This window comes from Centroberyx gerrardi, chromosome 8 (assembly GCF_048128805.1).
Source record: "Centroberyx gerrardi isolate f3 chromosome 8, fCenGer3.hap1.cur.20231027, whole genome shotgun sequence".
In the NCBI taxonomy this organism is placed as follows: domain Eukaryota; kingdom Metazoa; phylum Chordata; class Actinopteri; order Beryciformes; family Berycidae; genus Centroberyx; species Centroberyx gerrardi.
Genome location: NC_136004.1, coordinates 2,330,141 through 2,474,319, shown reverse-complemented (window position 1 = coordinate 2,474,319; position 144,179 = coordinate 2,330,141). Strand labels below are relative to the sequence as shown.

At 39.9% G+C, this 144,179-nt stretch overlaps 2 protein-coding genes across 3 annotated transcripts; one reads left to right on the top strand and one right to left on the bottom strand.

Annotated features, from left to right (window-relative positions):
• The first annotated feature begins 48,544 nt into the window (after positions 1 to 48,544).
• LOC139924207 (uncharacterized) lies at positions 48,545 to 54,848 on the top strand. The gene is made up of 4 exons (XM_071915187.2): positions 48,545 to 48,627; positions 50,730 to 51,707; positions 53,562 to 53,779; positions 53,963 to 54,848. The coding sequence occupies exons 1-4, from the start codon at positions 48,583 to 48,585 to the stop codon at positions 54,030 to 54,032; spliced, it is 1,311 nt and encodes a 436-aa protein (XP_071771288.1). The 5' UTR covers positions 48,545 to 48,582; the 3' UTR covers positions 54,033 to 54,848.
• On the bottom strand, positions 54,820 to 134,123 carry parp8 (poly (ADP-ribose) polymerase family, member 8). 2 transcript variants are annotated; one of them, XM_071915176.2, is made up of 26 exons: positions 133,848 to 134,123; positions 133,274 to 133,328; positions 117,661 to 117,698; positions 110,786 to 110,875; positions 106,257 to 106,327; positions 106,002 to 106,070; positions 99,115 to 99,209; positions 96,990 to 97,050; positions 95,888 to 95,978; positions 95,622 to 95,688; positions 93,736 to 93,864; positions 92,644 to 93,295; positions 90,647 to 90,700; positions 82,788 to 82,883; positions 79,034 to 79,126; positions 77,394 to 77,519; positions 75,735 to 75,800; positions 75,158 to 75,225; positions 65,174 to 65,222; positions 64,520 to 64,632; positions 63,414 to 63,486; positions 61,836 to 61,905; positions 61,490 to 61,566; positions 61,303 to 61,372; positions 58,974 to 59,058; positions 54,820 to 57,913 (listed from the first exon to the last, which is right to left on the bottom strand). In XM_071915176.2, exons 1-26 carry the CDS (start codon positions 133,936 to 133,938, stop codon positions 57,811 to 57,813), a joined length of 2,652 nt encoding a protein of 883 aa, XP_071771277.1. In that variant the 5' UTR covers positions 133,939 to 134,123; the 3' UTR covers positions 54,820 to 57,810. The 2 variants fall into 2 exon arrangements, with proteins under 2 accessions (XP_071771277.1, XP_071771278.1); XM_071915177.2 differs by having other exon boundaries at positions 61,502 to 61,566.
• Between the last annotated feature and the right edge of the window lie 10,056 nt (positions 134,124 to 144,179).

Genomic DNA, 144,179 nt, shown 5'->3' with positions numbered 1-144,179 from the left:
ACAATAAAATATTGAGATTGCAATAATATTTTGAAATCTTAAAGCATGACTACTGCATCGACTGCAGCTATACTGGTTACTAACTAGCTAGGCATGAGGAAATAAGTTAGACTAAGACTACCACTGCTTATCACATGAAGCAGTGTATAGCTAGCCTAGCGAACTAGAGTTCCTATAACTGTAGCAGGAAGTTGACAGTCTAAAAACCTGAGACGGAGCTGAACAATCGGAATTCGCTCAACGTTTCAGTGTTGAGATTGGTTGCCAGATATGTCACTCAAACGAGGATAGGCAGCATCATTAATTTGCTAAGCACCCAGAATTTACCTTATGTGAAACAACATGGCGAACGTAAATATTGATGTCCATGGTTCGGACCGAGCAGCGGACGCAACCGTAACCTGGTGTGGCCTTGTTTTGAAAGCAGCAGGTCATCTGTTACTTTAAAAAAAAAAATTTTTTTTACATGTTGTAAAGTGCTATTTATTTTCAAGTTCTGCCCACACAAAGAGTCAAAGAGTCTGATTAGGACCAGGCAGGTATATAGCAGTAATCACATAAATACTGCACTTATGGTCATGTCATCCTGCATTATGCTGAATCACCTTCATATGTCTGGGTCAGGAGCTTTTTGTTCAGGGGAATAATTATTTTAACCAACACTTCAGCTTCCCCAGCATCTAACGGAGCCTCTCTAGTTTCCAAACCTTGTGTTTGTCCTTGAGGGCATAATCTGATATTTGATTTAATTTGAGAAATAAAATCTGCTATTTTGACTCTATTCAGTCGTCCCCATCTTGTCCCAAAGCACTTAGAGTTGTAGTAAACAGGCATCTGTCTTAGACAAGGATGTCGTTTCTACCAGACAACATTGGCAACATTGTACATCTTTAGAGACAATTTGTATGTTGATCAATGAAAAATTATCAAAATCCCTGGGCTTGAGTCATATCTAATGTCATTTAGGATTATGTCCATTTAATAAGCCCTGGAAGGTATACTGCACTGCTCTGATTTCTTTTCCTGAAGCTTCCAATGTTTCTTCATTTAGAACCGCTGTCCATTTTTTTTCCCCCAAACTTGGATGTCAGAGTTGTGAAGTCATCGTGTTAATCCATATGTGTGTCAGATCCGAGCAGTGACACCAAACTTTGACACCGAACTTCCAAATAGGACCATACTCATCCTCTCAGCCACACATTTTACACCGCAGCACTCCCTGGGAGGTGTGCGCTCTGTTATTGTCAGTGATGCATTAGGGGAAATTCTGGATTAATGAACATGTAAACATTTGGATCAGTTTTGGAGTGAGGTGGCGGTTGGAATAAACATTATCCTTGTGTTAAAACCTTTTAGAGGGAGGCTCGTGATTAGATCTCACTGCTGGGTATGGGAACGCAAACTTTAATGGGAAGCAGTGCTCTCCATTTCACTCTTTAGCGATCACTTATGTATTCAACTACATGACTATGATGGAAAACACAGGTTTAGTCAAAGCATGGCAACTAGGGTTCGACCAATTTGTACGGAAGTCACAGACAGACAATATTTTGTGCTGATAGTCAAAATCTTTAAATTTGATCAAATCATGCCAAAAAGTATTTATTGTCTCTGACCAGAATTGTGTTCTTATCAGGGTGGGAAAGCCTGTGAAACAACATTTAGACTATCATTGGACACTAAAACTCTGATTCATTACTGCTTTTAAATGAAAAATTAATTTACAAAAACATTATTGAACAATTAAATGAACAAATACAATGTGTAATGTTTCCTGTCAGTTTTTCCAGCCTGTTTTGCTGTAGCTGTGATCAGGAAGGAACCTCCATCATATCAGAAGTGGACGTCATTGATTGGCCGATATCCAATATTTAATAAAAGGTCCCATATATTGGTCTAGCCCTAGTAGCAACAGGCAAATTCAATTACATCACTCAGATATTAAAAGAGTATATAGATCCATTTTCAGTAAAATGAAGCCTTAAAACGCCAATGTACAACTACATAAATATCCTGTTTTTGAAATGGACATTGTACTGAGCAAATATGCTCTCCCCTGGTGTAGATTTAGGATCACCAGGTAGAAGGGTGGCAAAGTGATTCGGAAGACCTGGGCTCAAGCATCCACCCTGCTGAAGTGTCCTTGAGCAAGACACTTAATCCCAAGCAGTTCCAGTGGTGCTGGGAGGAATTCAGTGCCCTGTGATTTTTAACCTTCTTCTGGAGAAGGCAAGCGAGAAAATAGATTTCTCCAGTGGCTGTTAACTCTGTAAATATCAACACTATGTCTACACCCATCACATAATTTAACACTTTTGATAATTAGAGGCGTACCAGATCTATGAGTGGACAAACAACTCACCAATCCTGTCAACTCCCAATAAATGCCCCTGGAAAATCAACAAGTAAAAGGAGCGAGAAGAATTATTCATCAAATTGGCTTCAACAGAACTCTAATAAAATGCTAAGTTATCATTTTGATCATTTAGATCAAGATTTTATGTCTCTCCTGATGTTAAAGGATAAGGCTGGTGTTTTTTAATACATTTCTTACCGTCAACAAATCCTATGAAAATAACAAAATCAGCAATGATTTTGTTTTGCCAACAAGTCCCTCATGTAGCCGATGCCCAATAAAGCCATGTCCCAGTAGCCATAGAACTCCATTGTATTAAAAAAACAATTAAAAACACGTCAGAGAGCCATGCCGTTGCTCTGGCAGCATATTTTATCATTGCCATGCACTGGGCCGGCCGACTTTTAAGCTGACCGTAAACACGTTTTCCACCTCAGGAAAGTAGTTCTGTAGCACCAAAAATAGTCCCCGGCGTAATGAAGAATTTGTTCCCATTTGAATTTGATTTGGTAAAAACTACAATAGTCTGACTTTTCATGGTAACAGTTAGCGATTTTTAAAATGTAAACTATATCTTTGTGAGCTGTATTTATTTTTAGCTTACAATTGGAGCCAATGACTTCTGGGTTGAAGGCTAAAAAGGGAACGTGGGAAGTCGGAAAGTATGGGAGTAGAGCAAACACATTGTTGATTTTGTTATTTTCATAGGATTTGTTGACAGTAAGAAATGCATTAAAAAACACCAGCGTTAGCCTTTCTTGTTGGATCATTAAATAATGGGCCTTTTATCTGTAGTGATTTAATTCTTCTAATGATTCTTAATCTCACTATGTTGCCAAAGACATTAATTTTTCACCCTAAATGAAGCCAGTCCATCTCACCCCAGAATCACTGGTTGTGGTGGTATTGCTAGGGAGGCTTTGCAGTTGTGTCAACCAGGTGTGGCTTCATCATGGAGGTCGATTGGAGAATTAGCTGCGAGCAAATAATGTCTAAATACATAACAACCAGGCTAGAAACAAAGAGATAACTGAAAAACATTAATGTGGTGTGGCTGTAGATCCATTCAGTAACAATATGTGTAAAAGTGAATAATCTGATGAAGTAAATTTGTTTCCAAATGTAGGTAACTGTGGCACAGTAAACTGTCTTGTCTTTAGCCCTAGTCTCTGCTCCAAAACATTCAAGAAGATTCAGCTCAGTTAACCTGAACAAACTGTTACCTAGCTAACTAGCCAGCAGGCGATAATGGGCTATCAGGCTAGCTGGTCTGCTTCTTGATTTCCTGCAGGTAATTCTGTGACAGGGAGTAGCATGTGTTGACCAAGTTAGAAGTTAAATTATGAGATATAAACTTTTTGCGTTTGTTGCACCCCCTACTGGTAGAACTCAAAATGCTTTGGTGGGTGTGCTCAAGCAACACTCCTCAACATGTGTTTCCGGTTTTGGTTTCATTAGATGAATGGTCAGTGAGTTATGGCAAATTTTGTGTTCGGCTGTGTTTTGTTAAAAGTTCATTGGTTGATAAAAGCCAAACCATTTGGCTTACCAGTTATCTTTAATCTTAAGTTTTGTGTGAATCAGATGAACAGCCTAGGAGTAGTTGAGAAAAAAGTGATTTGTAAAAATGTCAAAATTGCAGTACAAATTTATACGTCACTGATATACAAAATCTTACATCCAACTAGAATATCATTAAGACCATCAACCATTTCACAATTTATTTGTGATTAAAAAAAAATATGTTGTAACTTGTTGTGTTTGTTGAAACTATATGCAAATGAGTGTGTGATTTTACCATTTTGACAAAATAGAAAAACTTAAATCTACTTTACATTTTTTCACTGCCTCCTTTGTTCAAGTAGATTCCATAGTAATGATGTCAACAGATTTTCCTGGACATTAAGAGTATCAGGGTCCATCAAAATGTCCCAGGTTTTTAAAACCCTGAACTCATAACGTCATACTGTGAAAAAAACACAAGGTTGTGACAAAGGTTGTGAGATTGAGGGCTGCTTGGTGCAACCGTAATGTGACACTAATACAGCTATGCTGGCTGGTTTATGCGAAATTCCTCTAGAAGTTAAAGCATTATTTCAGCCTAATAGATTTAATTTTCTCTTTTTTTTTCATGACTAAACGGCAAAACTGTTCCCAGCCACTATATTGTTGCTAGCAGCTATAATTGTTATTATAATTATGTTGTTGTTATGACTTGGCTCCAGAACCACTTTAATGAAAGCTTTAAAAACATGAAAAGTTGAAAAGAAAAATGTGAATTATTAAAATCACATAGTTTCTTGTGGTTTTGTATAGTAGGGCTACATCCCTTGATAAGCAGTTCTACTCTGTTGGTAATAGCTATAAGGCTGGCAATGTCCTTTTCTGAGCTGCATGCCAAGCAGAAGTGATGCAGGACAGTGACATGCCTGGCCTCTTAGCCACCTATCTCTTCTGCCTTGTTTAGGCTTCTTTCCCCAAACTCTCAATTAACCACCTCACCAGCTATCAGCAGCATCAGCCTGCCCTGGAGCTCTAGTATATTTAACCCCAGGGATTTTCTCCCCATCCCAACACATGTTAGCATTGATGCACATTACCATGTACCAGTTGCCTGGGGAGAGAACAAACATACATTTGTGTCTGGGACAGCTATTATGACATGATTTAAATGTGTCCCAATCGCTGGCCGTTGATATGCCTTGAGGCAGCAGTTGAATTATATGTGTTTAATCTGATGGCACATTGTTGGTGTTACTGGATGAAAAACTTGTAAAAGAACTAATATAGTAATACTGGCGCAAAAACAGAGCTTTTTTCTTAGTGGAAGTTTGTCCTCCTTTATTCCCATCGATTGATTTTGTCATTACATGTCAGCTTTTGTTTAGCTAGCTAACCATAGTATCTGGCCAGCTAACCATCGCTGTCCTGTTGTTAACACATCTGATTTACACACTATCTGACATATTAGTAGTTGCATGTTAACATTAACATCAGTTTCTTTGCTAAATTAGCTTGTTGGCTAGTTAGCTAGCTCATCTCATCTTTCTCAGGTTTTCTAGCCTGGTTGTTGTTGTAGGTTACATTTAGACATTATTAACTAACAGCCAGTTCTCCAATGGAACTCCATCATGGAGCCAGACCCGGTTGATAGTAGATTTGTGATGCAATTGCAAAGCCTCTATTGCAAATCAAGGAACATTGACAGATATACTGTAGATGCTATTTGTTCAAAGCAACATAAAATGTAATGAATTGAGCACAAAGTCTGAAACACAGATTCCATGCTGTGGACACAAATTATGTGAAGTTTACATTCCTCCACCACAAATTGGATTCTGTGACAAAACATGAATTGGGCATGGAATTTTCACCTAAAGTTTGGCTAATGGTAAAGTTTAGGCAAGTAAAACTACTTTCATTAAGGTTAGGGTTAAGATTATGGTTAGGCAACTAAAACAACTTGGTTAAGCTTAGGGAAAGGCTTTGGTCACGGTTAAATAAGAGAAACCTTCGCTAAAAATGAAAACCTGACTCATTGTAGAAATCTTTATCTGTCCCCTTATTTTCCACCGTGCTATTTCAATGTCAAGACTCTTGTTTATAGTTGTACCTCCTTCACAAGATTTTGTGCCTATTTCACAAAATTTCAGGAAATCAGCCTGGTTCAAAGGTGGAGTGTACTGGAGAAGGAAGACAACATAAGAAAATTGTTCATTTGAAAAGAGGAAAATTATTCAATTGAAAAGGAGACAGGGGGATCTTAATGGAGAGAGAAGAAGCTTAGATAAAATACTCAAAAATTCTAGTCAGGTCAAAGAACAATAAATACTTGAACAAATTTAGCTGCAAGTTTATTTTCTGCCTTCATCATCTTGTGTATGAAGGATTATATTTTTCCAGCAGATTCATGTTTTTCTAGAGGAATTCAAGCTGCTGGTCCGGTCGGTCTCTGGAGGTCTGAGCAAGTCTACTGAGAGCTCTCTAATGGCTGTGACCGGTGAAGACCCACATGTAGTTCAGGTGTTTTCCAGGCTTCTGTGCCCACTTTACTGACCTTTGGGGACCCGCAGTGAGAAAGTCTCTACTTGTTCGTCAACCCCAAGACCTGCAGCGGCCTTTCAGGCTGAGGTGGCAGCAACTGTGCCTAATTGTTTGGAAGGGAGTAGTGGTGTTGTAATGCAGGTTGGCCTACCGTGGCAGGGTCACGGCAGGGTCCCAGGGCCAGACACCCTGATGAAATGCACTGGTGTGATGTGAAACAAGCCCAGTGGTCCACAGCAAATCAAACTCCTACAGTCCTCTACCACTTTCCACGATGTTCCTGGTTGTAGCTCCTCGTTGTTTGTTGTGATTTTCGCACCTGAAGTCACACTTATCCTCTCCAGCTCTGTTCCAGACATGTTTTTTTTCTCCATGTTTTATGTTTTAGAGGGATGTTACCCTCACGGCTCCAGTTTCACCAAGTAAGTCAGCGCCTGGTTGGTAGCTGGCAGTTTCTTTGGTTTTCATCCTCCACAAGTCTTTCATCTTCGAATGTAAGTACAGACAAAATTGTGTCTTTTGTTGAATGAAGTTGAATGAAGTTGTTTCTGAAATGAATGGGAAGACAGCTAAATTTAACCACCCTAATTGATTCCCCATTAGAGATTGAGGCCTTTTCATTGTTCACATAGGCACCAGGCAATTTAGATTGTAGATCTTTTTTATTTTTTTGATGACATACACATTTATAGACTGATTTCCATTCCTCAGTGAGAAGATATAGTACTGTTCAGTATATGAATAATAAAACAATCCTAAACATACTGTATAAAAGACATCCATCAGTTATGTGAAATACATTCAGCTGTTTCAGTTATAATCAAAAACAGTGCGAGCGACCATAAAAACAATGGGTGCAATTGTAATTTCAAGTGTTTCAAGTCGGCTTCTTTGTCAAAATCCCAGTATCCCATTAGGAGTCCGAGCAGCTCGGACACATGTTTGTCACTTGCTATCAGCCAGACACTGGCCACAGTCACTGGCCACCAGTCAGTGGCCTCAGCTACATTTCTCTATATGGCTGTTTGCTAATCAGATGAGATTGCAACGCCTTAGGCTGCCCTTTCTGTCCAGATGGGAAGAGGAGGGGCAGTGACGCTCTTTTTCTCTCTCTCTCTCGCTCTCTCTCTCTCTCTCACACACACACACACACACACACACACACATCCCCGGCTCATATAGTGGTAGGGGTGGGTATAGGGGTATTGGGGTTTATTGTGATCACTGTTTCACATGGTGACATCTCAAGGGGTCAGGTGATTGTACAGGGGGCCAATATAGCATTTTTATTTGCTTTAAAAAAAAGTGTTTACTAAAGCCTTTTGGTATGTTATTTACTGTGTATCAAGTCTCTGTCACTCTTATACACTGTAAGTGTCTAAGACAGTAATATTACAGTAAATTGTTTCTGCAGAGTCAAACATAATGATGATGGTTTATTCTCCTTCATTATGTCAGCCAGCTTAGCATGATGTATTTATCTCATATAGGGATTGATTAAACATTTTTGATGCTTGTATCAAAAGGGTTAGGACTGATCCCCTGGCACTGCTTTCTCTTTTTCTGTTCCATTCTCTCAGACATTTCACTAGGCTTCTCCCGGAACTTCATTAGATTGAAGTGCAAAGCAGGAATTCCTGTATCAGTGACCAACACTAACCACTCCCTGGTGCTACTACATACCCAGTGTGCTGTTGGAGAGATGTTTTTACAGTTTATTATTTCTTCTTATTATTTTACCGGTTATTGTCTGCACTGGCTTGGCTTTGCAAATCAACAAGCAACAGTTGTACACTCATATGCTTTTGTTTTGAGTTTTAATTATTTATTTATTTATTTTTAAATCACTCCTAGCCTAACCCATTAGATTGTACTTCCTAAACTGGACTTATTAGTAGTTCTTAGTAATAAATTATTATTATATTATTGATACAAGTTGCAAAACAATATTTACTGCTCCTCACATGCAAACAATTAAGAAATTAAAATTAGCTAAGGGATCAAATATCAAATCAAATCAAATATCCAAATATGGCTATTAGATACAACTAATTTTTCCATTTAGTTTAGCATGTGTGCACATAGCCATTGCCTAATGTGTGTCTATGAAACAGTGATAACGCACAGTTGTAGAAAAGAAACAAGAATACAAATGATGAAAAATATTGTATTTTTTATTTGATACATTTTCCACCGAACAATTTAGTCCTTGAATAGTAGCTAAATAATGTGGTTGCTAAGTGACACTTAAGTAAAATACAGTTAGCTTCCAGTGTGACTCAACCATTCAGCACAGTTACACAGTTATTTTTAGAACTGGTTAGTCAAGGGGAAACTTTTTGGATAACAGCATCATGTTTATTTTTCTTTCTCAGTTGTTTCTGCATCATGACCAATAGTCTCTGCAAAGCAGTGAGAATTACCATTATTTACAGTATAATATAACCAGTGATGTGGTTGTAAATAAAAAGTTATGATCTATAAAAACGATATAACCTCCAGTAAGGCAAACAGCCAGAAACAAAAATGAATTATATTTAATAAAGACCGTTTAAAAACTGCAATTTTCATACAGCTTACATCAGTTTGATACTATTTACTACAATGTGTATTATTGTGAAAATTTATGCCAGCCTAAAAAGATGGTAAACCTTATTCCACAAATAAGGTGATAAACTGAGTTTAGGTGGATGTACCCTCCACCACAGACATTAACAGTTAGTAAAGCATAAACTCTAAATGATATGGCTTTATTGTTTTTAAATTTCCTCTTTGATTTTGCTGTATGGGCTGTAAAAAATGATCAACTAGGTAAACTCTTTTGAAAAGCCAAACATTTGAGGTATTTTTTGTTTTGTCTTGTTTTTCAACACAGAACATAGGCCTACTTATGGCAGACCATGTCTATGTAAAGGCAAATCTTTGTGTTACCACATGGGTGCATGCATGTAAAAACACAGATCAGTGGTCTAAGTAGCCCAAGATTTAGTTGCAGGTTATGGCCTGGATCTAATTGACTGTTGTAAAACAGAGTCTGCTTACTGAGCGACAAGTGCTGCAGGCAGCAGCAGCATCCTATAACTTACTGACTGCTGGTACTTAATATATAATGCAATATTCTGCACTGTGCCATTTGTCATTTGAAGCGAGACACAGATTATGGCTCAGGGCAGTGCATCTGTCCTAGAGGCTGCTGGGAAATGGACTAAAAGCTCCTCCAGCTGAGCCAAGCCAATCACATGCTGAACCCCGGGTCACCCCCACTCCTCCTCCTAACCACTCTAGCCTGACACACACACACGCACACACACACACACACACACACACACACACACACACACACATACACACACACTTTCTCTATCTGTCTTTTACTCTTTCTCTCTCCCACTTAATCTTTTTTGACTGTCTTCCCCTCCACTGTCTCTGTCTCTGTATGTCTCTCTCTCTGTCTTTCTCACACACACACACACACACACACACACACACACACACACACACACTTTCTCTATCTGTCTTTCACTCTTTCTCTCTCTCAGTTTATCTTTTTTCACTGTCTTCCCCTCCACTGTCTCTGTCTTTGTCTCTGTATCTCTCTCTTTCTCTCTCTTTCACACACACACACACACACACACACACACACACACACACACACACAGAGCTAGCTGTCCCCGCTGCTTCATCCACATATACAGCAGTTAGCCATTTCCTTTCCTTTAGCAGACTAACCTGGACACAGAGCAGCAGCAGTGTTAGCCTGCAGGCTTCTAACCATAGTTCCCTTCTGGTCTCAGTAGCATCTCCTCTCTACAGGCAGTCTGAGCCTGGTGGGAGTCTAAATGAACCATATTGATGTCCCACTGGGGGCAGTGTAGTTGCTCTGACAAATCATCCCTGGCATTTATCAATCAAGTCATCCTCAGCAGAGGGAAGGACCTCTATCTAAATCCAGCCGGACCCACCTAGGGAGAGGCGAAGCATTTAGAAAGGCTAAAAAAAACACTATTCAATTTGTGTCGGGCATCGCTGCCACTCCCCCCTCCCCTAACAATTTATGCGCACGCACCACAAATGAAAAGCATGGGGGGGGGGGACAAGGGAATCGTCAGCCTTCAAATGGCTGGCATAAGTTACAAGCAAAATTTTAATTAGCCAGGAGGAGTGGGGTGATAATTCAGAGGGGCCCCGTCCTGTCAGGGGGCTTGTCCACATTGTGTTCCTCCATTCAGCAGGCATCTGGAGGCTCCACCCGGGCGCTGAACAAGGCCTACTGAGGATAAAACTACTCCTGACACAGTACATAATGAAAGGTAGGGACCTCCTCCACATTAACACCCTCAGTTAAAGTGATATTCATACTAAGGATGCTCCTCTGGGACTCCTGACCCCACAGCATCTTAACTACAGAGGACAAAAGAAAAGCTCATCTGCGTTTCTCCATCCAGACGAACTTTGATGATGCGGTCTACAAGTCGTTTTCTCGAAGCCGGATCAAATTATGAGGCATATTCAGATTTATTCAAAATTTTTTAGAGGTTATCAGCGCATTAAAGGAACCAATAGCAGTCAAATGGTAATATCTGTTCCGACCATGACTTTTTGGTAAGTTGACAGCCAATTAGTGCAGCAAACCACGGCAAGGGCAACTACATATTTTTCATTCTGTTTGGTCTTAGAAATTATTTGTTTGTTTGGTGATATTTTTGCTGACATTTCTCTATGGTGCGTCCTCCGATCTGCACGACTCTGTCATCCGAGTCTCTTTCACCACACTGTGGCTCCTCCACAACAAAGCCAATCTTCCCTGTCATGAAATATTTCAGGAACCTTGCATAAAGTAATCAAGATCATTAATATTTCAGAATCCGCCACGCCTTCCCGACTGTTATCCAATCTCAGCTCCTGCTCCTACACAGCACTTGCTGTTGCCATTATTTATTTACTGATAAAGTAGGTTACAGGGTTTGAACTAAACTCCTGCTGGGGCAGTGGTACTGGGGGAGGATGGAGGAGTATCAGAGATTTGCCCTCTGCCCTCCCATACAGCCGGCTGCTGGCTTCTCTCCACCCACCAGTCTGGGGCTTCCTCTGGGCTGCAGCCTCAGGCAGGATGGCAGTTCATGACCAGCTTCTTGATCAGCATTACAAACAACGTTTTTTTTTTGTTTGTTTGTTTGTTTGTTTTTTTATGGGGGGGGGGGGGGGGGGACTACTTTGAAAGTCTAGTTTTACAAGCTACCAGTTACTTCATAATGGAAGAAGTGGAACTACTGCTCTCAAGAGAAATGCAGGTATCAAGAAAATAAGTTGTAACTAGTTTGTAAAAATGTAGCTTCTTACAGAATGGGGGGGGGGGGGGGGGGGGGGTCAGAAAAGCTTATTTCTCTCGTGTCTTCTTAAATGAACTACAACTAAGTAAAATCTTTGAAATTGCTGCATGTTGCGTTTATATTTTTTTCTTCAGTATAAAATAAAATGATGAAAAATGAATGAATGAATTACTGACAACACCATAAACTGAATAAAAGTCATTCAGTTTCTTGCTTACTTCTCAGGAACGGTGAATTAAACTTGACGCCTGATTCCTATTTTATTTCAATAGGAGTCAGGGTGTTTTATCTTTACCGGCGTATCTGTGTCTTCCCAGTCAGAGGTCAGCAGTGATCTGGCTGGTTAGCGACCTCTAGCACCCACCGTGTCCATCTGGCTGGCTAAGCTAACCCCGCTGCTCTGATTTATACCCCCCACCCCCACCCCCACCCACCCCCCCAAGCCCAAGGCTAACTGTGGGCTTGTCCTGTTCACCCCTGTAGAACACGATGGATGAATCCAGGTCCTCAAGACCGACCGCACAAGGATTTATGGTTCATTATCTGTACAGTAATTGTGTCCAGTCACACTTACCAGACTGTAGCTTTTAGCCTTCTGTTATCACTCTGTTTCAGGTATTTATTATAGCCAGCAAATGTAGTACTGGCATGTCAATAGAAATACACATTTTTCCATTTTCTCATGTGTAATAGCTGATGGGGCAGCAGATAATTTTAGGGCGACCCTTGTTATCTTAGGGCAGGTAGTTACTGCCAAAAGGTGTTCCACTTTGTATGAACACAAAATTACCCAACCAAATGCATAACTGCTGCTTCTTATCTTAATTCCAAATAAATCACATACTTTTGTTCCGATTTTCAAAATGATATTGCTCCATAAATGAAAGTTCAACAAAGTAAAATCGGGCGCATTTCCATAAATTTGCCTAATGCAGCAATCCCTCTCAGACAAAAGGACAAAATTTGCAGGATATTGTTGCGTTTCTGCCTTTCATCCCAAGCTCCTGATTTTCATATAAAAGTCTTTTTTGAAGGCACTCAGCGAGTTGGCAGACAATACAATGCTGGTCAAGAGCAACGCTGATCGTGGATATTCATTGATGGCTTGGTTTTAGAACAGCGCTTGGAAAACAATGAAATATTCATCATCAGAATACAAATAGCCCGGCTTGAGAAGAAGCTGCTGAATGAGGATGTATGGGGGATGCACAGGCTGCTGTAGGAGCCCATGTTGCCTTCTTATTTTAAAGTCTGTAAAATGTTCTCTCTCTCTTTCCCTCTCTCTCTCTCTCTCTCTCTCTCCCTCTCTCTCTCTCTCACACACACACACACACACACACACATACACACATACCTGCACACATGCTCAAACAACTCTGACCTTCAATTAAAGTGATTTACAATATTCAAATAAATGCAAGGTTCAGATTTCCTTATAGCTGCATAAATCTTCTGCTTGACATAGATGAAACCTTAAAGCAATTGTATCATTGAATATTTTATATTATAATCTGGATGCTTTATTTTTTTAATACTTAGTTGCTTATTTTATTCAACAGCCCTTAACACATATTCTTACCCTAACACTCATTGCAAACAAGATTCCCAATACCTGATAACTACAATATCATGTTCTCCGGTTTACCTAATGCTAGCATAAAAAATTGTCAGCTTGTACAAAATGCTGCTGCCAGAATCTTGACCAAAACAAGAAGATTTGACCACATAACGCCTATCTTGTCCAGGATTCTGTCAGAAATCTTGGTGTTATCTATGATCCAGACCTCCCCTTTGAGGAAATAGCCAAAACAGAATATTTTCATTATTTCCTGTCCAATACCAAACTAGAAAAAACGGCTCCATGCTTTTGTTTTCTCCAGAATTGACTACTGCAATGCATTACTGACTGAATATCCAACTTAACCAGAACTCAACCCAAGTAAAACCAGAAACCCGAAACCAGAAAAGATGACCATATTACCCTGGTCTTAGTGTCTCTCTGGCTTCCTGTAAATGCACGCATTGGAGATAAAAACTGTGTTCAGAATGGTTGACTCGTTCACTCACTCACTAAACATTCTACTGAGACTGCAAACTGCTATCTAATTGAAAAGATAAAAGGTCTTTTGGATAAAGGTCATGCTGTGGGAGCAGTTTTCTTAGACTTAAAAAAGGCTTTCGATACTGTTAACCACAGTGTGTTGATATCCAAATTTCCTAAATTCCAATTTTCTGATCATGCCTCACAATGGTTTGACTCGTACCTCAGGGGAAGAGTACAATGTGTGAGAGTCAATGGGGAAAAGTCCACCCTCCGTGCCAATAGCATGGGGATACCCCAGGGGTCAGTTCTAGGTCCATTGCTATTTAGCATGTATATCAACGACCTACCTGAGAGTTGTCCTGGGGTTGGCTGCCAAATGTATGCCGATGATACGGTCATTTATGCATCTGCCAGAACATCTAGCAAGGCCGCTGACCAGCTCACTGAATCCTTACATTCTGTATCGCAATGGCTTGAGTCCTCTCACTTAACACTGAATGTAAAAAAAACTGTTTCAATCTGTTTCTCTATACGCAAACGACATGAAAATGAAAGATTTGTGGTAAAAATAAAGAATGAGGTCATCAGTGAGGTTGACAATGTCAAGTACTTAGGAATCATCTTAGACTCACATCTAAGATTTGATAAACAAGTGAATAATATTTGCAAAAAAGTTAAATCAAATCTCAACTGCTTCAGATTCATCAGAAAGTATCTGCCATTCAGCACAGCCCAGCTCTACATGCATGCCATGATATTCTCACACTTATCATACTGCATCACTACCTGGTCACAAGCCTCACAAACAACTATAAAACCCATCATATCACTATATAACCAGACAATTAAAATCATGGACAAAAAACCAATGAGGTGGCACCATTGTCACATCTTGGAGAAACACAATATGTTCAGCTTCGAAAGCTTCATAAGCTATTCCAACTTAAAGCTTATTTTTAAATGCCTACATGGTCATGCTCCTTCCTTGCTTAATGAATTTGTTACAAGACACCAGCACACCAGTAGAGTCAGCACACGGGCCTCAATAAATGGTAACTGTCGCATTGCAATACGCAAAACCTCATTTGGACAATCAGTCTTCTCTGTTAAAGGAGCAAAACTATGGAACTGTCTGCCCACTGAGCTGAAAATGCAACACAATCTTAATGCTTTTAACAGAGGTATTAAATCATGGCTAAAAGAGAAACAACATTGTTCTCACACTTCATACTTCTGTAGACACACCTGTATTTTGTATTTTGTGTATTTGTGTATGTATTCTTGTGTATGTATTGTGTATGTATTTCTGTGTATGTATTTGTGGGTGTATTTTATGTCCTTTTTTTTCTCTCTTTTCTTTCTTTTCTTTTTTCTATTTTAACTTTTTTTTTTTAAAAAGCCTCCTGTTGTAAATTAGCGTTTCGCTACAAACACTAAACATAGTGCATCTGGTCCTTGTGCATAAATGTATGTTACAATTCTAATGCTACTGTGATGTCCATGCCAAATAAAATAAAATAAAATAAAATAAACTAACTAAACTATTCCCTATGCAGTGTTTGTCATATAATAAACTGCATGGGCAACGACCAAACAAAGTTCCGGACACTGTATTAAACATCTTTGCTTCAAAAAAATAATGCCGGATATTCATATGACGCACCCAGAATCTCATAAACGAACCAAGCACTCATTAGGCTACAGTGGGTTGAAATGTACTCAGGTAGTATCGATTTTAGGAAGTTTTGAAAATTAAATTACAAATAAATTGTTGAAATTCTAATCATGTGCAAGTGTGGTTTTGATAGCTAAGGTGCTGACTCCTAATGGTAGCAAGCTGTTTTGGTTTGGCAAACAAAAAGCTTGTGCGCTAACGTTAGCTAGCGCACAAGCTAGCGACAAGCTAGCGACTAGCTAGCTACTCTAATTCTTCTTCTGTAAGACACAATCGCATTGCATTGTGGTATACAGGAGAAATCGTAGGGTACATTGTCTATTCGCTACAATTTGTACGTTGTGGGTATTTTATAGTGAACTATATAGTGAATCAAATTAACTGTTGAGAATGCGGACTCTAGTACAAAATGGCGGACACACTATATATAGTGCACTATTTCTGTAATAGGGAACGGTTTCGAACAGAGCTAAAATCTTATGTCTAATTTAGAAGGGTTAGGCCTTTTGTGTCAGTATTTCAAGGATTTAAGCCTACCTATAATCTGCTCACAGGATGCAGGACTTCATGTCATTCCAGGCATTTCCTCTGGAACAACCTTTCTGCCATTATCAGGGAATCAGACAATGTCTCCAGACACAGCGCCCATTTCAACCTACTGTAACTGTAATTATTTCTCAGGTAGGTCCTGATCTGTGTAATTTGATCGGCTCTCTTCATGTTGGACTGCAATGGTATTCCCCAGAGTTCAGTCCTGGATCCACATTTATCCTGTATTTATGTCAATAGCTTGGGTCAAAATGCACCAACAGCAAGTTTTCATTTTTATGCAGATGATAGTCGTTTGTTGCCATGGATAAACACTCTCACACTACTGACGAAAATTTACAATCTGTTTTATGTCGAGTGACTTGCTAATGCTTGGAAGAAACTGACAATTTTTTTGTTATAAATATTTGAATATACGCCAGTTCAACTGATCACTATATCTTTTTAGCCTTACACCGAAGACCTTGTAAAAAAAAAAAGAAAAATAAACTCAGTTTGACGTTAAAGCTTCAGTTTTACTTTCAAAAATAAACTGTGATTTCCTTGAAATAAGAACTACGTGAGATTTGTCACAAACTGTAAGTCCTCATCATTTCACATTGTATTCAAGGGCTGGTTGGCCATATCTGTCCATGCACAGCATCAGTCACTGGTGTACCTTTATTTATAAGACTGTACTGGGAAGGCATCTCTATTATTGATGTATTTATACTGCACAGAAATGTGAATATATTCTTAGGTCCCTGAAGCTCAATAGCAATAGGATTAGAAAGCCATCATGATCTCTTCTCCTTCCTCATAGAGCAGCATGGAGAAAGAGAAACTGGTTAATGTTAGTGGGTTTAAAGCAGTTGTTAAGGTTAATCTATTGGAAATGTGCCTTTATTAAAGTGGTGGTAGGAATGTGCCACTGTTTCCCCCCTCTCTATCTCACTGTCTTTTGAGATTATTTATGATTTATTATGAAACTTTTTTTTTTTTTTTTTTTTTCTGCATGCAACTAAATGTGCTGCTGCTGCCTTGGCCAGGTCTCCCTTCAAAGAGATCCTGGATCTCTAACATAGATAAATTAAGGTTCATATTAAATGTTGCTTATTGTTATAGATATATACAGACAAGAACAAAATACAGGATATACCATTGTAGTGGGGGATATTCCCATCGTAACATATTTTTATATCATTTGTATAATTGTTAGTGTGTTGTTGATGTTAGTGTTGACTTTTACGTATTTGTCTCTCTCATCTGTCCACAGACTAAAACTGTCAAAAATTATCATTTTGCATTTGTAGTATTAAGAGAGAGTTTTCCTCCTTGTTGAGTTTTGTTGTTTTCTCTTTTTGTGTATAATCTTTCATACAGTATGTGCAAATAAAGTCATAATTCCTGTTATGCCTTTTAGCTTCCACTACATCTTTTAGGTATGTTTAAATTCTGATGAGTGGCAGAACTCATAAATAGTTAATATTTGAATAAATCATAATAGTTAAGATTTGAAATTTTTGCCCCTCTTTATTTCCTCTGATTTTGAAAAAAAAAAATAAAAATAAAAATAAAAATATATATATATATATATATATTGCCTGAAACTAGGCTTCTTTCTCCTTGTTATTTAAATCTTATACAATCTCAGTTGCAGTAGTTTTGAGCTTTCTTCTGAGTTTACAAAAAAAACATCACAATTGTATTCATGCTAGTTTTGTCCGAATTTCAACTAGTGATCTACTTAGTTACTTCTTTAAATATTGGCAAGCCAACTCAACAAGGGGCCATCATAAGAGCATTGCACAGTATCTCAGTGATAAGACTCCATCCCATCAGTACCAGTCTACAGTGTCTGCTGAGACATTAGCCTGCAATGAACAGAAGAGAACATGGCTATAAAAAGAGGGAGGATCTGATTATGTATTCTCTGGAGATGGTGGCTGGGATGGGGGGGGTGGGGGTGTGTGTGTGGGGGGGGTCCTGGTTAACTAGATTGGGTAGCGCTGGTGGTGCCGGAGGTGGAAGGGGGGAGTACAGCTGGAAAAGAAAGAGTGTATGTGCCCCCCAAATAACAGGTGCCCCCCCTACCCCCCACCCTCAGCTGGTGCCACCGTGAACCCTGAACCTTGACTTGACCTTGTCTAAAAAGGCCTCTCTCTCTCTCCCTCCCTCTCTCTCTGTCTGTCTATGTCTCTCACCCCTCCCCCTGTCTTTTCCTCTCACTCTCTCGCTCAGCTTCCCTCTCAGCGCTCCTTCCTAAAACCAACCAAGCAGCTCTTCAGAGCAGCAGAGAGAGAAAAGAGCGCAGGGGGGGTAAAAATGTTACTGTACTTGCTGTGGCGGAAACGATTTGAGAATGAATAATGCCTTTTGAGTCCCTTGAGGCACTCGTGTCTTTCTCACTTTCCCTTTCTCTCGCTCTCTTTTTTTTGCGAGGGAGGTGTGGGGAGAGGCTGAATTAGCATAAAGGAACAAGCACAACAACGGCAGAGTCTGAAAGAGCTAACTGGTGGGTGGATTAAGTATGTCATTGAATGGGATTCTGTGGTAAATGATGGGGTGGGGTGGGACCTCGTCCCCATCTGGTCTTTTTAAAGAATACCTTGTGGTAATTACCCCCCAGATGGCATTGTGCGAGCGCCCGGGCCGTCCAGCCAGGTGCCTGTAAGCCCCGCTGCGTCCGGCCATTCACCGTCACTGCACGCCGTCCCACATTAAATGGACCCAAGGTCACCACCTGATTTTTTTTATACCCCCACTTTACAGGGCTTTAAACAAATACAAGCCTAGTGCTACGCCCTGGAACCCCCCCACCACCACCCAACACCGCCCCCCATCACTCAACACCACCCCTCACCACCACCACCACAACCACCAAAAGTTTTTTGATGTAGAAAATGAAAATTGGGAGGTGGGGAGTTTTTGAATCATTGGACATTTTTGGGTTAACTAATGTCATGTTGAAATGATGATAAGCAAAGAACAACGGGCCATCCAAAACAAACACTTCCCAAAAAATTTGCTGCCTTGTTATATATTGCAACAGTGAATACTGAGGTGTGACAATAAAATCTGTTCCCCTCAGGCATAAATCACATTCTTGTGGGAACATCTTTGGCTAAGCCCATCCAGAGTTTGCCTCTAAACTCCCCAGAGAGTTTCTCTCTGTAAGCCGAGTTTGTTTTGGCCGTCGTCATTCAGAATGGAAAGTGTCTGCCCACCACTCTTGACCCTCTTAAGGGGTGAAGACGAGTCAGGAAAAGGGGCCTGATAAAACTCCTGGGAGGGGGGTGGGGGGTGGGGGGGGTCTGCTGTGTTCTTTATTTTTTCTTTATTTCAGGAGCTGCTGCTCATGGACACAACAGGGAATTGATTTTTATCTGACTTTAATCTAAAGGCCCATTTAGTCATTGGTCTGACTGGGGAGAGGGCTCTTTTCTTCAGCATAGCTCTAAATATTGACTTTTAAAATGGAAAGCAAAGAGCATCATGATCATCCTTAAATGTCTTTTTCTTCATTGGGGTAAAGCATTAACTCATTGGCCATGACTGATAAATGTTTACACACATTTAGTTTAGCCACGAGCAAATGGGCTGTTATATTCAAAAATGTGTCCTTTGCTAAGCACGAGCCCGTTAAACCTCACGTATAATAGGAAAGTTGATTTTCGATTTTCACAATTTAATCAAACGTAATGTTGAATGGAACAGAATTACATATTAACGCACACTATTACACCATATTAGAAAAGTCATCCGTACAAGAATTTTGAAATTGTTATTTATAGAATGTCTTAATCAATCACCTTGGATTCATCTGCATCAGTTTTGGTCTGTAGTTTCCCAGTGGCAGGCAGAATGCTGTTCAGTCAAGCCCAGTTTGTGAATAACAGCGTTTTCAGTAAACAATAGGTGCTTGACCTTTGCCACTGACACATATAGAAACTCCCTGGGCACTCATCAGCAGGCCTGAGCTTTTCAGCTTTATTCATGGCACCAAAGACGAACAAAGATAGAGCAGCCGAGGGCCTCTAACTATGGTACACAAGGGAATAGGATTCAACTAAATAGCATGGTGGGGCATTGTTGCTCTTATCCAAGGATTTATTCAGAGATATCTATTTGAGAATGTACAAATATGTTCACGGATATCACAGCCTGTGCAACATGGTGGTCAGAATTCCCTCATGAATGATTTCTAAATAGGAAGGAATTAGGAAGAATGTAATAGTATTTAAGCCCACACATACAATGAATTTTCTGTCACAGGAATCAGTATTTAAAGGAATTTGCTATTGCAGCAATTTTCTTTATTTTTTTAAATTTCAATTTATCTTGAAATTCAATTACAATTTCAAAATCTATCTAAGTATTTTGGTACAATAATTAGTGAAATGTCCCAAAATTAAATCCTGGAGGAACATTTTGTGATATATCTGAAATTAGATGGTTAAAAATGTATCATATTAACAGATAATATTAGGGCAGTAAACTATAGACGTTGTCATTTCTTGTCCAACATGCATCTTAATTGTTCAAGTAACTTAAATTAACACAAGTATATACATGGTGTATTTGAAGAGGTAAACTGCAGTATCATTGACTATGCTGACACTGAGAATCCAGAGATCTAATCCAAAGCAGCCGGAAAGTGAGAAATTCTGACTTCTTCCTAGAACAATGCAATTTGAGCAGCCCTTCATGTCAGATTTCCAAGTAGGAAACTCAGTCAAGATTTCAAGCCTGGTCTCCCAAAATGTATCGAAATGAGCACAATGCAAAGATGTGCTCCGTGCACGAAAAGTGAGAAAATAATGTTTCCCCACCATCCCCACCCAAGGATTATGTGGGAGAGACATGGTTAGAAACAGGCAGTAGTTTGACTGTGGCCCAATCCAAATGCAGACTGCAGACTCGCAGACTGAGCCCTCGCAGACTTTGGTTTTACGTATGCTGACATTGACTGAAGTGATCAACGTAACTACGTGAGTTCGCAAGGGCTCAGGGGTGCGGGACTGCATACAAGGGGCGAATGGGACGGGACGGGATACCACCGACACAAAATCAATGTTAAACAATCGATCACTGAAGGGTGCAGAGCAGAGAAGTCCATTAGCCGTTACAGGCTGATTACAGTCAATGATGGCTGAATATATGCTTTATCATATATGTAGATGTTAATAACTTAATCAGGAATACCCTCTTTGCCCGTTTTCCCGTCATGTTTGACATTTGCCTTGGAAATATTGCCAAATATAAGGGTAGGGAACTAAAAGAACAATCGCCAACCTGTCGATCACTGGACAGGCGACCTGTCAATCACCAGGAAAACAACCCATTTTATAACCGTTATATCCTGTTAATGATGCAATTCTTTTGAAAATCGCCACATGGACACATATTACAAGAAGTGAAATTAAATTCTCATAGAACAAATGTATTGACTTTATATTTTGAGTGAGAAGTTGGATTTTGGTCCCATTGACCTATTGGGCCCATTGGAGTTGGGCGGGATTTGGAGTCTTTTTGGAAACGGCCTCTAGAGGACGTTAGAGGAATTGCAGCTTTCAGCTACTTCCTTATTGGCTTCAAAAATCACCCGTGGTTTTGTCCGCTTGCTCTAAACATGTCATAGCATTGCATGTTTATAATCCTCAAAATACACTTTAGTTTGATTTTCAGAATTTGCATGACCACAAATCTATCAAAACAGCTTTGTGATAAATAATTAAACATATAAATTTAAATGCAAAGTTGTGTTTACAGTTGCTAACATTCCATGCAATCAAGCTAGCTAACTTTGCCAAATAACACTGCCAGAACATTTGCTGTTGCAACAGTGTTTTATGTTGGGCAAAGGAAATCTCACAGGGGTTCCCTAGTTTTTCCAAGCTGGACCACGGAGGTTTTAATCAATTAATTAATTTTGTAAAGACCTACCAGCTGGGGATTTCTGACTGAGGTTAATAGTCAGCTGCTATGTTTCTCCATCTAAGCCATGGGTTCACCCAGTCAGCAGCATGTAACCTCTTACTGACTTCCCTGTAGTTATTAACCAATTGGTTCCAGTAGCCTGCAGTCTACAGCTTAACAACAAAGATGATCCTTGTCTGTGGCAGGCACTAATACTAACACTAATGCTAACACTATGGCTGTCTACAGGTAGAGAATGATAGAGTCCCCTCTGTGAAGCAGCAGTGCTATTGATTCTTTATTAAGGCAGAGGAGTTCACAGAGGCAGGCAGGTCAGAGGGAAAGGTGCCATTTATCTGTTGTGACAAAGTGCAGCCATTGAACAGTGTAGATGCCCTGCTGCTCTCCTCCACGAACATATCTGACCCCATGACATTCACTATACCCTCATGACTTGGCTAAATGCTACAATGCACACAAGCCTATGTGCACAAGTCAGCTTTTCACCCCCCGCCCTTTTTAAAAAATGTCACACTGTAAAATAGTTAGAAACCTCCCCAAACTATCAATGAGATAGAAAATACTATTATGTTATTGTTATGTTTTGTTTCCATGACAGCGTGCCAATTCAAAAATAGCCATATTTCATTTTTCAGCTTCTTGCATCAACAAGCTTATTAACTGTTACCCTCATGTTTTGTTTTGTTTTTAAATCAAATTTGAGCTATTTTGAAAGAAAAATTGGGATCCGAGGTGGGCCTATGTTTTGCATTATGTCTCATTCCTCCATAGAGTCGATCCATTACTAAAATAATACTGAAAACATGCTGTTGGTTTTATTTTTCATGTAGAGATGGGAGTGAAAAACATGTGTTTGGGGATCTTAGGATGATCACAGAAAAAACGTGCAGTTCAATCTGGTTAAAATCCTTCAGGAGAAGCTGAGACCATGCTTCATCTGAGCAACTAGTCTCTTCTAGCCTGGTAAGACCATCCTGATCACGTGACCTCACATTCTGTTTCGCTACACGGATCAGTCTGGACTTCTAGCCGCCCACATTGATTTCAGTGGGCGGGAGTACTTGCCTTGACAGACAAACTCCTTCAGCCAATCAGCGAATCCAAATTCAAATCCAGTCGGAAGAACGGCGAAAACGTCTTTTCCACCGAGAAACTCCACTAGTGCATACTCTTGTTCTTGTTTAATTGTTGTTATTGAGTCTATTTCTGCAATAACTGCACTTATGGCTGTGTTTACTCTACTAACGTTAACGTTAGCGCTCGTTGCTTCGGGAGACGCCATTACTGTTTTTCCAGCAGCGGCCTGTATTTCACGTCATCAACTACGACGCAGTCCCTGATTGGCCCGGTTACATTGTAATTTCAGGAAATCGATGTGGGCGGCTAGAAGTCCAGACTGATCCGTGGAGCGAAACAGAATGCGAGGTCACGTGATCAGGATGGTCTTACCAGGCTAAGTCTCTTCTGGTGCAACAGTAAATCTTATTAAGCATTATAAACACATGTACAATGTTCAAACAAGCATGTATCTTTATGCATCTCATCCCTTAAGAATTACCATGAGTGCTTTTCTCGGGATAAGCATATTAGAATATTCAAAATTCTTAGAAACTGCAATCCAGGATTTACATCATTCACCAATGTATTGTCAAGAAGAACAGATCCACTCTACTATATTGCTACGCTCCAGTAGGTTAGCTGTCTTTCCGTATCAGAACATAGTAACGTTAGCCAAAATATTTCGTTAGCATTGCCCTAACATAAATTCCAGTTATGCAAAACTGCTTTGCTAGCTCAATGTAGCTGTAACTGAAATATTTTTAAAATAATAATAATCATAATAATTTTCTGTCACCCATAGATTATGATGATGTTACCACCTGTTTTACTCTATAGAAGGTGACATCACCTGGCACCAAAGACCAGCCAATAGCAAATGACCAGTTCAGTACCCTACTTTTCACCATTAGGTGTCAGGCTTTAGTTACTTTTTAAATTGGGATTAAATTGTCTTTTAAGCCTCATACAGCAGTGTGCTGTTTCAAGAAGCACAATCAGACAGTTAATAGATAATAGCGAAAATAATTAAATATAGCTGTTGATGTTTTGAATAATTTGCCAAATTAAACTATGCTGTTGGTTTCATACCAAACAATGAGCTCTCATTAGGAGCAACACTTGAGAAGTCATTTCATGCTCATTTTTCCAGTCATCTGGCTGAGTCATCCGGCTTGTTTGAAGGGCAGCGTGGAGGGATTAATGCCTTGCTCAGGGAGGACAGGCTAACACAATGAGCTAGTGACCTGCTGTGGGGCGCCCTAACGTTTGCCTGAACAGACAGCCCTCTGTGGGGTCCTCCTGGTGATTATTGAATATTGGCAATTTGGAGACATTCTTCCAGGGCCAACAGGGTTGAACAGAGGGAGGGGAGGAGCTGGGTGTCATAAATGTGTCAGGGACCTCAAAGTACATGTAATTGGCCCCCGTGAAACCATCAGTTTTCTATGTCAGCAAGAAACTTGTTCCTTGTTTGTCAGTTTCACCATGGGCCCTTCATCCCACTAGTTTAAATGGGGAAAATACAATATTGGAAGAAAGGAGAGAAGGTAGAAGGATCCTCATTGGTTTTGAGTCCAAATTAAATTATGGTTGTGTTAGGAATTTGACTCATGAACAACAAATAGTACATCCGTTTAGTTTTTGTTAATCACTATATTTTAGAGTTTATGTCTTGTTGTTGTTGTTTTTTCTTTTTGTATTACTGATGAACATTTTGATTCAAGAGTACAAGTACCTGTTGACAGTCTGGCTACAAAGGTTTTTTTTTTAATACTACAATTAAAATCTTTGTGCTGTGATACATCAGCAGAAAATTGTTTGGTCTTCGCATTATTGTATCGCATCAACATCTAATTCAATATGCAATAGGCCTTTTGTCTCCACATGATAACTAATGCATATTGGCTAGTTAAAACAAACTTCCCTGTTGTCTTTGTGATGGCAGTATAGGCCACTTTAAAAAGAGGGTTAATTAGCAGGGAAAAATTCCCTGCACCAACAGCTGTGGTTTCACTGATAGAGTGCTATTTGCCTCGCCAAGTAAAATTATGCATGCACTACACTTAAAAAATATACAATTATAGCTTGGTGGTAATGCTGAAAAGGTTGTGTCGGTTACATATGCTTGATGTAATTAATGTTACTTAAAAATGGCAGGGATACATCTCTGCCAAGGAAAATGGTACCAATAAGCAGAATTTAAAAAAATAATAATAATAATTTAGATCAGGCACAGTTTTAATTTAGTAGGGGTTAGATTTGTCCATAAAAAGTTGGGCGAAAATGGATTTGCCCACACATAGGAGAGGAGAGTGAGCCAGGAATTAATGTGCAGGCAGCAGTATGATGCTTTATTAGATGGTTGTCTGCTTTATGGGCTTTCATACATTACGCACTAATACACTAGACCAGGAATTGTGATCTTTTACAAAGGTAACTGTGCAATATGTTTTGAAACTGGATACAGGTAACTAGAGGAAATTCTACACTAATATTCATTCACTTTTATCAAAATCGTTTTTTATTTTGTTTTTGCCATGTCAGCAAATGCGGTAATCTGCTCAAGAGCTGCATGGTAGGGGGAGAGCTGAAGTGCAATCTCCTCTGGAAAACCTCCACATGTATGTAGAAGACATTTATACACTCACTGTAGAAAACCAGCTAACTGGAGAACAGATATTTCCATGTAATCTTATCATTTTCCCTTTTGGGGGCATTCAGCAGTCTCACAGTCATACATCATGTAACAAGTCTTTTACTACAACTAGGGGTGAAATCCTGATTACACGCTCACCCGTCAGCCATTATAACCTTTCATCTGAACTCGACAGTGGAGGCAGTTTGTAGGACACACAAAACGGAGTGCGAACACGCGGATAGAAGTCATGCGCAGGGGTGAGGAGGGGAGGTAAATGGGAGAAAAAAAAGAAACATGCTGTCCATTGGTCTTTATTGATTCTGGTGGGGTGTTGAAAAGGTCTTTGGTCATGCCCTTACCAAAGGATACTAATTTGCTCGATCAAGTCTGTCGGAATATCGACTGGGAGGAGGCTGAGCGCCTGCCATTGTGTTGGCTTCAGCAGGGAGCTGGTCTGTGAAACAGGATTACTAGAGGTCAGGCAGCCAGTGAAAGGATGTCCATCACTTTCTGTGGGCTAATACAAAGGGGCGGGCCCAGAGACGTGATTGAGATGTTGAAGACTGGAGGGGAGGGGGAACCTCCAACCCCCCACCCCCCTCACCCCCCGCCCCCCGCACGCACATGCAGATTTCCAGCCTGTTAATCTATGCGTTTCATGGTTACAGACACTCTAGAGGCTTTGTTTTCATCCACAAAGGCTATTTAAAGGGGCCCGTTTTGTTTCACTTTCCTCTTCTTCACGCAGGAAATGGCATATACCAAGTATTTTAAACGGAGGCACGTTGTGAAGCACAGGTCTTCAGCAGAACAGGACCGGTCTGTAACATTACAGTCCAAGAATCGGTTCCGCGAGGAAAGCGCGTAATCGCAACACATTTACATCCTAGTTTCAGGTGGGCATCTGAGCTTATGGGTTGACCTTCCTGCTTATACGTCCTTCAGGTTGTTACATGTTGTGCTCCCATCGCAGCAGCCGTCTCATGCTTGTCATACCACTGTACAAACATCCCCATTGTGAGGCAGCTTTGGGGCTCTGATAGCCTCCAAACCACATGAAACCCTAGCCTGGCATCTGAACCAACCACAGACCATCATGGACATGACCCTTTGTCGAAACAACCCTTTCTCTCCATTGAGCAAACAGCCAATTATCTATTATGGCGACTGTGCGTATCTGTATACCTCTGTTTTTGTGGACGAGGTTGCAGCCTCTTACCTCTATAGGTGGGACATCTGCCGAGGGTTTCTGTTGCTGGATAAGTGCCGGCCACGAGCCGGCGAGCCTTTTCAACTTGATCACATAGGTATTTAGCTCTCGGTCCTCACCGCCGTTTCTGTTTGTTTTATTTGCAGAGCAGGTGTTTTATAATCATTAGCGACTCCATTACGACCCCGGCCCTAAGTAGAAGGCAAACAGCGGCTGTCTCTCTATCCTCAATGGAACCATCTGGTGACAAGGAGGAAAAAATGGCCGTGTTTGGCGCCAGTGTTTGCCAATGGTCACATAATTGTGTTTCAGGGGAAAACTGGCAGATAGCAGACAGACTGTGCTGAAGTGCTGCGGGTTTTATAGAATGTTTCCAATGTCTTTGTCCGCTGAGCCAACAGCTTGGTGTTTGTATTCATCGGTTTACAGTAGGCCTTCCTTCAATAAATGGATTTTTATTTTCCAAGAAATGTTTTTTTTTTTTTCTGGACTGAGTCAAACCATTTGTCACTGATGCATTATCAAGGGTGTTACTCTTCTTCTGTTGTAAACAATGTTGTAATATCAGTGGTTCTTGGCTTGAGTTGCATCATACACCTTAGAGTATTAAACTAATGTAGATAATTTTGGCATATCTGCTTTGGTAAATTCATGAGTCTCACATGTCTTTTACCTAATTCCCCCCTATTACCTAAGAATATTATATGCTTGCTTAGATGTCTGCTAACGTGATAATGGCTGCATGCCATTTCTGCATTTCTTTTACTGTGATTAGTTTACTTTATGTCCGTTTGAAAATATATAACTGGCAAATAATGAAAAGCATTTTATTGTAGCTATTGCATTTTAGCTGCAACCTGTGCTCCTTTATGATCAACATTGATAAACCGTATAGAATTTGTTTCTTTTTTTATTGTCTAATTAACAGGTAAACCTAAATCCTTCTTGAGTCAAGTATATTATTTCTGTTTCCACCAGCATTTTATGTATACCCTCCATTGCCACTCAGGGTTTTGCTTGTTTGTGGAAAAGGCTGTCAATGGCGATAATTATTCCAAACAAAATGCTTCACCCACTACACATAATTATGCCACTGATGCTAATTACTGTGTTAGTTATTAACGACTCATTAAACGATTACGGTCACCGTCAACGATATGCTAATGAATTTCACATGAAACATGTGTAAAAGTAACTCTCCAGCAAGGTGACGGATGGAGGGCCGGCACACTGATAGGACCAGACACTTTGACAATGCTATTCAGTACTATTAGTTGGCTCAATCTTACCAGGCATTTCCACCATCTATCAGCATTAGCAGCTGCTTTAATTACAGTTATTCATAAACTAGCATTTATTGTCATTGCAAATATGATTTTAAATATTGATAAAAAAAATATTCTCAATACACTGATTAAACAGATAACCTCACAGATTTATTTTAAAATACGGGGAATTCCTCGCTCATGTTTCAGCGAGGGGGCAAATTTAATTTCCGATGCGCAAACACAAAGACTCATCTCGACTTTCGGTGATGGATCGATTTATTCGCAACAATCCGGCCTCCATGGGATGGGAAGAATGTGAAATATTGATTGATCACCACAACGCACTGCAGATTTAATGCTGGCAGAAAAAACCTCTCCGGGCTAATAACCAGTGGAACAGCAAAGCTCCAGGCCAATGTTTCCCTGCTTACATCAAAGTGTGGCTTTGCTTCTTAAGTGAGCCTGGAGGTAGATGGATGCATGTCTGTGCGTGTGTGTGTGTGTGTGTGTGTGTGTGTATGTGTGTGAGCGAGAGAGAGAGAGAGAGAGGGTGGGGGGTGGGGGGTGGCTTGGTTTATATGCTCCTGAGAAGCAAGCGCAATGAACTATTTCCTCTAATGGCAAATTATCCCCCTATTTCAAGTTCCTGGAGTGAGGACCTTGGGCAAATTGGTGTATCTCTCCTCCTATTTTTTTTTCTCTCTCCAGCAGCATTATGGGTGGTTTTAAAATATTAATATGAGAGTGCATTTAGCGGAGAGCAGCTCGACTGGGTATTCTCCTGTGACTCCCCATTCAGGTCACCAGGGAGCGGCTGCCTCTTTCTCTGCCTGCCTGATTTACTCTAAATGCAACATTAAAGATTCCCTTCTTTTTTGGAGGCTGCATGGAATGACGCTATTTTCTTGATGTTTTTTTTTTTAAACTATTTTTCCCGATTGTCCTTTTTTACTTCAGAAACGCACGCACACGCACACACACACACACACACATGCACAACATCGAGCAAACACACTCAATGTGTTGTTGCAGTCATCTGCTCAGACCTCAGCAGACCAGCTCCAGAAAACACTGATTGGAATAGACTGGGTGTCATATCCAGTTAAAACATGAGACAGACAGCACTGCCCTCAGAGACACACACACACACACACACACACACACATACACACACACGCACCCACACACACACATGCCCCCCCCCACACACACACACGTACACATACGTAATCATGGAAACAAACACAAAAGTAACAAATACACAATACACAAAGACAACAACACATACACACACATGCATGTACTCACGTGCGCACACACACCTACACACACATACATACACATAGAGACACAAACACCAGTCTGGGTGGGTGTTGGACTGGTATGGCTTCCCTCAGCTCTGCTGCTTCTGTCTGATTTATCATTTTCCCTGTCTGCCTTCTAGGCATGGACCAACATCACATGGTACAATTATCACAGCCAAAAATATCCCTCTACACAGTATTATCACAATATTTATGATAAGCTGAAAATGACCATTAAGTGCTAAAACACAGTAAAATTATTTCACTGATATGCATTGCACAAGCGCACTTTATTATCCCTCTAGACCCCAACAGAACATGCCTTTGATGATTTTTGGCCTGGAAATGTGCTTTTATTCATATATTTCTTGAGGGAGGTAAAGCAGAGGGCTAGCTCATTAGCCATACACAGCTAGCATATTAGTGTTGCTATGCTAGTACAGCATGGCAGACAGCAGAATAAGCTTGTCAGGCTATGATTAATTAACCACTGCAAGATGTTGTTGTTTTTTTTCTCAAACTTTTAGGGAAAGGTAGCATCATAAATCCGAATGGATTTATGATGCAAAGTCAATGAGACTTTGAAACACCAGATACTGTACTTCATTATGATGTCAAATTCCCTGTGTAAAGATTTGAAACATGAATAAAACTCTGTTTGAATTACAAAGAAACATGGACTCATGCAGGAAGAGTTTGACCCAGTCCTGTTGAGGACACACATTTATTTTTGGTGAATAGACTAATTCAGGCAAATTACCTGCAAGCCAAACCTTGCAATATTCAACCAGTGACAGACGTGCAGCTAACAACAATAGAAGTAAGATTCGATCTTCTTTGTTTTGGATATACCAAAAAATACCAATGTATAGACATTTTACAGTCACATTTGGCATCGATTTTGATTGATATTTGCAATGTTCCAATGTGTTTCTGAAATCATTATTTAGCAAAAATAATGTTAGCTAGCAAGCTGGGACAGAAAAGTGCATCAAAATTCAGCCAACTTGCCTTGCAGCGGTAATTGGCTAAGGCTTTTTTTGTTTGAAATAAAATATCCGAGGTTGCAAAAATAACAAAACTTTTTCAACACTTTCACATTCCGTTCTCGGCTTATGTGCCACTTGTTTATCCCAAAAATAAAAATTATAATTGCTAATAGTGATGGACATATGCAAGTTCTTTGTCATAAAATATGGCCTCTTTATCACTATCGATCTTTGAGTAAATATGATAAAAACAAAAAAATGTTCCACTTAACCAGCTGTTCATATGCAAACGGAAAGTATAAGCCGTAGCGCTGCTTCAGAAAGCATGGAGGAGGAAAATTCTGTAACATCAGTTAAAATAACACTGTTGAATTGACATTCAAAAAAGTAAACTCTGAGCCAGTTTACCTTTTATCTTTTTGAAGGCACCTATTGCTGTTATTTTATTGATGTTAGTGATTGCTGAAGTGAAAAATAAGCAATGTTCAGAAATGAAGGGCATTCAAAATGTTGCACTAAATTCTTCAGGCCTTCCTTAGTCTGCAGGCTTTTTTGAGTGTGGACCAGCTAAACCTCAAAGATTTAAAAGGACAACTATTGAGAGACTCACATTTAAAGTGGATGAAATTTTAACGCTTTGGCTGCATTTTTACATCAAACTTTGTATACTCGTCATGTGGTTGTATTTTTTTTTTTTTTTAATTGAGTTTCTAATCATGGTGGTCATGGTAATAGAAAGGGGCAGCAGTGTCATTACCGATAGTGTTTTTTACTGTTATGTTTGTATGCTAATGTTTGTTTTTTCAAACCATGAATTGTGATGACAATCCATCTTTCTCTACTCTTTTTTAGCTGTTTTATTCCTATCAAAATTCTACGGAAACTGGGTGAGTGTAACTAAAAGTTTACACTAACAAAAGATTGCAATGCACCATTCTCAACTGGTCTCTGATCTTTGTTTATGTGTCATAGTTTAACATCAGCCCTGGAAGTCAAAGACATATTGTGGTCATAAGTGACACATTAGACTCCATTTGACATTTGTTATGGTTCTCTCTATAATGTATGAGAGGCACTGTTGGGAGAATAGCAAGTGGAGAAATGTTACTGATTAGGGGAACATGGCTTGTCTCCAAGACTGACCCCTCTCACCCTTTTAGGAAGGTAGGCTAAGTCCTGTGTTGGATGAGCTATAATTCACTGGAAGAAACCAGCTAATTATCGTACTCATCATAGAGTATCTATAGGGCATGGACAAAATGAAGTAAATACCAGCATAAAGTACTGAAAAGTTCCAGTGATGCATGTCTTTCTTTATGGAAATGGAGTCTGAGGCAGACAGTGCCTCGATTGACAAGTTTACACATGGCTTGAACATGCCTATCACTATTGTTGAAAAAAACATGCAAGTATGTTTTTCTAGAATGAAGAAAAGAATGCTTATTTTCTCATAGAAGCCCATGTATTTTTGTAATTATACAATGGTTTAACCAGATTTCAAGGGACCAAGTGGTTGCGGGAGGTGCTATTGTCTATATCTGCTTAGAACAAACTGTTGCACCTGAAATCTTTTTGGACAGTTTAAGAAAGTTTAAGAAAAGTTAAATTAACAATCACAACAAAGGGGAAGCAGGGTTTCATGCTACGTAGGCAGCTGATTGGCTCCTCTGCCTCCATTGCCAAAGCCAGCACAGGCAGTCTGTTCTTTCATTGGTCAAATAAAATCCCAAACTAGCGATACATGCTACATACTGTACATGAAACTCAAACTAGTGGTACACAATACATACATGACACCCAAATTCGTGGCACATGCTACATATATGAAAACCTGTGATAGATGCTACATCCATGAAAGCCAAACCAGTAGAAGATGTTACATACATAAAAGCTTAACTAGCAGTTACATCCATGAAAGCCAAACCAGTAGTAGATGCTACATGCATGAATTCCAAAGTGGGTGCTACATACATGAAATCCAAACTATTGTATGCCGCACAGTGGCGGCTGGGGAGGATGGAAGGAGAACCAACCCACCACCCCATGATATTTTTACATATGTTTTTACTCTCTAGTTCCCTTCACTGAAAAATTAAGCAGTAAAATAGGCCCTTTTCACAAACATGGCTGCCGTACTTCCACAGGGCATAGATCGGTTCTCACCATTGCCGGCAATGTTAAAAAGCCAACTTTCTGTCGCCCATAACTCGTGTTTCAACATAATGTATAACACAATACAGGTGTTGTCACTGACATATCTTTCTTTTTCTGTTGTCAGACGACTGAGCAACTAGAAAAAAAGGGATTTGATCGAGGGTCACAAAATACTAACAGTACATAAATTACCGTTAGCCTTGGTTAGCCAGTTAGCATTTTGTGACCCTCAATCACAGTTACTTGCACAGTCGTCTGACAACAGAAATAGAAAGATATGTCAGTGACAACACCTGTATTGTATTATGTTGAAACACAGAATAAGTGATCACAGACAGTTATGGGTGACAGAAAGTTGGCTTTTTAACATTGCTGGCAATGGTGAGAACCGAGCTATACTCTGCAGAAGTACGGCAGCCATGTTTGTGAAAAGGGCCTATAGCTGACTAGATTTATTAAAACAACATAACACATTTACACCAGTCCGTTGCATCAATGAGACGGATCACATCTCAGTTTCATCTTACTTGTAGTTTGCTTCAGTCAATGGCAGGCTGTTTTGTCATTTATTCCCTAAAATAGCTAGAAAATCCTACACTAACTTGGAGTGTAGGATGTTTGGACTGGACATCAACTGGATGATGTCAATATTTTGTTCTGGTTGTTGATTGGCAAGGGAAGATATCCTCCATTGAGGTAGATATATTGGCCAATCACAGGCCTACAGGGAAGAAAATTTATGGCACGTAAAGAAGAAGAAGTTAAAATTACATTAGTTACGTGAAGGAGACACAAGTATAAACAGAAAGTAGTGTCACATTGAAGTAGCATGGTGGAAAGTAAGGGTGTTGTGATCGGGGTGCTGCATGGGCGTATTGGTTTGCCTTCAGTGCCAGCTACTAGGGTTCAATTCCCAGCGTTTACGAAGGACATTTCTACCGGGAGTCACATTTTCATTTTTAGCGAATGTTTTTCTCATTTAACCATGACCAAACCCTTTCGCTAACCTTAACCAAGTTGTTTTAGTTGCCTAAACTTATACCATAACCTTAACCCTAACCTTAACCAAAGTTGTTTTACTTGCCTAAACTTAACCTTTAGCCAACCTTTGTAATGTGAAACATAAACCAGTTCTAGATGCTACATACATAAAAGCCTAACTAGCTGTACACACTACATCCCTGAAACCCAAACCAGTGGTAGACGCTACATACATGAAACCCAAATTGGCGATACATGCTACATCCATGAAACTCAAACTAGCAGTACACGCTACATATATGAAAGTCAAACCAGTAGTAGATGCTAAACACATGAAACCCAAACTAGCAGTACATGCTACATCCATGAAACCCAAACTAGCAGTACACGCTACATCCATGAAACCCAAACTAGAGATACACAATATATGCAGGAAACCCAAACTATTGGTACATGCTACATCCAAACTAGAGATACACATTACATAAAACTAAACTATTAGTACACACTACATACATGAAATCCAAACCAGCAATATGAAGTACATACCTGAAACCCAAACTAGCGGTAGATGCGACATACATCAAACCCAAACTAGCGGTAGATGCTACATACATGAAAGCCTAACTAACGGTACACACTATGCATGAAACCCAAACCAGTAGTAGATGCTACATACATGTAGCATCTAGGGTATCCTAGGATGTGGCAATTCCTAGTATTTATGGTGATTTTGGTACTTGTGTGAGGTGTGAAGTAATCACAGTAAAAAAACGGAACTATGCCATTTCCCTCAACAACTATAAAACACGCCCCCTTGTACAAGCCAGTCAGATTTTGCTCCAGTTTCTATGTAGACACTGGACTGTCTGAAATCGACCAATCAGCGTTAAGAGGAGGGCGGGCCTTCCAGAAGGGCCAGCCAATCAGAGCAGTAGCTCATTAGCATAAGAAGCTGCTTATGTAAAACAACCTATTTTCTTGTAGGTGGGAAACAAACACTGGGAAGTGAATAGCTAAAGCTATAACTAAACAATTTTTACTGGAAAAAACTTAACAGATGTATCTTATAGACGCCAGATAATTATATAAAATTACTGAAAAAGCAAAAGATACCCCCCCCCCTTTAACTACTTGCTAGGCTACTGCTGATCATTATAAAAAAAAAAAAAGACACTGTTTCAATAGGCATGTTTTTTAAGTTGCTGAAAATAATTCTGTTCAAATCAATCCTGTAACTTTTGCACAATGGCTTTGAATGAAAGCCCTGAAAATGTCTTTGCGCAAATAACTCATAACCTTTGCAGCAAAGGCTTTACTTTAATGTAAACACACAACTAATCATGCTAATTCCATCTCTAGTTAACAAATAAATGTCCCCTGGGCCACAAAGAGTGCTCCCTCATTGTTGTCATTCATTCTTTCCCCTCTACAATTGCTCGATAATACATAGAATTGGCAAGAAAATACAGACCACCGTTGCCAAGTCCTCCATCACAAAATGTAATCTCAAAACAGGGCAGTAAAATGCAGAGGCCTTTGATGTGTCAGGCTAATTTGATTAATACGTGGGGCCTGTCATGTTACAATGCACTTTGCCTTATGCATTTTAAATGGCAGAAACACAAAGTAGTGCAGGGGCAACCAACATGGCATTTTCAAACAAACAGACTAGAGGCTGATGAAGCAGCAACAACAACACTGCTGTATGAAAAGCTTCAGTGGCTGTGGACTGTTATATTTGCACTGGATTCTAGATATTTTATAGCAAGAAAATCACGTAATTATTATTAAATAATATTAACAACTTATTGATGAAAAATAATAATAATTAAAAATCCTCCTTTAACTCCTTTAAACTTGTGTAACGCATTTTCCATATGTCGTTAGTGCTCAGTGTGGTTGGTCTGTAATTTTGATGCTACAGGACACCTTTCAAATTCCGAGGCACATTCAATTATTGCTTCTTTGGAACAGTACACACCAACGTTTCTTCTTGACATTTCCTTGGAAATATCAGATAAGTGCCTAGCGTGATCATACAAGAGGACAAGCAAATACGATGAGATGCCAAACATAACCCAAATTAGAACAACTTGGCTGTCAAAAAACGTGCTTGTAAGTTTATCAGATGATGATGATGTTAAGGTGGTATTTTGATTTGACTTTCCTATTATTTGAACAAAATCTCAAATCATGTGTGCAGAGAACGGTTACAACTAAAATCTTTGAAATAAAAATCAATAATTTTGATGACTCAGTATGAGTGCAATGATTACTGTTTCATTAGATAGTATTTTTAATCATAACAACAACCATTAATATATCAACCAGAATCCCTTCTCTTGCCCTGCAGAGCTGACTTTCAGTTGAATTGCATACATCCTAGTTTAGATCAGTAACTGACCATACAAATTCTCTCTCCCTCCTTCTGTCTTATGCTGTCTCTCTCTGAATATGTTCTGTCACTTCTTCACCTTCATCTTAATTCTTTCATCCTTTTATGTATTTTGATGTGAGATGTTTATATGTTTGCCCCTTGGTTTTTTTTTTTTTATCTCATCTGCACAGTTTTGTATTTTTTCTCATTCTATTCTACCAGTGTTTTTGTCATTTCAGTTCTATGTTTTATTACTGTGCAAATAAAGTAGACAGTAAACAGTGGAGAGAGACTGCAAAGATAGAGCAGGGTGTGTGTGGATGCAACATCATGAGGAGTCAGGTTCAAACAGATATTGACCTGATATTGGGCTTTTACTAATTATTAGATATCAGCCATGTCTGATATGATGGAGGTCCCTAAATGCTAATGGATATTTCCTAATAAAATGGTCCAATTTAAAGATATTGAATAGAATATTGGCACAAAAGTTGGTTATCATAGCTTCAATAAAAAAATATATTGGTATTGCCCTTCAAAGCCCCCTATCATGACATTTCAGTGGAGAGTTTTAGTGTCCCATGATGGTCTAAATGCTGTTTCTGAGGATTTTCCACACTGACAGGAATACATTTCTGGGGGAAACACTTTTTACTTGGGCATAAATTAAAGATATTGAATAGAATATTGGCACAAAAATTGGTAATCACGACTTCAATCAAACCCCCCTATCAGCTGAACCCTAATTTGTACTATAGCATCACCTCAGCTGTCTTAGCCACCAGGATGTTCAATAACTTTAAAAGCATAACATTTCAGCTGTCAAACTGTTTTCCAGCTATGAACTCAACTCCACCGCAGTAATGCTTCAGCTGCTCCAGAGCAGATCATTACAAATCCTCACTATTCACCATGAATCCTCATATTCTGTGCACTTGACATGGGCAATCTTTCATTCTACTCCACCTTGCTTGGGATATACAAAAATGAAAAGGGTGAAAGGGATGGGTGATCTGATATTTCATGTGAATTCCAACCCTGCCTCTCACTCAAAAATCAGGAGCAATGAATTAAATTATGATTTTAATAATTACTGTTATTAAGATGACACCGGTTTTTATTTTGAGAGTGACTGGCCAACTGCTCCTTCTACTCCAGATGACACAGAATGGCATATGGTGAAAAGGCAGCATCATGTGTGATTTTTTTGGTATGTGAATGTGCATGTGTGCGCTATTTTAAACAGTCAGACACCGGCAGGCCCGAGAGCTGACGCTGGTCTTCAGATGCTGAATAATTGAGTGCATGCTGCTCACAGAGTGCCAGCGGTGTGGTTGGGGAAGTCAGGCAGAAGCTAGGAATAGGGTGTGTATACTGCATGAGTGGTGTGTGTGTGTGTGTGTGTGTGTGTGTGTGTGTGTGTGTGTGTGTATGTGTGCGCGCGTGTGGGAGGGAGGGAGAGGGAGGTGGTAGTATTGAATACACCGGTCTTGTCATCTGGCCTAGTTGTTGCGACATCTGAAAATTAGTCCCCAGCGCTCATTACCATGTCCCTTTGATGAAGGGTGAGGTGGACGGTGGGATGGGACTCCCTCCCTGCGTCCCTCCCCCCCCATTCTGGTTTTCACGATTCCGGGGGTTGCCGATTGCTATCACCGATGTTAGGTATTCCCTCAGCACATCTGGATGGGGGATGAGGAGGAGCCGTGCCTCGTACCCCGCATGTCGGCATTAAAGTTTCAGGTGGCGTGGGCCTGTTTTACACGACTGCTTATCCCCGGCTGAAGCTGAGCTGGAAGGCAGCCATGGGCAACAGCATGTCAGACATCGGACCGCTGGTCTCCAGGTGCCGCCGCGTCGCAAACAAGTGTCGAATTAGAGCCATGGGGGCCTGAAGCTACATACGCTAACATCACCCCAGTGCTGTTAAAATGACTGTTGTACACCGGGACCCAAAGGTATGCACTACCACCGCCAAAGCACTGCTAAACTATACCCTTACGTTATTTGAACAGAAACTCAAGCCATACATATTGGTGCTGTTGGGTGAAAACCTTTTGGTTATTTTCATGTTCAACATGTTCAATCCTTCCATTGAAGGATCACAAGGTCCTCTATAGCAGTGATTCTGCTGTGATTAGGCTACTAATAATAATAATAATGATATTCCATACTGCAGAAAATATTGCGATATTCAGAAAACATTGCGATATTCAATATTATCAAATATCAAGCCTACTATAAATAGCAGTATTTGAGGTATTGTACATACTGTATATAACAATATAGGCCTATCAGTGATGTATAATTTTGAGTCACTGAAGGAGTTTTACATCAAGCATTTTACATCAAGCATCTCTATGGAGTTCCTTTAAAGAGATAAATAGGTTCTTTACTCATCTGTAAATGTTGCTCATGGAATTTGCTCAATGAAATCCAAGCACAAATAAAGCACTGGCTGCTTTTTATGTTTTTAATATGTTTTTCTAAAAGTTTCACAACATTGTTCTCCTTTTGAGGAAAGACAGGTGGTTTTAAAAAGTTTAGAAAATTATATATATATATATATATATATATATGTATAAATATATATATATATATATATATTGTTGTTGTTTTTAAGTCATGGTGAAAACGAGTTCATAATGAGAATGAAGCAGCTGAGTCTAAGCACCCTAACCTTCCATTAGCCTACTTTCACATGCTCCTTTGACTGGCATCTAGCTGAAGCCTACACACACACACACACACACACACACACGCACACACACACACACACACACACACATGAGAACACACCTCTGTGCATTATCAGAAAAAAATCATATCTCTTCATTAAAGAATCATCGTTCTGAATGGACAATACCAGGCTTTGTGAATAGGTCTCCTCATGACCAAAACCACACCAATGCAATGAAAAAGAAAAAAAATGAAACCTCCAAATTGCTACTTCAATCTCCAAGAGCTTTGAAGTGCTGTTTTCATCCCATTTTGACCAAAATAAATGTGTATTTTTATTATACCATGTGTCGGGAGGTTGCTAATGGGTTTGGAATAAAAGACAACATTTTGATTCAGCCAGGCGCTGGTGGCACATAGACCCTTTTTACTTCAGCTCATTTAAAACCTGGAGCGCCACCGCTCCCCTATCATTGGCTGATCAAGTCAAAGATGACGACCCACTCTGTGTTAATGCTTGTCTGCAGTTAAAAGTGATCCCCATGAACCAAATCAAAAAGCCTGGCTCCCCCGCTGAATAGACTGAGTGTCTTACACTGCTATCTCCAGTTGGGGATCATACGCCAGCATGTCCATTTGAAAGGCCCAGGGCAGCTGGCCAAGGCTGCCTTCTCCTCCTGAGGTGAAGACTTTACTGTTGTGTTGGTCTGTATAGAGGGCAAGCTTATTCACCACCTGGGACAAGTCAAACCTACTGAAGTGCCAACAAGGCGCTAATGTTTTGTGTAAGACATTCTACAGTAACATTGCTATGCCTCAAAAAGTAATATTTTATCATTTTAGCTGTGAAGTATGTCTTGTGTCATCTTGTTAAAAAGGAATATTTTTTTAATTAAACATTCACATCTCACAATTTATGACTGTTGTTTGTGAGTGACCTACATCAAAATCACAGTAATCCCCAGTTAAAGAGGGCTTTAAAATTGTCTAATAGATTCCAGTTTTCAAAAGACACAAAAACAAACCCCAACTGCGTCGTCCTGTTCTTATTGGGTTTGAGATGGGATTTTCAGGTACACCTAAAGCCACTGAGAAGTCTCATTTTATCACACACACACATACACATACCCACAACCAGTGATTCATTCAAAGTTAATAATTCAGAATGCTAACAGTTGACTTCTGTATAATGTCTGAAGCACCAAACAACAAAGCTGCTTTAACAGGCTCTCCATGGAAATGTTACCAGATTTTCAAACCGGATTCATAAAGAACTAGGATCATTACGACTGGATGTAACATTTACACCATTATGTGTCGATGTGGGAAGAATCTAGTATAGAATAGACGGCATCTTCTGGGTGCGGAAAGACATAGAAGTCATAGAAACCACACACATATCCATTATTTGAATGAAAATTGAATGTTCTCTTATACTAATGTTCTCAATCTCCCATTACTAGTTCAACAGTGCTTAAAAACCAGGATGTATATTTGTTTTTTTGGAGTTGCTATGTCCCCCCAAATACTGTTGTTTACACTGTGTCTAGTTGAAGCCAAAGGAATAATGAAATTATTTCTGACTTTTGATAAACAGTCTGCTGAGTGGCAAATATAGATATAATGGGATGTTTTGGATTTCTCCACATATGGATGGCTTATGAGAGCTTTCCCTCCGAGACTCGGCGTTGACATTGTAGAAAACCGCATCAGCAAATGCACACTTTCAAACATGCACGTCCCGCTGCGCTTCCTAGCGTACAGAGGGATGATTAACACTCGTGGATGACAGCACTCGTGTAAACAACATTCACTTCTTTCATACAAAACAATACTTGCCCTTTTTGCGAAAAGGGAGCGCGGGCCCCTGATAATGAGAAGTATTTACACTGTGCTCAAAACTTCCTATTTTATCTGTTGCGGTTCTGAAGAGCTCTTGAGCTCTCGCAGTGTTTTGTTAAGATGAAAAATGGTGAGGAGTGGCGTGCCAGGTTTTAGGCCTTCCCCAAGGTCTCTCGCTAGCTGTTGTCTCAATTAGTCACTCTTGGCATCTTTATACACCATCCAAGGCCAAAATGTCAAAAGTTGCCTGAAAAGTTACTTCCCTTGTTGGACCATCATTAATTTTGTACCTTTTAGAGGGGAAACACGTAGAGCAAAAAGGGCACAGTCTTTTACCCCCTTACTTGCTCGAGGGATTTAATTTATGCTGGTTTCCATGGTAACTATCTCCTTGGTCTATGCTGAAGCAGTCACCTGACAGAGGTCCATTAATAACTGTATCTTCTGCTTGTTAAGGGAATGTACGCGTATCTGTGCATACGAGGCTGGTCTTAACTGATAGTCTAAACACAGCATCTGTCAGCTTGTCATTTTGCCACCTTTAAGTGATGGCTTCAAGTTTCCCGGGGCTGGAGCTTAGTGCTATTGAAAAATGGCTTCTCTTTAGCCTGGGGGAAATGGTGTAGTGAGTGATGAGGAGTCTGTTTAGTGTAAGAACTAGCATTAGCCTGAAAGCTAGGCAACGCTGGCGCAATGTAACATCCGACGACTGAATCTGCGCTCACCGAGAGAATCCATATCACACAAAAGACGGATGGGATGACTTGAAACAAAATAGAGCTTTCAGAGAAATCAGTTGTATGCTTTCAGCAGACATTTTATAACCGGAACAGCCGTTTTGGCAATGATGCTGTACATTTTGTTGATGTTTTCCCCCTCAGATTCTTCTGAAATTGTTCAGAAAACAGCAAAATCAAAATCACTCCACACACACTTCGGTTATTGTGGCTTACGGGGCGGCTTTGAATCCCAAAAAACATAACTGCTGTCTTCTCAAAATGTGAGTTTTTCCAATGACTGTTGTGCGTTTTCGAATCGGCCCAACTATGATGCTACCGTATGGCTGAAATGTCATTCCATTTAGGGTCCCCAGGGTGCTCCTAGATGGCTCTGAGTGTCCTGAAAGACTGCACCCATTTTACCCATTACCCTTGGGCCAATATCACCAGTGTATAGGGAACTGTATTTCAAAAATAAGCACATACCCAAGAAAGAATACTTGTTTACATCTAGCACATTAATGCGGTGAAACAACATGAAACCCTGTTTATCCTAAAAAAAAATTGGAAGGAAGAATTTAGCTATTCTTAGAGGCTAATGGTTTAAAAAGCTGTCTCTATTGGTACATAAAGGGTATATAGGTATATTTGGGTTGGCATATGATCCCATATATAGGTTTTTATGCACTAATAAAGCTATTTTGATGATATAGCGCACTCTTTCCTGCACAAACCTTTAGTGAATGTCCTTGTGTCTGTTTGACCTGAGGACCACGCCCTGTGAGGCAGCACAGGCAGACTGACTAGCTTGTCATAACCTTGCAATGTTGAATACTCTACCTCAGTGGTTCTCAACGTGGGGTCCGGGGACCACCAGGGGTCCTTGAGGGGATTCCAGGGGGTCCCCAGTAAATTGATGAATTGTTAAACTTCACCATTATTTCATTTACAAGAAGTTAACACAATTAGAGAACGTAGAAGAATGACTGTTTTGATCATAGTTTTACTGTTATCTCTCTACCTACAATACAGATAGTCATGGAATTCTGGACAAAATCATATCTAACAATAAAAATATTCTCAGATATTCTCAGATTTCATTAAATGGGGGCCCGTGTCCCTAATGTGTACTAAATTAGGGGTCCTTGATATGAAAAACTTCATATACTGCTATTTATAGTAGGCTTGGGCCGATATTCAATTATATCGAATACCGCAATATTTTCCGCAGTATCAAATATCATTATTATTATTATTAGTGGCCTATAAATTTATGTGTAAGTATGTTATTTGTTATATGTTATTTCGAAGAAATAAAATAAAATACAAAAAGAAAAATTAATTAATAAAATCAAAAACAAAACACAAAACACAAAACGGTGTGTGTGTTTTGACTCCTAACCTTGAAGCACAATCATAACCCAGTCTCAATAAGTTCTACTGCTGTTATTCTGCACACCCTAATAATGCTGTGATCTATACTTTTCGCGTAATTCACAATCATACATTTGCTATATTCTTGTTTATATTCCATTTTTATGTTTATATTCTATTTGTCTCTGCTGTATCCTATTACGATTTGCTGCTACGACCCAATTTCCCCGAAGGGATCAATAACGTTTCATCAAATCTTACTTACTTACTCTTTCTTACTTACTTCTCCACAAATGGAGAAAAATCCGACACACAACTGCATTCAATTATTCATATTATTATGTGCATGAATCTCAACAGAGAAGATTCACCTTGGGTGGATAGTCGACACTGTGTTTTGTCATAGTGAAAATATTAGGTGGCAACAAATCACTCATTTCAGCTGAAATCTAACTGCTTTTCTCCCACAGCTGAGCCCTGCTGTACCTGTTGGGAAGTCATCTGTGTGATTTGTTTGTGTTGATGGAGTAATGACTGATCATTAGCTCATTAGAATAATAAGAACAACAAACCATCAGAGTCCAGCCAATATTAGTGGAATGAAGACAGAGGCTGTTTATTTATGCCATGCCACAAACTGTCAGCGTTTAACCAGCATTAATTATGATTGTGATGACTCATTAACAGGACATGAGGCTATCTCTCAGCTCCCAACTTTCAGTGCAGCTACAATCAATTAAATGAGTTCAACCCCCCTAGCCTGCCTACTTCCACTATAGCTCATCGTTTAGTTCGGCCCCCAATGGCTGCAGCAGAATTGAATATAAACTAGATCAACTTTAGTTTACAACGTGCAGCAAATGAATAAACAGAAAAATCGAAGAGGTCAAACCATTTTCTGGATATTAAATCTGCTGTACATATGACAGTGAGTCACAGATTTATAACTAATACAAATATCTGGCTAGAGTTTAATATTAATTGTTTTCCAAAAATGTCTTTTTTTATTTGTATCAATTTATTTATTTGTTTTATTTTATCATTTATGTATTCTATTCATTTTAATATTTGTTTATTATATACTTATTATCTATCTATCTATCTATCTATCTATCTATCTATCTATCTATCTATCTTTTAGCCAGGTTAATCCTACTGGGATCAAAACCTGTTTCAAGTCGATCCAGTTCCAGTGTCCAGTTCCATACAATACAATAACATACAATGCACAGTCTTATATATTATCATCTAAGCACAGCTGTAAAAGCACACACACATATACAGTATGATATAATATTTACTACCAGTTAGGAAGCGTATGTATGCATTAATAACTAGTTAACAGCAACACATCTTTTCATTTTGGAGCTTTGATCTAAATGTTATACAGTAGACAAAGATAAGTGTCTCCCTCCACTAATCTCACTGTTATGGTCAACACAGTTAGGTCTCATGGTTGGCCAATTGGGCTATTACATGTTGCATACTGTGCATTAAGCTGTGGTCAACTGAAGGCTGTTTTTAATTTTAGAATTGAAACATTTCAGCTTTCAAAATGTCCCTCCATGACTTTTGCTGGACCCACTTTCTGTACAAACTAGTGTCTAGAAACTTGTCATTTTATTGAACCCCCTTTCAAATGACAGCTTGTTGTCCTTCTCTGAGGCCTTTCTACATTAAAACCAGTAAATATGCTAAACCAACGTGATACCCCTGGCGCAAATTTAGCATGAAAGAGGTCTACAGGAACAGATGCACTATTTGTTTAGCGCATACGGGCTTCCAGCACTTTAGCATCAGTCCACTGGGTATGTAGGAGATGATGAAGTTCACATAATTGAGCAGATCCTCTTGTTTGGCATAAATAGGCCACCTTTTGATTTCTAACTCGAACACTGCCATCCAGTTCAGTGGGAGGGCATCAAGTTTGAAAAAGATGAACAAGCACTCATGTGCCCAGTGCTGCAAACAAACATCCATACAACATCAATTAGTGCGCTATGAAGATTTGTTAATTAGCAGCTATCAGTGAAAGAGCACAGCCACACTCCAGAATAATGGCTGCCTCCTGCAGCAACAAACACCATTCCTGTTATTCAGGTTGTCTGTGTTGGTATTAGCAAAGAAAAAGAATCCGAATAATTGCTGGAAAGATAGCAACATCACATTATGGAAATTTGTTATACACTGTTAAGACCTTTACTTGCAAAATAGCACAATTTTCAAGGGTATAATCACATATAGGAATGACATAAATATATAATATAGCCTAATTTTTTCCTTCAAAATGTGTAAGTATGGAATGAACCCTTGGTAATGTGTTAATGTGTCCTTAAAATAGATTTTCATGAAGCACACGTAAATAACTTTTAAGCGAATGTGTGGTTCACTGTGTTCACCATGTATTGCAGTGGTTCTCAGCGTGGTGTCCAGGGACCACCAGGGGTCCTTGAGGGGGTTCCAGGGGGTCCCCAGCAAATTGATGAATTGTTAAACTTCAGCATTATTTCATTTACAAGAAGTTAACACAATTAGAGAATGTAGATTTTGATCATAGCTTCACTGTTATCTCTCTACCTACAATACAGATAGTCATGGAATTCTGGACAAAATCATATCTAACAATAAAAATATTCTTAGATTTGAGTCCGAGAGACAAAATCTCATCAAATGGGGGTCCGTGGCCCTGATGTGGACTAAATTAGGGGTCCTTGATATGAAAAAGGTTGAGAATCACTGATGTACTGAATTGAATGGACTTGAGGTGTTATTTCTGTCTTCCCTCTGGCTAATGAGTAAAATACTTTTAAACTTGCTCTGAAAATGACACAGCTTCAAAAGAGCCTCGGTGAAATAGAAAACCCTGGTGTGAGCAAACAACCTGCGATAAAAAAAAAAAAAAAACACAGTTGGAGCTGCAGGAAGCCGGTCAGACTGAGGCCATGTTAGGCTTTGAGTCCACATCTGATTTTGTTTTTAGAATTAGAATGGAGGCAAAGATCAAGCAAAAAGAGCTACAAATCTATTATATGTATAATGTAAATCTATTTGGAAGCCAAATATACATTTTTTTTTTTAAATGCATATCTATTGAAAAACATTGGAGCATATAGGACCAATGTTTCCTCTAAGCTATGTGTCTAATAATTTATCACATTGACCAAATAATATCTTGTCTCCAGAAATTTCATGGATATCAGTTGGTTTGGAGGTGAATGATATTAGATGCAGCTTTGCCACAGATTGGGTTTTGTGAATTAAATCCAATGCAATATAAATGATCAATAATAATAATAATGATCTAAAAACGTGGTGTGAGTTAACAGGTTTCTATGTAAATCCAGAGTTTGCAGGATTAAAATACAGCACATACAATAGCTTTTTATGCAGCAATGAAGTTTCATTGTTGATGTTGGACAGGCTCGGCTCAAAGACAATCAATGAATACAACTTTAAATGAATTATATCAATTCATTAAAATTGATGAATCTAATCGTTTACAATGAATTTGTAAAGTTCCATTTATTTTCTAGATTTTTGCTTAAATTATAGGTGTGCAAAATGCGTGTTATTTTTCTTTCCTGCTATCAGTTTCACTCTGGAGCTGCATGTTGTTTCTGCCTCCAGCTGTCTTCTCTGATCAGATTAGGAATCGGGACTTAATCCGTCCTCGCTCTCGCGTGGTTCAATATTACTAATGTATATCCTATTGGCTGCATTTGACAGATGTCTAAAGCTCCCTCAATCCGATCCACATAGTTTCACTGCTGTTAAATCCACACGATTTACGATTTTATCTAAAGGCTGACGGCGGGAAAAACAGTTTTATACCTCAAGATGATAAATTCAGCCAGATAAATCAGACACATTTTTCTTTTCCCATTACTTGTCGTTGGTGATGCTGTAATCATGTTTTAGAGTCTAGAAGTGAAATTGACATCTAAAACTGGAAAAATGTAGAGTTTATAAATGTTCAATAGGCTGCAGACGAGATAACTTTTATAAATGCATATTCCTTTCATTTAATCCTGTTTTATAACATGATTAGTCGTTTGTTATTCTTATCAAATGGCGGTATAATTTATCCCAGTCTTTAAAACCACATTGCTATACAATAGAAACGACTATAGGCTCGGCTATTGAGCCTATATAACAACTTTTAATTTGACAAAAAAAAAAAAAACATCCCCTGACTGCAAAAGTCAACGTTCAGCATTTATTTTCTTTTAAACAGAATATTACAAAATATTATGCATGCCATGAAAGAAAATACATTAGGCCTAGATGTAGGATTTGTTGGTTACTTTTTTATGATTAAACTTGCATCGAGGCTGAATGTTGCCCTTTTTATTTACTGTGTTAAGCAGGAATTTCACACATGCCAATCTCAACAACATCATCTATGTTAAAACAAAAGCACCTAAAGCAAATGTTCATATAAAGACCATGAACGCAGAGCAAATGAAAATGCTTTTATAATAAAGACAACTGAAACACCAGGAGAGGCAATTCGGCCTCACCTGAACAAGTCTAAGCCCGTCTCGTTCCAGTTCAAGGTTAAATTGAGATGTGATTGCTGTCCTCTGTCCGCAGGCTACATACTGTGATCCATACCGGGCATCCTTCGTGTCTGTGTGGTGGCTGAACACCGGAGGAACTTTCATACCATATCATTGATGTGAAGTTACCGGACGCCAACAGCGGAGAAGTGTGTCAGTCGCCTGCTGGGCTGGAACAGACCTACAGCTCCCCGACGGTTATTCTGTCAACAGAAAATCTCGTTTATTATGGAACTGCTGTGTGACCGTACAGATCAGACATGATGTTAAATACATGGATTGGACTTGATAGGGAACTGTTCATGAGTCCATATGGTCACATGGTGGACTGCAGCGTCACTCCACGGACAATAATTGGAATCCAATCAGTGAGCGGTGCTCTACTGACCTCTGATGGCCGGCGGCGGGTACTGCTGGCGCATGGAGCAGTGATGCCGCCTTCAGGTGCTCCTCGTAAATTTCCTCGAGTGGAAGAAGAAGTGAATACGATTTGTGAAGCACTTTTGGTCGGAAATAGGCAAGGATGTAGTGGAGGGTAAACTCTACGAACCAGTAATCCCTTAAAATAACCTTAAATCTTCATTAATCCGTCCCTTAATTAATGCAAAATCCCTTTGAAATTAGTTAAGGGAGTGATTAATGGAGGAGACCCCATCCAAACTCACTTAAACACCCCCTTAATCTTGACAGCTTACTTTCTAATATAATGAAAAATTCAGGGAGACAGGAACTTTTCCATTAATAAGTCATTAATAATCTTGTAAACCATGCACAAAAGGCATAAGAAATCCTTTAATTACTAGTGTCTCTATGAATCAACCCACGAATAAATCCCTTAAAAACCCATGATACTAACCTCACTTTTTAAAGCTATGTTATTTTTAATGGATAATTAATGCTTATATAATGGAGAAATTAAGGACATTTCAGGGATGAAATTAAGGGGCTTGGTTTCATAGTACACCGTAAACTGTTTAACCAACTTTTAATTTGCAGAATAGAGTTTACCACCTTATAAGCCTGACAATCTTTATTACATAAATTCACATTATAAATTATAGTAAGTAGTATCAATCTAATCTAAATTACATAGGGATAGGGTATTTTAGCATTTTAGAATTTTTATGGCTTATGATGATCAGCTACTGGAGGTCATAGTTTACCCTCCTTTTTATTTACCACTACATCACAAGAAATAACAAAATGGACCTGGTAATTAAAGTAGGCTAGAATTTTGGTGGCTGTATAATTTTAGAAATCAAGCGGCACAGAGCTACGTTATGCTACAACGTAAGAATGAAGGGGAGAAAATGAGCATGAAGCATGCAATTGACTCAAATCACACTGGAATTTTCCTTTAATCAGGGCTACCGTTGAATTAGAAGATTCCGACAGCACATGAAGGCAGCCACAGCGCGAGACAACTTGAAAGTGAAACCCAGAGTGTGTCAGGGTCCTATTGTTACCTTGAAGCTCGCAGCTCGGCCGTGCATTCAGATAAATCATTTAATGTTACATTATTTGAGACGAAAGGAGCGTCTGTTCAGCATGGAGGTAGGTTGGATATCTATGAGTTCAGGAAATGGCTTTAGTGGCGGTTACATGTTCTCTTCAACATCACTATCAGAAAGTTTAGCTATTCGCCAAGTACAATGTACAAGGAATTTCATAGGCTGCTGCTTGCAGAAAATCTTTTATTCAGACGCTTGGAGGGAAAACAAACAACAAAATGTAGGCTACTAGCTACTTATTGTACGTCGCTCTGGACAACAGCGTCTACTAGCCTATATGACATAATGTAATGTGTTGTAATGTAACATGCTAATATTAAAGGTGAAATAGGCCTACATTCGAATTTCAAGGTTTAAAAATGTTCCTTTGCCCCTGTACGGTTAGTCTTGCACAGCAGTTGGCAGCAATGTCACTTCCGGTTTAGCGATGTAGCCTTCAACATAAAAGCTCTTGGCATAAAAGTTCTTGGCAATTATAGGCCGTCCGCACGAAAACCTATCAGCCTTTACCCCACACGTAGGCTACAGATATCGGATAATTCAGGTTGTCCTGAATAAATTAATGAACTTTTTGTGTTGATACAAACCTTTGAAAATGATACAGATCACAGTAGTTGCCCTCAGTGTGAAGTCATAAAATATTTTCAAAGTTAATAAAATAGTTCTTAAAACAGCTTGAGAACCTGTTGTTTAGTAATTGTTGTAATTTTAGCCTATATGTTTATGAATATTATTTAACACAATTTCCTACAGCTTTGAAAAGCATCAAGTAGGCCTACTTGTTTACCATTAATTTTAATTTGGAAAATCTAGATGGGAAGTTGCTGGCTGGTTGCTGGTCCGTTGATTTGTATGGCTAATAATCACAATGAAATAGTGCTTCCCTTCAAATGGAAAAAAAATCTGTGCTTTTTTAAATGGTAACATAACTTAAACAGACACTAAATAATAAATGAACAAATGCAAACAAAGTATGTGGCCAGCATATCACATAGCACAACAAATTGTGTGAATGTAAATGTAAAAATGTAAATTGTGTCAGTCATTTCTGTCAGAAAGCGTATGTCTTTGCCTCTTTTACGGGATCACCTGCTGCTGACTGAAGTACAGATCCTGTACAGGCCCACGCCGCGGGTGTTGAATTCCACTAGCTGCGGCCACACTGATCCGTCGGAAAACAGACAGAATTATTGACAGATAGCTTTTGGTCCATTGGGCTGTTTTGGAATGTCAACATGGTGGGAGAGGCAGAAATACAGTAGCCTAGCTTCACTCATAACGGTGCTACTTCATAGAAACAAGTTAAATTAACTTGAACAAATTGTTTTATCACTCATATTGGGTTGAAAATAGGAAAGAATGTCTAGTTTCTTCTTTCTCGACATTTTCACAACACAGCATTGCAAGTCGCACTGGTGCTCTTAGTTACAAATTTTAGTCGCACCATCTCCAAAAATCGTCGCAAAATGCGACTAAATGGTCGCACTCTGGAGTCCTGGATCTGCAAGCTGACTTCACTTTACTGTCCAACTACCATGAGAACAAAAAATTCACACCACCAAATTTCAGGGTATTTGTTTTTATTTCATTTCAAAATTTTATTGTGGAAAGGACCCGGAGCCCTAGGCCTTCGTCTCGATCTTCATCTCAATTAAAAAATTAAAAGTCTCTGTTGCAGTTTTGTAAAATCAAAACTTTCAGCAGCTCTCTAGTTAGTCACATAGCCATCGGTCTTTGCGATTGAAAATGACCATAGGCCAATCGTGTCGGACTTTGAGGAAGACCAACATGTTTCAGAGCCATTTTACCTGTTTCGCAAATTAAGTTTTAGTAGCATATCTGAATATTTGACCTCAACTTCCCAGCATGTTTTGGCCTGGAGTAATTTGTCAATGAATGTGGTATTAATGATATTAATGTTCCCTTTCCAATAACTTAAATGCCATAGACCAATGTTGGCCCGATACCAGTGCTCAGTATCACATTGGTGCATCCCCTTCATTAAGCACAGTGAGAAAGAAAAATGTTTATCCAAATTGCTAAATGTGTAGGTTTAGAATGGTAAAAGATATGTAACATACTGCATTTACATGGAATACATCATGCAGCTAACTCAAACCATCTTTTTTTGTTGTTTTGTTGTAGTTCATCACAGAGGTCACTGTCACTGTTGATGAAGCAGATTACAAAGATACAAGTCAATTAATGGGGATTCTCAGAGATTACAAGCCCAAGAAAAAAGGATCCTGTTACCAAGTAAAAGGATCCTATGAGGAAATGGATGACGTTTTCACAAAACTGTCTACTCTAAGGCGTGGTTCCACTAGTGCCAAGAATGGAAGCACAAATCACCAGGATGACCACATTTCCACTCATGTCAAACCAGTTGAGGTAGCTGGAGTTGTTATGACCTACATTGAGCAAAAACACTCAAAGGAACTTAACAGAATTCAAGGAAACCGTTTCTTAATTGAAAGACAGCATAGCCAGAGAACACCACACAATAACCCTACTGGCAAAACAACTGTCACATTCAAACCATGCCATCGCAACATCAACCCAGTTCATGCCAATCTTGTCAGAGAGAGATTCGTTACATTCTACCAAAGAATTGCCTCAGACCTGCAGATTAAATCTCTCACTGTAGATCCACATGACCTCAAAGACTTGCAGAGAAGATTTACAGAGCTCCTTATTGAACCAAAACACGGTAAATATGAAGCAACAGTGACTGGAGCTTTTGTGCAAATTGTTGCATTGGAGGAGTTTCTTAGTCCAAGGCATAGAAGTTCAACACATACTCCAAGCAGCAGAATCTCTTCTACGTCGCATACACACAGCAAACAGCCTGAAGAAGAGTCATGCGCAATTTGTATGGATGCCATGAAAACAACAGAGAAAGAGACATTGCGATGCAAGCACTCATTTTGCAGGGGATGCTTGAAACAGGCTTTTGAGTACAAACCGGTTTGCCCTACATGCGGAGAGCTCTATGGCGCTTTAACAGGAACACAACCACAAGGAGGGAAAATGGATGTCACCAAAGACAAGTCATCTTTGCCTGGATATGAGAAATATGGAACAATAACCATTCATTACTATATTCCAAGTGGCATCCAAAAGGTAAGAACACAGAGAATAATGTGAGTTCTGCTGAAAATATTTTAAATGCAGCATGTCAGCACTGTGATCATTATTCATTTAACATCTTTCATTATGGATGGTACATAAGATCCCAAAAAGCTGAATTAAATTCTGTCTCCACATGTAACCTGGAATCTCATGGGGAGTCATTTATGGTGTTGAAGGAACCAGGGTGGGTTACGCTTGCTGCATTATGTGCATACATGTCATATATACCTTTCATCAGGTGTGAACGCTGACATTGGATACACAGGTTGAGGAAGGCCCCCTACCCTTTACACATATATGTTGTATATTATACAACACAGGCCACAGAAGAAAGGATACATTAGTTGAACAGTACAACTGTAGAAACGAACATCTTAGAAATAGTCATACATACAGGTAGAGGGAATTTCTTCTAGAGACATAAGGGACAACCAAAGCCCAATTATGTGCCAATGGCGATATGGTTTGGACACTGCCAACTAACTGTTCCTTTCATTTCCTATCAACCACGTCAAGGCTCCATCATGGGAGGTCCCTTGAAGAATTGTCTGTGCGCAAATATCTAAGCTTATAAAAACTAGGCTAAAAAGAGAGATACCTTAAATCAATTGCTGTGGTGTGGCTGCAGGTCCATGCAGTAATGTTAGAAATAAAAGTGACATAATAAGGATGAGGTAGATTTGTTCCCAAATGTAGGTTACTGTGACACATTAAACTGTCTTGTCTTTAGTCTTAGTCTCTACTCCAAAACACTGAGTTGCTAACCTGAAGATTGATTGATTGATTTTCTTTTATTTTCGTGTCATGCACACAAAGTGCCCAACCCTCATGGGTTTACAAGACACCAAAGTTACAGTTGCAGTGGTCATACATTTCATTACATTTCATTACAAAAGTACAGATTATTATACAGCTACAAATCAACATAAATAGAGGACATTTTACTAAAAAGTACATCCCTTACGTCCTCGTAGACAGGACAGTAAAGCAAGAAATGAACCTCATTCTCAATTTCACCTAACTCACACAACAAACAAAGAAGTAGTTATTCTTTGAATTTGTTAGCTAGCTAATATAGCAAAGCAACCACTGTTAATGTTAACATTTCCTTACTAGCCACTACTAACACTAGCTTCTACGCGATATGGTAGCTATAAATCAGATGTGTTAACAAGACAGTGGTAGCTAACCAGATACTATGGTTAGATCAGTCAGATGTATCAATGATGAAATGATCAGTTCTCAGTCAAAAACAGCACAGAAATTAACAACGTCCAACAATGTTTGGATGCCCAGTCTGCTGTGCCAAGCATGCTGTGAGTGAGGCTCAGTCCATTCTACTGCCTGCCCATGTGTTCTCCAGGGTGGTGAACCACGCCAGCAGTGGCAGGACTTAATGGGTGTTTTTATTGCCCTGGAGGGTCTTGGACATGTCAGGCTTGGCTCTCTTGGGCTCTTCAGGGTGCCTCGCCTCCTGTGGCAGGGCTGGCTGGACATCCAGCTCACCTCAGTAGACTCAACACACCCCGTTGTGTACTTGTGGTGTATGGTTTTGCTCTGCTTGTTCTGTCTTGTCTTGCATTATTATATTGGTGTTTTGTCTCTCTGTCATAAATTGCAAAAAGCATTGATTAAACAACAATGTGCACTGAGTTCTGTTGTTCTACTTTTATAAATGCAACCAGCTGTTGCTAGCCACTGTTACCCAATAGCTTTGGACCTCCAATATGGCCACCAGAGAGTGCATTACATCAACTGAAAGCCCTCTATAACTTCCAGTTCAGGACATGACATCACCAAGCAGAGCCTGTATTCATTGGAAACTTGTGTACCCTTTAACTGTAGGAGGAGCATCCTAATCCAGGTCAGCGGTATGAAGGTGCATCACGTACAGCTTATCTCCCAGACTCCTCAGAGGGCAGGAAGGTTCTGGAGTTGCTGAAGCAAGCCTTTAATCAACGACTCGTCTTCACTGTTGGCCAATCTTCTACAACTGGCAGGAACAATTTGGTCACATGGAATGATATTCACCACAAAACCTCGACACATGGAGGCCCAACATAGTAAGTACTTTTTTTTTTTTTTTCATTGGTGCCATTACATTTTATAGATGTCCAATACACATTACTTAGATGTACAATATGATTAAATGTTATAATTATATTTATTTCCATCATGATCATTAAATTGTCCTCATGAGATCACAAAGTTTACAAGTAGCCCATGCAGTTTCTGTTTGTTTGCAGCTATGGGTACCCAGATCCTGATTATCTGAAGCGTGTTCGAGATGAACTGAAAGTCAAAGGAATTGAGTAACTCATCTGAAAGATTGTCAACTACGCATGAATGTAGAAGCTAAGTAAGAAATGTTAGCGAAATGGTACAGCTGTCTCACAGAATTTACTTATGGACATCATTTAACGTTTAACATGCACATGTAAATAGATGTCAGTAATTACGGCATAGTGGACTACAAATTAGGTGTGAAAATTAAGAATATGGTGATTTGATCTGACATGCTTTTGTTGTGATAATACTGAGAGGGTATTCTTTACTGTGACTACGGGTATGAATGGGAATCAGCTAGGTACATAGCACTCGCACTGATCAGCATTACAGAAGTACCCATCGTTTCCATAAAGAATACTTTCTACTGTACTATAGTTTTCATCATAAAAGTGCATCTACATAGGAATAAAAAACAGAAGACATTAGCAAGTATCATAATCACATTAAAGAAGACCTATGGAAATGCTGCATTTATACAATGGTTACCAACACATAGTGTTGTGAAGTATTGTTCATACATAAAACACAGGAGAAAACAAGACAGATCACCATCTAGTTCCCTGATTATCACAAGAGTAAGCATATCAACAATTCACGGCTAACTGTGCTGTATAAGAATTTTCAGTACTTTGTAACGTGTATGATCAATCTTTGACATATGCCTGGTTTGGCTGTAATTAATTCCCTGCTACTTGTTTGCTTAGCAAACGAATACAATTTTTCATAAAGCATGGTTGAAATACCAGTTGGACCAAACACCTTGGCTGTGTATAAACAGGTCTTGCACTAAGAAACAACAATAAAGAAGCAGTGATTTCTCAGGAAGTTTGAATTTAATGAACATAAACAAGTACATAAGCTACTATTTTCATAACTTGTAAAAAGCCAAAAAACCCAATTCATTTGCAAAATGAGGAAATCGCTGTAAAAACTTAATACGGAAAATATTTGGCCTCCTTGTTGTTGTGGCAATATTTACATTATGTACAATATGTATTGTCATATATTTACCATTTTCCAATTTATATAAGGCACCAAATGCTAAATAGCATACTTCTCACTAGATTTGTGCAGAATACGAAGTAAGACATCCAGATTAAAGCAACACTTAATCACAACTGAATCAAATAAAATATACTGCTGACCACACTGAGTCTTGATCTTCAGTCCGTTGATTTCTTATAACTTTCCTTGTGGAAAACCACTGCTGTATCCCTCCTGTTTGCTGTTTAGTGTCCTCATAATCAACAGCAGCATTGATGTTTTACTCTCTTTAAGATGACTCGAAGATAAATAAAATTTGGGGCAATGAAATACTGAAGTTTGTTTGCTTGAATACTCTGGTCTAAAACATGAATATTGAGGATACAACATTTCATTTTCAGAAAATCACCTTCATAGTTGCATGTACCAGCGGAGGCTTAAGCCCTTTGCATTAGTTGGCAAATGTACTGGACATTTTAAGCTCTTTGCAGACTGTGCGATTTAAAATCTTTACTCATGAACGATGGTCGGCAGTCTTTGCTCGTTCAGTGCGTCAAGGTCCACGATAGCCGATCCATGGAGTCCTAGGTTCCGACAGTTATGGCAGTGTCAGAAATTTGGGAGCATATTCGTGTAGTATGACACGTACTCGAGTGACCGATTGGAGCATAGGGAGTGATGGCATGTTAGCGCACCAGCTGTATAACATGCAAACAAAACCAAACATGTCCAACTCAAAAAGAAAGCATGACGAAGGTACCAAAATCCATTGGGGGAGGGCAGATTCCTTGCCGTCAAAACATTGCCGTCATTACTGCCACCACTTGCTATTTCACCAACACCGATTTTAAATTCCCCAGGCCGCTTTTGTTTGGGGGCGGAGCTCAGACACTGTGCCGTCGGCAGACATAGGACACAGCCTCGCACAATGTGACAGTGGAATGGCTTCAAGTTGTACAGGACTGATAGACTGATAAATCTAAATTTTAATTCTCTCCAATTACACAGCACAGTCTGCAAACAGCTTTAGGTGCAAAATTATCAAGTTGATCATATTAAAACTTTACCTTAGAACAAAGGATGTTGTGGATCCTCAAACATAGTCGGAAAGTTACTTAGGAATGTGGCTTTAACCTATATACATGTATATAGTAGTGTTGCTTGTGAGTGTTTTAAAACCATGATTTATAAAACACATACTATGCAACTGTAAATGTTAGAAGTGAATAAAGAACCTACTAAATCTTTTGAAATGTTTTAAAAGGATTATACATTTTACAGTCTGGTAACTTTGTCTTACAAGGATGTGATATTTTAGTTTAGTGACATTGCCATTGATGTAATGTGAACTGGAGGGGGAAATAACTGAAAGACTAATAAAAGTCATAATTAATAAATGTTGGAAATGGAGACTCATCTCTAGCGATAAATTGGTGATGAAGCTAGTTTGAAGTGCATGGTTTGGTGTATCTATAACTACATTATATTGTGGGAAAATGTGTCATTTGGTCACTTAAGATGTACACATATCACCTCTTTTACCATTACTGAATACAGTATATTACAGAGCTCCATGAATATGATTTTGTACTGAAGATGGCAACTTTTTTGCTTTTTGGGTAATGGGAATTTTACTCAAATGGCCAAATACTGGAGTGTGATAACACTATTTCCCCAGAAATATATATAATACAATGAGTACAAGGGGCATACTCACTTTTCTGACTGGTCTTAAAAGCGCAGCAAGATATAAACAACAAGCAGCAAACACCAATTAATATAGAAAAACCATACCCAGAATCAAAAGACCCATTTCAAAAAGCTCATTTTGTTAACAAGAGAGCAAACCTTACAGCCACCCAATATTCAAAGTACAAAGTTCAATCTGAAATGTAAGGCTGCACACTACACTGCCTTTTTATTGACTGTAGATCTTTATTTCAACACAGCCTATTGGTATGCTGACCTGGCAGACTGTAGTAACCACTTTTGAGAAGGAATCTTAAATCCAGATCCAGATGCAGATGCCTCCCATTGCGAATCTGCCATATATTTCACAATATGACTTACACCATGTAAAATGTACTGGTTATCTTTTCTATTTTGCTTGATATATGTCAGTTAGATGTCAGATTACTGATATCTAACTGGGTACTTACTTAAATCAAAATTCCAGTCCCACTCATATTTCTGTGTCCCTCAATATTATTTACTACTGTTGAAAATACATAAAATTGTTTGTTTTTTTATCAGAGTGGAAAAAGCTTTTTTTTTTTTTTTTTTCAGATTATGACCAGTTAGAACAAATATATTATATTACATTCAAAAAATAAAGTGCATATCAACACTTCCATTATACAGAAAGTACATTGTACTTTAAAAAGGTACAACTCTTAGTAAACAAGATCAAGTGGTACCTTTTCGAAATGCAAACATCTTATATTTCCTGAAAAGGCCTCTTACTACCAGCAAAAGTCTCAAAATATTCACCAGAGTTCTACCATTTTAAATGTTCTCTAAAAAAGTAAAGTTGGCCAGCAGTTACACTGAGGCATGTCATTATCTTCAGAAAAACAGAATTTTTCATTTTACATATAAACCTAGAAAAATGTTTTCTTTCTACAGAGTTTCCTATTTTATTTCCAGATCTGGTTTCGAGCAAGGTATTTAAACATCATAGCTATTCTTTGAAGATTTTGACCCTTTACTGAAACCTCTTTTTATTCCACGTCGGTTGGAGCACACCTTGGCTCGTGAATCCGGCTTCCTATGGAGGTTGATGGTGAGGTGGAGGAGGCAGCAGTATTGTGTGGCGATCTGCTCATCCTGTGGCTGTCTGGTTGCCGATGACTCGCAGGATTTCCCGATGGATGCCATGGTCTTGCGTATTGATGCTTGTATCTCCCACCTGCCCATCTTCGTAGCTAAACAAGGAAAAGCAAAAAAAGATTTCAGGATAGAGGACAGGACAGAGATTGGATACTATTGACAAATGATCCATAAATAAGAGAAACATCACAAATGTGTTTTGCTATCCACAAACAAATATCTCTCAACTTGTGTCTTGTAAATTGTCATTTAAATGAGTGTGCAATGATTTGTACAATTGTATTTGCGAGTACATGTTTTCCCTTTTGGACACACGTTTCCAATTTCCATATGTATTTTTTTGCAATAAGCATTCTCAAACGATCCACACACAAATGTGGCTACTTCCTCCATGCGCCCAATGTCAGCAAGCCAGCTACCAGTAGGTGGCAGTCTTCCTCTTCTGTGGTGGTAGTGGTGCCGCCTTTCTGGGAATCAGGCAAAACAGAATGCAGAACGTCCACGTAGCGCATTTTCTCGCACGAGTCGCAGCTGGACTGTTCAGACCAGAAGCGTATTTCTGTGCACAGTCCAGCAGCTCTCCCGCTCAAGAGGAGGAGAAATACCCCGTGGAAATAGGCTGTAGTCTACTTGCATTGTGCTCATATAGCCAAGGCAACAACATCCAAAGCTTCATCTTTTAATACTTTTGTCTTTGTAGACGCAATGCTGACAGCTCAGTTTTGGCCTACTGAACACAAATCACCGGCGACAAATTCCAAACCAACCCTGACTCGTTCATAGCGTGCCACAAAGTGTGAGATATTTGTGCAAAAAAGATAACATGTACTCACAAATATGTATCCATTTGTACAAATCATTGCACACTCATTTAAATGACATTTACAAGACACAAGTTGAGAGATATTTGTTTGTGGACAGTAAAACACATTGTGATGTGTCTCTTATTTATGGATCTTTATACACACATTTGTCAATAGTATTGAGTCCAATCTCTCTCCATACATTAGTCGTATAGGCTACTTAAAATCTCATATTTGTAGAATTGAGAAATAAATGAAATAGATAAATGATATTATAAATATTTGAATAGTCATTCAGAGGAGACGTGCCACATTATTACATAATCAAAATGATGGTACATAATCTACTTACACAAAGAAAAACCTTGTGCAGACATGGTCTGTGTTGGGAACAACCCAGATATCTCCATGTTTGTGCAGGTCAGGGGAAGTGATCACTGGAAGAGAATGGAAAACTCATACATTTTCTAACTAACCACCTGTGTAACCAACAGACCTGTCTAACACACTAGCCTGTCTAACTGACCTGTCTAACTCACTGACCTGTCTAACTAACAGACCTGTCTAACTGGCCTAACTAACCACCAGTTTAACAGACCTGTCTAACTGACCTGTCTAACTAATCATCTGTCTAACAGACCTGTCTGACTGACCTGTCTAACTAACAAACCTGTCTAACTTACTGACCTGTCTAATTAACTACCTGTCTAACAGACCTGTCTGAGTGACTGACCTATCTAACTTACTGACCTGTCTAACTAACTAACCTGTCTAACTGACAGACCTGGCTAACTCATTGACCTGTCTGTCAAACCAGCTGTCTATCTCATTTACTTAATAGACCTGTCTAAATATGAGACCAGTCTAATTGACAGACTTGTCTAACTGATTGACCTGTCTAACTTGTGTATTCTTCCAGCTGCTTGCAGCAAGCTCACAGTTTCTCCAGGAACTGTTTTTAGTTTAATCTAATATAGTGTGGGTGGCAGCCCGATCATAAACTTGTCCATCCTTGGCCAAATTAGTTGTGCCACTTCCCTCTTATAATAGCATAATTACTGTGAAGCAAATATGTGGCTTTGGTGTGCCTTTTAAGTGTTTAATACTTCTACTACTGCTACTACTACTACTACTACCACTAATAATAATAATAATAATAATAATAATGATAATACTGTGCTCCTCTAATGCTCACTGTACAGAAACAGTCTTTTCTCTTGCCCCCCTCCACAGGGAGGTCAGAGGTCAGGGTCAGCTACAGAACAGGTTCTTAGGCCCAGATTCACTGAATGTTTGTGCAGGGAAAAGCATGCCATTGACTAAATCACAATGGCATGCTATTCACTAATCGTACGCAATGAGTGGAACGTGTGCATGGTAGCGCTGGTCAGAAGATAAAGCCTGTTTGTGCCTATCATGGTCATGCGCATGTAAATTATATGTAAATCCCATTATTTTTCCCACATAATTATTTGTAGGCGAAACCAAGCAAGTCAAAATCAAGTCAAATTCACTAAGACTTAACATCAACTCTCTCACCAAAGTATTGTAGCGCTTATAAGATCTTTTGAAAGGTAATGTAAAGACTTTGTGCAAAGAGTTTGTCCATTCAGAATGGTTGCTATCATTGCTGCAAGATGCAGGCATCGTTGCCAGCAGGTCAGGCAAGTAAGGGAAAGGGTTTTCCATCCTAGAATTAGATCAGATCAGAGTACACTCCAATTATAAAGGGGCTTTAGGGCACAAGGGTGCCAGACTTGGTGGATTATAGAGTTGTCACAGTGGTGCAATGTTTACACTGGTGTTGCTTCCCTCCTCAACACTGATCGTACCAGTCATACCGCCTTTCGCCACTAGGGGGCAGTCAAATGATATCAAAGTCAGAGTCACGAAAACAAAAGTGAAACTTAAAAATCTATAATTTGCTCCTAACTCGCATGTGTTAGTAACGGTATTTGTAAACAGTAACACTTTAATCAGAGATTTATAACACTGTTCAACACTCAGAAAGTTAATGTGAGTGCAGTGCAGAGACTGAAATATTGCTCTTGTTTACCATTGGATTCTACTGCACACACCACTGTCACTGTAGGTAAGGACAATCAATTAATCCTATTCGTCATATTAGTGATCAGATATTAGTGATCAGTATGTTGTTAGTATATCCATTTATCATTTAGTAATCTAACTTAAAAATGGAAGCTCTGAATTTGTGCTTTTATTTTTTGGATTACAAAATAACGGTATTCCAGGTGTGGGGCTTATAACACCGGTGTCAACTCCAAGGCCATATGCCACCGGGAACACCGCCCACCACGACAACCCTAGTGGATTAGTCTTACAGCTGACACATGCAATTTACGTTTACAAGTGGTGATGAAGGGGCTCTATGCTTGTGCTGTGCCCCTTGTTTGCGCCACCACTTGATTTTGTAAAATTCTTATTGAATTCTTAGCACAAATGTCTTAATGAATAAGACAAAAACTGCACTCTTATCTCAAGCAACTAAGGTGCAAAAAAATGCACAAATTGCCCTTGTAACGCAGTCTTAGTGAATCTGGACCTCAGTGTCTGGCTCAAGGGCACTGCTCCGGTTGAAGGATGGTCGGCCTTCTCTTTAGGCTGATCCTGATCCTGATAGCTGGTGTGTTGATGTGGTGTGGATGTCGAGCATCTCTTACCTTCGCATAAGGCTATGCACTTCAGATTCCGACTTTGCAAGAACTGAGGATGTTGGCCTTTCTTTTGTGACTGTAAAGAGAAAACATACAAAACATGAGAATCTCATTCATTCTTTTTTTTCGTTTTGCTCCTTAGTAAAGCAGCAATGTTCCAGGCTTTCCCCATTTGAAGTCTTATACTGGTCACCTGTAAATGTACATTTGTCTTGCTGCTTGCTGCCGTTTCATCCTTTGAAGTCACTTTCTGTTGCTTTTTGTTCATCCCTGTTCAGCAAAAAAATAAATAAATAAATGTTGACAAAAACAAATGGTTGATCCCTATATATATATATGTATATATTATCCAGAATTAATAAAGTGACATCTTATCTTATCTTATCGCACCGTCTTACTTTACAAAATCAATAAATGTACTGAAGGAGTTTGTTATGCAATTGATAATGTCAGCAATTAATTCAGTCACCTACACAAGTACTGTGTATATATTTTGTGTCTTGGTTGTATGATAAATCTTGTGCTGTGTCAGTATTTACCTGAGTAGCCAAAGGATATGCTAGACATTGGGCTGAGATAGATCCCATTCCCGTAGATGGCACCATGGAGCTTTACAACAGAAAGCAAAACATAACTAATTAATTTGAAACTACAAACTTTGTTGCAGATTTTAAGACAGAGAATTACAGATGAAATCCTGATTTTATTTGATAAACTAAATTTGGAGAATATACACTTAATTGCTGATGAGTTTGATGTGTAGATGGAGAATAAGCTTTTTGGAACTCAAAATACAGGTTTGTTTTACTTTTGTTTGCAAAAATTACCAACCTTTTACAGCCTCAGAATACATACTACACATAGTTAGCTGTTAGATACTGTCAGTCCTTGTATCAAAAGCTGAGAAAATAAATATCACAGTGGAAAGATGTCTTTAACCAAATAAATTAATTATGATGTTAACCAAGCCAGTTGTGGGGTGACAGTGTTTCACCAGGTGCTATACTGCATTTACTGGTTGGACCGATAAAGCTGGACTGAAATCAATCCTGGAAAAATACTGATTCAGAAATATCAAGTCATTTTTAATACTGGTTGTTCAACAAATTTGTTCATCTATATTCAGCCATCTCATGTAGTATGGGAGAGCTGTAGCAGACCCATCTACCTGTGTCACTAATAGAATATTATGTGGCTTCAACTGAATTAAACCAACATTTAATGCAAAAATACAAAATGTGTTGATACAAATACCATTCAAAATGAGAAATTCAAAATTGCGAATAATGTAATCTGGAGTAACTGAAGTAACAGATTATTTCGCATAATGTTTTAGGTGAAGGCCTTCCCATAAGCCAAAATGCTTTAAATGTAATAACTGGTTTAGCTAAATACTCCAAAATGTCTTTAGCACAGAAGTTTTCCGAAGGTGTGATGTTGCTGATCAGAGAGAAATTCTTAGCATACACGACGACAGCTGCACCATTCTGTTTTGTTTATGGCGATTGTAGTTGTATAAAGTAAATAAGGTGAGAGAAGTGAAACCAAGGTCAAACCAAGACATTTTTCAACTAAATAGGTGATTACATGCTTTTTACAGCTACTCAAGCCCTTCAAAAGATGCCCAACTGGTGCCTAACAGGCCTATTTGCGCTCTGGGGGAACAAAATGCATAATCATGTGGTTTTCCGTAGCTACGCACATTCAAAAGAGTAGGCCTTTTACAAGACGCTAAGCCAGTAAAACGTTTCCTTCTGAACATGTTAGCAATGAACTATAGGTAGGTAGAAGCTGAAAAAGCTTCATTAACGCCATTGTTCTGATGTTCGGCCACTGATACAATGCTTTTCACACTTATCCACACCTGTCATCAAGTGTCCAATGGATGCCTAACTGACATAATTGTAGAGAAAGAAAGAGTCATGTGGTTTGTTCTTTCAAAAGGAAACAGAACTATTCATCTTTCATGAATTTAATTCCTAGATGTAATTGTAATACCTAGAACATCAACTACAACGTCAATGATCTATAAATGATCATTAAAATGATTTTGGTCTGATTTAGTAACATCAGTTATGCCATATCATTGGTGTGGAAACATTTAGATAGGTTATTACCTGAAGTCTTGTGTTGGAGGCCACAACCAGTCCATTCCTCAAAATGGAGTGCCAGTTCTCTATGTGGGAACCACTGAGGAGATATACTCATACTTAATTACTGTTAATCAACATTTTTCCACAAATTCACAAACAAAAAACAAAGTTGCCTCAAAGATCGACTTCATGTGGGTTCACAATGCGATCAACATAACCTGTAGCATCCTGCAAGGAGACATAGGAATTGATTACTTAGTGTCATAAGTTGATTCCAGCCATTCAGAGCTTCCCAGTTCTCTACAACTTTAATTTCAAAGACTGCAGCAATGAATGTCTTAAAAACAATGTTTGGAGACCAGTTGCATCCATCGTTGAGGTCAGTGGTAAGCTCTCAAGTCATTTTCTGAAGTCTTTTCTGTTGACTTTCAGTCAGTGCTACCTAATTAGCACTTGCTAGCTAGCTATATTTAAACTTTTATTTTAATTTTATTTTTTGGTCATTTTTGCTCGTGTTAGATAGTTCAAAGTAAAGAGGGACAGGCAAGACTCGGGGAGAAAGAGGGAGATGCCATGTGTCGTTCCCCTCTCTCTCCCAGTCTTTCCTGTTTGTCTCTATTGTCAAATGTCGAATTAAGGTCAAAATACACCCAAAAAAATTCTAAAAAACAAACAAAAATCATCAAATGGATATGACGTTATGAGAGACAATACCAAAGCTGCAACTACATAGATGCATTGGAGCCTCTTGCACCGTCCACAATCGGTCCGAAGAGAGCAACACATCAACCAAGTTGCTGGCAGTGTGGACCCACGGTTAAAGGTGTGTTGTCAAAACTCAGGCAAGGTAACTCCTCGATGAGATGGAATGTTTTCTTATTTAGCAGCCCTGCTTGCGCATAGCTGCCGCAATGCAGATGCTTACAACAACCTTATTTTCACAGATATTTGAGTGAATTTTCCCTTAATTTTGGTATAGTGTCACTTCCCTGAGTATACCTCTATAAAATTCTCTTAAGATACAAGATTCACAAAAATTCAACAATAACGACTTTGAAATCTTCAAACGTTCAACATGTTCACTTTCACAAGAAGCAAATGCCTGGTATCTGGCTTAAGGAGAAACTTACTGGAAAGCAAAGGTGCTCCCAAAGAGGTTTTTGGCAGCGCGGAAGTTGGACTCTTTGGCAGGTGGACTGCTAAGCAGGAGGAATTGGTGTGGTGTGTGCATGAACTTCAGTTGCTGTTAATCCGGGAAAGATGACAGGGAGCTGATTTTATTTCATTTCATTGTACTCACTCTCCTCTCTCCCTAACCACTGAGAGAGCAATTTGAATTCAGAAAGCTTTAATTTAGCCAAGGATTAGGAGAGAATACAAAAGTCTGACTTCTGTATGACAAGACAGGCATATTTAATGATAGTTAAGGATGAAGCAAGGCAAAATACCATAAGAGAAAAAAACATATAACCCTAGAGGAGCTGAATTAAGCCATTCATAATGGGCATACATAGGGAGCTGCAGCATTTAGCAGCAATTCCACTTATCTCCACCCATCTCAGTTTTGAAAACTGATTTACAAAGTATTATAGTGTGCACAAATGCACATACTTCTTAGAAAACATATGCCTTAATTATGCTACTGTTTTGCCATATATGCAAAACTGTTCAGAAAACCACCAAATACAGCTAGGGAAAGCAATGCGGTTGGATCAGTTTCAAGTCATTGAATCTATCTGATCTGATCGTATTTCTTATTGTAACTTGTAAAGAATACCACTTACTCTCGTGACTGGGAGTTTGACAATGTGTGACCTGTTACTGGATATCACCCTAGGAAGACAAGAAAAAGTGGTTACTTTCAACCTGTATTATGAAAGGTGCAGTCATATTCCACGTGGTTTGTTGTGGCAGTTTTGTGCCAGTGATCACATTTTTACAACAGTGAAAATCAAAACATATACTGGCCTTGACGCTGGGCTATGCATAGCAGTAATACCAAAAACAGAATCCACTGTGATATTTTTCAAACTGTACTCACACAGACTCACTGTACTCAACATTTCAGTAACTCACTCATTTGCGAACAATTTCAGAAACACCCAACATTAGTTGATGATTAGTTTATTAGTTTTATTAGGCTCCTCTGATTAGAATTTTTCCTCTAGGGATGTCATCTGAAGGTAATGAATCCTTGTATTTTATTGCGTTTAAAATTCCAGTTATATAAAGGAAAAGATTAGGATGGCCCAAAGCCTCAGTTATTATAATAACTGACTTCATGGGAATTCAAAACAAACTATTAACAAAATATCTAATGAACTTAAGTTTGGGATGAAAAATAATAACAGTACATTCATGGTAGGAACACATATCTTAGTTTCAATAATTTTACTCATTTAAGTGCAATAAATACAAAAGCGATTTCACTGCCTTTTTGCTTTTGCTGAGAACAGGTCTGAGTGGAGCTCTGTCTTGGTGTATTTTGGGTAGCCTGTACAAACATTGAGTAGCTTCCCCTGGGTAAAGTCCTCCGTATTCAACACCACTGTGCACCTCCCCTTGCCTGCCAGCAGGATGGCGAGGGATTAAACTTTGCTGTGGCACCTGAACACATCCCCGTTGTAGATCTGATCACCGCCACAGAGTCGGCCATCCGGAGGAACAACATCCCTGAACCTGAGGCGTAACAACTCTGCATGAAAATCTCTGCCACCTTAAAGGAATAGTTCAGCCAAAAATGAAAATTCTGTCATTATCTACTCACCCCCATGCCAGTAGAAAATCGAGTAAAGTTACAACATACAACAGTCCTGAAGAAGTACATTGCAGCGTTTTGCCAAAACAACTGAAGTTGCTGGAGACCTGTCTTCCGAGTTAAAAAAATAACAGAAAATAACCATAAAATGGCTCCATGCAGTTCTCACAGCATAATCCAAGTCTCTTGAAGCCAAAAGATCCCAAAGTGACTTGAAAAGACCAACATTTACACCATTATTTAGCTGAAATCGCCACTCTAGCTGTTGATTTACCCCGGCCCGATAGGTAAGACTAGCTTGAATTACCAGAAACAAGAGCCTTCAAAATAAAAGCATGAGATTTTAAAACAGGTAGAAATACTGCTTTAAACCAATTACTTTGTATTTAATCGTCAAATTCAATAAGTGAGCACCCATATTAATGTTTGACGTCCACTTTAGTCTCTGTTCTGTATGTATTCTGCACAGTGTAATACATGCAGCATTTATAGTTAAAAATGGCACATTTTATGGCATTTGTCATTATTATTACGACATCAAACAATATGGGTGCTCACTTATTGAATTTGACAGTTAAATACAAATCTTGCACTTTTAATTTGAAGGCTAAACAGCCAAACCGGAAGTCTTGCTTCTGGTAATTCAAGCTAGTCTTACCTTTCGAGGCCGGGATGCGCGCAAACGTGACGTTTTTTGAAATCAACAGCTAGAGTGCCAATTTCAGCTAAATAATGGTGTAAATGTCGGTCTTTTCAAGTCACTTTGGGATTTTTTGGCTTCAAGAGACTTGGATTATGCTGTAAGAGCTGCATGGAGCCATTTTATGGTTATTTTCCATTATTTTTTTAACTCTGAAGACAGGTCTCCAGCAACTTTTGGAGAACGCTGCAATGTACTTCTTCCGGGGATCTCCGGGACTGTTGTATGGACTAACAAACTTTACCCGATTTTCTACTGGCATGGGGGTGAGTAGATAATGACTGAACTATTCCTTTAACAAACTCCAAGCCACCCCCCACCTAAACACTCAGGAGAAGAAAGCCCTGACAACACTCAGTAAGGACTCAAACATCACCATCCTGCAGGCAGACAAGGGGGGGTGCATAGTGGTGTTGAATATGGAGGACTATCACTCTAAGGTTTGTGCACTGCTTAGTGACACAAACACATGAAACACTGAAGAGAGACCCCACCAGCAGATACAAGAAGTAGGTGATAGAATGCCTACAATGACTGGAAAGGCAGAAGGCAATAGATCGCAAGTTATACCATCGCCTTTACCTAGGGAAGCTACTCCATGTTTATATGGGCTACCCAAAAAACACAAAGATGGAGTCCACTCAGACCTATTGTCAGCAGTATTAATTCAGTGACATATAACATTGGCAAAAATTTGGCCACCATCCTAGAGCCTCTAGTTGGAAACACCGTGCACCACATACAGAACAGGACTTTGTCAATAAGGTTCAAGGGCTCAAACTGGAAGCAGATGATGGTATCATACAATGTCTGGCCCACATTCACATGTGTGTTGACAGTGCTAGCAGTTGAGAACGTAAGGGAACTAATGCAGAACCATACCCTGAGCAATAGAACGGAACTCAATCCAGACAACGTATATAAATACAAGGATATTTTCTACAGACAGAAACATGGCTGCGCCATGGGCTCACCGGTGTCCCCCATTGTAGCCAATTTGTACATGGAGTAAGTGGACAGGAAGATCAGAACCCGGGAGGTTAGAGCTTTCACGGAACATATCAACTCAGTGGACAGTAACATCAGTTTCACAAGGGAGGAGATGCAGAACAATAAACTGTCCTTTCTGTCAGTCTCCTTAACAAAAGGGGGTGAAATTGACATTGAGGCAAAAAATAATATCCTGATATTTTCTGTCATTTTGATGATGTCGATATTTGACGATATTCTTAAGCTTACATAAAAAGACAAGCGACGTTGAACCACATCTGGGAATTAAATATTCCATTGTGGATTCAGAGCTTCTCCTCTCCCCAACAGTCGAGAGAATTTCTGTCATCACCATAATCTGGCTTGTCACCCATTTTCTTTGTTTGTCTAACCCTAATCGGACAACTTTGAAAGAGACAGAGGTTAAGAGTTGTGAGTCTCAAATTTTCTTCTTCAACATTGCAGTTGCTCCTACCTGTTCTGCGGTCTTGTGCCCAAATGTTGCAGTCGCTTAAAAGTATCAAGTTCATGCGGTGGAAAAAGAGAAAACAACGGTGCTGTCATTGTCGGTTTATTAAGACGTTATGGATAAATTGGCGATTCAGGTAACTGGTGTTACTGGTGTCAAGTAAACCGAAAACACAGGCGATTGTAGCCGCCATATTGGTCTGAAGTAAACGTTACTACGGTTACAGACATTATTTACAGCCATCGCGAGATTGGAGGAGTGGAGTGACTCCTGTTACCCGCACATACACAGTCTAGCCATCTTACTTCGGTCTGCCCAGTGTGTACCAGACATATGCGCATTCTCTCTCATTCATAAATTCGGTTGTCACTACCGAATTCTGGCAGTGTGTACGTAGCCATTGTGTGATTGGCTCATGCGCAAAGGTGTACTCGATAATGCTAGATGGTGTTTCACGGGCACGTTAATATCGATATCATCGCATACGATGTCATATCGCCCACCCCTAGGAGGTGTACAGAAAACCCACTCACACTGACCAGTATCTCCTTTTTGATTCACACCATCCACTGGAACACAAGCTGGGAGTAATCCAGACCTTACACCACCAGGTGGAGACTGCGTCTACAAGCACGGAGCCCAAAGACAGGGAACAAAATCACATCAAACAGGCTTTGAAAGCCTGTGGTTACCCGAGTGGGCTTTCATCAAAACAGCAACAAAATCCAAAAAGAACACCAGACCAACAAGGAAAACAGATCACAATGTGAGACTGGACCGTGTTGTCATCCCGTATGCAGCTGGAGTTTCTGAGAAGTTCCGGAGGATTTTTACCAAACACAATATCTTGGTGTTTTTCAACCTGGCAACTCGCTGAGACAGCGCTTGGTTCATCCAAAGGACCACATACCAAAACAGCAACAGAGCAACATTGTCTATGCTGTCAAGTGCAGTGAGGAGTGTACAGATTTGTACATCAGTGAGACTAAACAGCCCGTCAACAAACGCATGGTGCAGCATAGAAGAACACCTCGGCTCAAGAGTCAGCGGTTTAAACTCACCTAAAGGACAACACAGCTTCAAGGATCATAATGTACACATTTTAGATCCTCCCGGATTGCTGAACGTCATGAAGGGTGAGGCCTCTGCAACCTCATTCTTTCGGTCACTACCCAAAGCTCCTGACCATAGATGAGGGTTGGGACAAAGACTGACTGGTAAACAGAGAGCTTCGCTTTATAACTCAGCTCCGTCTTCACCACTACGGTGCGATACAGTGCCTGCATTACTGCAGCCGCTGCACCCATCCACCAGTCAGTCTCACCGTCCCTCTTACCCTTACTCTTGAATAAGACCCGAGATACTTGAACTCCTCGACGTTTTTTGCAATTTCCCGTGAAATGGTATGTGATAGAGACGTGCATGTCACTATAATCAAATAAATACACATATTAAACATAGGCCGTAACTCCCACAAGTGCAATTTACACCAAACGTAGTTCACATGTGCAGCCAGACATTGGCCACAAGTACAATTTACACCAAATGTAGTTCACATGTACAGCCATACATTGGCTACAACTTGTACAACCTGTTAATAGGACCACCCGTGTATGCCATATTGGATTTTGTACAATTTTGACATCTCCTCCTTCACCATATTGGTCCAATTTCCACCTAACCTCGCAGAAACCACAATCAATGTAATCTTTTTTTCACTGCCTCCTTTGTTCAAGCCAATTCCATGGTGGCAAAAGATTTTCTTGGACATCAAAACCAGGGACACTCAAAATACAGTAAATACAATACAATAAAGTGTTTTAAACCCAGCCCATATAGTCATACTGTGAAAAAACATGTGGAATCACTTCCTAGCTGGCTCAATAGATTTGTTACCTGCCTATGGTGAGCTGTGAGATCGAGTACTGGGTGGTGCAACCATAATGTGACACTAATGCTGGGTAGTTTATGTTTATGTTAAGTTCCTCTAAAGGTTAAAAGGCCAAAACGTTATCTAATAAAAACTATTTTCTATGGAGCTAGAGTCTGCAACAAGTTTTTTTGTGTTTTCTTCCAGTCATCAGCACCTCTCAACAATTTTTGGTGTGCATTACCTCTCTATCATGTCTTTTACTTTCTGTCTCTTTATCTTTCTTTTTCTTTCTTTCTTTCTTTCGTTCTTTCTTTCTGACTAAAACTGCCTTCCCATGAACAAATATGCACAAACATGTGCACAGTAGTCCAGTCCAACACAATCCATATTGTAATATGTGGCCAATCTTCCTGCTGGTGGGGCTAAAGCACCTGTCCAAAGTTTAAAACTTAAAAGAAAACACATAAAAAATAAGCCATATGTGCTACAGGTGTGGTTTTCTGAACATCTTAGTTGTTACTATACTAGTACTAGTACTGCACTCTTTTGTACGGAGATCTCGGATGTTGTTCCTGGAATCTGTTGGAGCCACTCCAGGGGTTGACAATAAGCAAAAATTTTCAGTGGCTCTCAGGGCCAGTAACTTTCCAAATTCACCGGCCCTGCCATTAAAGCCACTGTCCCTGAAATAATTTGTTGTTTCGGCATTATTTTAACATTTATTTTCTCCTTATGTAAGGGTTCTTATCACTGTGTATATGTGTTCAATGATGGTTAGAACTATTATACTCTCTAAAAAAGATCTAAATAATAATATGGGCATAAAAAAAGTAACTGTTGTATAACTATTTTGGGGAGATGTATTTAGCCTAGTAGATAATTAAGATTAAGCCAACTGATTCCCTGTTCACTAGAAGTCTGGCGCTATGTAACATTAGCCTAAAAAATCGCTAGGTAGCACTGTTTACTAAGCAAACATTAACCACTGACAGGGTAACGTTATCTTGGGCTCACCGGTGTGTGGCAACTCTGCAAGGAAAGCTAAGTTTTTGCTACAGAGTCACCCTCCGTTTGGCTAGCTGTTTTTTTTCTACAGGTGTTTTTTTCTTTGTTTGACCAGAAGCAGGCGGTTTTACGAACATGGCAGCAATAGCCAAGGCGCAGTAGCCCTGTCACGAGTGCAGTGAGCCTTGCATCAAATCGGGATTACCGCGGGATTCCCACAGGAATCGCTCCAGTCCCACAGGAATATGAATCTCGCGGGATACCTGTGGGACGGGACAGTAGGGCGACTACATTTCCTACTGGCACACCGGGCCAGTTAAAGGCTTTATCAGCTGGCCTGGGGGTTGTAAACATACCGTCCAGTGCTTATGTCGACCCCTGCACTCTCCCAACTTGGGGGTCACAGCCTCGAGTGCTCCTACGACTACTGGGACCACTTTTGCCTTCACTTTCCACATCCTCTCCAGTTCCTCTTTCAGCCCCTGGTATTTCTCCAGCTTCTCATATGCCTTCTTCTTGATGTTGCTGTCACTTGGGATCGCTACATCTATCACCATTGCCATTTTCTGTTCCTTATCCATTATCACAATGTCTGGTTGGTTGGCCAGTACTTGTTTATCTGTCTGGATCTGGAAGTCCCACAGGATCTTAGCTCTTTCATTTTCAACCACCCTTTGTAGAGTCTCCCATCTGGACTTGGGAGGGTCCAGCACATACTCGGCGCAAATGTTCCTGTACACCATCCCCGCAACTTAGTTGTGCCGCTCAGTGTACGCTGTTCCCGCCTGCATCTTACACCCTGCACTATGTGCTAGACTGTCTCTGAGGTATCTTTGCATAGTCTGCATCTCGAGTGCTGTCTGATGCGGTAGACCCCTGCTTCTATTGACCTGCTGCTGAGTGCCTGCTCTTGTGCTGCTATGATTAGTGCCTTGGTGCTGTCCTTGAGTCTAGCCTTTTCCAGCCACTGGTAGGATTTTCTGATGTCAGCCACCTCTTCTATCTGCCAGTGGTAGATCCTGTATAGTGATTTAGCTTGAAATGGCACCTCCTCTACTTGCTCTTCATCCACACCCCCTATCTGGTGCTATGTGAGATATTCTCTTAGCAGTTTATCCTTGGGAGCCATTTTACTGATGTACTCGTGGATGCTGCCCCTTTCCGGCTGGTGTAGAGTCTCTGGGTGCTGAACTTTGGGTGGAATCCTCCGTGCATTGTGAGGAGTTTCCCGGTCTTGATATCAGTAGCTTCGATGTCCTCTCTTGGCCAGCTTACTATACCAGCTGGGTATCTGATGACCGATAGGGCATATGCATTGATGGCTTCCCATGACACTTCAGGACCTGTCTTACTCTGTGGAGGTACTTGGATGTTGATGTCTTTCTTGCCTCCTCTTCATGCAACTGTGGAACCCCCAGGTACTTGTAGCTGTCCTGTATGTCTGCTATGTGGCCTTCTGGTAGTTCAGCCCCTTCAGTCCTAATTATCCTCCCTCTCTTTGCTACATATATATATTTTTATTACTCCAGCAATGTTGACTCAATCTCCATCAAATTTAACACAGCATATTTCAACTGCCTACACCAGGGCTTCTCAAACTCCGAACCAAGGTCCGGATCCGGACTGAGCTACAAATCAATCCGGAACGGACCTTGTGTCACATTAGACATAAGTTAATGTAACGTTAGTCAGTGTAGGAATATATTTTCTTCTGTCTGACGCATTGTGTGATTGAACGTGCATATTTATTTGTGTGTGCGAGCGCATGTGTGACACACATTGCAGAGCACAAGTTAACCATCCTTGATTTTTACTTTCACAGAGCTGCTTGTGTGTGTTTGTGTGTGCAGTGCGCCCATCATCAGTTTGGACAAAGCTGGCTACGGCTGCATTCACATTGCAGAGCGGTTTCCCCTCAGAAAGCCACTATTTCCTACTAAGATATGATCATCCGTCATGCGTCACTTCTCAAGAGAACAACTCAGCGCTACTTTGGTTGCCTGGCAACAAACAACACATTACCGCTCCACTTCGTTTCTGCACTTTTTTCAAAGAGAGGCGGGTCGCCAATTGCGTTACTACAGCAAATGTTCCCTTTGGTTCCACATATCGATGTGAATCTGGATTTTCCACGATGAACAGTGTTAAAACCTCCTACTGCAGCAGTTTGACCAATGAACACTGGGTCAGTGCCTCCGCTTGGCAATCACACCTTTTGTGCCCAGGTTCAAGGCACTGGTTACAGGCAAACAGTGCCATTTCTCACACTGATTCAAGCCACCATACTGCACTATTGAATGTGTGTACTTAAAGTTATGTTTAAGTTATGTTATGGACAAGTTATGGACGTTGATTTATGTCGGTGCGTTCTACTGGAACTTGTGTAAAATTCATAAGTGGACCTTCAATAAAAAAGTTTGAGTACCCCTGGCCTACACCATGGATATACCATAGACATATTGCTGTTATGACTATCTATTTTCAGGACTTTGTAAATGTAAATACCTTAGCACTGTCATGATAACCAAAATTTCAATCCTACTGCAACACCACTGCGAGAAAGTGAACTCATTATTTAATTAGTACGTTCAATACAACTGACCACATGTGTTCTGCAAACTGAAATTGTGAGTCATGTGTGACTGCTTTGAATAAAACAACCTGTTCTCTAATATCTTACCAATAAGACTGAGGCCCAGACTCACTAAAGGTTTGCACAGGGAAGAACACACTATATCACCAAAATGGCCAAATCAGAATGCCATGCTATTTACTAACTGTGCACAATGATTGGAAAGCTGCCTATTAGTGCTGGTCAAAAACATAAAGCCTCTTTGTGCCTGTTATGGTCATGCATATGTAAATTATATGTAAATCGCATTATTTTGCTATATATTTGTAGGCGAGGCCATGCAAGAGATTGCACCCAATTCACTAACATTTTGCAACACCAATTCCCCCAAATTATTGTAGCGCATATAAGATCCTTTGAAAGGTGGCGTAAAGAGTCTGTGCAAAGAGTTTGGCCATTCAGAATGGCTGCTGTCATTGCTGCAAGACACAAGCATCGTCGCTAGCAAGTCAGGCAAGGGAGAAGGTTTTCCATCCAAGAATTAGATCAGGTCAGACAATGCTCATATTATAAAGGGTGCTTTAGGGCACAAGGGTGCCAGCCTTGGTGGATTAATCTTACAGCTGAAGTTGGCAATTTGCACTTGGTGGGCAATTTGCCTGTGAAGTGCTTGTTTCGAGGACTAGTGTGTGCTAGTGTTGTCGCGGTGGGCTGTGTTCCCGGTGGCATACGGTCTTGGAGTCGACACCGGTGTTATTAGCCCCACACCGAGAATACTGTTATTTTGTAATCCAAAAAATAAAAGCACATATTCAGAGCTTCCATGTTCAAGTTAGGCTACTAAATGATAAATGGACATGCTAACAACATACTCATCACTAATATGTAATCACTAATATGACGGATTAAGACGAATAGGATTAATTAATTGTCCTTACCTACAGTGACAGTAGTGTATCCAGTAGAATCCAGTGGTAAACAAGGGCAATATTCCAGTCTGGACTCCCGTTAACTGCACTCACATTAACTCTCTGAGTATTGAGCAGTGTTATAATCTCTGATTAAAAAGTGTTACCGTTTAAAAATACCGTTACTAACACATGCGAGTTTGGAGCAAATTGTAGAATTTTAAGTTTTACTTTTGCTTTGATAGCGCTTAGACTACCCTCTACTGGCAAAAGGCAGTATAAGCGGTATGACCGGTGTTGAGGAGGGAAGCAACACCGGTGTAAAAATGGCACCACCGTGACAACTCTAGTGTGTGCCACAACTTGATGTGCATATTTTTTTAGTGAATAAAACCAAAACTCTGCACTCTTAGCTCAAGCAACGGGGGTGTAAAAAACATGCAGATTGCACTCACAAAGCAATCTCAGTGAACCTTGACGTGAAGCTTCTTACCATTGCAGTAATGGATGAGCTAATGGGTCATGCCTGTCCATCTGCTTCTTTATCTCCAAGTAAGGTGCCTGTAAAATGAAAAGATGAGTGCCATACAGGACCAATGGATTAATTTGAAAATAGGAATCAAAAGGAAGTGAGGACTGAAATGTTTGCTGCTTTTTAATTCACATGTGTACCTGAGCACTTTATTGGTTTAATTAAAAGAAATTTGCATTTAATTAAAAGAAATTTGCATATATCGCAGCATACATACTCATTTACTGAGGTTTCCTAAACAGATTATGTCCACTATTTGAAAAAAGTGACACCTACTCTTTCAAAATGTTTATTAGCACGTAATTAAAACTAATTATGGAAAATAGAGAGTTGCTTGACAAATTTGAACAAATTTGTGTTTATGTTTCAGGGAAGGAAAACACTTGTCAATCATCTATTGGGACATACCCTACTTTATTTCAGTGGCATACCCATGAAGTGGCCAATATTGGGGAGTAGCGTGTTCCCTTGTCTCCAATGACACCCCTGTGAAAATGCACCATTAGGCAAGGTATGGCAAAATAGCATTTTGGAATACCTGGGTCATCTCTCGGATGGATGTAAGGCTGTCGAGGGCTCTCATCACTCGGTCGTAGTCCTTTTTCTAAAATGAATCAGAAAAACTGACTTATGCAGTGCAAACAGAGCAACTTTCCTCATCTACCTTGAGCCTGAATGTTCTTGTTAGAAAGGACGGGGTGAAATTTTGAGGGGGCTTTTTTTTACCTTTATTTTGATGGATGACAGTAGAGAAACAGGAAAGTTTAGAAAAAAGAGAAGGGGGTGACATGCAACAAAGGTCCCAGGCCAGATTTGAACGTTGTGGTTACATGGCATGCGCCGTAACCAACTGAGCCACCGGGATGCCCCAATACATAGCATCTTTAATTAATGAAGGCACCACAACACACTTAAAGCATACAGAGTGAATAGGGGCAATGTTTCAAATCAGTTTTTCCCATATTCAGGGACGTAAACACATCAGGGGTCAAAAAGGTGATACATTCTAGCTAGGGGAGTCTGGGGGCATGTTTCCCCAGTGAGAACATTTTTAAGAAATAGTGTTTAAAAGCCTATTTCTTGTACTTACTGTATATCATAAATATATCAAACATTCTCTTTAGGTCATGTTAATATCACTATAAAATCATTTTATGGGTAACTTTGGTTCAAAGGATGAATGATTAAAAAAAAAAGATAAAAAACTCATATCATATCATAGTCATTAATATTCCCACATCATATGGGCGTGATGTGGGAATGTAAGGAACATAAAGTCATGTTATTTGCAGGTGATATGACTTTTCATCTCAGATCCAGAGACATCAATTCCAAATGTACTTGATACAGTCAAAGAAATCTACTCTGGCTACAGAATTAATTGGGTAAGGTGGATAAGTCCCATTGTCTTCTTGTTCTCCATCTGCCTTATTCACTAATTTAAATGGTCTCATAAAGGCTTTAAAAATTTAGGAATATGAGTGACTCCTTCCCTCAGAGATGGTTGAGACCAATTGAAGGCCTTTGTTGAGCTCAATGAAAAACAATACACAATCTACAGCCACATTCATAAAGGGAGGGTAGTTGTAGTAGAGTGTGATATGATGGAGGGAGATGGAGGGACAAATTGGGTTTTCTGAGTCATAAGACGGAGGGGAAGAAAGGAAGAAAGGGAAAAGAATTGAAAAGTGCAGACAGAGAAAAGTGAATGCCTCCAGCCTGTCTACTGCCTGGCAGCAGGACACCAGTCGATCAGCCAACATGGTAAAGATGATGGTTGCAATTCTTATAAGATAGCCTGATAATGCTGTATATAACAAATGCTTAAGCATTTATTTTCTTAAAAATACCCATCCCCAACCCACCATTACACAATTCATGTGAGTGACATTTCAGTTTTAAAACCTGCACATCCACTCAAATTTGTGATATATCCACATAAAATAAGCATGAGAAACACCCTTATCTAACTATGATTCACCATGTTAGCTTAAAGAGATAGGTAAGGTTTTTGCTAACAACCTCTGTCCCCAATAACTGCCAATATCATTACACTGAGGCAATTACTTTGTAGATGGACTGAAATGACTCCCAGTTGATGGTAAACCAGGTAAGCTTTTTAAAAGCCTAAACTATCCCTTCCCGAGACACAATTATGGTAATCTTGGTTTAATCAAGTCAGATATGCAGTACATACCCTTGGGTTGAAGGCCAGGGTCTGGGGATCATTAGGGTCCACCACAGAGGGATATGGCTCAAAAATGATGACTTTCCTGGGTGACTCCAGTGCAGACCGACACATGGACACTAACAAATCTACCACCTAAACACAGAAGAGATTTGAAGGAATTGTCAGATATGTTGATAATGATGTACCCTTAGCCCTACATTATAAAATGGGGAAATGGGCTGTGAAAAATAACAGAGGTTAGGCTCAACAGTGCAGGGCAAATGTTTTGGAGGTGGCTGTAAGTGGACTTTGTTTAGTTTACTTTGAATGGACTTTCATAATCGGGCCTACGGAGCCTCAAGGCAAATTTATGGTTTATGCGGTGTGCCCGGCGTTTGCAGTGTTCATGGCAAGACCGTGCTCTCCGCAGAGGCACAGCATTTCATGGTAAATGCGGTAGCAGCTTGGTGTAAGGTGTTCACGGAGAGCGCAGAATCTCCTCCGGTTGTCCATTTTTGCCAGTTGTCAGCTGTCAGTTTGCTCAAATAGACTACTTCCCTAGTAACCCACTAACATAGCAACCATTAACCAATCATAGCCTCGGAACTGACTGCGGCGTTTGCAGAGGCCTCCGCAAAATTTCATCTTTTGAGAGGAGCATGGAGCTTGGTGTGGACCCTCCGCAGACCCCCTGTGGAGCTCCACACTCACCGCACAGACCCTCGAACACCGGGCACACCACAGAAACCATAAATTTGCCTTTAGTCAATTCTATAGAACTGTCGCCTATAGTGTTTCTATAATCATTCAGTAATTTCTATAGTAACTGCCGCCTATAGTGTTTCTATAATCATTCAGTGATTTCCTATAGTAACTGCTGCTTACAGCGTTTCTCCGGACCATTCTAGCGAGGTTAGCTAGCATATTCAGTAATGGCGTAACTGTTATTTACAATCCATTTATTGTTGCTTGAATGCAGAAATCACCACAGTGTGTCGTGAGCTGTTCACTTTGTTTTACTCACTACCATTCAGCATTTGCATACATTGAACTTATTTCTCTCCAGACTGCATGCAAGCCAGTCCATTTACTCCTTTAGGTATTGTAATACTGAGTAACAAAACTGTTGAAAAGATGCGATGCGATTTAAGAGAGATGTTTCGATTCCGCTTTGACTTGCACTATAGCATTGCTAACAAATGTGAACAGGAAGCTGGTGCCAATTTCTCAGCCTGACCCTGATGTAAAATTCCATGACTTTTCCATAACTTTCCATGAATGAGTTGGAGTGTTTCATTTACCTCAAAAGTTTCTTCATTCCTGGTTAGGTATTTTTTTTATTTTTTTATTTATTTATTTTTTCTAGAGGGATGACATGTCTGTGCTGCTACAGTTGGGCTGAAAACCATCATCTAATGCAAATCAATGTATGAAGCTGGAAAATACATTCTGTTATAGTCCTGTACAGTGACCCATTAGTTATTCATTCCTTTATATTCCCAGACTTGCCCAGAAACTTTAGCAAATTCCCTGACTTTCCATGTCTGGAATACACTGCCCAAAATTCCATGATATTTCAGAAATTCCATGACCAGTTGGAACTTAGACCAAACCCAACCCTATTGCATCAGGGGAATGTGTTGTTCGGTGAGTGTCGCGTGTTGTACCTGAGCTCCTGTGGCGATCTCGTCAGCTGCTTCATTCATCACTCCCAGCGTCTGGAAGGCAAACACACACAGCTCCCGCTCACACACTGTAGGCTGTGAAGAGATTGAAAGAGAATAAGGGAGAAAGAGAGTAGCAAATATGAGCAAGATTAGTTGTGGTGAGACCATATCTTATTGTTGTACATGTATTTGTAATATAGTGATTCTCCCTAGCTGTTTGCCTAAAACATAAACCTACTCAAAAAGAAACACAATGCATGTGTTAGTAAGTACAACAGTTACCATTTTTCCAGTAAATGTGGGAAGATGATAAATGTGTATATTTGACAGTTATTATGAATGGAAAACAGTAGTCAGCGTCTCTCACTACATTTGTTTGTGTGTACGACTAACACGTTCATGAACATATTCAACAACATATCCAGCTATTGTGATTTTCAATTGACTGTGGTTCCAAAGTTTTAGAACATAATTTCGCCGATTAGCATTTTTATTGATAGAAGAGAACATAGCAGAGGGATATCATTTAGGAGATATACTTTCTGTTTGGGAGACCGGATCTACTTTTATTTTTAAATACTAATTTTAGTTTAAACCAAGAATGGAAATGCGAAATGATGATGGACCCAGGACTGCTTTGTTGTCTTAAAAGTGGGATATGTTGTTGAATATGTTCACGAATGTGTTGAATGTAAGTCTTCATGCTATTTTCGTGGCCTCATTCAAATGAATGGAATGTAAAAATGGGACATATGTCTTAATTTATGGTATTTTATGCTAGTATCACAAGAATACCTATTCTCCCTTAATTAGGCTTTCTGAATAACTTTAATTGATATGAATCATTTGAACATTTCTATTCACCCTCAAACACTTTAACACTGTTAAAAAAAGACAACCATTGGCGATGTACATTTTGGGTCCCATTTGAATCAAAGAGCAAGGGCTTCTTTACAGACCCACCATTTTGCACAGGCATTCAACAATTATAGAGACATTGAAGCCATTGACAGTAGCTTCAGTAGATCATAATGCAATGCAGCGACAACTTGCATCTTTGTGGACATGTCCTCACTAGTGTGTGAAAAACAACACCCTCTTCAACAACTTTTTTGCAATTTGAACAACTGGGCACAGCACACCCCGCCTCTCTCACAGCTCTCCACTCTCACTTTTTCTCAACTGGTAAAAACTTTCTACTATTCTATTTCTAGAATAATCTGCAATGTGTATATAGTTGAAATTCAAATTGTGGGGTCCAAAGGCTTAATGAGGGGCTTCTTGTCCAAATCTTGTCCTTGTTTGTCCGAATCAGAGTCATAGTTTTAAAATTATTGACAGTTAAAAGGAACCATCATAAATCAAAATGGCTGATCTTAGCCCAAATTAATGAACTAATATCTATCTATCCGACTGTGGTGTGAATGATTATCATCCAACATAGATCTGTCAGTATGCACCATGGCACAGAGTGGGGATTGTGGAGGCAGCCGCATCCTCTATAGATGTCAGATGGACTAACTGGTGGATGGGCCAAACTGATGCAACTCTGTATCTCCAGCACAAGGACATCAGTTTCCTCTTTGGAGAAGCTTTTATGGTGCAACCATTCCGGACTGTTCGATCACAAAAATGTTGGAGCACCATGGCACAGAACACACTGCTTTTAAAGGGAAGGAAAAGAGGTGATTTGATTGGTCATGATTGACGCCAGCCCCTACCACACCTACTGATCAGGGTTGTCACGATACTAGAATTTCTAACTTCGATACAATACCCAGGAAAATATCGATATGCGATACCATTTTCGATACCATGGGGGAAAAAAATGAATTTTCAATCTTTTTTTTTTAAATATTGTTTTCATGTTAAAATATAATTTTAACATGAAAACAATATTTTAAAGTTGTCTGAGATCAAACAACATATTTTTGATTGACAGGTGTCAATCGCCGTCATGATTTGCTCTTTTTTATTGAGGGGAGTGAGCTTGTACTGCACAAGCATGTGAAACATCATATTGCCTCCTGGCCTCTGCAGCATAGACTGTAAACAACTAAGCAAAAAACACAGACAGAGACTCAAACTAGTCCCTTAATATCTGACAACGCAGGGGGAAATCCCGGTGCAAACGAGACCGATGGACGGACAGACAGACAGACGCACGCTTCTCCTTCCCCTTCCGGTGGACCACCATGGGACCTTATTTCGGAAAAAATATGTACGGTAGTCAACGGCGAGAGAAAAATAATTGTTTGATCCCGTTTGAATTGTGCCATGAATTACACATATGATGTTTTGTCAATGTAAAAGATAATTTTGGAAGTCAAGAAAGTCGCAGTTTGTCGTAAAACTGTTGAAGTTATAGACTGTGAAAATACGTAATTAGAAAGACTACACACCCAAAAGTCGCGTGACGTCATAACTTTCTCTTTCCACAAGCTCCCCAGAGACGCTGAAGCTAAGTCCCTTTCAGATAGCAGGAGTATTATACACAACCTGGAAGGTAGACAGTAGGAATGGATTTAAACTGGTTTAGGATAGTTTTAGTACAGTGGGGGCTAACGTTAACGCGATGCCTGTGTGTTTCGTACGTTTCGTTCCATGTTGGTGTTGGTGACGTATATTGTGCGAGACGAGAGATGTAGTTCACTGAGTGGTTTCACACAAAACTAAACGTTACTTTACTGTTTTACGACAAACTGCGACTTTCTTGACTTCCAAAATTATCTTTTAAATTGACAAAACATCATATGTGTAATTCATGGCACAATTCAAATGGGATCAAACAATTATTTGTGTCTCGCCGTTGACTACCGTACATATTTTTTCCGAAATAAGGTCCCATGGGGGACAGCAGAAAGGATTTAGGCTCTCTTTAACGTAACGTTAGGCCCGATAAAACTCATTCAAAACTTTTTTAGCTTGTTGAAGCAACAGATACCCACCAATGATAGGGAAAAATCAGCAGTGCTAGAGTTAGTGGATTATTATTGACAGAATGATTTTAATTGGACATTTCAACGTACGGTCGAGCCTTCTGACCGGGCCCGGACAATGCATCTGAAAACCGGACAGTCCGGTCGAAAACCGGGCATCTGGCAAACCTACTTGATACGTTAACGTTTATGATAAATGTTTAATGCTTCAGTGAGGTTGAAACGGGAGCTTTCGCTAACCTCTCGAAATTCTTTATATAGACTGGCGTGTCTGTCCTTAAGGTGCTTTGCCAAGTTTGACGTGTTACCCCCCTTGTCGGCACCACTCTGTAGCGTTGTTTGCTGACTGAGGCAACAACCCAGCTGACTGCTACTAGTGAGAGGAGGGGCTGTGGGCAGCGGTGCAGGGTGTGTGTGTGTGTGTGTGTGGCTAGTAGAAGCAGAGAAATAATATGTTTGATTTTTCATTAAGAGAAAGCACTGCTGGTATCGATACTGTTGCAAATGAGTATTGTATCCGTTTCAAATTTTTAGTATCGATACTTATCGAAGTATCGATACTTTTGACAACCCTACTACTGATAATGTATTCCTCTGCACCAACCAGCTAGCACCATTATTAAAATAAATCTTTGACCACTCTCTGTCCACATGCAAAATTTCCATCTGCTTCAAGACTTCTACTATTGTTTCTATTTAAAAAGAAGCAGATTATCTAAATCATTACAGACCAGAGGCACTGATTTCCCAGCACTACGTGCTAGGATCCCTAACCAGTAGACTGATCCTGGGTCATGTTCAGTTCTGTTACTCACCCTGAGCATCGGCCCATTCTGGAACACATGAGGTTCGTCGCACACAACACAAAACTCGTTGAGAACAGGAATCCTTTGCTCTGCATACTCCATTATCTGTAATGAAATACCATCAGCATTTTCCTGTCAATTGTCTGTTTTATAGCATATCATCACATCACTTATAGTTGCAATATCATACAATCAGTTATCCTCTATTTTGGGTGAGATGCAGAGATGGACAGTGACAACTGGGACCCCTGCTGGCCACAATCACTCCTGAAAAAATCCCCATTACTTTCCATGCAAGGCAAAACATTTTTTTCATAAATTAGTAATTTCATGAACTTTGTTGTAACAGGTTTTCTCTGAATAGATATTGTTTCAAACCATAATTCAGACTACAGCAGCCAACAAATATTGTGAAACATAATCACTTATGTTTTTAATTAAATGCACACTGACATATTCATATCAAATTCCAGACGAAGACGTCAAGACTCGCTACTCGGTATAAGGTAATTTTATTGTTCTCCAAAGGGTTTATTGTGTCATTTCTGCAGTTCGCCTAAACCTTATTTGTATAATACCTTTCAAGGCGGGTGTCATAAAGTGCTTCACAAGTTAAAAACATAAAAAGACACATACACAGTGAAAATACAAGCAAAACTCTCCACAGTACTGACAGATCTAATGCCAAGAAAAAGATTGTTCCATAGCCTAGGCGTGACAATAGCTAAAGCACGATCAACCCTCGTCTTGAGTCAGGACCGAGGAATGACCAGTAGCCCCTGGTCCGATGACCTTCAAGACCCACCAGGTAGGCGTGGGGACAAAAGTTCACTAATATAGACTAGAGCCTGAGCATACAACGCCTTGTATGTGATCAGCAGGATTTTGAAATTGATCCTGAATTTAATAGGTAACCAGTGGAGGGAGATGTTGATGTTCCTGCGGTATTGAAGCAGAATCTGTCCAAAACCTTTCCTCTCTTCAACACCAGCGACCTTGATTATGTTGGCTTGAAGCTCATTCTCGCCCATCCAATAAGCCTCTCCAGGCCTTGCAGGATCCACCTGCTTCATGACTGTCAGGTCATCCATGAAGGCCCTGATTGGTGGCTGCCTCACCACAGTCTTGGTTTTGGGGCCATGGCACTCGTGTTAAGATGACTTGAAAATCATGTTCATCACCAGGGAGAAGAGGATCTCCTTGTTCTCCTGTGCTTCTCTAACGAGTAGGGTCACCACTCACATGTGCTCCAGACACCCAGGTACTTTTAGAATGCCTCCCTTTTACACCGAAGTGTCAATGTAGCCATTGTTGGAGAGGAAATCTGCCAGCCACCTCGCCACAATGCTGAAGAAAATATTCCCTTCAACACTTAGTAAGGAGATTATCCTGAACTAGTCAATTCTCCTCTAATCTTCTCCCTTCGGGATCCAAACTACTTTGGCGAATCTTAATTTTATCCGGGAACAAACATGTCAGTTATTTTCTCCAAATAACCTGTAGGGGGGCTATAGGCCATGAAAAATCAAAACAAAAACCGAACATTTTAAATATGTAGTAAAGTATGTCAAGTATGTATGTAAAGAATGGCCTCTAAATTGACGCTGGCATTTAAACACACTCCAGGTAGCTGCGTAGAAAGTTTTCCCACACATAGGTTTAATTGTGGCGCACTGCCACAAAATCAAAAGTTGGTATATAGAAATTGATCTAAAGCAATACTTTAACTTACACCTTAACTACACCGGGTGCGTTTCAGTTCCGTCTGTTTGTGTCGGAAGGGTCGGATCAGATACACAGTCATTTACTTCACTGCAGCCGCTGCACTGACTGCGCACGCAGCACGTTGCCAGATCTGAAACAGAGCCGGAGGGGACTTTGGAGATACGCATGGATTCTGTTTTTGACACACTATGCACCCGTCTGCTCCGTATTTTAGCCATACAAATGTAAATAAATGCCACGATTTTGCTTACTATGGCCATTTATTACCATGTCGGTAAAAAAAATAGAGGATGCATAAACCAACTGCTTAAATAAATGTTGGAGATGAGGTTATCTATGGAGCAGCTGAGAAGCCTTCTATTTGGTAACGGTACGCCTACACCACACTACACATTTAAGTTCCTCACGGTACAACTTGAGTTGTTTATGGAAAAAAAGCAAAACTAGACAACTGTGTTCATTTACCCATATGTAAAATATAGATAGGCTCAACACAACGGGCAGACTGCGGATGGAACAAGAACGTTAACCGCGATATATATATATATAACATAATATATATATAATAATATCAAATATATATAACGATACGTTACTTTGTATATCAATTTAACAGTCCCCGCTCTCAGTGGAGGGAGGGGGGCTACACTGTGTGTGGGAAGCGCTGTGATCATCAGATCTCTCTGGATTAGACAAGTGAGCAAACACAGGCGTACCAAATTATTGCCAAATGCTTTGGGATTCAACACATTAACATCAACTGTTCCCAATGGTCAGAAAAAGTCGCCAGATTTGTAGTATAAATGCCTTATTTTGTAATTTAATTAATTTATCACGGTATCCACGGTATTGCAAAATCCATATCATGGCAGAACGTCATACCTATAACTGTAACACCGGTATACCACCCACCCCTAATAACCTGGTAAGTCAGTTTTAGCACAGTACCTGCATTACTGTAGGCAATGTTTACATATCATCGCTGATTGAGAGCCGGGGGCCTGTCTCACAAAGCATGATTAGTGGGCTAGCGAACTAACTTTGGGCTTTTTGGTCTCATGATGGTGGCTCAGTTTTAAGCAGGGTACATCGCCATGGTAACTTGGTGACTCCGGAGCAGGTTATGTTCAGGCTATTGGATCCAAACGTATAAAAAGCCAGGGTTGGAATTATGGTTTGGCTTTCAGGGGGGTCTCTAAAAATAGAAGTTGAAGAAGTAGCTGTCTATGTCTTGGAGTCAAGGTACAGACTACAAACGCGTGAAACAAATAGGCCTTGTACAATGTTATCTGCTGCATGTCTAAATTGAGGCCTGTATTACTGAATATCATCGTTCACTGTATGCCCCCACCAGCTGTTTCAATAGTCAACACACGCACACACTCACACATCTCTCCCTATCACACACAGACACAAACACACAGAGCACATCTGATCAAAAAGCAATTTGGTCAATGTCAACAATAATCAATATAAACTATGCAGTAAAATGACAATAACACCTCTACCAAACCTGATAACCTAATATCTGACAGTCAACTGGATTTGCCATGAGCACTGCCCAACACAATGTGCCCCTCCCCATTGACTGGGGCATGTCAGACACAGATAACACATATGCTTGGTGTATGCAGAGATGGGCAGTATTTCTGTTACTTGTATTTGAAATACGTATTTCAATTAATTTTGAGTATTTTGTAATTGGTATTTGACAGGGCTGAAAAAATTCAAATGTAATTTGTAACAAGATACTTTAGAGTGGAGTAATTTTGTATTTTCAAAATACTCAAAATACTTTCTCCATGATTCATAAAACATAAAAAAAAATTCATGTAAATACATCTTAAAATGAAGAACAATACACTTAGACACACTCACACACACTGATTTTGTAAGCCCACACTACTCACAGTATTTCCGTAATCACGCTCATCTTCTGTGAAGTTCGCCCCCCCCCCCCACCCCCCCAAGCAAGCCAAAAAATGAAGCAGGCAAATGGCAAAAAAGCTCTGTTGAAGTGTTTAATCCAAGTATTTGAACACAGCTTCTTGTTATTTCTAGTGATTTCTTCATTTCAAGTCCAAGAAGAAAGGTTGAACAGTAAAGTGAAATCTGTCTGGCATTTTGGGGATATACTGTGTGAAAATGGTGTGAGTGTTCTCGACTGCACGCGTGGATATGTGTGCAAGTGTGTTTATGCCTAGGTAAAATATGTACATACACAGTACATGCATATGCATATACAGTAGCATTCTACTTCCTGTTCTTCCTTCCTGTATGGTTCAAACTCTCACCAGAGCCTTGTGTACATTATAAAAATCTGAATGTTCTGCCATTTTGTACAAATTCTGAATGCCCAATGTTACAAATGTATTTTCCTATATTTTATTTTGATACATTTATTTGAGGGGTATTTTGTATTTTGTAACAAGATACATTTTTATGTATCTTTGCCCATCTCTGGGTGCATGTATATATCAACAATATAACCAACATCAAACAATATCCTAGTACATAAGCCTATTCCTAGCCTCTCTCTTTCCATCTCTCTCTTTCACACACACACACACACTCACTCCGCTCTCACGCTCACACTAACTGAATCAAAGACATAAAAAGTGCCTACCCTTAAAGGATAAGGCCAGTGTTTTTTAATGCATTGCTTACCGTCAACAAATCCTATGAAAATAACAAAATCAGCAATGATTTTGTTTTGCCAACAAGTCTCGTTCATGTAGCCGGGGCCCAATGAAGCCATGTCCCAGCAGCCATAGAACTCCATTGTATTAAAAAAATGATTAAAAACACTACAAAGAGCCATGCCGTTGCTCTGGGCAGCATATTTCATCATCATCGGCACCGGGCCAGCCGACTTTTTCCTCAAACAACTTAATAAGCCGGCTGTAAACACGTTTGCGATCTCAGGAAAGTAGTTCCGTAGCACCAAAAATAGTCCCCGGCGTAATGAAGAATTTGTTCCCATTTGAATTTGATTTGGTAATAACTACAACAGCCTGACTTTTCGTGGTAACAGTTAGTGATTTTTAAAATTGAAACTATGTCTTTGTGAGCTGTATTTCAAGGTTTTTAGCTTACAATTGGAGTCAATTACTTCCGGGTTGACAGCTAAAAACAGTGCGAGGGAAGTCAGAAAGTAACGGGAGTAGAGCAAACGCATTGTTGATTTTGTTATTTTCATAGGATTTGTTGACGGTAAGCAATGCATTAAAAAACACCAGCGTTATCCTTTAAGGAGACAGAATAGACCATAGACCTGATTTCAGTTGCTTTCTTTCGGAGTTGTGGTGTCCATGACATAGATGAACTTTTTAATCCAGGATTTGGCAAAGAGATCCCAAGAGAGGATTCCAAGAGTCCAGTGGAGGACCACTGAGGTCCAAGAAAAGCAGGTCAGTGTCGCTGCAGGTTGAGAACCCCCTCTCACACTTAGAAGAGGGCGAGAGAATAGCTTTACTTGCCACCGAGAGTCTCTGCAGGGTTTTATCATGGCAATATCCCTATCCTTGCAGCTTTCAATCCCTGAATTCAGAAATTGGCTGAAATTTGATGATTCTCCTATGATTTTGGCCAGCCGGCTCATTTCTAGTTCCTCAAACAGAACGAGATCCTCCCTGTTTTTGGGCCAGAAATGCGTGTCCATGGATTAGAGCATTTGTACCAACTCACTGTCAGGTAGACGTTTAGCAAGGTTATCAATGATGGACTGGTAAAACTGCATTATGTTGATCTGTCTCCTGCTGGATATGACGGCTTGCATCCACCAGGGATGTGTCGCGCTTCTGGAGTTTCAGGGAAAGGTATTGCATCTTTCATGCAAGCCTGTGAGGATGCTTGTGCAGACCACTGTATTTGGCTCCCTCCACATTTGGGCGTGAAGCATCTTTGCTCGTGCTTCGAAAGTGGGGTGCTAAAACTGCAAAATCCTTCAGTACTGCCTTGACTGAGTTAAAGCTGCTTGCAACCCATCTTATTGTGAAAACTTGGCCAATTTTTCAAAATGATTGTATCCTGCCACCTCTTTTAACAAGTCATGCACTGCCAATTCTAACCTTTTTTTCATCAATGTTAAATATCTTTTTTGTCTCGTTAAGTCATTTTCACATTAAGCCATTTCTTTCCCATACTTCCCACTTTTATAGTCTACTTAATGTGTTGAAATGTTTACATAACCCCATGATTATTTATAGCCTATTTTATTGCTTGTTGTAATAGTGCCGCCATCTGGCCGATATGGTATAATTTTTGTTGCCTGAGTAGTGGGTGAGATTTTGAAGATTTTGAGATTCTGCCAAGTTTGGTTGCTGTAGCGTTTATGGTTTCTAAGATGCAGATACTTTTAGTGGAGAAAAAGAATAATAATAAATATAGCAGCAATTGTAGGGGTTCAAGCACACTATGCCAATATGAGTGAAGATGACTTTTTGAAGAAGAAAAGAAACACTTATCTCATACTTAGCACTTATAAACTGGAATGAATATTCTGCTGTAAACAATGCCTAAGTATGCAATGGAAGTGGATACAGCTCATTGACATACATGTATTTATAACTTATAAAGTATCTGTAGGAAGATCACAGCACACTCGACTACTATATTTTGCTAAGGTGCTAGAGGTAAGAAAACATCAAAGTGTAAGAGCAAAACTTTTGCACACTTCTTGTGCCATCCTAACTTAAAAGTATAAATGCTATGATTATGTGTGTGAACACAATTGATAAGTGCAATGGAGATTATAAACAATGCTTGAGTTATAAATACAATGGAATTGAATGAGGCTAATTTGCATCAATGTCTCATATAACTCAAACTTATTTCATTTTGAAATATATACAATTGATCAGTGTGCCATAATGATTATTTAGAAAGTTCAATGGAGTTTCTACTGTTTTCAGTGGCTGAGTTATGAATACAATGAAAGTCTATGAGAGATGTTTTTTATCGTTGCCATTCGGTCTTACTTTCACTACTTGGGATGAAGCTTTGTAGGAATGTTCCAAATAGGATTACTAAGGAGTTCAATCATCCAATCACCAGCCAAGTTATATGCAAAAGTATCACAGGCCATGCCCATCCCCCTAATAATAATATTAATAATAATAATGAAGTACCAGTGCAATAACAATAGGTGTTCTGCCCCTTCTGGGTTTCAACCCCTAATAATAATAATAAAGTACTAGTACAATAACAATAGGGGTTCTCCCCATTGGAGCTGGAACCCCTAAATAGATTTCTCGCTCCATGGGCGGTAAGCTTCAGTTTAAATTTACATTACAAATGTAAATTTACATTTACAAATGTAAAGACTTTTTTCACCTAATTTGTAACTGAATACTTTGATTGATCCAAGCACATTGCCATTTTATACCATTTTATATGACATGTCTAGTGTGACCTAGCCCTTAGAAGCTGGCAGATGAGCTGCTGGGGCCAGTTGCATAAAGATAGACCTAGTCTTAGACTTAAATGTGACCTTAAGTCAGACTTGCTATAGAAACTTATATTTACCTGTTCCTACTACTTCCTGATTGTTGTAGATCTCTAACAGGTTGTTTCTGTCTCTAAAGACTCATTCAGGCTCTTTCCAAAAACCAAAGATTTGCCACCAAACAGCTTCAGTATTTAAACCTCCCACTCTGACAGTTAGGCCTACTCATTGCCGTAGAGACAAAGTTCTTAACCCACGTTTAGCCAGGGGAAGGTGGCTAACTTTCCTACTTCAAAATAAGTCAGTCTAAATATTTAAGCAAAATAAAGTCTAAATTAGACTAACCTAAACTGAGAATCTTAGACCAGTCTAAGGCTTAGACTAGTCTTAAACTATCTTTATGCAACTGGCCCCAGCAGGACTGATCATGAGCTGATGTCACTAGAATAAGCTGTCCTAATGAGTGATGGCCTGAAAAGACTTTTGTTTGAAATACATTTTTTGCTTGCTTGAAATAAAAGTTTTGTATGTTTTTTTTACAGAAACAGAGGTTCATCTTCAGAGTCCATCCTTCCGTTGAGAGTGAACAGCTGTAATAATATGTATCACTTCTGGAATTGCAAGATGTCTTACAAAGCATATTGTAGTTGTTAGTACAGACAGAAGAAAGGCATGTGAGATGAAGTTAAATATTTACCTGGACAAGAAAGCCTTTATCTCTGATTGGAATGGATTTGGCACCATTGTTTGGCTACAAAAGAAAGGAAGATCAAATGGCGTTAGCCAATCAGCTCATACCAATGAAGAAGAACAAAGGCAAAAGTTTATGACAGAAAAGAAACATCACCAAGAACAAAATAATCTGGACAGGTAGCACTATTTTACCAAAGTACTGTTACCAGTGAACTATGGTCATCAAGAGCCAAATTCAGGTCGGACACTCCACTCTATCCTGGACTCAAACTTCTACAAGACATGTCTGTACCTTATTGAGCAGCATCTAATTAATAAAAGGAAATAACTTGTATTATTGTGAAAACAAAATTCACCAGTCGATGACGTCATCGCCGGGGATTTCCAACTCGTAGAAACTACAACCGCTCTCTTCCTGGTCGCAGTCCAGGAAGAGAGCCCATTGCCTGAGGCGGAGACGAGAATCCAGAAAGAGAGCCGTTGTAGTTTCTATGAGTTGGAAATCCCCAGGTGAATTTTGGGACTTCCCACACAGCCTGTCTCCGAGACACACAGTGAGTAGACAGACATGGTGCCGTCTCATAGCATGTATTAGTGAGGACCAATATATGGAGATAAGGTTAAAAAAAGCGTTCCTTTAACATTTATTAAGCATTTTCAAAAGCTAGGTGTCCCCAAACTTTTGATGGGCAGCATATACATATATATATATATATGTTATATATGTTATAACATACTGTATATAACATATATATAACAACAACATGTGTTATATATGTTATATAAGCTAAAGTGTCTGGCAGTCCTGCAGGTCCTGCAGTCCTGCGAGTGGAGTCAGAGCAGCTCCCGAAGCAGCCAGAGATAGAAAAATACCACATGAGACGATTCTGCCTTCAAAATAAGGTTTTTTTGGGAAAAAAAGAATAAGTAATCTTAGCAAAATTAATGATGTGAACAGGACTCATGACTACAATAGAGTCCCCTTTTTGTATATTCACTTAGGTACTTTGTATTACTCAAAATCAATATGGGTTTTATTTATCTATTATTTTGATCATTTTTTTCATTCTGGCTGGCACTGGTAGGCAAATCAACATGAAAGTGCTTAAATGTTGCCATTTGTGAAAAAGAAAATTCTGCTCATTTTCAATTGTATTATTGTTATTGTTATTTTCTTGGGACTCAAGTCGAGTACTCAGTACTCGAGTACTTGATACTTGTATTGGTTCATCAAAACTGGCACCTCTATTATCCAGGGAGGTTTTGCTGTGCATGCATGTTTTTTTTTTCTTCATTTCCATACATTCACACCTGTTGGCTATAGAACAGCTTCAATGCAAAAGTTGGGTTACTAAATGGGTTACTGGAAATTTATCTTAACCCCAAAGTAGTTTCATTCTAAATTTACCCTGCCATTTAGATGTGGTACAGCGTTAAAAGGTGTAGCCTATGTGCTAGATGTGTGTGCGCACGTATGTGATGAGAGACAAGAGAGAAAAAACGAAAGCTGGTTGGACGAAGAGTGTAAAAGAGCTCACCAGCACAAGAGAACAGTACCAGCACAAGCATGCTTCACCATGAGTGACCAGCTCCTGTTCTTCTGAGGAATAATGCTCGGCAATCAAAAAAACAAAAACAGGCAGGCAGGGGCAAGCTTCATTATCAGTCCAGGAGGGTTTGGTAGTACAGGCCTCAGCCCGAGCACACCCTCCTCATTGTTCATAGCAGGTCCTCCCACACATTTAAAACCTCCCGCCTCCTCCTGCTTTGGAGTCACATGACTTTTGTCCGATCCAAAACTCATTCTCATTCCAACCAACCAGCATTAGAAAAGGAATAGAAATGGGCCTCTTTTTTTATTGTGTGCCTGTCAATCAAACCTAACACACTGGAAATCGGGAACTGTTGAGTAAGTGGTCCATTAATTAGTTCAGCAATCAACAACCAAAGAGGGGACACATACACCTGAATTTAAATTTCCCTGATGTAGTGGTTACTTACCATTGGCGGCGTGGCGAGTGATGGGGCCAAGATGCCGATAAGCCCTGAGGTAAGAGAGAGCCGCCTAACTTCAGGCATTGGGTCCTTGAAGATGTCTGCTTTACCTATCTTGGTGCTGCTGGAGTAAGACCTGCTGAGCAGCCGGTGGTGGTGCTTCAGTCCATCCATCTCCTCAGTTCTAATAGAACCGGAGCACGACCTGCTCAGTAGTCTATGGGTCTTCAACCCACCTCCTCCAACCCCGAGACTTGTGCTAATGCCCCCACTTATCCCACCCACACTTACACCCCCACTAGTGTGGTCACAGTGAGGGTCACTCGAGCACGAGCGGGGAAGGAGTTTATGGGGCGCCCTGAGTGTCGCAGGGCTGGCTTCAGGTTTGACCACCGTGGAACAGGGGCGACCCAGGAGGCGGTGGGTTTTGAGAGGCATCGGGGCGGCTGTCTCCATGCGAGGGTCACCAGACAGGGAGTGGGCAAGGAGCTTGTGGGCCGACTTGCTAGAGCTAGGGCTGCAACCATCCACCTCCGTTTGTTTGACAGTATTGGAGCAGGTCCTACGAAGCAGGCGATGGGACTTGGACACACCATCCTGCTCATGCTTAAGCTTCTTTTTATTCTTAACACAGCCAGGAGGAGGATAGCTGGGAGATCTGGGGTAGAGCCCAAGAATAAAACATGTAATTCTACTGTAAATAATCTTGACATCACCATGTTAAACCAAACTGTAATGGCTTATGCTGCGTAAAATTTAAGGGGTGTACAGCTAAAATACATATTACAAAGTAAAGTTTCATAGCACTGAAAGTTCACGTACAGTGTCATCCTCATCTATTGTTTTTATGTTGCATTTTCATTTTTATTAAAAAAAATATATATTCATTAGAACATATATTGAAACTTATATCTTGACACAAGTATAATTGTCTTAAATAACAAGATAGTTGTAAATTGAGAAAACTGCAGTGAGATAACCAGAATCTCTTAGCCTGAGTATAAGTGAACATTTCATTGAAGGGGAAATTTGTATTTTGCATCTCTCTGCCAAAAAAAATAACATTCTTCTGTACCAGTGGAGCCGTTAGTCTCTAACCTGCGGAGAGTTGAGAAAATGTGCAGCGGAGATTTGACTTTCTTGTCATTCTGCTTTTTGCTGTGTAGGCAGTTGAGCTTCTCTTTACTCTGGTGCTTCCACTGCTGGGTGACAAAGGTTTGCATGATCCTGATGTAAAAAAAAGAAAGAATAAGGCAGATTCACTCATTTAAGGTCTGTGCAGGGATGAGAGCAAGCTATATCACCAAAATGACAAAATCAGAATGCCATGTTATTCACTAACCATGCACAGTAAGTGGAAAGCTGCCTAATAGTGCTAGTCAAAAAATAAAGCATCTTTGCAACTGTCATGGTCATGCATGTATAAATTATATGTAAATGTCATTATTTTGCCCACATAATATTATTTATAGGTGAGGCCATGCAAATGAAGATTGCACCCAATTCACTAGCATTTCGCAACACCAACCCCCTTTCCCTTTTGAAAGGTGGCATAATGACTTTGCGCGAAGGGTTTGGCCATTCATTGCTGTTATCACTGCTGGAAGACACAGCATTTGCTTGCCCTTGAAAAGATTCAAGGGCTTGTTTCCACCACAACTCAATTTGCATACATTTATTAGTGAATAAGATGAAAAATCTACACTCTTAGCATACTTAGCATCTTTCATACACTCAGTAGCCAGTTTATTAGGTACACCATCCTATTCACCAAAATGCAATACTACAGTGAGTCAAGTGGCTGTGGCCATGAGATGTCAACTGACCATAAGAAAGGGCAGAATAAGGGACCAAAGAAACTTTGAGCATGGTATGATCAACAGTGCCCAGCACCATTTCCAGTGACTCAGATGCAACAGATACATAGAGGCCATCTGACAAAGCGCATCATCTAAGCGTTACCTGACTGACTGACTGACTGACTGACTGACTGACTGACTGACTGACTACCTACCTACCTGCCTACCTGCCTGCCTGCCTGCCTGCCTGCCTGCCTGCCCGCCCTGAATTTGCCTCGTGATGCCCTCGGCTGCGCTGTGGGAAAAAAAGAAGAAAAAAAACCATTGCAACAGTGCAATGGTTGTATGCAAAACAGTGTCTCAAAACACACAAACTGTTGGCCCTCATCACAAATGGTTGTAGCAGCAGCAGACCACCTACTAGATGGGTGTACCTAATAAACTGGCTACTGAAGGTACCTTACTGAAAAAAAGATGTGAAGAACACTGAAATGTGAAAGGCAAGATGATTTATTTATGATTTAAGTTTATCTCATTTGGACGAGTTACTAAGTCGTTTAGACAACTTAATAAGTCGTTTGGACGAGTTACTAAGTCTGTGATGAAACAGGCGAAAAGTCCCAAAAAAAAAAAAAAAGATCTGGGTTTGTCATATGGCATGTTCGGACTATCAATCTTAATCTTCCTAAGACAAAATCATGATATTGAGTTTGTTTTCATAAGGCATTTAAAGACTAGGCTACATAAGCATTCTTGAATTTGCTTGTAAATGCACTTTTCCTTTGACAAGCTTATAGCCTCGGCAGCACAGTTGCCAGACTCAGACTGGTCACTTGGAGCTCTGCGAGGTCCAGATAGGTCCTACTCCATGCCAGTGCTAAGCCGTTTAAACGACTTGCTGGGGGAATGATTTAGTAAGTAATTTGAACGACTTAATTAGTAGTCTGGATGAGTTAAGTCATCCAAACGATTTTGTAACTCGTCCGAACAACTGAGTAACTCATCCAAATGACTTAAGTCGCCCGAACAACTTAGTAACTTGTCCAAATTACTTCTTAACTCGTCTGAATGAGATAAACTTTTGCCCGCAAAAAGTTTTTTTTCCCCTTGCCTTACAGGGCTTCCACAGAAAAGCGATCAAGATGCACACTTATGATTAAACCTTAAAATTGTATTTCCCCTCACTTTTTCAGCTGATGTCCCAGCCCAAACCTGTCTTTTGTTGACACCTGGAAAACATCAACCGTTGGGACTGAATAACACCACACATACACACACACACACACACACACACACACACACACACACACACACACACATAGTTATGCATGTTGTAGGTTGTACATGATGAAATGCCCAATGCAAGCATACAGAGAAAAAAACACCCATTAATTGATTTAATCTTTCAAAACTAGGAGCCAGAATTAAACATTTAGTCATTTGTGTCTTACCTGTTCCATTCAGGTACTGGGTTAGCGAGCAGTGAAGCCGCACGATAACAGGCTCTCGCCTAATCACATCCCATGCCAGCGCAATTTCTTCCTAATGTCAAGGTTGAGAATAACATAAAGGTGGACATAAGATAAAGAACATGTCTTTGTAGATGATGTAGCAAAGGGCAGTTCTAGACTTTTCTCTGGGTAGTTACTAGAATGGTACCCAGGAATGGAAGGATGCAATCTTGTGGAGTGGAGTCTCCACTGGGGTCTTATACTACGTTGCCTGCATGAAATGGTGCAACACCCAATCCAAAGGTCAGGCTTAAACCAACTGCCCCCTCTTCCCTAGACCACCCACCCTTACCTGTCTCCTGTCCCCCTGAGGAGAAGACTGGATTTGTCCTAGTCTGATTAGCTACTACATTAGATAAATGGAGAGTTCAGCAGCCGCCAACATTAACTGCCCTGGGAATCTGCTGTCAGCATCAGTATTCATGTCTTCCCCTAGCAAATCACTATTAACTAGAAAATGTGCTCTGTAGAGCACAGACCTCTGCCATGTCTGACAACCACCCTTTGGTGATAGGCCACCTGTGTTGGTTGAGCATTCATGGCCGCCTCTTAATATAGGTGGACTAAAAATGAAAATGGTAGGTTTTGTAAGATGACATTTTGTTTGAATTCAGAAAAAGTAATATCACTTTAAGCAATTGTTTAGGGAGGTATGTCAATTAAAGATAAGCAATTGTGATGCAATTGTGTCGTAGGATATTCTAAAAATGTCAGTTTAAATGAATGGGATTTTCAAGGTGTAATACCAATAAAACAAGGAAATTAAACCAATTGAAATGTTCAGTATCTTCATCACATACTCTGATCATTATCAGAAAATTGTATTGCGACAATAATACAAATTTAATGCAAATAATTTGACAGTGCAAGCAAGATCATTTACACAGAATTCAAAACCTATTTCAAAAAAGCTGAAAGGTATATTATGATATTAAAATATATTTGCCCTGAAACAAATTAACACCAAGCTCATAGTCGGATCAGCCAATTCTCTCATCCACTTCCATGAGTATTAAAAACCAACAAAGAGTGCCGTACTCACATCTAGGAAACTGACATCAATGTGCAGATCAATGTCCACATCATCGATTGCACCATATTCCCTGTAGAATGACAGAAATATGATCAACATTAAACTTTCCACCCTAAAATCATACTTCTTGAAGTGCTGCTGGGTGATAATGACTCACAGAATATGCAAAACAAGCTTAACAATAATCACTATTCACCATTAAAGTCTTTCACTGTCACTTTTGCAAAAAAGAATAATCGAGTAATGTTGATATAAATATAAATATAAATACTTTTTTTTTCACTATAAATTCTCCCTTAAATATATTTACTTGAGTACTACAACATTTGTTTGTCAATATGGGTTTTATTCTGAGATTTTGCCACCGGAAGTTGATATTTTTATTGTGGCTGGCTTGACAGTGGAAGGAAAACCAACATGAAAATGCTGAAATGTTGCAGTTTATTAAAAAGAACATTCTGCTAATTTTCTATTATATTATTAACATCATTATTATTATTATTATTTTATTTTATTCCATTGAGGATTGTTGCACAGTTTTCAGTGCATATTTTGGTCAAACTAACTGCAGCCCCACTTAATTCTTTCATAACAGGCAAATAATATGCGGCATAAAGTACTATTATTTGAGTAGTACTGGGATCAGTACTGGGATCGGCTGATGTACTGTTTGTTGAACACTATCCTTTGACTCTTTGACATTACAACAAATCACCCACTCCTTTTATACACACATTCTTCTGCCAGTGTAAATGGACAATGCAACAGTGAGCCAAAGAGTCAAATATTGAAATGTTTACTGATGACAACATTTCCCTATGTGTCACCCTAAAGCAAAAATGTTCCAGTGAGCACTGACAAGTCCACTTGTGTATCACTGCCTTTAGTGATCTACAAGCCATTTTCCATCCTAAGGGATCTCAGCATCATGAGTCAGGCCTTTAATATTTGAACACATCTGCCCACATGGACACCCTCCACCCCCAGACAATGCCTTGTTCTCCAGTCATGAGTCACACAGCAGCCCTCTGAGATCCAATTGTCATTTAGAACTGAACAGGAGAGCTGGGGAAAGGCTCTGCACACCATAGTACAGTGAGTTTGAAGTACAGTTGTATTAATCTGTTATACTGCTCTATGTATGTATATGCCATACTGTGCATACAGATACCATGCCTATCAACACACAGTGTATATATGTGCACATGTTGGGAAGCTGCTGCAGATACAACCAGAGACCCATGGTCCTGTTTCCATATGCAATCATCCTGGTAGCCTCTGGAAGCCTATAAGAACTGGCCTATCCATCTCCTGCAGCAGCTACACAGCAAGGGAGATGCAGTAGTGTGTGGGATATCTAGCAGCTACCATTGCTGGGGTGGCAACCACATAGCATGTCCAGCATGTCATAAGGACAAGGACAAGGGTGGCAGACGCATTTGATTTACTAGACAATTTTTAACTTCTACATCCTAGCCTAAAGGTAGATGTTTTGTTCATATAATATAAGCTATTCAATAAATGAGAAGTTTGCCAGGGCCATAACAACCTGGTGAAACCTGTAAACATCTGCCAAGATGCTTTATGAATGCTTTATCACATTTTTTGTGTTGTCTAAGGTAAGAATATGGCTTGGTAGCCTCAAGTTTAGTAATGCCAGCTGGTGACCAGGAGGCTACTATTTCGGGGTCATCTTTGACCCAAACTTAAATTTGGGTCAAATGTGTCTCAAGACACATTTTTATGTTTTGGCTTTTAACTGATTGTACTTTTGTCTTTCTGTCTGTTTTTATTTTCTCTGTAAAGCACTTTGTAAACTCTGTTTTTTGAAAAGTTATTATAGTTTAAATCCTTTGACCAGTTGGGAAAACCTGTGTGAGGTAAGTTAATGGGTGTCACTGGTAACCACTCATCAACCGCCCAATAATCATGTACCCTTCAGCAAGGCACTCCCCAACCACTCTAGTGGAGCTGTTCAACAGATAACAGTTAGAAGCCTGAATTAGGTATCTCCCAGGTATGTCAGTCTATATGTGCAGTGCAACAATGCATGCATGTTCAGCAAACCTCTTCTGAGTAAATAAAGTTCAAGAGGAGAAGTAAGAGATGGAGAGGCATGTCATACAGGCCTTACCTGAGAGATACTGCATGAGGTCCGTACAAATCCCTCACAGCCTGAAGATCTGCCTCCAGCTGGGGATGCTTGTGGAGCTCGCCATCAAAGTTCACCTATGATAGAGACAAAAAGGTCAGCTGACATACTGACCTACACTAGGAGAGCATACAATGAAAACCATCAGTACTTTGGGACAATTAAGTAAAATTGGCCATGTTTGCTGCTACACATGAAATTTATAATCAGGATCAAAATATGAATAGGCTGCAGTTACGCCTTGGCAGAGCATCTCAAAGCAAAATGTCAAGAGTTTGTTGATGCTGAGTCACAGACTTGAAGCAACTATTGCTGGGGTGTTGTTAGGGTGATGCGACCACATACTAACTTAACCTGCAATTTACAATTTTAATTTGCTTTAAATTAGTTTGATCCAATACTTATGCTCACCTGAAATTGGGGGGGACAGAATTCAAGGTTTTGTATGCAGTAAAAGTAACCAATTTCACTTCACTGGCCCATTACTTATGATTTTCACTGCATATCTGAATACACAGTGAAATATTGACAAGCATGTTTTGTATAGGGATTTGTGTTCATATTAGTTGTGCTATTTGATCAGTTGCTCCTGAATTCTTTCTAACAGTCAACAAGGTACAATAGATCTCAGAACAAAATTAAAACATTACTGGTGCAAAGTCACACTGTGTGACTTTAATAAGTGCAAAATGAGCTTATGTCTTAATGAATTTGCAGTAATAACTCAATGGGAATAGCAATACAGGACCACAAGAAGTCAGTAGCAGGGACATTCATTCCCATGATACAACTGTCTTTCCAGTAGTGAGCCATAGTCTTTTTCCATGGATACCTCATGAAAATATTAAATATACATAATGCTTGATGAGCTTACTGAGTATTTTGGAAAATTCTGCAATGAAATCAAGAGTTTGCGCTCGGTACAGGTGTCGCTTTGCATTTTTTAGCTGGGTAGTAGATCAATTCCACACTTAACATCAGATCTTACTGGCAAAATGGCTCTCCGAAAGTAGAACGAACAATGAATTTGCATGATGACTCCATGAAAGGGCATGGTGTAATGAGAATTGCCACAAGCCAACAAATCATAGAGTTGGCTCCAGTATCAGCTATTACCAGTCATTCAGCACAGAAAATTGTGCAGTGATCAACCTAGGGACGCAGAAATATTTGTTACATCTATTGTGACTTTCAATCTTGTACTCCTTCGCTTGCTCTTATCCAGGAATTAGAATAAGCTTATTCCATTGCACCTACATAAGAACATCAGTGAAATGGCTAAAATGTAAAATACCTCAAGCCCCTACGTGTAGAATTTGTATCTGATTATATCATCCTCCAATTAATTTTGATACCATAAAAGTTTGTCAGTAGAAAAATGAGATCATCGCGGAGAAAATTGGTTTAGTCTATGTGTTGCTTTCAGTTTGTTCATTCTCTCTGTCCCCGGACCACGCCAACCGGCCGTACTGACTTACGGCAGAAAGATGGCGCCTCAACCAAACCAGGAAGATAACAGAGGCAGTTTGAATACAGACTAGTTGCTTAGATTGAACAACGTGAAGCTAATCAATATGGCAGATAGTGGTAACATGGAAGACAGGACTCTGACTGATGGACCCTCTGCAACAAAACAAAACAGAAAACCTATAACAGAAGAGGCTAAAAGAGCTAAAAAGGAGAGGGAGGGGAGCGCGAGACCCGGAGCTCTCGGTAGCCCCACGGATCGATCGGCTTGAAGTACCCGTTCCCCGGCCCCCCGGAGCGCAGCAGACCGGAGACTCCGGTCACCAAACCCCAGGAGCCCCACAGACCCATCGGCACCCAGCACTAGTTCTATAAGAGGCTAAAAGAGCTACGAAGGAGCGTGACAAAGCACAGCGTCAGACTGACCAGACCGCCGTTCACTTGTCGGAGAGATAGACGGGAGCTGAAGAGGTTTAAGACCGACATAGAGCTGGCTTTCTTTCTCCTACACATGTAAGTGAAATACCAATAAGGGTCTCAAATTGTGTTACCGAAGCTTTTAACTTTAGCTTTAATTTTTTGTTAGGACCAGTGTGGTTTATATCTGTGGTTATGTGTAATGGCAAAGTCTATTTATGTAGTCAGCTACCTGTACAGCGACTAAGCTATTTAACGTAAACCTAGCAAATTAGCTTCACTTGTCAGTGCATAGCCGGCTGCCGACAGACAGTGGGGGTACAGAAGGGAAAGAAATCATGGCGATTTAAATCAGTGGGCAGACAATGGCGTTGCTCCTGTCCAGTGTGTGTGTGGATTGTAATCGCGTCGTTTGTCCGCATTTGGCGTCTTGTTCCAACATCCTGTGTCGGTTCATGTGTTCTGCCTTCTGCCAGCTTGATCGGCCATAATCGCCACATTTAATACAACTCCATACTCCGATTACGTTACTTGATTTGTGTTTAGTCTAGTTCATTAGTGGTAGCATTTTCCATTAGCTGCAGCTTGTAGCATCAGAATAGTAAATGTTGGAGAGACTTCCGGTGGCAATGTGGCGAGGTTAACAGCGTTCTTGAGAAGCTGCCGCCCCAACTAGATTAACATAATCTTTTCCAGTCATTTTATCTGATCTGACCCTCCAAACATCGTCTGACGGACTAGTGCACATGACTAGACGACTTAGAAACACTCAAAAGTTTTCAGTGCCTCCTACAAGAAAAGAAATGGCAAGTTCACCTAAACAAGCTAACTTCGCTAATGTTAATGCCCTGGAGAACAACACAGAAAGCAGTGAGGATAGCCCGGTGCGGTGCGAAATCCGCAAGATGAATAGGAACCTTGAAACAAAAATGGATAAGGTAATCTGGGATGTTGCTGCTCAATCAAAGGGGTGATGGACTCACTTAAAACCGATGTGAATGCGCTCTAAAGCAGAACTGATGAGACTGAGAAGAGAATTTCTCAACTGGAAGATGACAATGCTAGGCTAAATGGCAAAGTCACTAACATGAGTACTATCGCAAAACTCGGACAAAGGCTACAATATCAAGAGAACTACAGCAGACGAAATTCAATCAGGATTAAGGGTGTCCCAGAAGGGGTGGAGAAGGGTTCTGGTATAATGGACTGGATGTTAAAGACATGCTACTGTGCTTATTTAGGGATACACCTTAAGTTCTTACAGAATTTGAGGATCTCCCAACAATCTTGGGTGGCGACTACAACCAGGTGATTGATGTTTTCTTAGATAAATCCAAGTCTGGAATTATTAGACCCTCCAAAACTCAAGAAGCAATTAAATCACTTGTAAGGACAATGGCCTTTATGATATCTGGAGGTTACTCAATCCAACTGGCCGTGATTACACCTTTTTTTCTAATAGGCACTCTGTTCATTCTCAAATTGACTGCTGGAGTAAAAACACAGAGGTCTAAAATGTGGTGTATGAACACTAGTGTCTTACAAGATAAAGCATTTTGTGAGTACCTAAAAACACACACAGTGACACAATGAGTTTTTTAAACAAAACAAATTTACATCTGGGAGGCTTTTAAAGCCTATATCGAGGGGGCCTAATCCAACGTACTGCCACTCTTAAGAAATTAAACCAGGAAAAGATCTTAAAGTATGAGAATGAAGCCAAAAGATTGGAACGAGAATACTGGACTAACCCAAAGGACTCTTGTCTGTCTGATCTGGTCAAAGCTAAATATGAGCTTAATTCAATATTTTCCAAAAAAGCGGAGTAGTCTCTCTTTAGACTCAAACAAAAATGGTATGAGTCAGGTGATAAGGCAGGTAAACTGTTGGCCAGTCAATTAAAGTCTAGGGAGGCTGCACGTCAAATTGTCAGTGTCAAAGATAAAAAAGACAAGCTCACTACTAGTCACAATGAAATTAACCATATTTTTAAAGAGTTTTATGAAGAACTGTATGCCTCAGAAGGCCAGTTGGAGATCAGCAAAACAGCGGCGGATCTACCGGGGTGGCATGGGGTGGCAGCTGCCACCCCTAAAAAATGCCTTGCCACCCCAGTTTTGGACAATCTAATTCAAAAATATATATATGAAAAGTTGTGGCTGGTCGGAAATTTACAAGAGGGAAACTCCGATGTCCGAGTGCAAGTGAATGCAGCAAGAGATGACGCTCCCCGTAGACTCCTACCACTCCCCAGCAGGAGCTGTTCATATGCATTCAGAGCGACTTCATCTGTGACACAACAATAACGGCAGGAAGAAGAAGATGATAACGGCTGTCCATTCGGCAGACCATACGGTGAAGGAATGAGGTCGATGAGCAAAATAGCTGTAGTATTACCAGTGAGCAGTGCAGCGTGTGTTGCGCGTGTGTCCTATGAGTTTTTCAACTCATAGGATCATAAAGAATTATTTGCGGTCTACTATGACAGAGAATAGATTATCAAGTTTGGCTCTACTCAGCATTGAATCAAAACGCACTAAAGCTTTGGATCTAAATAAGTTTGTGAGGCGTTTTGCTGAACAACATGGTAATCGCTGCATTCAGCTCTTATAGGTTCATGCCAACTTCATGCTGCACTGGCTCTGCTCGCTAATATAAGCCTTTTTTCTGGAAAGAATATTACACCAAAGTCATGGATATGTGTAATATACATCCTTGTGTCCTTTCTATTTGGGCAGAATGATATGGTCAAAAAAATCATATTGCAATTTTTGACAGAAATTGCAACTGGATGGAAGTGAATGGAAATGATAGGCCTGATTTTTGCATCATAATTTTCATGTTCACTAAAAAAAACTGTTAAAATGCTGATGATGTGATTTTTTTTTTTTTTTTGCTGGGGTCTGCCCCAAACAAACATGTTTTAAGTTGTGTCTTAAGTCTGGAGAATACGATTTGTAGGCCAGGGCATCTCTGTAGCACCACAATACTTGAGTTATAATGGTATTCTTCTGTCTGCTATTTTACCTTTATCAAACAACTGAAGCTCCTGTGATTTTTTTTTTGGGTGTTCCATTTGGCCATATTGTGATTTTGATAGTATTTTGATTACTTGTTCAGCCTTATTTTCTATGAAAGTAACTTGTTAGTTGACCTTACAGTAGTGTATAGTCGAGCCACTTTTTGATATATTGTAGCTGTGGAAGTAGGGAAGAGAAACTGAATGTAAGTGAATGAAATGTCTAACTGTGAATAAACTGACTATTGCACTCAAGTTGGACTTGAGCTAGCTGATAGGAATAACTCATATTATTTCTACAATCGCCTGACAAATACAAATGAGACTTACTTGTTATTTAACATACCTATTGCAGCAGTCTTTGCATAGATTTGGTGGCCCCTGCTGGTCTAATAGTGCAAAAGACAGTATTTTGTGGTAAGGCAAGTCAGCTTTTTTTATATAGTGCATTTCATACACAGATAATTCAATGGGTTTTAGCCATGCTTTGGCCTGGCTTTTAGGCTGCAGAGAGGGATTAAAGGTGGCCCTAACTTTTAGTCTCTCATTTTTATTGGTTTTGTCCTTGTCCTTTTATTACCTCCGCCAAGGAGGTTATGTTTTCGGTGCCGTTTGTTTGTTTGTTTGTCTGTTTGTTTGTCTGTTAGCAGGAGTACGGAAAAACTACTGGCCCGATTTTCATGAAACTTTGTGGAAGGGTGTAGCATGGGCCAAGGAAGAACCCATTAAATTTTGGAGCGGATCCGGATCCGACTCACGAACAAGCAATAATGGCACGAACCTTGGCAGAGGTCTGCGCTCTCCGAGTGCCCTTCTAGTTGGTTTTAGTTTTGGAACATCCAAAACCATGATTTTGTGTATATATAGATATATCTATATATATAGATATACTGTATATATATATTAGGGCTGTCAAATTTAACGCATTAATTTAGATTAATTTTTAGATTAAATGCGTCAAAAAACTTAAATTAATATAATTTAATGATCTGTTATGGCCACATTTTAGGCTAAGTGATAGGTGTATGTTAAATTATTTAAAAAAAAACTGTTCTGGCCACATTTTAGGCTAAGTGATGGGCTTATGTTCAATGAAAAAAGACATGTATTTGGAAAAATGTCTGAAGATTTGGAAATAAAACAATTTATTTATTTCTAATGCCACCTTTAGATATTTCTATTCAATGCTTTACTCATGTGCCACAATAATGTAATGTTTTTGAGTTAAGATATCTTCATTTGGGGGCTTTTCCAAGCAAATATTTATATATGTGATTGTTTGTGATTAAATCAGCATATATATATTTCTGCCACCCCTTAAAATCTCCATGCCACCCTCTTGCCACCCCATGAATATTTCTCTAGATCCGCCCCTGCAACAAAACAAACCTTCATTAATCACTTAAATTCTTGGTCTAAATCTGAAGTGATGCCCTTATCAAAACACTGCCATGATCATTATCATTTTTGTAAGAAATAATAGGCTAACAAAGTGTTTTTTCAAAGTGGTTGAGTGGTTGTCATTGTTTATTACCGAAGAGTTTTCCCTGCCTCTTTCTGTCTGTAGCTGCCGTGTCTGCGGTGTCTCACGTTTCACTCTTGAAACGGTTAGCCAATCAGAACAGAGGGCTCATATTAATGAGCCTTAAAGGCACAGCAACAGAAACAGCCTGTTCTTGGTAAGGCTCAGAGAGATGCTGGAAAATTAATGTGTAAAAATTGATTGAGAGTGTTTTTGGTACATGACACCACACAGGCAGCTTTTAATGGACCTCAAGACATAAAAAACACTGGAAAGTGTAGAATATGGGACCATCAAATACTTGCCAATGTTATAGTAAAATAGAGAACAGCCTGTTTTGTACTTGCCCTATCTGCTTACCTGTATCACTAATCTATTATGAATACAGATTATGCCATGAATAGTATCTCAGTATGCTGTTGGAGTAGAGGGACTGTTTCTTACCTGACCTCCATAGTAGAACTCCTCAGAGTCATTGTCTCCCTCAGAATCTTCCTCTATGGCATAATGACACTGAATAAATACAACAAGAGTTAGTGCAGATCCAACTGAACCATGATCAGTTTCAACTCCCAATATCTTTATAACAGAAGTACATTCACAACATATCAGCACAGTAGAAATTTTGTGGATTTATCATTAGATACTGACACCAGCCACCATGCATTCTTTCAACATAATGGTCATAATCCATCCTACCTGATTTTTGTCTATCTGAAGTTTGGATCTGATGGACTGGCAGCTAGCGGCATCATTATTTAGCTTTATCTCTGTTGAAAACCCATAATGAGGAGGCAAGTCAATTCAAAACAGCAAGACTCACAGTTTCATGACATTATTATTCCCTTGCTTGTTACTTTTCAGGAAGAGATGTTGGGTAAGGAAATGTTGAAGTGAGACAAAAGAACATTCGCTGACATTCGAGACACACTGAAATGACAGTGTATTAATGGCATTGTTTACGGAAAAATCACCAAGCCTTAGACGATATGCATGCTCTAAATTCTCAAGCTTACACAAAGCTCAGCTGCTGTGGAGTTTGTGCACAGAGGCACGTTAATTAACAACACAATCCTTTGGCAAATATTGTGATCCGTTACAGTGAAATACACAAGAATTAATTATCTGCGCCTCTGCTTATTTGCGTGCCCTATTTTAGTAAATACCTTGTGCTGGCGGTACCAGTTGCACCCACAATTGCTTTTGCGCTGCACCAGGAATTGCGACATGTTAGTAGATCCGGTGTGCAAAGAAACTTTTGCACTTGAATCAATTTAAACATTTACTCAATGATATCATAGGACCAAAACATTGTATTTGAGTTCTCAATGACATGTTTTCATTTCAAATAAAACGTGTAGGTCTTCTCCTGTGCACCTGTCACCCAAAAAAATATATCCCCATGTGTAAACGTACTATTGTTTAAAATCTCAATTTTGTCCCCAGCTCAAACATGGCAGATTTTGGGAGAGTAAAATGGTCAAGATTAATTTTCTTGAAGTGTGATGGGGTTAATGATTCAATCAGAATCAATTCAATTGCATATTTCCCTGAACTAGCTACAAAGACATCAGGGACATTCAAAAAATTTCATAACAAATTTTTCGTAACAGGTTTGATATTAACATTTTAAACATCCATTGACTCCTGTAGTATGAAATCATCATCAACGAAAATCGCATGCACACACATGCGAGCTCATACACATACGGCTCTAGCGTGAGTGTACGGGGTGTGGCAACTGATTCTTGGTAATTTTGTGGCGAAAGGCACATGGCACAACTGCGGTGCAGTTGAAAGTGGGGTGGGATAAGGAAGAATACATCATCAGTATGTGTGGAAGGGGCTGCCGTCAGACAAATTTTGCAGCCCAAAAGCCACTGAAAACCCACCCCATATGCTCCAAAACCAAATGGGTAGGAAACCGTAGACCTGACAAGTGGGGGAGGGCACAGCCTCAGTAAACGTGTATATATATATATATATATATACGTATTTATTTATACAGTATATACAGATGTTTTTTTGTTTTTTTTAAAACATCACTTGGACTCGAAAGTTGGACTAGCCCTTGCTTGTAGATTGCAGTGCCGTTGGAGACGTGATGTCTTCTCCTGGCCTGCAGGACTGCAAGACTGGTTTGAATTACCAGTAGCTGTAGGTATAGCTTCCACTGTCTTAGCGCGCTCTCAAACAAAGAAGATATTTTTAAAACTTATTCTATAGTTCGCGCCATCTTCACAGCTGAACAGTGTAACAAACTCTAGTGTGTGTCCTGCGTTGCTTAGCAACAAAAGCAGTAGTGATCTGGGTGTGAAAGGGTACAAGCTGGCAAATTAACTCTATTTATAACGAATACATCATATTTATCATGTTATTTCGATAATGCAATACAAATTAATATATTTAGCGTTGCCGCAGTTAGCTGATGTAGGCATAGGGTACTTTTTAAGTTGCCAGACCATTTCATAATGACAAATGCTGGTACAGTCGGTGTGTAGAAAATTAAACTAGTGTAAGCTTGTACACCGTATCAAACCGGTTAAACCGGAAACCGGCCCAGCCCTAATATACAGCACCTTAAATTAAAATATGGCCGCAAGCAGTGATTCTGTGGTTCAAGCACTAACAGCAGTTGAGACAAACTTGAGCCATTGGCATTAGTAGTAAACAAGTTATGCTAATTGTAAATACAACAGAAAGTTCTTTACCAACTTTCATAGTAATCGAGCAAACCATCATTAAGTAATGGCCATTTTTTAATACTTTGTATTTGCTTAACGCAATTGGCTGAATATTAAAAATCTTGCTGTATGGTCAAATTTACATGTTACAAATGGAGGTACACACACAATAGCTCAAATTATCTTATTAAGCCATTATGTAATAAGCCACGAGATAGAGATATTTCCTGGCTGTTAGGTTTGATTACACTACATATATCTATATAATTTATACATATATCTATGATTAAGTATATTTGACCTCAGTCAGATATTTTGACTATTAGTAATAATAATAATAATAAACCGTAGTGGTTCAGTACTATGTGCTTGAACCACTAATTAGCTTGGAAGGAGATAACACATTTGGTTAACATGTTTCTCTGGTCCTAGGAGAAGTCCTAGTAGATGAACCCGGTCATTAAGTGTTAAATGACCTTAGTTTTGTCTCTGGTCCTAGCTGCCCAATGTAGGAAACGGTTCGATATTAGACAAAGAGCCAAACATAGCTGGTGGCGAACTGCAGGGACAGTTTGTTGGAGACTGGCTGGTGGATAACCCCCTCCCGTAGGCAGAGGGTGCGGCTGCCTCCACAATCCCCACTCTGCGCCTCAGGGCACACACTGACAGTTCTATGTTGGATGACAATCATTCACACCACAACCACAAAATGAAAATGCATCTCATTTTTTTTCCTGCTTGTGGAATTTATAGTCAAATTGGCCAACATATCATCCACAAAAAGGGTTGGCAAACTTTTAAATAGGATCTGTTCATGCGAGCATCGCTCGGCAAGGCCACGAAAATAGCACAGAACACAACTGCGCCTTTGTGGCATGTGCTTTGGACGTGGTTTGAACAGGTGGGCAACGCAAGCACAAATCCCGGTAATACTTGACACAAAAGTTGCGCTGCGCTGCTTGATTCACAGACACACTACAGACACACCCCCTACTGCACCTCTCCACCCCCCCGCCACACACCATGCACTATCATGAAAACAGAGCCCATATGCTCAGGCCTCATATCTTAAAAATGTGTGGTTTGTTCTCTCATTTTATTTGTATTTATGTTCTTTGATGATCTGTAAAGCCCTTTGTGACAAACCTATTGCAGTTGCCAGCTTAGCAGATGTAATTTTGTTCAGACTTCTCCAGCTGCACACAACCTGGCCTTGTTTGAACTTTACCATCACTAGAACAGATATTCTTGGGCTGTGAATAGTACTTGTGGTGCTACTGTGAGATGAGAGGCTTTTTAAAATAAAAACTAGAGCCAGGCCCACTGACCGTGCTGAATGTATGGATTTGATGGTGAGCACTAGTTTTGAAAGTTTGTACAATAAAAGCTTAGAATATTTGACTGACCTTTTCATTTAATTTTCCCTGTCAATAAACAAATGCCCAGGCCCTTAATGTCCCTCTTCCAATTAAACATGGTTTAAATCATGTTGTAGGCACTTGTTAACTAGCTAGCCACAATGGCGGCAAGCTAACGCTTAGCTAGTCAGTAGCAACAAAAAAAAAAATCTTGGAAAAAATCTTGTATATATACACATATGAAAAAACATAAATGGCTAGCAGGTAAAAGAAAATCATAAGGTAATTTATTTTTTCTATCTTAAAAGACAAAAGCTAATAGCTAGCCCAGATAACATAATAGTTGGGAGGAATTGTTGGATGTCCCTATACCATGGTATAGAGTTATTAGTATGATGAAAGCATGAAAACACTGTACAGAGGTCCCTGCAATACTTTCGCTTTAAACTACATACAATTTTGCCCACAAGAAAAATGTTCTTTGTCTGGGGTATTAACCAAAGTTCAACATGCACATTCTGTGATGAGGAAATGAAAATATGTGAGCATTTATTTTGGTTTTGCCCAAGGGTGGCTCTGTTTTGGAAATATGTGCAAAAGTGGATTAGAAAATATGAAAAAGAATTTCATTTAAGCTTATTACAGGTACTGGTGAATGATTTGGAATGCAGCCCTAGTTCCTTAGGAAATGTCATTATATGACTGGGGATTTTTTTATTTTTAGAGCTGCATTTTGAAGAGCCTAAGTTTAATAGCTTCCTTTATTTTGTATGTCATTTTAGTAAAATAGAGGCCATCTTAGTCCAACAGCAGAAAATGCCTCATACAAAAAGATGGCTAAAAGTGAGATGAAAGGCAGTTCATTACTACAGTATGTACGTACAACACAATTTTTAAAATAAAAACTCAATGTCATTTCTGATGAGCCCGGCCACTAACTGTTAAATGACCTTAGTTTTCACAGTCAGAACAATTTTGAGATACATTGCATTTACTTGACATTCCTTTCTGATGGAAAGCAGAAAAGGTCAATCCCAATGGATATGTTACCATAGCTGCTATCAGTATATATAGCAAATATATATAGAAAAACCACTAACTTTTTCAGCCACAAAATATTGATAAACCTAACCCCTCCACAATACAGCATCCCAAGGATGACCAACATTTGAGTGCACAAGCTTACCTGTTGCAATTTGATGAAAAATGACAGGAATCGGATCTGTTGTGATTAAAACTTCATCATCATTTTCAGAGTTTGACACATACGTGTTGTCTGCAATGAAAACAGGCAAAAGGAAATAGTTTTGAACGAGTATGATAGTGACTCACTGTAACTAAGCAAGGCATTGTGTAACAACAATTTGACTTTATTTTACACTTACACACATGCTATTGCGTCCATCTCATATATATAATAATCCAGCATCAATTCTTTTTATTTTTATTTTTATTATTTAAATAAATATATTTATATTTGTGTGGAAAAATTAATTACATGGATACACAAAGATTTTCTCTTTACTTAAATAATTTATTTCTGTTTATACTTTTTACTTATTTTGTTCACAAATTACAGCTGTAATCAATTTACTGTATTAACGAAAATCATGACGATGAATTTGCACTGATGTATTACCATGTATTACCAATGTACTGATCCTTGAAAATAAAAAAATAATACAAAATCTATTTACAGCTCTCCATGACAAAAATTCTGAAACAAAAAACCACGATGGAAAAAAATAACGAGACTAAAATAACTAAAGGCCCCTTAGACGAAAATATCACTATAAAGGAAATGAATAATGTACAATGTACATGTTAAAATTCAAACTGTATACTGATGATGACCCATCCAATCAAAATACCGCAAAGTTTAACTCCCCATTGGACGATTCCCGTTACATTGAGCTGTTCTCACTTTGAGAGAAGTGAAACGGCAGGAAATTTAATGTACCGTAAATCCTCTAATAGTGGCCGTCAATTAAAAGCCGGGTCTCTAATAATGGCCGGGGCCGTGGTCGACGCGAACAAATAAAGGTCGGCCTCAAATACAGGCCGGGGAAAAAAACAAAGGAAACAAGACTAGGTCAAAACCTAGTATATGGCTGGACCGTGTCCGTCTCCTCTCTCCGCCGCTGTCCTCTCCACCGCGCCCACGGCCTGCATTGATCTTCCCGATCCAAGCCCCGGACCCCCGCCGAAATCTCGGCCGGATCACCAGGAACACATCGGTGCCCAGCTATCGGCACTGGCCGGATCCCGGGAAACTGCAGGGGCGCGCCGAAACCTCCATGCTTATCTGTGTCTCTCTCTCCGCCGACAGAACAGAGGGCTGTCAGGTGGACTGAGCTTGCGCATATGCATCGAAATAAACGCCGATATGATATAACTGTATAGATTCTATTCTTAGGTTCAGTTAGCTTCAGTTAGCTTCAGCTTACATGCAAACAACAGTGGATACCGGTAAACTCCTGGTGCCTGTTTGTAACTGTAGTTTGTAGTAACGTACAAGTGCCACAAGATGGCTCGGCCGGCGGAAGTCTCTGGAGCATGCCGTCGTCGATTACCGTAATTATCGTAATGCATTGTAGTAACAAAAAAACGTCTACCTAACGTACCCCAACAGAAGCAGATCAGAAAACAAGGAGGCTTCGTACTAAAATATGAGCAAATATACTTATCAAACAGAGGGAATTAGAAATAAAGGCATGTCTCTATTATAAGCCTGCTTCCAATAAAGGCCTGGTACCCTCTGCAGTTGAGGTAAATAAAGGCCCGGGCCAATATTAGAGGATTTACGGTAGTCAATATAGCATCAAATCCTCCTGGCAAAGATTCAGCCACATCAGTGGGGAAAAAAGAAGAAATTATATCTGGATGCACGGTTGTCAGTTAAAACCTAATTCCACTAACGTTACTTAAATTCCACAAGGTAATAACGTTACCTACCGTTAAAGTTTTGTAGAAGAGCAGAAGATAAGTTATCAAGTTACTGTTCACAAATCCTGTTACTAACACAGGCGAATTTGAAGCAAATTGTGGAATGTTAAGTTTCACTTTTTGTTTTCACACCGGGAGACTGTTGGATTGAGTATACTGCATCTCTTAGCCAAAGACGCCCTCTAGAGGCCATCTGACAAAGCATTAATGACAGACTGACTCACTGACTGCCTGACCTGAGCATGCCTCCTGATGCCCTCGGCTGCACCATGGGAAAAAGAGGATGTGCTCTCTTGGAGTGAGTCATTTTAATGCCAACATATTTATATTTAATATCATGGAGAAACTAAAGGTAATCTCACATCTGACTAAATTGTGACTAAAAAGAAAAAAAAACAAAATGAAAGGAAATTTTCATTGAAAGACTAAGACTGAACCTAAAACTTCTGTTTTCATCTACTAAATATTAACTAAAACTAATGCTTTATGTGATGATTAAAAAAATCTGTGAATGATTAAGACTAAAACTAAAATGAAAATCGCTGCCAAAATTAACACTGACTGTAATGTGTTAATGAGGTTCGACACGGGCAAAAGCTCCAGTTCAACCATTTTATTCCCCTAAATTAGTTCATACAACAGTCTTATGCAAGATGTGTGCTTCTGTTTCTGATCTAAATCGTGACCTTTTTATTGTACATATTTAGGGCCCGAGCACCGACCGGTGCGAAGCCCTATTGAAATGCAAGGAATTATTATTATATTTCCCTCCAATGAATCGCATTTTTAAGGGGCTAAAGGTGCTCGGATAGTTGCGAAACTTTGCACATGCCTCACAAGTGCTGAAAAATTTTATATTTTATGGGTCTTGCACATGGGTGTGGCAAAATGGCTCAATAGCGCCCCCTACAAAATTTCAAATAAATACCCATCGCGCTACGTTTCACCTACATGTACGAAATTTGCCAGGCACATGTATCATGTCCAGACTTAAAAAAAAGGTCAATGGGTGCCATGACCTAAACCCAACAGGAAGTCAGCCATTTTGCATTTATTGTGGCATTTTTGGCCATTTACAGGGGTCATACTTTAACAAACTCCTCCTAGGAGGTTAATCGGATCCACCTCAAACTTGCTCAGCGTATATAACAGACCTTGACGATTAAAAGTTAATATAAGCTTTGTCCAACGGCGTGGGCGTGGCGAGGCGTCGAATTTCCATGTTTCGCCACGAAACAGGAAGTGGTTTGTAACTCCACTGTACATGGTCAAATCTGCCCCAAACTTCACAGGTTTGATGAGAGTCCCGGCCTGAACACATCTATATGCCAATATTCAGTTATAGTCATAGCGCCACCTACTGCCAACACAGGAAGTGGTTTGTAACTCCACTGTACATGGTCAAATCTGCCCCAAACTTCACATGTTTGATGACAGTCCCGGCCTGAAGACATCTACATGCCAATATTCTGTAATAGTCATAGCGCCACCTACTGGCAACACAGGAAGTGGTTTGTAACTCCACTATACATGGTCAAATCTGCCCCAAACGTCACATGTTTGATAGGTGCCCCGGACTGAAGACATCTACATGCCAATATTCAGTTACAGTCATAGCGCCACCTACTGGCAACACAGGAAGTGCTCTGTAACTCCACCGTACATGGTCAAATCTGCCCCAAACTTCACACGATTGATGACAGTGCTGCCCTGAAGACATCTACAAACCGATTTTAAATCATAGTCATAGCGCCACCTACTGGCAAAAGGAAATGACAGGAAATGTTTTATACTGAAAATTCAGAGCCGCATCAACCGGTCAGTGCCCAGTAACGCCGCCGTGGCTGCGGCACACCCCAACATGCGCAAAGTGCGAGGGCCCGATCATCACTGCTTGCAGCTTTAATTTAGTATTTTTCTTTTTCTGTACTGTTTTTGTATTGTGTAAACCCTGCTGCTGCTTTTTGAGTTGTTGGTACACTGGTCTTGATAAAGGTTGTTTTTCAAAGTATCCAGCACACAACTTTTTATTATAAAACTATAATGTACACATACAGGACAAATTGAAATCAGTTTTGACTAATGTGTTCACAGCACTAAGCAGAACTGGTTGTAGGATAATACAATTTAATAGAACTTTAGTGCAATGTTACCTTTAGCCTTATGCATTCACAAATTCTAATCAGTGACAAACACTGGCAAACTTACCACAAAATACAAAATAAGAGAATAGAAATAGTAATGCATGTTTAATGGATACTTTTTATAACACTTTATAATGTGGTTGTATTACTTAACATGACTTAATGCATTAATTAATGGTGAACAAATGCTTAACTAAGGCATGAATACATTTCTTCATGTTAACTAAGTAATTAACAAATTAATTTGTAAATGCAGTAATTAAACTCTGTTCATGACCTATTTATGACCAATCCGTCTCAGTTTTGGAACTCCCTCTCCCATAAATAAACCATTTACTAACATTAACAAAGCATGCCCAAAACTGTACTCATCACACCTCCCTTTAAAATATCTTCATCCTTCATTAATGGTTTCCTGCTGATTAATAGACATAAATTAATGCTTAATTAATCCATTTCATATTACCTATTGTAAAGTGACAGCTCTTTATGCCTTAACAATGGCTTATACAAGGCCGTATGACACATTACTTAAGGGTTCCCCGACAATGATGCATCCATGGCCTTCCAAGTATAATACTAATGGCTTACTATAGTCAATATGACATGAATTCAAAAAAGGGACAGCTCTTTATGCTTCACAAAGGGTTACTTCAGGAAATCATACAAAAAAGTCTTTACAAATCAAAGATGAGAGTCACACAGGTCTTATAACCATAAATATTATAAACAGATATATATATATATATATATATATATATACATCTCAATGAGAGATGCAATTGAGTTTAACTAAAAGAAGAGAAAGTAACTCCAGGTCAAGATTACAATGAGTATGTGATCAACAACAAATACAAAACATTCCATACTTCAAACTACAGTAATGCAATAAAATCGACAACATATGGAGAAAAGTTGCCGGGACTCTTCGGTGCACTGCCTCCCAGAAAACAGTGTCCATCTCCAGCAGTGAGGGCCAGGTAGGTCTCACTGGGAGGCAGTGCATTGAAGAGTCCATGGGGAGGACTGACCGGTTTGCAGTGACTTTTCTCCATATAAGTTTGACAAATATTGTTGTCTGATCTTATTACATTACTGTGTGGGTTGAAGTGTGGGATGTTTTCTCTTGTATTTTGAAAGCCTAGCGTTAGCCAAGATAAGAAGGATCTCTTTTGTTGTCATATTGTGAATGTTGACACTAAAGGAAGCAGATGGAGAGAAATGTTGTTGATCACACTCATTGTAATCCGACCAGAAGTTATTTTCTCTAGTTAGACTGAATCGCATCTCTCATTGAATATTTTGATTACATATATTCATTTGATATTGTCATGAAATGTTAAATGTTTTCATTAAATATTTATTGCAATACCTGTGTGACTCATGAAATGGGTTATTTAAGAGTTAGCAAACATGAAATAATGTTATTAATCAGCAGGAAACCATTAATGAAGGATGAAAATCTTTTAAAAGGAGTTGTGCCGAGTACAGTTTTGGGCATGCTTTGTTAAACCTGCAATAAGCGATTTCAGACCCGATAACCAATCCTGAAACTAACGTGTGCTATATGGAGATTTCCTTGAGACGTAATGATATAAACAAATATCCACACACGCAGGTCAGCTGTGTTGCTGTTTTCACCTCTTTTCTAAAGCTTGTTGTCAAAACCCAGACCGACTCAAAGCTCCTCCCGGCCCATTCAGTAGCTTTTCATTTTTTTAAAACTCGCTTGTCTCCTCCCTTGCTGTTTAAAAGTGGCGCTCACTCGGCGGAATCGATGAAGTGAACGAGTAAACGTGTTAAGCTTGTAAACTTGCTATCTACCTCTTCACTTGACATTGTGGGACAATGTAACCTTCAGCGGGAGAAAAATCTGGCAAAGCGAGACTATTAACTGGCGACACATCTCCGTAGGTAGCTTAGTTTATCTTGTGTCATGTTTTATTTACAAATGTGTTCATAAGCCCTGAAAGTGCAACTTTTCCATACGAAATAATGAAGACACAACGCCAGCGCTTCTTTCACAGGTCTTTGGTGTAACCTAACTTTGTTCCAAGGCTTTCTCTCCGCTGTGTGGAGTTGCTTACTTAACCAACCAAGCAATGATTTCTATCGACCTTTCTATCGAGCATGTGTTATGTTTATATTGAGTATAAGTTCTGTCGCGATAGATATCGTTATCGTTTTATCGCCCAGCCCTAATACACATATAATGAGCTCTCTGACCTCAACGCCAGCCGGTGTAAAAGGTAGAGAGGCTATGACAAATAGGCTACAGTACAATTTTCTGCCATTCTTGCTCATTACTTATTCATAACTACGAGTCCTAGGCTATAGGAGGCATTCTAGTTGGCATCCTTCTCCTTCGTCTTGTGAGCATCATGAGAGCACATGCTCCTCTCTGTATACCTCAAACTACTTCTACTAACTCTTGTTTGTAGTTTTTATCATTTCACAGGAAAAATACAAAATATAATATTGATAAATATATCAATACATATTATACAAAATGTAATATTGATAAACAAAAATGTTGCAGTGTCTGGGGTTGGCGGTAAACCGCCAAACTGTAGGAGGGCATTACTTTTTCACCGCAGTAGGAAAATTTAAATACCGTCACAGCCCTAATTTCAACACAAGGACATATTGAGCAGAATGAATGAATGAATGAATGAGAGGTGAGAAAAAAATGGATTACAGCATACATACTAAAAAGTGAATATTAATGAAAAAAGTCACACCTGCAATTAAATGAAAGTTACACTAAAAAGCTAGCTCATTTATCTTATTTGAGTGCTATGCTTATTGAGAAACTTCAGATGAATCATTTTCTATCACTGACTGCAAAACCTTCCCATAAATATTAGGTTTTCCAAAAAATGTTATGTTGCTGAATCTTCCATGATGTTATAGATACACTCTAATGTAAAAGAATGGACATACAGCAAGGTTGCAATGTGTTAGTCCTTACCTGGATAGTCATCGGAGACATGCACAGAATAAGAAACCCTAGAGAAAAAAATAAGAGAAAGAACGATATTATTACAACATGTCACAGAAGCGTCAAGGCCAGGGTAGCATGTTCAATCCAAATTTTACTCCATGGCATACATTGTTTGTTATTAGCAGGGAGAAAACAGGGCCTCATTCAGGTTGCCAGTTCATTATCACTCCCCTTGCTACTGTGTACAAGCCTCAATGAGATCATAGTTACAGCAGCTTTGTACATGTGCTGTTTGACTCAGCACTGGGCCCACCATCATTTACAAGCTGCCATGATTCAGTGCAGCGCTACATGGATCAGATCAGCAGACAGACTGCTGGAAAAGCGGATTTCTCACCTCCCGCTTCCAAACATTCTCTCAGATGGTGACTATGGTATAGCTGGTGATGAGTTTTTCATTAACTTACACTCTCTGGAAGGTACATTAGCTCTAATAGGGCTCTCCAGAATAGCTATGCACATTTTTACATTCATGTGCTAACAGCCAGAGGTGAAGGATATCTCTGGAGGACACACTGGAGCCACTAAAGGTTTCACTAAAGGTTTGTGCTGGCAAGAGAGTGCTATATCACCAAAATGACAAAATCAGAAAGCCACACTATTCACTATTCACTGTGCATAATGAGTAGAAAGCATGCCTAATAGCACTGGCCAAAAAATAAAGCCTGTTTATGCCTGTCATGGTCATGCATACAGTACTGCATACATACAGTAAAACACAAGACGTGATGCACAGATCACAAACTTTTGATGACCATCACAGTGCCAGACCCCTCAGTAGCATGATGCCCAAAAAGAGAGACAGTAATTCCACCAAGTGGTGGCACTCTGATCACATGAGAACAATGGTGTAGTCAAGAGTATAGGCACATACTAATCTCGCTAGCCACACCTCCGGGTCAGGCGACTGGGATGGGTGTTAATGAGGGGGATGCTGTCAGCCTTGCACAATGCAGGGTGGCTCCACTACAAGCAGCGACGAATGTAAATTTTGCTGCTAGTGATAAAGGCAACAAATATGCAGACTTATGGATTTCTCCGCCTCACTGCCAGCTTAAGGACAAGGAAAATACAGGGAAAACTTTTACCCCACTCAAAACAAACCTCTTTACTGGTGCCCCCATTTCGGATCAACCATTAATGGAAGCCCCATTGGCAACAGCTGTTGACCTTACAACCGGCACAAACCCCAGTCAATACCAATTGGCTGCTTCCACATACTCCTTTCCTTTGGGGCCATACTTCTGTGCAAATTTCAGAGTTTGAGGGTAAAAAACAATACCAAGCCAACAGACTTCATAGCCACAGTTGAGCCCCTAGTTTTCTAGTTCTGTTTGCCCCTGTGTGCTCGTGGACTGTCTGTTTTTACTGTTATTGTTGTTTATTCAGATTGTGATTCTTATATTCACTCTTGTGATTTGTAACTTTTATTGTCTGTAATTTGTTACATGTTGTCTGTCTGTTACATATTAATTGCACTGCTGACTGTCCTAGCCAGGACACTCATTTCAGCGGTCTAATTAGCTAGCTAGCTAAATACCCTATTAGCATTATGGTCAGAAATCAGCAATGTTAGAAGCTAAATGTTATCAGACTGTAGCCTATTTGTCCAGGATGTTTTGTATTCTATACTTTAAAGTTATCTTTCCTGACTGACAGGTTGGAAGGAATATGCCAATGAATTGGTGAAGGGTACAGACGATTCTGGATAATCTTGGTTCTTGGATGGTAGCAGCTACAGTAACAGCAGCTACAATGATTTGGTTTTCCTAGCTCTGTTTATAGCCATAGCAGCTGGTCTGCTAACTGCTCCTTTTAGCAGTTTTAGCCTTTGCTTGTTTGTGTTTTTATCCATCCATCTGTCCATTGTACTGTGCACTAGAGTGACAGAGATTTTTAACCAACTTCTTGGCCATGGAGTCCTCCATGCTGGACTCCGGGTTCACAGATTTTTCATATCTACTTTTGCTGATATTAACTCTTTTGTGAGATAAGTTATATTGTGACAACGTGTGGCCTGTAAGCTAAATAGTTATAACTTAATGACAGTTTGTCCAGTCATCATGAAACTTGGTGAACATATTAAAATACGTTGAATAACCATGTGTACAAAGCCATTATAACATCAACTTGTAGGGGACACCGCAAATACCAGAAATGTATATCTCTGAAGCGGGTTGACATAATGAAATTTGATATACATGATCTAGAGCCATGTGTTAGAAAAAATAAAAAAATTGGTTTGGATTGACGCATGTGGGCATGACCTATGACATTATGGCTTATAACTCAATGAGAATTTCACCTATCGCTATGAAAATTGGTAATTATGTTTGAACCTTTATGTGGAATGTATACACTAATTTTCATACAGATCCGACCAAGTTTTGCCCAAAAGCAGCACTTTGAGTGTACAGCTAATTACTAAGGCTGGGTATTGGCAAGGACCTCACGATACGATACGTATCACGATATATGGGTCATGATACGATTGTATCACGATACATTGCGATACGATACATATTGCGATACATTGCAATACTCTACATAATTTACTGAAAATTTAAAAATAGAGCTGAAAATACAACTTGCTGTGTACCACCTGCAGGCCTGGAATTAAGTCATTTTTAGGGCAAGGCCACTTTGGCCTTTGATAAATACAAATTTATTGGGACATCACGGCCAAAATGTAGGGCACCAAGGCCAAAACCAATGGTTATTAAAATCCTTTTTTCAGTCTTTTTTCCTCAACAAAATAAATATCCTAATAGAAAAATTAAGTGCTGCAGTGTGATACAGCACATATGTAAGATGGCTTGGACTGTAAAGTTAGTTACATGTCCAGTAACACACGATAACGTAAGTGTAACCCAGGTTATTTTCAGATCTGCTAGTTACTTAGCTTAGCAGTTAGCGATAGCTTCTCTCTCTCCCTCTCAGTTTAATTAATAATTAGCTGTTAATGTTTACGTTAACACATATATTTGCGGGAGTGAGAGAAATCTCGCGCTACTGTTGATGTCCAGCGTGATGACGGAGACTCTGGGAAAGTTTGTTTATTTGCTGCGTCGCATGTAGTTTTAAATGAGGAAATCCACAACTTTCTTTTTAGAGCACAACGGCCAGTTCAAAACAGGGCATGCCAAACTGCCCGTGTGGATAGTTAATTTTAGAAGGGGCATTACGGCCACACTCCGGGGCATCCACGGCACTGGCTGTTTGGCTGTGGTATACGGTAATTCCTGCCCTGCACCTGGGTAGTGTAATATGTACATCACATTATATTGATAACTCAGTGGACAAATTGAGTCAAAACTATTTAATTCATAGGGATTTGAGGGAAATTTAAGGACATTTTAAATCCGTTTAAAACATGAATAATTGTTTTTTAATGTATCGATACGAGGTGCTGGAAAATCGATACAGTATTGTGGAAAAGAATATTGCAATACTCAGCTGTATCGATTTTTTTGCACAGCCCTACTAATTACGGTAAAGCCAACACAGGATAGTTGGATATTTACACATTTCAACTTGCCATTACATTCTGTGAGTATCAGAACTTGGTGGCCGGGGGCCTGATGGCTTAACAGCTGGACAATCTGTTGTTAATAGGGGACATGCTGGACTCCTATGCAAAGTAGGAGATATATGTACAAAGGGAAAACATGTACTCACAAGTATCAATTTGTACAAATCATTGCACACTCATTTAAATGACAATGTACAAGACACAAGTTGAGAGATATTTGTTTGTGGATAGTAAAACACATTTATGGATCATTATACACAAATTTGTCAATAGTTTTGAGTCCAATCTCTCTCCATATGATTCAGCCTGGGAAAGACAGTTAAGTTGTGAAAGCAAAGTTTGAAGCAGTCAGTGTGTGTGAGTTGTGTCAGCACAACTATGATGAATGAATGCATTGCAAAATATACTTGGATTGTGTTAGAATGTAGCACAATTCTTACGATCTCTCTGTAATGGCAGATTGTGGAGACATTTTCACATCGGCCAACCACCTGATGACCTCTGGAGTAAACGTGTGATATGGACTAATGTGCAAGTGTGATCCCTGTGGCATGCTGAGTATTTTGAAATTTGAATGGAGTTTGTACTGTATACAATGACTGAGATGTATATAAATACAATGGATGTGCATGGCAATTTAAACTTATGATGTTGCTATAGCGCCACCTATGGGTGAAATGACACCAAATTTTGCATGCTCCTGAGAGTCAACCCATGCACATGTGTACCAAATTTGGTTAAGGTAGCCCAACACGTTCACGAGTTATTAGGCCCCATTTACAAATTTTGAAAGCCAAGTGTAGCAAAATGGTATGGAATGTCAAAAAACGTATGTGCAGGATAGTCCTGACATGCTGTGAGATGAGAGAAATTTGGTGAAGACTGGATCAAATTTGTAGGAAAAGAAGTGATAAATGTGTTTTCGACAAAATTCGAAATGGGGGAAAACCTTGTGGGCGGAAATGGCTGTGGCCTATATGGATAGATGCGGCTTGACCCAAAGAATCCAGCAATGAAGGAAATGTGTTGCTATGATTTACATTCACCTAGTTATGGCCATTCAAAATTCTAAAGATTGCTGTTTTTGCTCGATTTCCTGTCTGTTCCAGCACTACGTGCTTGGACCCCTAATGAACTATTTTAAATTACATTTGTACTTCTTAACTGCACTTACAATTGCTTTAGTGCAAAGGTTTGATGCTAAGATTTGCACATTGTGTCTTCGAAGAATTAAAGATTTTTCAGTCAAATTTTAAGGAAGATTACTGGCTAAAAGAGTATGGCATGGCTGATAATGAGCCGATAATGAGTTGCTATGCCCTCAAGAAACAATGCTGTAGCAAGAAGCCTTATAGTAGGCCTATATGTATACTGATAATCAATGACACTGGTGAGCCATTCCCACTGTAGTCAATGCTTGTGAAGCCCATTTCAAAGACTGCTGACAAAAAGTTGTGAGGCTACTTTGACTTTGCAGCTGTGCTGAGGCAGCTTCAAACCTCAGCAGCTAAAAGCAGCTTTTATTTCTTACCATCAGCAATTCTATTTCTCCCCCTCAGAGAAATACAGACATACATCTTACAGAAGTCCATAACATACAGGTCAAAGAGGGGATGCTTGTTGTTGCATCTACAATGGCTTTACATGTATTTAAAGAGGCTTGTTCATGCAATGTCCAATGTGTCTATGTGATATTAAGCAAAAAATCCAATATAATACAATTAACTATCCTTTTTTGATATCCTGTCCCACTACAGGAGAAAACAACCCTCACAATAAAGAAGAATCTGAATTGTGTATAAAAGCATTAGAGCATCTCCTACTTTCGGAGACTATGCAAGATAACTAACAATCTTCAAAAACATAATTCATTCAGAGATTCAAAGCTTACATTTATCAACTCTTCAGCAAAACAGATGCCCATAAAAAAGTTGGCAGAGCAAACATAATCAATCCACAAAAATGTGCTAACTGCTTGGTCTGACTCCATTTTAATGGTTGAAATGGACCAAATATCAACTAACTATCTTGTAGATGTGTTTAGCTGCTACTGTACCTTTGTGCTCAGTCTTGTGTGGAGAAGTCTGTCAAAAATCTAATGTACCACCTTAACCATGAACAGCTGGCTGCCTGCTGACAAGGTTCTGTGTTCTGCAACTGCTCGGCATTAAGACACATGTTCCCAGCACCTAATCATCATTGTGTAATCACTTTTTTTTCAAGATCATCCTTGCCCTGGCCTACAGTGTCTCTGACTTCTTTTTCCAAGAACCAGCATCTTTTTTCAGTTGTTATAGGGCAGTGTCTCCCCCAGAATTGTATTTTTGTTAAGGTAGAAAAGCCTCTGAAACAACATTTTGACCATGGGACGATAATCTCTCTACTAAAACACATTAAAATGTTTTAGTTTTAGTTTAGTTAGCAGCTCCTTAAGGCAGGGTTAGCCTCCTCACATATTCAATGGTAAGGGAAACGTGTTGCAGGGAGAAAGAGTATGTGACCCCTTTGCTGCAGGGCACATCAAGTTCAAAACATTTCAAATTTTCAGAAAAGAGCTGGACCTTTTCTTGTTCAAAAGATAATTTAGATAAAATGTTGTCATAGATAGAACACATAGATAAAGCACTATTTTCCTCTCCTTGCCAGTGTGCTCCATCCCAGTGCTTCCAAGCATCCTCCAGCACATTTCTGCCAAGAAAGTCTAGTGAATACAGTCTCTCCAGTCTGAAGTGTGTGGCTACACAGATCCTTGAATGGTGAAAACAGTCCAAATGGGAAGAGCAATGACTAGACTTTCAACTCATATGTATTGCACTGTATGTATTGAATCTGGACAGGCAAAGATTGATTGCAGTATTGTCAACCTGCAAATCAGTGGATGTTGGAGTCTGTGTTGTAACAACACCACTGCTGGACTTCGTTTAAGTGTCTTCAACAAGGTTAGAAACATCTTACGTGTTGTAGAGTAGGACTGGCATAATTTATTCCTTATTTGTACCCCTGTTATACAACAGTAAACATGCCATCGCACACGAATGATGCAGTAACAAGATGCATCATCCCTCCAAGTTTAATAAAAATTGGATCAGAGGTGCTTTCAAACTTAAATACTTAAAAACTTAAATTTGTAATTATAGTGTCCCCATCAAGTCAATCAGTGTATATTTTTGAATCACCAGAACACAGTGCATCCATCATCCATCCACGTTTCGTCAAAATCAGATCAGTGCGTCTGGCATATTATGTTTGAGTTGAAAATTTTGACATTAAATTCTAGTGCCCCCTTTATGCCAATCAGTGTAATTTGAAAGGATAACTGGACATGTACTTGTGTAGCAAGTTTTGTGTCAATTGGACGGTGTACGAGTTCAAATTTTAAACTTTAATTATAGTGCCTCCATCAGGCCAGTCAGTGTAATTTTTTAGACTCTGGAACACAGTCCGAAGATGCCTCATCCCTCCAAGTTTAGTCAAAATCAGACCAGTGGTGTCTGAGAGGGATAGACACAGCACAATCCATCGCACAATTACTTCAGAGCTTACCATCAAGCGACCACTCTTTAGAGTTTATTTCTGTAGCCTTTCAAATAAAAGTTGTAGAGAATGGGTGGAATGAAATTAATGGGTGGATGTGCGAATGACTTTGATTTACCCTGACATAATCCCTGACCATGAATCCCAACTCCATTTGTAAACTACTAGTGGATGTAGCGAATAGTAAACTATTTTTGGATGTGGCTAGTAGTAAACTAGTAGTGGCTTTGGTTTTCCAGCCTGCTGTTCAGCTGCATCTACTTTTTGTCACCTGGTAGTTAGACAAAGGAAAAATCCACCTTAAAACACTTGCAATGTTAAAAAACAGCTATTGTTGATGTATCTTGCATTCCTAGGTTACATTTTGTTGGGCGGTGTATTTTTCTTATACCCATAGATAAATGGCCAAACGTAGATAACGTGACATCACAGCAAGATATTTTCAGTGCAGCTTTAATTGTAGTTTGATAAGAGAACATTTTTCAGCAATCTGAAACATCAACAGTAAACATCAAGTTCTGACATTACACAATCACACAGGGATAAATTCATCATACAAGGAGCAGAATTACTAATTTCTCCACCAACAGTAGCCTCAGTAGACAAGAATGCAATGCAGACACAACACATGTTGTGTTTTCAGTAAGGGCTGTGACTCACTTTTTCTTGACTGGAAAAACTTTTGCACTGCTATCACTATCGCTCTGTGAACTGACACGTAATGCCCACAGCTGAATGTAACACACTCACAGCCGTTCTCTGGGGATTGTCCAAAGTCATTCTGGGAAATGTATGAAATCACTAACTGAAGTAGAAGTAGGCAAGGGAGGTTGAGGGAAAGTGGGTACACCAAAAACATTCATCACAAAATAACAGTATGGAATGCATTGAACATCACAAATTGATATATAATAATAATAATAATATAACAGCAGAAGAGTATTCAAAGTATTCTTTTAAAGTATCAACATTGGACTATCCAAATAGTGTTGCCTCTTCGACTGCTAGCTCAGTGAATCTATTCTTCACTTCATTTGCCTCATTTACTGCACCTTCCCATGGTACACTGAGTTCTATGAAGTAAACAGGCTGTTGAGGGCCAAAGGACTAGGGCAGTTCTTATGGTGGCTTTGACTTTCTCTGGTGGGAACTGTAAGTTGCTGGCCTATGTCTCGCATTTCCCGATCTCTAGCTTCCCCCACCTGCCCTAACATATGCCTACTCAGTAATAATTCTTTCCTGACTTGCCAAACTGTTGCATTGGGTTCTCTCAATGAATGGGCAACCAATTAAATTAAAAATGCTCCTTAACATCTATGTTAAAAGGCCCCCATAGATAATCATTTGATATCAATTCATTTGCCAATTAAAATGTTTCATCAACTGATTTTTTCCCTAATAATTTGATTGACAGCTAGGGCAGTGCATGTGCACTGCATAGAGCTATCTCTGCATTTCCCTACCGTAGTTTGCATGCATGCTGACTGACAGCATCTTCATAAGCCTTTTCCATCAAAAGGTTGTTCTTTTTATCCTTGTTGAACCATCTTAGGCTGGTCCATATTGTCATGGCTATGTCTGCATCTACCTCCATCTCTCCCTAGTCTTGTCTCTGTGTTCTGTGTCTGTAGCTGCGTTTAATTAGTCATTTAACCAGCCCTCCCTCACTTCCCCTCGGCACTCGGTAATACGTAGCACCATACGTAACGCGAGTGGCCACTTGCAGAGCAGGGGGGCAGGGTCTGAGGGGGAGCAGAATATTTTAAATGGAATGCACTTGCCCTTAAGCAGGCCTAATAATTAATAATAACAATACATAATAAAAATTACACAGAATGAGTAATGAAATATTGCAGATGAGTTCTTTTCATAAATATGTCTAAATCCTCTAAATATTGTTTGTTTACTTCCATTTATATTTATCACCTGTTCGTGCACCGGAATTGACGGACGATCACAATGCATCCTGGGAAATATGGGCTTGTGAAGTCTACATTGTTGTTGACTCGCTCCCTCGGCCCTTGAAGGGTCCAGCTCAGGGAGTTCACTTGAGTTATCAGAGTAATGGAACGGCACTTAAGATGGAGGAGGGGATTCCCCCGAGGGGAAGTGCCGAGGGGAAGTCAATGAGGGCCGGTTGAAACGACTAATGAAACGCACCGTGAGTGTTCCCTTTGTTTCTCCCCAGGCCCTGTAGTTCCTTTCTTGCCTTCTGGGTTCCCTCCTTCTGCACCTACACACCTGTCTGCCATCAGCCAATTAGTCCTGTGACTTTGTCCCGCCTTCACCTGCCTGCTATCAGCCTATCAGCTCCTAGACTCCATCCCATCCAGCCAGCTGTTCCCTGTTCTCTCATTAGTCTCAGTGTATATATAGTCTGTGTTCCCCTGTAGTATTTGTCAGATCGTCTAAGTTGTCTTAGCGTTCTTGCCTTCTATGACCTGTTACCTGCCAGATTTTGATTTACTGATTCCTTTGACTGCCTGCCGATTTGGATTGTTTGCCTATCTGATTACCAGTTGCCGACTGTACTACTGCCTCTTGACTACGAGTAAAGTATCCTGCTTCAGCCTACGTACTTTGTCTACCAGTGTTTGCATTTGGGTCCAGACTCTGAGTTTCTCCATCACACATAACATTCCAATCCACCAACATGGCAAAGGCACAGCTTTCTATCTAAAAAAACAAATTGTTGTGTAATCATGATTAGATGAAGTTGAAGCTAAAATCTGGGATTTCACAGATTTCCCCACTTTGTCTCCCTCTCTGGCGGCAAAAAGAATTTGAAATGATGTTCGGACTACAACCAAACAACACAGAAGTATTATATTATCAAAGAAGGTATAGCAGTCACTCGTGTGCCATCAGCTCACCAGTTAACAGTTCCTACCCTAGTAAAAATGGTATCCCCGGACCACACAATTTGACTTTCAACGATTGTAACTTGTAATGAAATTAGGCAATAACATCACTTATGATGGTATAAACTTGACAGTAACAGCAGCCTACAGTGTGTGCCGCTAGCATATCTGTCAGGCTAGTATGCTAACTAGCTAGCAGCACTCGGGTACCCAGCGCAGGTAACCTGTGTTAGCCAACGTTAGTTGGATAGTTAGCAAACTTTCGTCCTGCCCAGTCAAAAATTTAAATAGTGGTCTATGGAAAGCATCTCCAACCATGGTCCAGAAAAGTAACTATCTATTACTACTACTATTAAAAAAGTCCTGGATTCCAGCTTTAACAAAAGACCAGATCAAGCAACAGCAGAGAAAACATTTAACTGCATGTAGTTAGTTATTTGCTAAAGTACCACTGTAGGGGGGATCTGTCACTGACTGTAGGCAGGCTAATTGGAGTTATACAGCTAGTCATAGCTGGCACAGTCAATTGCCAGTCAAGTTTGTCTAATTATAATGTTTGTGCACTGTAAAAGTAATTAAATAAAGCAGTAGCTAAGTAATAAAAGTAGACCTTTATAGTTGTCAATATGTTTTTTTGAGAAATTATTAGCCCTATATCAATGTTAATCTGTGGACAGTTTCTCTGTTTCTCTATCTTCCAGAAATCATACTGTGGTTGTAGGCCCTAAAAAGTAATATACAAAAAATCACAAAAGACAAACAATGAATAAATCGTAGTGTCTAAAAATAAAGGGGCCTGTTAAAATCCTGGCTTACACTCTATGGCTGTTGTCGGTATTGCTTTATTATTGCAGATATACTGTATCTTGTGTAGGAGAAAAGTCACCTGGGTGACTCCCTGACACACCAACAGCACCAAAGGAAAACCCATCATGGGCCACCACACCAAAGCAAATTTTCCAAAAGAAACTAACCTGCAGACGTCAAAACAGTTTCCCACAGGATCTCCATTCTATGCACTAATCAAAGGATCTGTGATCAAAAGGACCTAAACAACAGTCACAAATCCTCTTGTACTTGGCACAAGTACTTGGCACAAGTACAAAAGGATGCAAGATAAACTTCTGGGTGCTGGAAACCGCACACTATCCACATTTAACATACTAAAGCCCTATTCGGACAGGATTAGTTTTCAGGACAATGTGCTAAAGTCATTGTTAACACAGGACATCTGTAACGTTAATGGCCAATTTGCTAGGGATAAGAAATCTCAGTAATCAGTCTCCAAAATTACAGAGCTGGGAGTGTGTACTCAATGTATGCGTAGTCATCAGGCCAAAAATGCACCATACGTCATATATAACTTCTGCAATTGACGTTGATATGATTGAACAATAACAATACAGCATGGCTGCAAGAGCAAGAGCAAGAGCAAGTTGCAACTTGTTCGTGAATCTTGCAAGGGGCCACTTGAACCTGCGTAACACCAGTGCCTACCCCCTTAACATTTAAGTCATTTTGTTCACAAACACACACATACACACATATTCATCATCACCCATTGTCTCTCACTCTCTCTCCACACTCCATTATTTTTGTATTTCCCCCATCATTCATTCTGTAGTGACTATAGTAATTGGCAGGAATGTAATGATCATCTGAATGAAGTCAGATAGACCGGGTCAATACTGTACTGGTTCAAACAATTCAAGGGACCAGGCGAAACCAAAATGGGGGGTGGGGAGGGTGGGGTCAATACAAATGTGCCGTTTTATGACTAGGGAAATCCAACAGTCAAAATCTGTGTTGATTTGCTTGCATCTTTCTTTCTCCCTCCACATCCCAGTCTATGACACCCCCACCTTTCTTGGTGAATGAGGCTGTATGCTGCATTCATGATGCGGGAATATTTGTTGGAGCGATTGATGTGTCAAAGCACCAACTTCGAGGTGTTTATTAAGGTGATACACTTAATACATGTTTTTAAACCTCCTCTGCTCATTCCCTTTGACTGTTCATCCTTTGAAACAAAGTTACCCTTAGAATGAATTTGTAGTGACATTAGCTTGACTTAAATGTCAATGATTTAAAATGTATGCAATTCAAATACAATCTCTTGTGGCACTATATACTGAATTGTATTATTTTATAAAATAAAGACAAGTGAAATTGGACTGTACTTAGAGATTTTAAGGATAACAATTTTTTTGTTTTTTTTGTTTTGTTTGTGTCAATAGTCTAGGTTGGCCGTCTCCTTTCCATTATTCCTGGTGGCGTCTGCACATAGCATAGTATATCAGGGCTCATTTTCCTAGCTCCAGAGGAAGTCATTTGCTGCCATTCATTCTTGTACAATATGCAAAACAACTTCCACAGAACTGCATAACCCATCAGTAAACATTAATTTGGTTTTGTCAAACTTTCTGTTTTCTCCTTATATCATTGTGCCCCAGTTGAGTGGTTTCACATCAGTGCTGCATTACTTTATGATCTGCTTCCTGTCAATCACCTGACACAAACAGGAAGAAATGAAAGTCTCCTCCAGGAAATAAACAGTCGCCTTACAAACTTTACTGTCGCAAGCATGTCTTTTTATTTTAGGCATGTTTGTTAGCCAGGGCAGTTAATTTCAAGCTAGGTTTGACACTGTAAAAAAACAGTGTACATTAGAGAAATTATATTTTTCTTGATATCACCATAGGACCAGACATTAGGCCTATCTGTAACAATGATCCAGAGCAACAGATTTAAGCAGGTAGTTGTTTTTTGTCATTAGAAACAAACAAAAAAAGTCAACATGTTCAATGCTTGAATCACAAATGGTGATTCTTTTGAGCAGTCCGTTGATTTTTACTTGCTACAGGCCAAAATGTCAATACCTCAGCTCTTCAGGAAATGTGTAACTTCCCTTTTCGACACAATCAACATATGACGTTGGTGGCTGTGAAACTGCCTTGAATATGCCTTCCAGACTTGCACTCCATGTGTACTGTGCTTCAAGCTGTCAGTCTGCTGTAATACCTCAAAGTAGTCTCTGCTCTAGACACACCTTTATACCAATCTGACGACAAAATACTATACTCACTTCCTCTCTCACTTATGCAGTGAGAGGATAACCTTTTCCTGGCCTGTACCAAAACTAAACTAAAAGCCTGTACAAAAAAAACTAAAGCCTGTACCAAAACTAAACCTTATTAAAGACCTTTGAATCTTTGCAGGTCTGACTGCTTGTTAATGCCCTCTACCATAGCCTACATGCTATCTGTATTGTCAGTACTGACTTTACTATTGGAGCTGCCCACTGCTTCAAATTTTTTTTTACTGATTCGTCAAATGCATACCAGCAATTTCTACCTAAGTGAAGAATGGTAACATGGTGACATGTAATTCAGTCTACAAACTAAGATTATCAATTTGTAGTGGTGTTTTTGTGTGAAGCTCAACCATTTCAGAGTCATATTTACTTGTAACATGTAAAAGAAAAATGAAAAATCAGATAATGCTTATTTATTTATTTTTGTTGTTGTGGTTTTAGAAAATACTTTGAGAAGGCTAATCTGAATGAATCTCTGACCAGGATGGAGGGTTTTTTTTCAGTTTCCAATTAAGGAAGAAAATGGCAACAAGACAACTGACAAGACAACGACCCTTTGCAAGTATTGTAAGAGAGCCTTGTCTTAACACTAGCAACACGCTGCATGTACAACCACAACACAATGAAAAACTCCAGTCGCCGGCATATAGTTAAATGTTGCTTTCAGTCTTAAATATGGTTTCAGAGGTCTTGACAACATAGCCGTTTCTCTTTGCACTACTTTGCTAGTGAGATATTTCCCTGGTTGCACAGATGTATACTTCTCTGTTTTGTTTTTTGTTGTTCATTTTTAATGCCAGTTCAGTTACAGAAACCTGTAGTAACCCTGTGTATGGCTTGCAGTTTTTGTTCTCTCTCTCTCTCTCTCTCTCTCTATATATATATATATATATATATATGTATATATATATATATATATATATTTATTTTTTTATTTTTTTTTATTTATTTATTTATTTATTTATTATTTATTTATTTATTTTTTTCCAGTCATAATAGTCTTAATTCAGACATGGCTTAAAATATTGAGATAATATCGAGCCATGAATCCAGTATCGTGCATCAAAACGAACTGTTCACTGAACGTTGAATGTATCTACACAGATTAAGCTACCATAAGTCCACACTAACTTCTGCTCCCAGTTTACACATAGCAAATGTCATGTGAGCAGAAACTGAAAATCAAAAATACTTACCATGCTATCAAAAGAAACAATAACATGTTAGTTTTGGAGCATAACTGACCTGGCTTTCAAACAAAGAGCCACTGCTGCTGATTCACAAATGTCTGATGCTATTAATACCCCTTGGTCTCCTAGGCCTTGTGAATAGGGCTGATAGTCTCTTCTTTCCAATTATTGCAGGTACTTGGTGGGTGCACACATCCTGTACATAGCCTGTATCTTTAGTATTAGGAGTGTATAATTTATCACGGCAAACAATGTGACAGGGTATCTTGAATAGTATGCCAATACAACTAGTTCAGTACACATGTTTTTGTCTATAGGCAATTGTAGGGGGAAACAAGACCTTTCGGTCATATTATCAGGTGTTACTTTACAGGCATTGTACTCAAAATGCAAAATTAAAGGCAATCACACCAACTTCTTTCTGCATTACTTACATTGATAAACACACATACACACACACACACACTAGAAATCAACATAAACATACTCTGACCAACATTACAGGCAGTGCCAGCCCTGGGTCGGAGACATATTTAAGGTTAGAGGTAAAGAAATGAGTTGGTAGGATGTGGAGAAGATTAAGTCTAGACAGCAAGACTTCCTCCGATAAAGTGAACAGCAGTAGTGTTCCTAGTGTTACCTACAAAGACGTGTGGGTCCACTGAGCAATGGCTGCATTTCCTCAACTCTAATTTAAAATTAGCATATTTATTGTGACAATGGCATGCCTGGAGAGGATCCTGACATTGGCACGCTTTTGTACAAGGCAGAGTGGCTGGCAGAGGCTTCCAGCAAGTTAACATGGAAGACCAGCACGGATATTGGCAGTGCCAGAGCTTTTGACTCTCTTCCACATGAGAGAGGACCCTTAACTGGTATGAAGTTTGGCTACAGAGTGCATTGAAAGATATGCACAACTGCACTGTGCAAACTAGCCAGGTTAGTCCTCAAAATTTAATTGGAGAGATTTTATATGTGATTGAATAATGACGTCACAAAATGTTATGAATGAAAATTATGCTGCTTTATTAATACCAATTAGTCTTGAATTCAGTCATTGTAAAGTTATTGTAAAGCTCTTGAAAAATGGGCCACATTTTGAGGCAATGTATATGGGGAATACCTTTCATCCAAAAGTGGTAATAGAAAATTTGGACTAAATTAATTCGCAACAACTCTGTCACTCTCGACTGTTGCCAAATTGTCCATCTATTGTCCATCGGCCTCAAACTGTTGTCTATGTTGGCCTTTTGATTTTGGAGTAGTCTAGGCCTACAGTCTAGGCCTACAGTCTAGGCTTACAGTAGGTCTGTCCACTGTCCACTGTCCACTTATTGACATGTAATAATACAATGTAATACAGCCTTACCTTTTCAATCCTTTAGAGTACGTGAAAGTGAAAGTGGCATCTGAGTATCTGAAATCTGTAAGAGAAACAAAATTGACTGGTCAGGGGAATGACAAGAAGTTTATGTCTGGGATGGAGGACAAGGCCACAGAAAGTCCTCAACAAGTGCAGTTTCCATGGCAACAATAAAAGGCCTATGCTAAGGGGGCAGATTGGTTAAGCCATACCTTACATTATCCATCATATACCATGCAGGAAATTTGTGTTTCAGAAGCATTAGGAGCATTCAGGATGACCAAAAGGCTGCTGTACAGGCGTATAATGTAGCTCATAGCTAAAGCTTTGTTTTAAAGGTCAGACTCAGCAGCATATAGCCAATCAATGTCATCTTATTTAGGCTTATTCCACAGCAATTCATCTAATGACCTCACGAAATATTTGATTTTAAGCTAGGCTAGGCCTATACTAGCTATATCTGGGATGTTATGTAGATTTGCAGAAGATTCGAGGTGTCAACCTATTTTCAATAGCTCCGTTAGGCCTAATGATGTGTCGGTAGGAAAATGCCAGTGCCGGTCAGCTTGTAGAAACTCACCAGAGAAAAGGCAGTCTTTCTCTGCCTTGCACCTTTCAATAACGATGTCGACGTCTTTTTGTATTCTCTCCTGCCTTGAACACATCCCCATCAAATAAAACCCGCTGAAATAGCTGCTTCTGCTTCTCCCTCTTCCTCCTCGTTTCAGACAACAACAGAGTATAATCCTACAGAGATGGTGTGGTCAGGTTGTTAATGGAGGCTGGTTGGATCAGCTGTGTGTCCGCTTCAGGACGCTATCATCTCGGATGAAGGTGGGTCTGCTGCTTGCTAGCTTCCGTCCAGCCGTCTGCTGCTCAACAACAATGGCAATGGGTTGGTCTTAAAGAGAAACCAGCCTGTCTGACTGGAAAACACACCCACCGCGCCAGCCGCTGCTTGTAATAAAGTCATGTGTCACCTTAGTGGTAGAAGAGCAAAATGAATGTACTGGATCAACGGAGGTATTACATCGTTTTTATTCGCTGCCTTTCCACCAGTTACAGCCAGTGATCCCATACGGGAAAAAAATGATTTTACCATGTTTATCAAATCATGGTTGCCATGCTTACTATGATGAATAGATGGTATGGTGGTACTGTGAATAGGAACCCTGAATACCCTTCAGTGGTGACTGCCCGTAACTGCCCCCCCCCCCAAAAAAAACACACACACACACACACACACACACACACACTCTGTTTACTGTACTGTTAAAGCAGAAATGCCATAATAATTATTAACTAAGGTTTGAAGTACAGTCGACATAGCTATAGCACTGTAGGCGTTGTCTGTGCAGCTCACATACACACACATACATACACACGTCCCTCTCTCTCTCTCTCTCTCTCTCTCTCTCTCTCTCTCTCTCTCTCTCTCTCTCAATTCAATTCAATTCAATTCAAGGTGCTTTATTGGCATGACAGTTCACAAACAAACAATATTGCCAAAGCATGTAACAAGAGATTAATCATCAATTAAATTATTAAGTAACAAAAATAAATAAATAAATAAATGAATAATAATCAAATAAAAATCTCTCTCTCTCTCTCTCTCTCTCTCTCTCTCTCTCTCTCTCTCTCTCTCTCTCTCTCTGATTTTAACTGACTGACCTGTCTAACTAACCACCTGTCTAACTGACCACTTGTGTCACTGTCTGACCTGTCTAACTAATCACCTAACTGACCACCTGACTGACTGGTGTAAGGTGGATACTTGGTTGCCTGTTTCATGTTGTTCTAGCTTAGAGTGACTTTATTTTGTGTTGGTTTTGCATAGTTTTCATTTGTTTGTGTTCCTGATTTTAATTATTTATATTTGCATGTTTTGATTTACATTTTGCATGGCTTTGTTATCTTGGATTGATTTCATTTTGATTACTTGTTGTGTGTGACAATTAAGGCTGCTTGATTCACCCCTACCCACTGCCTGATTAGCCTAATGCTGAGCAGGTGTGGACTGCTGGTTGACCAATGGGAAGGGGAGGAGTGCAGTATAAAGCTGCTTCTCCCCAGAGGAATGGGAGTACTCACCAGGGAACTGACACAGGAGGCTGACAGGCCAGGGCCTGTGTTGGAGAACTACTGCTGAGCCACAGAGGAATGTAACCAGGAGAGGGCAGCCAGGAGCGCAGCAGCACTGTGTTCCCACCAAGGCCATACACACACCCTGGGCTGGTAGGCTGGAGCCTGCTTCCCAGGCAGATTGTAAGTAGCAGATTTGTGCCAAGGGTGTGTGGGTGGGACACTACAGAGGTGCCGGCTGTGGGCCCTGGTGATGTCCTAGTGGTTTGCTGTAGCTGTGGTTCCAGACCAGTACCAGGTGGCTTGGCTTGGGTGGGCCTGATGGACTAACGGGGCAGAGGTCGAATCCTTCTATTAAACACTGTTACTCGTCAGTAGTTGTCTATCCCCTAGATTGTCAAGTGGACCGACGGAGCCATACTGTCCCTGGGAGATCTTCCATCTTGGCTGTGCCAAACTTTGAACTGCTGTGTGCGTTCCATCTGGGAATACGGATTCTGAGCTCAGACCCTGAGTAGTTTTATGAACTTTTAGGGACTCTATTGGACAGTCTTATCCATTTACTGTAATAAATTTGTTGCATTTAACTTATTCTAGCATTTGTCCTCCTTGGGTGCTTGAACACTGCTCCCCTCAAAAGTAGAAAGAAATCAAGAGCTCCTAGGGCTCTAAAAACTCCTAGGTGGCGTTGTCGTGTATTGAACCTCAGCCGTTATGACATTTTTGGCGTCATCGGCAGGATTGGGATTTTAAGAGCAGTGTTCAGTGCCCAATAGGACTACAAATGGCAAAATTATGCCTGTGTATCCGGGTGCACCTTGGGTGCCCAAGTTTTAGGGTCCAGGTTCAGAGTTGGGGTATAGTGAATGCAAAAACATATTCAAGGACTTTTAGACTCCCCAGGTCTAGCTGAACCTAGAAAGATTGGCATTTTAATGGGCGCATTAACAGGATTGGCTAAAAGACAATTAATGTTGTGGACGAGGGAGATTGCGATACAGTTGCCAAGATGGCCTATATACTTCTAGTTGCTTGCAGCAAGCCCACACAGTTTCTCCAGGAACTGTTTTTCACACGATGCAGCCAAGGGCTTCACAGGGCATATTCAAGTCCGTCAGTCGTCAGTGTTTTTGAGATGGCTTCTAAAGGGCGTATTTGGCTGCAAGATGCAGTGTTTCCCATATATAGGCTCATCTGTGGTGTCTCCTGTTGTGAAAAAAGTGAAACTTAGAATTCCACAATTTGCTCCGACCTCACATGTGTTAGTAACAGGATTTGTAAACGGTATCTTGGTAACATGTCTCCTGCTGCCCTACAAACTTTAACGGTAGGTTACGCTATTACCTTGTGCTATTTAATTAAGGTTAGTGGAATTGGGTAATTTAACCGAGTTTCCTTGTCATTTTTCCACCATCTGTATATTTTTGTGTATTTTTTTTTGTGTATTTTTAAGTCATGTTTTCCTGTTTGTCCTTGTTTTCGTCTTGAGGTGAGAACAAAGACAACTTTCTAGCCATGTTTGGACAATAAAGTTGAATTATGGATTTGAATTTGAATGAATCTGCTGAAGACCCCTTGTTAGGTTTGCCCGAGCGGTCAAGGAGGCAAATGAGGGGAGCATTAGACCAGGATGGCGTTCCAACAAGAAACATTTATTTTCATTGCACCGTGAACAACAGACTTGTCCAACACCTGCCAGCATACACCTTCCAGCACACCAAACATACAGACTAACCGCCTTATAAAGGGTGTTGGCTCTATGGGCTGGCACGTACCATTCACAGGGATATATCTACACACATGAATAGACAATAAATATTTACCTGAACTATTACCAAAAATATTTACACACCCAAAAATATACATACATACATACATACATACATACATACATACAGAAAATACCAATAAATATCTTACATCAATAAATACATTCAAACACTACAACAAACTCCCCCTCTATCCTCTTCCCGCTTGCTGTAACCCTCCCGGAACTAATAATAGGTGCACGGGTCCCCGGGGAATTCTTTTGCCCAAACACCCTGGGAGAAGGAGAACAGTTTGTGCATGATGATACATTTCAATGTACGGCTATTTAGCGTCGCATGAGTCTCACATTATACTCCTCAAATATTTCACTACAATTGAATTGTAAATCAATGCGCATTATTTCACGTTCACAGGCGAACGACGAGGCGGAACAGCCCAGCATCCCTGCTGTGAAACACCCGACTCACGTGAGCTGCAATATACAATCAATCATTTATTTTTTTATGTTCATATAGGTGTTGCAGAAAATGATAATTTTGTGACGGATGAATTAATGCCAGTGGATCAGAGCTATACTGTTTTCTTAACGCTATCACATTGTAATTAATTTGCAACACTTATTCAGATTTTACTCCTGTGCTTGATAACAAGTACTGACTTGTGGATTCACCTGTAAAATTGTAAATATATGGTTTTGTACTTTTATCTTTCTACATTGGAGTGTCCAAGGATGAATAAATGTTACTGGGCTACACTGACTTAACAAGTGAGTAAGCTGTCCTTCCAGGATAACCAAAGCATTCACAATAAGAAAACTACACTATGTTGCTTTTGCATGCTGAATTCCACAAAATCCAGCTAATCGAGCTAGGCTATTTTGAAAAGCATGGAAAGTCAATGGGTGACTGGAGCCAAATGATGCCCTATTTCCAGATAATATAACCCGCATGCTGTCGGACATATACATGGAAATTCAGTCGGATGATGAAGTCAGAAAAGTCTGAGTCTGAAATCTTCTGACAAACTTGTAAAGCAAACAAGGACAAACGTATTGGTGAATATATTTGTGATTACTGGAAGAATAAGAACAATAAGCACTAGTTTAAACATTTGACAAAATATTTTTCTACTGTATGAACACATTCAAATTTCAGTAGCCTAGCTTGTTTCCCATATGAACTGGAGGTTGCATAAGAAGAATATCTCAAATGTATTTCTCAAATGTTGAAAAAAGTGGTACATTATTCTTCCTCTTTCAGTTATCACTAATATATTCATTAATGTGCTTTTACTTGTTTGCTTTACAAGTTATTGAAGGTGGCAAAATGAATATCCACCAAACATCCAATACCAAGCTAACTTTACTCCTGTCACATACTGTACACATGTATTCCAGTCACAGCTAAATGGTACAGGTTCACTCCTGCTTTCTTGTCCAAAGGAATTCTGGGAAATGTAGGAAATAGGTTTACTAATTGTTACCCAAATCATACAGTAATGTGGGAATACACATGGGGGGACTTTGTGTCTCTGACCCTGTGTGTTCTGTTTGCAGCTGTTTCCCCCCTTCTTCTGTACGTGTGTGTGTGTGTCTGGGTGTGCTGTGTGTGTGTACGCGGCTTCCTCTCTCTCCTCCTCTCTGACTCCAGGTCAGTGTTCTACCTGGCAGTGACGGGTGCTGCCCTGCTCTTCCTTTCCGCTGTTCCCACCTGGACGCTGATTTACGACTGCTGCCCTCGCTCCTTTACTGCTGGCCTCAGCCCTCCCCCACCGCCGCATGCTCCTCCCCTTCTTTTGTCTCTCTCTGTTTTCTCTTGTCATCATTGTTGCCCATGACTCTGTCAATGTTTTGCCCGGCACCTATTGCACGCTAAGCCGTCCCGGGGGGGGATCCCTATTTGCCTCAGCCCGCCCAAGGTTTCTTCCAAGTTTTCCTGGGAGTTTTTCCTTGTGTGCTTTTAGGGTCTAAGGCTGGGGTGCCGGGTAGGTTAGGCTATATAGAATAGGTAGATTGTTTGTCTCGCTAAATCTGCTCCTACCTACCTTGTGTTTTTCATTATGCTGTCCTACAAAATTTTGTTTACCACTGATTGTGTTTAGTTAGACCTAGCTAGACACATTCTCTGTAAAGCCCTCTGAGACATGCTTGTGATAAAGGGCTATATAAATAAATAAACTTGACTTGACTTGAATAAGGATAACGCACATTCAACCTACTTGTGTGATCAATCAATAAGTTATTACAATACTGTTAGCCTGTGTCTTTTGTCAGGTTATCATTTAATTGCGTAAGGAAAAAAAGAAAGAAAAACGCACACCTATGTTGTTGAGGTGCTGGCTTACAGGACATAAACATCAAAAGAAGGGAGAAGCCGCACACTCGTTACTCCGATGCAAAAGTAGAATTTAATCGACGTTTCGGCACATAATGCCTTCTTCAGGATAAAGAAATCACAGTGTCTCAGTGACATATATATATACTCAACAAAATATAATTTGATTGCAGCCATATTGTTCATCGCACGTTGTTTAATTTATTCACAATGTGATTGGTCTTGCCAACATACTGGAGACCGCATGGGCATGAAAGAAGGTAGACCACATTGGTGGAACTGCAAGTGATGAACTGGTTTATCTTATATTGTTTGCTAGTGACCTTTCAAATGTGTTGACTTTCTTACTTTGCAGGCATGAAGTACAGTGCCGGCATGGAAGGAAGCCTGCAGGGCCCTCAACTTTCCTTTGTGTGGCAGGCTGCATGTCCACATGGACCAACACATCATGGATGTTAGGGCCGCTAGAGTGGACAAATTAAGGCAAACGAGAAAATATGTCTTTCCCTATGTCATCAGCTGAAAGTACATGCCAGTGTTGTTTTATAACTTCTTTGATTTCAGCACTCATCAGGGTTATAAGTCGTACAACAGATCAATCTCTCTGCGTCTGATTTCTTAGTATGTTGCTTAGTTGACTTAGTGTAGGCTTGAGCTTTATCTAGGGCAGAATCAAGCCAGCTTGAAGGATAACCTCTAGCCAAAAATTGATCATAGTAAAAACTGACTGAAGGGAAGACTTCTCTTAAGTGGTGTAGTATGAAAACTGGTTGAATGTAAAATGATGAATGTTTATAAGCCCTTTATAAACAATGAATTACTGATTAATTCATGATGAGTTAATGTGGAGTTAATCATCAATTCATTATTATCAATGATTTATCAACTATATCTTAATAATTTAAAACCTTTGCTAATACATCATTTGTAAAACATTACCTAATGTAGTGTACATGTAACTTCCTAGAGAGCATGTGATGTCATTATTGTTCTTAATTAATAGTAAAGATAAAGTTAAAAACCAAGGAGTTAGCAGTCTGTGTCATATAACACTCAAAATGAGTGCCCCCCCTCCACTGTCTAAGCCCCTGCACCTTAAAACAACTAAACAGGAGACTATTCTTTGCACTCTGCGGAGTGCCAGCTAAATATGGCGGTTCGATTCCAAACGTGATGGAGTGTGAAGCAGTACTGATATTCAGCTAGCTATTCAACAAAAAACATATGCCTCAACATAATTGAGTTGATAACATCTATATCTAGCTATCCAGCTATGTAATTTCTCCAAGATCTGCCAAAAAAGACATAAAATGTGATTAGAAACAGGTCAAGTTGTTGGCATTGTGCTGGCTAGTTAGCTTAAATGTAGTGGTTCGTCTATTAGCTTGACTTTCATCTATACCAGTGTAGTAACTAAAATTGTGTATAGGGCTGATATAATTGTTACTTCCCAATCTGGTTCCCCACATACACAGGTAAGTGTCCAGAATAAACAGGACGGGAGGCCGATGGCTCAAAAGATAGAAAATTTATTCACAAGATTTTGCACATGATAAAAAAACCACTAAAAAGAAGCGGGCAATCGAGCGAGCCTACAGCTACACAGTAGCAATTTTTAAGAGTGTGCAATAAACTAAGCACTGACACAATCACTTGATATAAATAGCAAAGGTGCACAGTTAGAAATTAGAGGCTACTAATATATTTAGGACCCAACACACTCAGCAGAGAACCAAATAAGATCCCATAGGGCAAAATACCACTGCACACGTTAAGAATCACAAATCATACACAATTTCACACAACACTGCAACCACGTTATGCTATGAGCAGACAAAAGGGGTATCTAAATTTATATGGAGCCTATAACTCCCAAATAATTAAGCTACAGCTCAAAGATTGCACAGTGCCCGTCAAAAATATTGCACAATGCCCAATTTAAATAAATACAAAAAAAAGAAAACAAGGAAAACAAGAAAGAAAAACAAATTTACAACAAAATTTTCGAAAATGTACAACATTTCGTTGCTCTAACCAACTCTTAATATGGGAAAAAACAGTGACAGTCAATATTGCACTTGAAGACAGTCCTTACACCCCACTGCACTTCCTTGTTCTGTGGACCGGCAGTAGAAAGAGAAAGAGCGCTAGCTTCCGTCATCTCTAAATAATCTTCCCTCACTCCCCAGGGTCCTAAAGGCATCTCTGTTACAATGGCCCCCGTTTTGAAAGGTCACCGTCCCGGTGACAAATTACAGCCAGGGTCTAAACACTCTTTGAACTACTTGGTTGTTCGCAGTGTGGGGCACCTGTGAGTTTCTAGCTGAGGTAGCAAGGGTTTGATTTACTGACCTTGGAAGGTGAAAGGGAGTAGTATGCTGCCCTGTGCTTCTTTTAGGCCGCCTTTGCACTATGTTAGGCTCCCCTGTTGCTACTATATTTACATTGTTGCTGGGGCCGTTTTCCTGTTCACGATCTAAAACGGATGGTGGAGTGCCAGGGCTATGTGATTCTGTGCTCATGGTTTGACTAGCTGGCTCAAGGAAAGTGAGGGAGGGGGCCTGATCTCGCCGCCGCTCTGGCTCCATGGTGAGTACGACTCCCTCTGAGTCACTGTCGTCGTCCACTGTGTTGGAGTTTGACTGTCGAGGTGGATCACCTGTCAGGCCAGGGTCAGGCAAAGGTTGGTTTTGTGTCATAGGCATGCTGGTGATAGCAGTCGGTAACACTCTGAGCTCTGACCTGTTAAGATTCTTTTCTGGACCAGCATCATCTCTGGGGCATATTTTGTAGACCCTTCATCCATGTTTTTCACAACCACATAGACGACTGGGTCCCAGGCGTCCTGAATTTTGTGACATCCCGTGGGGTGACTTCTCCTGTAGACAAGAGTTCCCGGAGCAAGAAGGGAAGTTGCTGTTGGCTGGTAGTGTCCATTTCTCCGTTCTGCTGCCTGCTGGAGCTGCTCCTTCACATGAAGATAGACTGAACTCAGACAATTTTGGTGTTCATCCACCCAATCCTGTGCTGACCTGGACATGGGTTCCTCCTGTGATACACCCAACAGAAAATCCACAGGCAGTTGGGCCTTCTGACCAAACATGAGTTCATATGGTGAATAACCTGTAGATTGGTGTTCCGTTGTGTTATACGCATAGAGCACCTGAGGTAGGTATTGCGGCCATTTTCTTTTCTTCTCCTGGGGGAGGGTACGCCCCCCACGCAACAAATCATGCGATGTCCGATTACATTTTTCACATTGTCCGTTGCCCTCTGGGTGGTACGGTGTGGTTCTGCTTTTTACAATTCCATACAGGTGGCATAGTCGTTTCAAAAGGTCCCCTTCAAAACTCTTTCCTTGATCGCTGTGAATATGTTTGGGTACACCATAGGTGTAGAACCACTTTTCTGTCAGCACCCGGGCCATTGTACTGGCCCGCTGATCTGGTGTTGGGTATGCCTGGGCAAATTTGGAGAACACATCCGTGACCACCAGCACATTCTCCCGTTCATCACTAGCCTTGTCTAAGAGGGTGAAATCGATGGCAATGACTTCCAATGGACGTGGCTTCTGGGCAGTCCAAACAGATGGCCTCTCTCGGCGCAGCCATGCAGGACACAGCCCTGTGGGACCCCTCCACCTGTCCACGGCCTTCCTCCTGCTTGACACCGAACCATCGGTCGTCCTGGGCCGAAGTGGTGGTCCATGGTCGCAAGAGAGACTTGGATGGGGCTGCCTCACCCCCTCGCATAAGCCTCTCCAACCGCTACACGGCCCTGTCCGACGACACCCCGGTCCTCCCAGCTGATACTCCTGCGGTTCCGACTCGTCCCGATCTGGACCCTCCTCCAAGGACGGCGCTTGCCGACACTGCGGCTTCCCCTCTACTGGTGGCTAGCGGTGTTCGGGTAGCTCGCCACCCCACTGTGGGACCAGATCAGCGGCCCTCATCCCGGGTAATGACCTCTGCTTCCCGTCGTGGGATCCTGAAGGAGGCCGTGCTCAGACGCTCTGGAGGTCTTCTTCTTCCTCGCCCTGTATCAGCAGGGAATCCTTCTCTCGGATCTGAGGTCGCTGCCTCGCCGCAGCACTCGCCTGCTCAGGCACCCCATCCTCAGTCGGCAACTTCAGCGCACAGTGAGGCAGATTGTGCACTCTCCGGCCCCGAGAGCCTACAACCGTCTTCTCTTCGTCCCCTCTTCTCCCCAACCACATTAATAGTTGGGGATTCCATAATCACAAACATCCGTTTCTTCAATGCAGCCACTCACTGTTTCCCTGGAGCCACAGTCCCGGTCATCCTGGATAAGCTCCCGGGTCTACTGCGCTCACTCCCGTCCTCAACAAATCGAGTGATTGTCCATGTGGGGACAAACGACGCAGCTCATAAGCAGTCTGAGCTGACCAAAAAGGATTTTAATGACCTTTTTAGCCTTTTAAGTGCCTGTGGAAAGTCTGTTTTTATCTCTGGTCCTGTTCCTACACTGGCCCGTGGAGCAGGGCGTTTTAGCAGAATCCTCAGCCTCCACACCTGGCTCCAGTCCGCCTGCAGAGCTCACAATATAGGTTTTATTGACAATTTTAATCTGTTTTGGGATCGTTCCTCCCTCTTCAGGAATGACGGAGTCCATCCCAACTGGCTGGGTAGCCGAATGCTAGCGGCTAACTTTCAGCACGCCGTGCAGTCCGCTCCACGTGACTGACTGTTTACGTCCCTCACCCCCTC

Coding starts and splice junctions, on each gene's coding strand:
- LOC139924207 (XM_071915187.2), top strand. CDS start 48,583: ATGTTACATTATTTGAGACGAAAGGAGCGTCTGTTCAGCATGGAG. Junction 48,628..50,729: donor AGCGTCTGTTCAGCATGGAG/GTAGGTTGGATA, acceptor GTTTTGTTGTAG/TTCATCACAGAGGTCACTGT. Junction 53,780..53,962: donor ACACATGGAGGCCCAACATA/GTAAGTACTTTT, acceptor GTTTGTTTGCAG/CTATGGGTACCCAGATCCTG.
- parp8 (XM_071915176.2), bottom strand. CDS start 133,938: ATGGGGATGTGTTCAAGGCAGGAGAGAATACAAAAAGACGTCGACATC. Junction 106,071..106,256: donor TTCAGATAGACAAAAATCAG/GTAGGATGGATT, acceptor GTATTTATTCAG/TGTCATTATGCCATAGAGGA. Junction 61,373..61,489: donor AGACAAATGTACATTTACAG/GTGACCAGTATA, acceptor TTCTCTTTACAG/TCACAAAAGAAAGGCCAACA.